Source organism: Solea solea, chromosome 2 (genome assembly GCF_958295425.1).
Source record: "Solea solea chromosome 2, fSolSol10.1, whole genome shotgun sequence".
Taxonomy (NCBI): domain Eukaryota; kingdom Metazoa; phylum Chordata; class Actinopteri; order Pleuronectiformes; family Soleidae; genus Solea; species Solea solea.
The window spans coordinates 21,504,500-21,645,594 of record NC_081135.1 but is presented as its reverse complement, the minus strand read 5'-3'; the positions used below and the strand labels follow the sequence as shown (position 1 = coordinate 21,645,594).

At 40.3% G+C, this 141,095-nt stretch overlaps 5 protein-coding genes across 10 annotated transcripts; 1 reads left to right on the top strand and 4 right to left on the bottom strand.

The window, feature by feature from the left end:
• The first annotated feature begins 13,270 nt into the window (after positions 1 to 13,270).
• Positions 13,271 to 17,585, top strand: fzd5 (frizzled class receptor 5). The gene has a single exon (XM_058623180.1). It carries the CDS (start codon positions 13,998 to 14,000, stop codon positions 15,759 to 15,761), a length of 1,764 nt encoding a protein of 587 aa, XP_058479163.1. The 5' UTR covers positions 13,271 to 13,997; the 3' UTR covers positions 15,762 to 17,585.
• A 278-nt stretch (positions 17,586 to 17,863) lies between these two features.
• Positions 17,864 to 30,525, bottom strand: ccnyl1 (cyclin Y-like 1). 3 transcript variants are annotated; one of them, XM_058622949.1, is made up of 10 exons: positions 29,553 to 30,525; positions 27,350 to 27,424; positions 26,928 to 26,971; positions 26,458 to 26,558; positions 25,738 to 25,773; positions 25,580 to 25,631; positions 24,102 to 24,221; positions 23,193 to 23,359; positions 20,547 to 20,709; positions 17,864 to 19,335 (listed from the first exon to the last, which is right to left on the bottom strand). In XM_058622949.1, the coding sequence occupies exons 1-10, from the start codon at positions 29,713 to 29,715 to the stop codon at positions 19,219 to 19,221; spliced, it is 1,038 nt and encodes a 345-aa protein (XP_058478932.1). In that variant the 5' UTR covers positions 29,716 to 30,525; the 3' UTR covers positions 17,864 to 19,218. The 3 variants fall into 3 exon arrangements, with proteins under 3 accessions (XP_058478932.1, XP_058478933.1, XP_058478934.1); XM_058622950.1 differs by lacking the exon at positions 25,738 to 25,773; XM_058622951.1 differs by lacking the exon at positions 26,928 to 26,971 and having other exon boundaries at positions 29,553 to 29,693.
• A 932-nt stretch (positions 30,526 to 31,457) lies between these two features.
• LOC131455444 (cyclic AMP-responsive element-binding protein 1-like) lies at positions 31,458 to 34,384 on the bottom strand. Its single transcript, XM_058623072.1, has 7 exons — positions 34,367 to 34,384; positions 34,073 to 34,252; positions 33,824 to 33,966; positions 33,076 to 33,233; positions 32,394 to 32,579; positions 32,088 to 32,166; positions 31,458 to 31,635 (listed from the first exon to the last, which is right to left on the bottom strand). Exons 1-7 carry the CDS (start codon positions 34,382 to 34,384, stop codon positions 31,491 to 31,493), a joined length of 909 nt encoding a protein of 302 aa, XP_058479055.1. The 3' UTR covers positions 31,458 to 31,490.
• A 1,381-nt stretch (positions 34,385 to 35,765) lies between these two features.
• On the bottom strand, positions 35,766 to 44,725 carry LOC131452935 (cyclic AMP-responsive element-binding protein 1-like). 4 transcript variants are annotated; one of them, XM_058622430.1, is made up of 8 exons: positions 44,568 to 44,725; positions 42,079 to 42,185; positions 41,792 to 41,938; positions 41,573 to 41,673; positions 41,193 to 41,338; positions 40,741 to 40,923; positions 40,437 to 40,581; positions 35,766 to 39,572 (listed from the first exon to the last, which is right to left on the bottom strand). In XM_058622430.1, the coding sequence occupies exons 2-8, from the start codon at positions 42,175 to 42,177 to the stop codon at positions 39,428 to 39,430; spliced, it is 966 nt and encodes a 321-aa protein (XP_058478413.1). In that variant the 5' UTR covers positions 42,178 to 42,185; positions 44,568 to 44,725; the 3' UTR covers positions 35,766 to 39,427. The 4 variants fall into 4 exon arrangements, with proteins under 4 accessions (XP_058478413.1, XP_058478412.1, XP_058478414.1 ...); XM_058622429.1 differs by having other exon boundaries at positions 42,079 to 42,255; positions 44,568 to 44,724; XM_058622431.1 differs by lacking the exon at positions 44,568 to 44,725 and adding an exon at positions 44,461 to 44,550 and having other exon boundaries at positions 42,079 to 42,255.
• A 32,015-nt stretch (positions 44,726 to 76,740) lies between these two features.
• Positions 76,741 to 137,257, bottom strand: klf7b (Kruppel like factor 7b). The gene is made up of 4 exons (XM_058621502.1): positions 136,800 to 137,257; positions 98,992 to 99,643; positions 89,784 to 89,907; positions 76,741 to 84,935 (listed from the first exon to the last, which is right to left on the bottom strand). Exons 1-4 carry the CDS (start codon positions 136,899 to 136,901, stop codon positions 84,884 to 84,886), a joined length of 930 nt encoding a protein of 309 aa, XP_058477485.1. The 5' UTR covers positions 136,902 to 137,257; the 3' UTR covers positions 76,741 to 84,883.
• Positions 137,258 to 141,095: the final 3,838 nt, after the last annotated feature.

Sequence of the window (141,095 nt, the reverse complement as noted above, 5' to 3'; positions counted from 1 at the left end):
GGGGAAGTATTTTTGATATTTATGGTATTTTGTGTTTTTATTTGTTGTTTGTCAATATGTTTTCGTTTCAATGGTTTTATTTGTGCACACAGACGAGAGTTCTCTAACAGAGCGAAACCAGACTTTTCTCAATGTCACTCATTAGTTTTGTGTGTTATTGTGTAAACAACTCAACACAGATCAGGGGGAAAACTCTAACGCAGCCTTAACCTTATAGATCACGATTTAGTTACATTTGTAAGAGTATTAATTAATTAAAACTGCCCTCAAACAAACGGTTACCATGTAAAATGTGTTGAAAATCAGACTCTGATTGTTTATAAACAGTTTTCCTCTTCAAATTAAGTGATTACGGTAATTAAAATAACATATTGTCTCTTGGGGAGAAAACTGTAATTTAGACAAAAAAAAACGTTATATTTATAATAAGTTATATTTTTGTATTTGAATTATTTCAACAAACTGAAGGCAGTTGAAATTGGTAAAGATTCTCTTGGTCAAGAAAAGTTGCAACTAAATCGTCTTCATCATTAAAGAAGCCTTTCACTTCTGAATTCTTCATTTGTGTGCACAAATGACAAATGAAATAACTCCCAGAATCAGTTGTTGGGTTTGCCTTCATGTTACTTCACATTTTCCCGTAGGATTTTGCATTTATTTGCCTATTTTCTGTTGTGTGTCCGTGTTGTTTCCATGTTACGTCTAAATGTGGTTTTAACGTCTTGTCAATTTTGTCAATTCATTTGATTGGAAATTGGAGAATTCCTTCTGTTTTTTTTCACAGTTATTTTTTTTAAATGATAAGTTATGTTTTGAAATCTTAAGGCTGTTTTTTTTTTTTTTATGATTGATTTATTATCCGTGCAAGACTTTTCAGGGTGATTTCATTGTGTTGTGTTTACAGGTGGAATGGAACTGTTCTTTATTTCGCAGGCACATTTCGATCATTGCAGTATTCTTTCTTTTCTTTTTCTTTTTTTTTACATCATGCTTGGAGAAGAATGTATTGTACAGTATTTAATCAGAATAACTGGACTGAAAAACTCTTCTCAAATTTGCACTTTCTGAGTTAAGTTTTTTTTATTCTGTTATTGTGTCAAAGTTATGCAAGTACGTCCAGGAAGGTGTTTGTTTTATTTAACCAGCCCTTCCTCATGTCTGGTTGTGTTCACATTTGTCAGCTTTCCACTGATGCCAATAAAGACAAACTTCTTAAAAATGAGTAAAAACATTTGCAGGTTTATTTAGTGAGGGAGATAAATAAACAACACACACAATTACACTGCAGGTAATGTGATGAATTTGAGTGAGAATGATCCTGTTTTACAAACAGAAGTTAAGAGACGTCACCTATAAAACCAGGCTCCTATTGGACAATACCAGCTGTCAATCACACTGGTGTCCACTGATATGTGCTGTACTTTATCGGTTCTCCGTGGACAAGTCACCAGTCCATCACAGGGTCACATATAGAGACAAACAACCACTCTCACCCTCACCTAGGGTCAATTTACAGTCTTATTTACCTAATCCCCATATTGCATGTTTTTGGACTGTGGGAGGAAACCGGAGAAAAAAATGGGAACATAATTAGCCAAAATGACATCATGTTCCAGTGAAACAAATGATTGAGACTATTAACACTAATGTTTACTGATGTTAGAAATCAAGTGAGAAGTAGAATAATGTTCATCAATAGACTTCTTTTTGAAACGACCATTACCATGGCTATGAAACAGATCGAAAGAGTACTGAAATATTCTACTCAAGTAAAAGTACCACTATTGTGATCAAATTTGACTTAAAATTAAACTAAAATTACTGGTCGAAAATGTGCTCAAGCTAAGTAAAAAAAATAGCTTGTTTGAAATGTATTTAGAGTTAAAGTTACTTTTTTAACGAGTTTGGGGTTCTTGTGTCAAATCTCATATTAATTGTTTTTAATTAAAATTAAAGGTAAACCTTTACAAATGAAAGGGCTGACAAAATAAAATATGTAAACCCATAATGTATCAGTCAAAATGGGTCAAAGGTACAATTGCTTTAACGTTCTCATTCACTCTGGGACCTTAATTAAAGCCAATTGACCTGTCCTCATTGTCCACATGTCCTCATCATACACTGCCAACGTTTCTAGTGCGAAATGATGAATTTTATTTTTTTTGTTCTAAATATATATCTATATATATATATATATATATATATATAGCTATATATCTGATGTAGGACCACATACACGAGTGACACAGGTCTGAGTCCACACAGCCCAGAAATAATCAGATATCACATCAAGTCACATCAATGGACTAAAACTTGAGTCTGAGTCCCCTCGGCCTGGTAATCTGAATGTAGTGTAAATGGACCTTGCGGCCGTTTTGTCAACTGCTGGTTCTGAGGTCAAGACAGAACTTCCAAACGACTTCACCTGTCTGAGAGAATATGCGTATTGTCTGAGAGAGCGCGGATCCCAGCGGCTGAATCGTTTGCCTGTGATGGATGTCGAGCAGCAGGCAAATTGAAGTTGAGTGTCGACCGTGCTTAATTGTCATCGCCAATTAGTGCATTGTGGGACGCCCACAATGGATCAACTGTAGCGAGTAGAACGGAGTCCTTTGTGCTTCTCCAGTGGCCCGCGGGCCAGTCAAGACTCATTTAAAGCCCGAACAACGACGGAGCAGAAATACCAATGAAAATGAAAACAAAAGACAGTTTTAGGAGGAAAAGAGCACAGAGGAAAGAAAAAGAGGAGAAGGAAGAGGAGGGAGGGAGGGAGGGAGGTGGACAACGGTCACAGAGGAGGGAAGGAGTGGGCCTCTACTCTCCCAACATGAGAGCAGAGTGTATGACTTTGACACGCACATACACACACTCCATGAGGACACTCATAGACATAATGCATTTACCAGCTCGTTACCCTTACCTTAACCATCATAACGACTGTAAATACCCTTAACCCTGAGCACAATCCTAACCCCGACTCTAAAACCAAGTGTGAAGGCTCAAAAAGCCTTTTAAAGTCTGGTCCTCACCAGGTCAAAATGTCCTCACAAAGATAGGCTTGAATCACAAGTTGTCTTCACAGCCTACTACAGCCACGTACACACACACACACACACACACACACACACACTGTGCCCCTCCACCCCGACATTTAGCGAGCTGCTACACAAAAGCTGGCAGGGCCCCAGTGTTCCCTGTGACCTGCTTGTTCAGAGGCTTGTTTGGCCTTGTTGAAGCTTTCAGCAGGTTGGAGCTGAGCAGATTGTCCGCATGAATTTGTTAGTGTTAAAGGGTAGATCCACTGTTTCTCTACTCAAATCCCCATTCAAATGTGTTCTTCTTTCAGTTGCAATTAGTCACGAATCAAGTTCCTCACTGGGCTTCTCCCTCGCTCCTGTGTTTTGAGACACCATTGCTGCCATTTGCATGAAGTTGAGGCCCAACTCTACAAGACTTTAAGCAGGTCAGAGACATGTGACGCGACTGGAAACTACAGATTGTGATCTAAACTATATACTGGCTTTGGAAACAAAACAAAGCAACAGTAAGTCGAGGTTCTATTGAATCTATTTAGAAAGACAGTTCAGTTCAGTGAAAGAAGGGAAAGTCTTTGAACAAGTGGCCATGTTGGCATCAGACGAACGTTTGACCAGTCAGGAGGCGCCTGTCAATCTTCAAACTCCATGGTTCTCAAACTGTGGTACCACCAGTGGTACGTGAGCTTCTTCTGGTGGCACTTAGAGGAAAATCAGAAATACTATTGTACTGTATAAACCACGGTATGATCAGAGTGGAGCTGAGGAACTACAACCAGAGTGCATAGAAAATGAAACAAATAACAAAAAAAATACACATATATATGTATATATATGAATAAACTAGAAAATTCTGCTGTGAAATTTAACCGCCTCTTGCTGCCGATTTGGGTGGATTAAACTTTTTTTTTTTTTAGTTTTAACATGGTAGTCAATGGAAGGTTTGACCAGAACTCTCTGTGCTTCTAGGTGATTGTAAGAAAAACTGCAAGACACGGTTAGACAACAACCATAGCAACGTTTTTATGTACAAATTGTCTGTGTAGGTTGGAAAGTTTGTTTGTAAAGTGGTATAAAGGTGATATAAAAAGTTCTCTCAGACGCCGCCTAGTGTCACGGCCATCGAGTGTGTGGTGAAAACGCCCTGGTGGACATGTAGCTTTTAGTCAGAGAGACCACTAAGAAGAAGAAATCAGCGCGTTCACCTGGGTCTGGTGTTCTCATTAATGCCCATCTGAGCTGTAGCCGATAAAAACCTAAAAAAAACTTTTAAATTGTTTTTCAATCAGTGGGAATGTGGCCTAAATGGTGAATATACACCGCCTGGGCAAAAAACCAGGGTCACATCGTTGGACCGCCTTTAGCTTTGATTACAGGACTCTTTCGCTGTGGCATTGTTCCCATAAGCTACTGCGATGTCACAAGATTTATTTCCGTCCAGTGTTGCATTCATTTTTCACCAAGGTCTTGTATGGATGATGGGAGAGTCGGACCACTGAGCAAAGCCTTCTCCAGCACATCCCAAAGATTCTCAGTGGGGTTAAGGTCTGGACTCTGTGGTGGACAATCCATGAGTGAAAATGATGTCTCATGCTCCATGAACCACTCTTTCACAATTTGAGCCTGATGAATCCTGGCAGTGTCATCTAGGAATATGCCCATGTCATCAGGGAAGAAAAAAATGCATTGATGGAATAATCTGGTCATTCATTATATTCAGGTAGTCATCTGACCTCGTTCTTTGGGCACATAATGTTGCTGAACCTAGACCTGACCAACTGCAGCAACCCCTTACCTATTTGCGTTTAGATCCAGATTGTCCCGTCACTGATTTGTGGTGAATACAAACCGAGGAAAACTGGGGATAATTGACTGAATGTTTAAGGCTCAGTTATCATAATGCTGCTCTGTAACTGCTGGACGTGTAAATAAAAAAACTAACAAACTTTATGTTGGAATAATGAGGAACACCGCCTCCAAATTGTAAAGGATATATACATATCCATATATATATATACTATATGAAGGTTTAAGGTGCTAAAGAGAAAAACGTTAAAGTAGTTAATCTGTCATCATCAACATTTGAAAGCTGTGGAGCAGCAGCTGAAATAAATCTGTACTCGTACTGTTGGAAAACACTTTTCATTTACTTTTTGTCTCAGTCACATGAATCCATCTGAAATCGTGACCTGGTACTTTCTTTTCAGGCGATCGCTGTTCTGAGCATCCGTAAGGAGGAGAACATGTTTACATTGTAAAGTAAACAACACGTGTTATCTCAGCGTATGTCTGTATGGTGGAATTTTATAAAACTAATAAAAACCTGCATATTATCTGAAATTGAATTGAAAAGTCTGTTCAAAAAATGTGTCTGCTCATTTGAATGCTTCTAAATCAAAGACTGAAATAAATGAATAAATAAATAAAAAGGTGTCCAAAAGTATCACAAAACCTCTACATATGCAGTGTGAATCACAGGTATGTTTTTAAGCCCCAGGATGCAGGTGCTGTATTGTGACTTCTTTGTGTTTTTTTGTCTTTCTCTCCAGGCAGCAACTGTTTACAGAGACTGACCAATCAATCAGTCAATCAATCAATCAATCAAACTCTATTTATATAGCAACTTCAGTGCCCCCTGCAACCCTAATGTGGACGATAAAGCAGTAGAAAATGAGTAAATGAGTGAGTAAGTGAGTGAGTGAGTGAGTGAGTGAGTGAGCACCTTCAGTGTAAAATTGAACACAAAGTGCTTCAACTAAAAGTCACACAGTAAAATACATTAGCAGTGAAATACAATAAAATATAACAAGTAACTTAAAATAAACTAAATAATAAAATTGAACAGAATGAAGATAACTTGACAATGAGGCACAATAAGACACAACAACAGTACTGATGTTTGTTTGCAGGGACGGATCACTTCACTCGAACAAGCTCCGCGTCTCTGTGGATGTTTCCTGCCTGTGTGACATGAATCAGCAGGAGAACAGCGTTCAGTATGTTCTGGAAGAAAAGGTACAAAATAAAAGAAGCAAATATTCTCATGGTGTGTTAACTCTGAACTCAGCGCACAGTTTACTGTAACCTTTACGGTAAAATTGAGGGGATTCTTGATTCTTTGTCAGTGTACAACACCCTGGTTGTATGAAATATATATTTTTTATTACCCCCAGAAAAAGCCTTTTATATTATTATCACGAGGAGCTGGGTCAGCTCTGCAGAGGCTGCCATTTTGGACAACCATGTTTTTACAAAAGCCCACAGTGGACAAATTAACTAAAGATCTTTTGAGATTTTATGCCAACTGAAGGCTTCATAGGTTCTCCATCACACTTGGAAGGGAAGAGTCAGGTGAGGAATAATCAGGGGCAACATTTACATTTTAAGCACTGTACCTTTAAGTAGGACTAAACAACTATCTCTGAAGGCCAAAGCCAGGATCCTGATACACACAAGTCACTTTAATCGATAAAAATGAGTACTTACATGTTGGAAACATTCATCTTTAAATTGATATCCTTGTGTTACTTGTTTTCACTGTATGTTCATATGTCATGTGATAACGCTTTTAACGTCTTCTTTTAAATCTATAACACAGTAAATGTCTGTCACAATAAAAGTCCTTCAACCTGACATGCTCTCTTAACTGTGTTTCAGTATAGGCTTTTATTTTGAAGTATTACAGTTGGTTGATGTGTAATGTGTGTGTGTGTGTTCCTGTAGCTTTCACTAAGGACCATTTTGAATATTAACTTAACCCACTGATTTGAACCTAAACCCCCAAACCAAGTGATTCAGTGTGTCAATGAGTAAACACGTGTAAATCAGTGTGTGTGTGTGTGTGTGTGTGTTGCATGGTTACCTGATTAGTCAGTGATGCAGGTCGTGTCTCCTTGTTCTTGCTTAAGTCTTAGACAAACAGAACTGGCACCTGGGAAAATCACCATAGGCAATCACATATGTCTGTGTGTAAGAGTGTGCATGTATTTGTTACCTCTTTAGGACCTTTTCTGGCATAAACACTGACCTGGTCAGGACCAGCAGTCCTCAAGCAGACCAAAACCTGGTCCTCAAGGAGACAGAACCTCATTTCTAAGGAACTTTAGAGCTAAGGTTAGGGGTAACACTTTGTTTAGGCTGTCCAGATGAATGAAAGTCAATGCAGTGTCCTCAGAAGAATAGTTGCGCAAACCTCTGTGTGTGTGTGTGTGTGTGTGTGTGTGTGTGTGTGTGTGTATGTACTTAAGTGTTAAAAGATTGATGCACTCTCTTTACTGTTTGCTTTTATTTAGTAACGTGAGTTGAGGTGAATCAGGCTTGCACACACACACACACCCTGTGAGACCTTTGTCCCCCAGAGACCATAGTGACCTTTGCCCAATATGGCTGTGTGTGCGTGTGTGTGTGTGTGTGTGTGTGTGTGTGTGTGTGTGTGTGTGTGGAGTAAGGGAAAAAAAAGAGCAGAGTCATGAGATTTTTGTTGTGCATTGTACATTAATTCTTTTTTATTGGTATTTTGACGTCATCATTCTGAATGGGCCTCAAGCTTTATTATACACACAGTGAAACACTGAAAGTTGACATCAAATGCCTGGTTCATCGTTCTTTTGTAAAAGCTATGACCAGTTAAATATATTTTCATTAATATCATTAAAAATAAACTGTTTAGATACAGAAACCTCTGGTATTGTTGTATGAAAAACTGTGTTTAAAACAGATTTAAAAAAAATGACATACCTGTTTTTAAACAGCAAATAATCAGGAATAATAATAAAATAAAATAATCTGTGTGTTTTTCTTCTTCCTCTGTGTGTGTGTGTGTGGTCATTTGCTGAAGGTGTCACTGGGTGGACACAGACCTGATCTATCATCTGATCTTCAACCCTCTCTGGTAAACTCCTACCTCCTAATGCAGGAAGTCATAAATACACCTTAGTGGTGCATTCACGGGCTGTTGGTAAGGAGAGGATCACAGTATAATCACATCATAGTCAGTTTTACAGATTCAGCTTCACAGAAAGCAGAACACATTTCACATTGTAACCGTGTACCGACTAGAAACTCATGTGTGTTATATTTCACTGAAGTGGTAAGAATGATTACAAAAACAATTAACTGCAAAATGCTCTTAGAATAAAAAAAAAAGCTCATTCTTTATGATGAACCGTGCATAATAGAGTGACACAGTATTGGAAGATGAGCATTGAAGTCAATAATGATTATGCATTATGTCACTTTTTTTGAGTGATTTTGGAGGACATATAATATATGTCCTTCCCATATATCCCATATATCCCTATATCCCAAGGCATATATATATACCTTATTGTAAGTCGCTTTGGATAAAAGCGTCTGCTAAATGACATGTAATGTAATGTAATATAATACTATGACTTTTTGTCTCATTTTGGACGACATACTATACTATGACATTTTTGAGAGATTTTGGGCGACATACTATACTGTGACTTTTTGTCTCATTTTGAACGACATACTATACTATGACTTTTTGTCTCATTTTGAACGACATACTATACAATGACTTTTTGTCTCATTTTGAACGACATACTATACTATGACTTTTTGTCTCATTTTGGACGACATACTATACTATGACTTTTTGTCTCATTTTGAACAACATACTATACTATGTCTTTTTTGTGTCATTTTGGACGACATACTATACTATGACTTTTTTGAGTGATTTTAGATGACATACTTTACAATGACTTTTTTGTGTCATTTTGGACGACAATCTATACTATGACTTTTTTGACTCATTTTGGATGACATACTATACTATGACTTTTTTGAGTGATTTTGGACGACATACTATACTATGACTTTTTTGTCTAATTTTGGACGACATACTATAATATGACTTTTTTGTCTCATTTTGAACGACAAACTATACTATGACTTTTTTGAGTGATTTTGGACGACATACTATACTATGGCTTTTTTGACTGATTTTGGACGGCATACTATACTATGACTTTTTTGTCTCATTTTGGACGACATACTGTACTATGACTTTTTTGTCTCATTTTGGACGACATACTGTACTATGACTTTTTTGAGTGATTTTGGACGACAGACTATACTTTGACTTTTTTGTCTCATTTTGAACGACATACTATACTTTGACTTTTTTGAGTGATTTTGGACGACATGCTATACTATGACTTTTTTGTCTCATTTTGGACGACATACTATACTATGAGTTTTTTGTCTCATTTTGGACGGCCTACTATACTATGACCTTTTTGTCTCATTTTGGACGACATACTGTACTATGACTTTTTTGTCTCATTTTGGACAACATACTGTACTATGACTTTTTTGAGTGATTTTGGACGACATACTATACTATGGCTTTTTTGAGTGATTTTGGACGGCATACTATACTATGACTTTTTTGTCTCATTTTGGACGACATACTATACTATGACTTTTTTGTCTCATTTTGGACGACATACTATACTATGACTTTTTTTGACTCATTTTGGACGACATACTATACTATGACTTTTATGTCTCATTTTCGATGACATACTATACTATGACTTTTTTTTTACTCATTTTGCACGACATACTATTCTATTACTTTTTTGTCTCATTTTGGACGACATACTATACTATGACTTTTTTTGACTCATTTTGGACGACATACTATACTATGACTTTTTTGAGTGATTTTCGACGACATACTATACTATGACTTTTTTTTACTCATTTTGCACGACATACTATACTATTACTTTTTTGAGTGATTTTGGACGACATACTATACTATGACTTTTTGTCACATTTTGGACGACATACTATACTATGACTTTTTTGTCTCATTTTGGACGATATACTATACTATGAGTTTTTTGTCTCATTTTGGACGGCCTACTATACTATGACCTTTTTGTCTCATTTTGGACGACATACTGTACTATGACTTTTTTGAGTGAACTTGGGCGACATACTATACTATGGCTTTTTTGAGTGATTTTGGACGACATGCTATACTATGACTTTTTTGTCTCATTTTGAACGACAGACTATACTTTGACTTTTTTGTCTCATTTTGAACGACATACTATACTTTGACTTTTTTGAGTGATTTTGGACGACATGCTATACTATGACTTTTTTGTCTCATTTTGGACGACATACTATACTATGAGTTTTTTGTCTCATTTTGGACGGCCTACTATACTATGACCTTTTTGTCTCATTTTGGACGACATACTGTACTATGACTTTTTTGTCTCATTTTGGACAACATACTGTACTATGACTTTTTTGAGTGATTTTGGACGACATACTATACTATGGCTTTTTTGAGTGATTTTGGACGGCATACTATACTATGACTTTTTTGTCTCATTTTGGACGGCATACTATACTATGACTTTTTTGTCTCATTTTGGACGACATACTGTACTATGACTTTTTTGAGTGATTTTGGACGACATACTATACTTTGACTTTTTTTGAGTGATTTTGGACGACATACTGTACTATGACTTTTTTGAGTGATTTTGGACGACATACTATACTTTGACTTTTTTTGAGTGATTTTGGACGACATACTGTACTATGACTTTTTTGTCTCATTTTGGACAACATACTGTACTATGACTTTTTTGAGTGATTTTGGACGACATACTATACTATGACTTTTTTGTCTCATTTTGGACGACATACTATACTATGACTTTTTTGTCTCATTTTGTATCATTTTGGACGACATATGACTTTTTTGAGTGATTTTGGACGACATGCTATACTATGACTTTTTTTGACTCATTTTGGACGACATACTATACTATGACTTTTATGTCTCATTTTCGACGACATACTATACTATGACTTTTTTGTCTCATTTTGGACGACATACTATACTATGACTTTTTTGAGTGATTTTGGACGACATACTATACTATGACTTTTTTATCTCATTTTGGACGACATACTATACTATGACTTTTTTGAGTGATTTTGGACGACATACTATACTATGACTTTTTTTGGGTGATTTTGGACGACATACTATACTATGACTTTTTTTTTACTCATTTTGGACGACATACTATACTATGACTTTTTTGTCTCATTTTGAACAACATACTATACTACGACTTTTTTGAGTGATTTTGGACGACATACTATACTATGACTTTTTTTGGGTGATTTTGGACGACATACTATACTATGACTTTTTTTTTACTCATTTTGGACGACATACTATACTATGACTTTTTTGTCTCATTTTGGACGACATACTATACTATGACTTTTTTGAGTGATTTTGGACGACATACTATACTATGACTTTCTTTGGGTGATTTTGGACGACATACTATACTATGACTTTTTTGTCTCATTTTGGACGACATACTATACTATGACTTTTTTTGACTCATTTTGGACGACATACTATACTATGACTTTTTTGTCTCATTTTGGACGACATACTATACTATGACTTTTTTGAGTGATTTTGGACGACATACTATACTATGACTTTCTTTGGGTGATTTTGGACGACATACTATACTATGACTTTTTTGTCTCATTTTGGACGACATACTATACTATGACTTTTTTTGACTCATTTTGGACGACATAGTATATACTATGACTTTTATGTCTCATTTTCGACGACATACTATACTATGACTTTTTTTTACTCATTTTGCACGACATACTATACTATTACTTTTTTGTCTCATTTTGGACGACATACTATACTATGACTTTTTTTGACTCATTTTGGACGACATACTATACTATGACTTTTTTGAGTGATTTTCGACGACATACTATACTATGACTTTTTTTTTACTCATTTTGCACGACATACTATACTATTACTTTTTTGAGTGATTTTGGACGACATACTATACTATGACTTTTTGTCACATTTTGGACGACATACTATACTATGACTTTTTTGTCTCATTTTGGACGACATACTATACTATGACTTTTTTGTCTCATTTTGGACGACATACTGTACTATGACTTTTTTGAATGATTTTGGACAACATACTGTACTATGGCTTTTTTGAGTGATTTTGGACGACATACTGTACTATGGCTTTTTTGAGTGATTTTGGACGACATACTATACTATGGCTTTTTTGAGTGATTTTGCGCGACATACTATACTATGGCTTTTTTGAGTGATTTTGGACGACATACTATACTATGACTTTTTTTGACTCATTTTGGACGACATACTATACTATGACTTTAATGTCTCATTTTCGACGACATACTATACTATGACTTTTTTTTACTCATTTTGCACGACATACTATACTATTACTTTTTTGAGTGATTTTGGACGACATACTATACTATGACTTTTTTGAGTGATTTTGGACGGCATACTATACTATGACTTTTTTGTCTCATTTTGGACGACATACTATACTATGACTTTTTTGTCTCATTTTGGACGGCATACTATACTATGACTTTTTTGTCTCATTTTGGACGACATACTATACTATGACTTTTTGTCTCATTTTGGACAACATACTGTACTATGACTTTTTTGAGTGATTTTGGACGACATACTATACTATGGCTTTTTTGAGTGATTTTGGACGGCATACTATACTATGACTTTTTTGTCTCATTTTGGACGACATACTATACTATGACTTTTTTATCTCATTTTGGACGACATTTTGAAAACATTTCTGTCCTCTGGAGGGGCATGACAGAACATAATAGAGAACCACTGCTATAAATTAATATAAAAAATGGTATTCAAACAGAAACACTTTTCCCCCTGTACTGTATTTAATTGTAGCCCAGTGTATGCTCACATAAACTTATCACACTCATATGGAACTCCGATACACTGGGTGCTTAATTTACTATATTTTAATCTTCTTTTAGATTCATATTTACAGTATGTTATGTTATGTTACTTTATTGTTGTCTTTCTGTCAGTAACCCTTATACATGTGCTGCTGCCTTAATAATAATAATAATAATAATAATAATAATAATAATAATACTTACAATAATAATACTGACAACAATAATAATAATAATCATAATACGTGTGAATTTTGGTTATAATGGGAAGTGGGGCCGTTTCTTGACTTCCAGGTTATCAGTTAGCCGTGTGGAGTTTGTTAGTGTTGACATTTCCAACAGTCCGTGAACGCAGCAGTGTCTCAGCGTGGTGAGGATCTGTTGCAGCTTCACTGGGACTTTATTCAGACAGACGCGAGGCTCAGACGGTCAAAGCTGCTGCAGCCGTTCAGTCACACCGGACAAGTTCTTACTCTGGACTCTGGACACTTCGCGTGATTGACACGTTATTAAGTCAGAGAGAGACGACACTCTGAAACTTTCTGCAGGAAAGGCAAACAAGTTTTATGCGCCCCAGTGAAAGGAATAAACCGCCTCGAGAGGAGACGTCAAGTTGGTTTTACGCACGGACTCCAGAGACCAGAGGCTGATTTTGTGGACATGTTATTATATTTTTTTCTTAAAATGTCTTCTCTAGGACACATTTGAATCTCTTACTGCGTGGCGTTGGAGCAGTCGATGGACAAACAGTGCTGGTAAAACTGTTACGGGGCTGTTAAATTTATTGGAACGTGACCACCGGAGATGAACTTTCTCCACAATGATTGCTGGACTTTGGTGAATGATTGACAGCCGAGGCTCGTCTGTCGCTGCATGGACCTTTATGGACACACTGGGTTTTTACCGTGAGGAGTTGAACTTGTTTTTTTCAAATTATTAAGAGGCTCAAAGGGTTTTTCTTTCCCTCTTGGAGCAGAATGAAACTGATTTATGCTGTAGAGGGAGAAACCAGTCATGCCGGGATGGACTCTGAATTTAAATAAGCTGATTGGCCTCACAATAGTATTCATTTTCTTATTTTAAAGAAGTTGGACAAATAGTTCTAAACTAGTAAAAAAAAAAAATATCAGTATGGCATCAACGGTGTGGCACGCGCCACGAAACCGCGTCTCCCCGCGGCCCCTCGTGCTGCTCCTGCTGTTGCTTCTTGGTGCTTGTCTCACTTCAGGAGCGTCCAAGGACCTGGTGTGTGAGCCAATAACGGTGCCTATGTGCAAGGGCATCGGCTACAACCTGACCTACATGCCCAATCAGTTCAACCATGACACCCAGGAGGAGGTGGGCCTGGAGGTGCACCAGTTCTGGCCCCTGGTCCGGATCCGTTGCTCTCCGGACCTGCTCTTTTTCCTGTGCAGCATGTACACGCCGATCTGCCTGCCGGACTACCGCAAGCCACTGCCCCCCTGCCGCTCCGTGTGTGAACGGGCCAAACGTGGCTGCTCGCCTCTCATGAGCCAGTATGGCTTCGAGTGGCCTGAGAGGATGAGCTGTGAGCAGTTGCCACAGCTGGGCGACGAGACCTTGTGCATGGACCAGAACAGCAGTGAGGCCACCACTCAAGCTCCACCGTTTCCCAAGCCCACCCCTAAAGGCCGGACCAGACCTCCAAGCCCCCCTCAGTGCGACAGGGAGTGTCGCTGTCGAGACCCGCTGGTCCCCATCAAGAGGGAGTCCCACAGTCTGTATGGCCGGGTCCAGACTGGACCTCTTGCCAACTGCGCCCAGCCCTGCCACCAGCACTACTTCACAGCTGATGAACGTGCCTTCACCAGCTTCTGGATTGGACTCTGGTCTGGGCTGTGCTTCATCTCGACCTTTACCACCGTGGCCACCTTCCTCATCGACATGGAGCGCTTCAAATACCCAGAGAGGCCCATCATCTTCCTGGCTACCTGCTACCTCTTTGTCTCCTTGGGTTATATCATCCGTCTGGTTGCAGGTCATGAGCGGGTGGCATGTGGAGCCAGCAGCAGCAGCAGCAGCAGCAGTGGTGGAGACCAGCTGCACATCCTCTATGATACCACTGGCCCAGCTCTCTGCACCCTGGTCTTCTTGTTAGTGTACTTCTTCGGCATGGCGAGCTCCATCTGGTGGGTGGTGCTGTCCTTCACTTGGTTTCTGGCAGCAGGGATGAAGTGGGGCAGTGAGGCCATCGCAGGATACTCTCAGTATTTCCACCTTGCTGCCTGGCTTATCCCCAGCATCAAGACCATCGTAGTTCTGGCTCTCAGCTCCGTGGATGGAGACCCCGTAGCTGGAATCTGTTATGTGGGGAACCAGAGTCTGGAGAATCTGAGGGGATTCGTACTTGCCCCTCTCGTGGTTTACCTCTTCACCGGTTCACTTTTCTTACTTGCCGGCTTTATTTCCCTCTTCCGCATCAGGAGCATCATCAAGCAAGGTGGCACCAAGACAGACAAACTGGAGCGGCTGATGATCCGTATTGGGCTCTTCACGGTTCTCTACACAGTCCCTGCCACCATCGTGGTGGCTTGCCTGGTCTACGAGCAGCACTTTCGGCCCGGCTGGGAGCGAGCCTTGGCCTGCTCCTGCCTGTCCGAGCGTCAGCGCTTGGGTCTGGGCCCAGACTACGCCATCTTCATGCTCAAGTACTTCATGTGCTTAGTGGTGGGCATCACCTCAGGGGTCTGGATTTGGTCAGGCAAAACTCTGGATTCCTGGAGGAGGTTTGTGGCTCGGTGCTGCCCCTGTTGGCTACAGAAAGCCAATGCGCCACCCTCCATGTACAGTGAGGCCAGTACTGCTTTAACTGGACATAGTGGAACGGGTCTGACATCAGGGATCTATCATAAAGCTGCTCCATCTCGTATATGAAGTTACCGATACAGTTAAAAAAAAAGACTTATCTTCTGAACACTTCAGTGTCACAACACAAACGACCTCAGGATTGTGTGTCCTGAATGTTAGTTCGGAGTAAAAAAAAGAGGGGGAAACAACCTTGGTAACAAGAATAAAAAACTGCCTTTTTGCTTTCCCAACTGAATCAGTCAACAAATCTGACATTTACAGTGAGATCACCAGAGATATGGATCTTTAATAGAATCACACATGCCTCGTGTCTTCCTGTTTTTCCTGAGAACTGAGAGAGAAAAACAAACTTATTTATTTCTGTACATATATACATTGTGTACATTTGCTGTAAAAAAAGAAATAAAATATGGTGTATGATGTGAATATGTTTAGTGAGTGATCAGCCAGAAAAAAAACAAATCATGTCTGATTTGAATTTGTACATATCAGTGTTTCAGTGAGACAGTTTGGAGTTTGTTTTGTGTGACGACGAATTGAAGATAAGCAGATGAAACCGTCCTTGTTTAGGATTTATCAGACTCGCAGGTCATGTGAGAGTGAAACAAAAAGTAATTCAGCCGTTTTTATATAGATGACTCTCACACTTAGCTCAGTCTGTGCATGAGATGTGAACCAGTGTTGTCAGTGTCATGTGAAATAACAAGGCAATGATGAGGTTAAAGTGGCAGGAGGACGCTGCCCTTGGCCTTTATCACCACCTACTGGTTCTCAGTGGAACTGAGCATATTAACATATCATCAGATAACATTTTGCATCAAAACTGCCTATAAAACGGTGTTAATGACGCTGCTAAGTGGAACGTTTTTTTTCTTAAACAATCAGCTTTTGTAATGATTTATGATTTCTGTGGTGACAAGCTATTCCAGGACTTTGTTTTAAAACCACCACTCTGCTGTTCTTGTTTTCATGTCACACTATCTGGAGTTTAACTTTGGGATTTTGGAAATCCTGACAGGCATTTTCTCCACTCCAATTCAAATTTACTTCAGGTAAAAAAGGAGTCAAACACTATATCTGCCCTATATACATTTTATTTTGACAACGTAAGATTGCATTTTGTAATTTAAAACCATTTTCTAACCATCTTCTAAAATGACATCACAGTACACAACACAAGTCATTATTACTGCATAAATATAGAACTTTTACTTTATTTTTTAATCACCGCTGACCTTTTAGAGCAACAAAGCACTTCTCTGTTAAAAAAAATTTAATCAGCAGTGATCTGTGGACTAATACATGTCATCCGTTTTTCATGGCCTCCGTGTGAAAGAGCCTCCTGTATTTGTTCAGAGGTCAGTTCATGTCACTGTCGAGTTATTCAGGGCACAACTTACCAACCCAATAGCTAAAGAAAAACTACTAAATAAGAAACGGATGAGTTCAAACAGTCACAGCAATACAAGCTAAAAACAGACTGAATCTTAAACAAGCCTCAGTTCCTTCCAGTTCTGCCTCCTGCTGTGATGTTTTGTGTTGATTGGCCAGTTGTGTTCTTTTTAAACCACTGTGTGTCGATATGTTAGATAGTATGTCTAATTTATTAGTCTGAACTGAGCGAATGTGTCTTTGGGTGCTGATGAATAAGTGCCAGGTGTGTTTAAATGTAAATCTGCTGTCACTGTGATAAACTCCCCCAGGAGATTTGAAAGAACTGGGGGAAAAAAAACAGAGTTGATCTCAAGTTTGGTGCATGTCCCATATACATTTATGTGTATCTGTATATGTGGCATAATGTACTGTGTGTGAATTGTTTTATCTGGTTTTCCTGAGGAGAACAGCAGTGTTTTGTTTTAGTTGTGTGAAAGAATAAAGATGTGTGCACCAGTTTGTCAACTTACTAAGTTTTTGTTCAAAAAAATTTGCATTTGTAATTAGAACAGTCAACGTTTAAATAGACACTATTAAAATAAACTTTGGATTGTTTTTTTCCCCCCAAAGACATTAATTATACACTTAAGAAAACCATATTCATTGACTTAAGACATCAGCAGCTGTATTTAGTCTTTGCTTCCCTCAAGCATCATAATCAGCTTTGTGCTACAACAGTGCACACACACACACACACACAAACACACAATTTGCAATAACCACAACACACTCCATTACATGATTAGTGTTTATTTAAAATACTCCATCAGCAAATGATCTTTTTTGTTCAATAAAAACAAGACATATTTCACAGCTAGTGGCCTACATAGTAAGCAAAAAGGAGGGGAGGATCCATCAATCTCTTTATTACCCCCTCATTATCTATGTAGTCCATTCCAAAGCTCTGGTCAGGGACTGGGACAAGCACAGGACTGATTATCTGTTGACCGCCTCTTTGAGGCAGGACGGCCGGGTTTGAGGGGCATAATACCGAGTCTGGACAGTGGGGACCCAACCTCCATTATGTCATCATCTTAACTGCTTAGACCCACTCAGCAGCAGAACTGATTGAGAATCTGTAAAACTCAGTCCCATTTGACCAACTGTAGTGCATCTGATCTCAGACTGGCACTCCTGACACAAAATCACACACACACATACACACTCAACAGACAACAACTGACTGAATGTGTGCTTTCTTCAGCCAGCTCCTTTAGATTATTTATAGTTTAATACTTCTCATGTGAGACATGCTCTATGCTAAATCCAAATGGGTACATAATTTACTCAAACAGAATGCAACACCACTGGTATCAACAGTAAACAAGTTTGATTTACACTCTCAAAAGTAACTTTTGTATCTCATTTACAAGTATCGGAATTTTGCCTTTGTTCTACCTGTTAAAAAGATTTATTTTGGTGATATTCTATAGTCTTATTTTCACAAAATCCCACAAAAAGACCAAAAAAACTACAAGAAAAGGATTTAGCAGTGATTGCTTGTCAATCCAAGCATGATGTCTTATTCCTTTGTGGTATAAAACTATTAAAAGCCACACTGCTTTACTGGTGAGCCTGAAGTCAGTCCAACATGTACTGTTCTGCCTCACTAGTACATGAAATGTGTATTAATCCGTGGCTAAAATAGTCAAGCACTAATGCCTTTTTAAAGATTTCATATATTACTCACAGTTGATATTCGTCTAGAGCACAAACCAGGAAGTAAACAGACAGACTAACATAAACTTTTTTTCATGGGATTCAGTGAAAAACTAAATATAGTCCAACACCAATCGTTTTGAGGCTAAATGTAATAATTCAAACATGTTTGCGTGTTTATGCTACGATTACTCCTTTGTGCTGGACTGCATTAGATCCAGTCCTGATGACCTTTATAATGGACATAAGGGACAATTAAGAAATAAATAAGGGATTTGTAAAACCAATAACTGTATGGGAAGTTTTAGGTTTGAGGGCACACAGTAGCATCTCAAGGCTGAATCCTGCCTGATGAGGCCATTTCTACTTCTGTGTAGTGGCCATACTTGTCCAGGGCTGACTTTCAGAGGGCAGGCGGTGGAGGTGTGGCCTATGACAGCACAGCGTTGGAGCATCGTATACCTATCAGGTTGTCAACGCTGAAGGATCGTCTCATCGCCGCTCGGCTCAGGTCCTTATACTTGTCTTCACATAGTCTTGAAATGGCCTGGAGAAGAAAAGAAAAAACATGCACGCCTTACAGTTGAAAGCATCATTACGTAATCAGAGGGGGCTGAATTCATGCACAAAAATGTAGAGTTGTCTCACAATTTGACCATTACCATTCAAAAGCATAAACACAATTGGTCATCATTCAGTGAGTTTACATACATGTTGAAAGTACGATTTTAGTCGGACTAAGACAATAATTAGATTTTCTTAATGCCCTGTAAACACATTAGAAAAAATAAAAAAATAAAAAAATCAAGCTAGTCTTAGTCTAAATACCTGGATGATGTGATTCACAGTCTGATTACTCCTGCATGTATTCGCTTAGCCGGACTCGAATCGGACATGGCGTTCTGCACATGCACCAAAATGTTCTTCCCCAGTCTTTGACCCGGAAGCTCTCCCGGAGCTATGGTGGCGTCTTTCTTTGGACAGCACAGCAACCATAAGAGCCGTGCTCCATCTAATTTGTATCACGTTTAACTTGTACAGCAAGTAAGAAACATGCAGAACCAAAGCACGATCCATTTAGCAGTTCACTGTTTGTTTTTCTGTGAGGTCACTCACTAGTGTATAGAGAGATACAGTGCCACCAACGGAGGCGGCGTCAGACATACAATGTCAATAAATTAAATCTCAATCAAATGTAAACCCTGACTCAGCAAGTTGTCCGATTGCCTGACTCAGTCAAGCTACGGCCACAGCTTGATTAAACTGTACATGTAAATGTATGGACTGATCCAATTGAAACTGCTACTAAAATAAACAGTTCTTGTCTTTTTTCCACTTTGTAATTTCACACATCTCACAATTCTTTTAAATCATGCGTGTGACGAGGGCAGAAGAGAAATTAAGATATTTCCATCCTCTACCACTTTATCCTCCACATGAGGGTCGTGGGGGGAGCTGTGCCAATCTCAGCTGACAGAGGGGGATGGGCAGCGTACACCCTGGACAGTTCGCCTGTCCATCACAGGGTCACATACATAGACAAACAACCACCTACTCTCACACTTCTGGTCAATTTAGAGTGTCCTATTTACCTAATTCCACGCGCACACACAGGGAGAACATGCAAACCCCACGCAGAAAGGCCCTTGTTCTGACCGGGCAAGAGTGCTAACCACTACACCAACCATGTGGCCCAAGAGAAATTTACAGATAAATCACAGTCACTAGAAATCATGGTCTGAATATGACTGAGCTCACCTCTAGTTTCTGGGCACGTTGGTTGTTGAGAGGCTCCAGAGGGAAGTTGAGGTTGTTGTCATCAGCCAGCTGCCGCAGATCAAAGTAGTACTTGGCGTAGACACTGGCTGGCACGTTGATATTAAACTGGAGGAGTTCCAGGAAGTGACGCTCCATCTCATTCCTGGAGAGTGGAAAAGGCACCCGAGCGTTACTCCAAATACTCCACGACATTTTCACATCTGCTCTAAACTTGCAGCTGAGGACTACACTGAGTGCAATGGTGTAAGTAGACTGATGACAGCCAGGACAAAATACATGACATGAGAGTGAATAGACGCATGATGGAAGACACAGTCAGAATATGTGTGAGCAATAAATATTTGGGATCAAGCATTAAGGGACTAACTACTTCACTGTCATTGTAGTTTCATCCTATTATAATAATAATTGAGCAGAACTAAACTGAAACAAAATGTCTAAAAATGCTTCCTCGTCTATTTTTAAATTAAGAACACAACCATAAAATGCCATTTACAGAGAAGCCTACAAATATGCAGATGAGCAAAGAAACCACATCTAAGAGCTCAAATGAACTACATATAAATCTGTATTTCTGAGTTTTAAAAAAAATTTGATGATTCCTTGATTATTTTCTTTTTGTAAATTCACACTTAAAGAAGTCACCATCGGAACAGAAAACAAAAACCGCAAATTATGAACTGTAATCAAAATCAAAGTTGCATGAGATCCTGATACATCCTCTATCAAACCTGAATGACGGAGAGGAGGGTGACGTTTACTGTGTTACAGAGAGTGTTGCACTGTGTGGTCATATTATAATAAAAAAAGAGCCTTAATGCAACTACTTTGTGGTGACTTCTTATGTGAACATTAATATATTTAATGCCGCACCAGGTTACAGAGAATTAAATGTTATACAATTTGCAGCATTAGTTCAGTGAAAATCTATAACCGGTATGGAAACTGAAATCTCTCTAAATGAATCAATATTGAATCAAACTGAAAATGGAATCAAATCAGATTCCCATTGTTAATGTTCAAACCTAGTTTCAAACTCGTTTAGTTTTTTTTTATCTGAGCAGCACAGAAAAGGTCACCCTGAACTCAACTGTGGGAAGAAAAAAACATTTTAAACATACTGGGAACGTACATCAGTGATTTGTGTATAAACAACTAACTCCACATAGGAATCTCTTTCATTACACTGACAGGTAACCCAACATGTCTCTCAGGAGTATCAGTAGCTTCAACATTCTCCTCCTCCTCCTCCTCATCATCACAGCAATGAGAAAAGCTGAGGGAGGTAGTTGTCAAGGAGACAGCATCCGGGATGCTTTGTTGGTCAGCAAAGGTGGTGTGAGTGTGCGTGAGTGCGTGTGTGTGTGATGTCTGGTCTCCCAGGGCAACTAATGGAGTGGGCGAGAGCCTGGACCATTATGTACAAGGAGTGAGAGCACTTGAGACCCTCCCCTCCAATTCTGTCTGTTTCTCTATCTACTCTTCCTCCAATCCCTCCATCCAGACTGAGCGGGCTCACAAAGACACTTCAATGGCAGCAATGGAAACAGACCAGAGAGTGTGTAGGTCAGACATGCACCATGAGAGGGAGGAGAGAGTCAGAGAGAGAGAGGGAGATGGGGGCTCTCGGAAAGAGAACACACATCGCAAAAAACAAGGAGGCACTTTCAACCTCTTTTATATACAACCACACAAACAAACAGAGGAAAAGCAATTGTAGGAAATAAAGCCCGGGTGCTCCGAATGCAGTCCCTGGCCTCTTCACAGGCACCATGTGATAGAAAATATGCTACAGCTTCCATCTCTGCCAGCACTTTTCTTCTACCTGCTTTTAGTGCATCTGTGTTATGCTTCGTCTCTTAGAGACAGGGGGTCTCAGAACTCAAGAGCCACAGTGATCAATCAATTAATAATCAACTAAAATAACAGTAAACTATTTTGACAATCAATTTAAGAAGAAAAAGGTAATAACCAAGACAAGCTTGCTGATTTTTCAGCGTCTTACATGTGGGTATGTTCTGGTTTCTCTCCTCCATATAACAAATAAATAATTTTATGGAGTAGACAACTAATACACAGATTTTATCATTAATATAATCGTTAGTCGCAACCCTTATGAATCTCAATTTCTTTGTTATATCGCACAAAGAAACCAGAAAATAATCACATTATGAAGCTGAAAAATTAATTAATTCTGAGAAGAAAAAAAATTGAAATTAAAATAATTGATTTTCAAAAAAGTTGGCGATTAATTGAGTAATCGATCAATCAGCAGCCTTATCTGGGATCATTAAACGTTTTATTAAGATGCAAGATTAAACTCATAAAATTTTTATATCATTTTATTGTTGGGTCACAGAACTTTTTTTTTTTTTTTTTTTTTTTTAAATAAAGCATATCTTAAGATATCTTGGATATTTTAAGTACACTACTTTGCTAGCTACAACTCAAACTTAAAGAACACAATAAAATGTTTTTTAGAATATTGTATATTAAATCCTACTTCCAAGAAAGACATGTTAAGAGACAGATATGATCCAAAAACTCTAGAAACCATTCCTTAGTTGTTGTTTTTTTCAATTCAATTAAAAATAATGAATGGAAAAATTGAAAAAGCAAACTCACATGTCCTCCACAGTGATGTCTTTAAGGATCTGGCAGTAGTCGACATTCCACACAGCCTGGTCGTCCCAGACTTTGGAAGCCAATAAGATGGCTCCCAGGACAATGTATTTCCAGTTGGCAGGGCAGATATCCAGCTCAGCGTAGGTCAGCAAGCGTTCCAAGTACACCTTGTGAAAGAAGTATGTTAAAAAAAGTTACAGTTTCAACTGAAGAATAGTTAAGCATAATTTAAACAAGGCATTTGGACATTTAAATGCATAATGCAAGTGTAGGTAAACTTGGAAAGATTTTCTCTCTGTTGCTATTTTGTCGAGGCACAGATATTCAACCATGTTGGTCGAAGACACAAATCATGGAGTGAAAAATAAATGATAATTTAGAACCACGATAACCTTTTCATGTAAATGAGGAGTAAATAGGATGGGATTCGAGTTTTTTTTTTTTAAAAAAGAGAAAAAAGTAAACACAGCCAATTTTCTCACCAAGTGTACAATCCTAACATTTTGGACAAGAATTTCATCGTCATTCTTGTTATTTAATATAAATGTGTTGAATGGTACAATATGCAAGACCATTACGATAGTATTTTTGGCCACATCCCATTAGATATTTTGTTATTTGATCTTCACACACTTGGTCACTCAAGAGTCACTTGCATTTGGATCATGACTTTACTGCCCTCTGGTGACCAATCAATGTCACTGAATTTCAGTCGCAAGTAAAACACACAAATGTCTGCTCTTCAGCAATAAAATACTAAATCCAATATAAATTATAATGGCATCAATATCAAAGACCTCTCAGTTGTACCAGCACAATTATACAAATAAAACCAATTTAATACTAAAGATTTGCATTTTCACTAGTCACGCATACCAACATTTAAAAATGCTGAAGAGAACCACTTACAAGAGTGACAATGGCACATTCTGCTGTGAGCTGTGCAGCACTGAAGAGTGTTCGGACAAAGCGGTAGATCAGTTTGTGTTCTGGGTCAACATGGAAGTAGTCAGCTGGCACTGCCTCTCTCTGTGTGGGATGATGAGAGACACACGTCAATGACGACACAAACAAATCTGAGGGAAGGGAGAGTAATGTACAGAGCCTTGAACTGAAGTCCACCTGTTATTATGGTGGTTTATCTGCCCATTAATCCATTTTCTATGTACCGATATGGCTAAATCCTTTTCCGTTAATCATGGACGAATGGAGAATGTAAAAGGCAATATGATCCTTCTTCACCAGTAAGAATACAAGTAAGCCAGGATCACACTGTAATGACCAAACAATGCATTTGTAATAGGTTGGAGTACAATTGTTTTATAATGTATGCATGTTGTGGTATACTCCTCTTTATCTTGGAGCAGTCATCCAGAATCTAAGCAAAGAGGTTTGGTAACTTCATTGTGGAATGAGACACGTTATCACTTTGTCTACAACTTGACAAAAATCATTTACAAAGATGGTCAATGACAAAGAGACAGGACCTTTTCCCTTTCTTTTGTCAACACTCTTTTCTTTTTTTAAAGAAAAAATTAATCACACCCTGTTTTAATGACTCATGACTAAGTGCTGGTATGGACAGTATACAAGGTGATATGCTGTCCTGGTGCCAAATAATACAGTACTGCAAACAAAAGGAGGTTCAACTGTCATTTAAAGCTATGCATTACAGTGCAACCATGGATATAAAAAGTAGCACAAAGTAGACAAAAAAGGAAGCTTTTAGAACCTAATATCTAGTATGGTATTCATTTCATACACAGGAAGACTATGGACTTTTGTTCCCATTATTTCCATTCAAGTGCATTTGGAGGGGATCTTTACTGAATGAAAATTGCTAACGACAAATACAAATGGCATGCGAATGACTATCTGCAGGTAAAAGAACATCAGGCAAACACAAAAGGTGTGTTTGTCTCTTCAACATACACATATTCTATGCATTTTTCTGTGCATTTTAGCTAAATGGGTTGATAAACAATAGATGGATAATCTTAACTAAAGAAATAATAAAAATGCACATATTTTTCTTAGTTGAAATTTCAAATGATGGTGTCTCAACCCATTGACCACAGAAAACTTTGTTTGTTTGTTTTTTTAACTCTTTTCCCCCAGTACTGTTAGTTGTATTTCAAATGTAATGGTCCAGAAAGAGTAGCACAGAGGCTTTAATCAGAATGTACTCGGCGTGGGACTCAGAAGCTGCATCATCTTGCCAGACATTTTTCCCTGCAGTCTAACTTGTCTTCTGCTAATTATATTAGAATAATATTGCTTAAAATGTCATCACAAATCCTAATTATACAGCATGCGATGTAGAAATGATACACAATCAAAATTAAAGAAACATTGTTGGTTACTTCATTATTTTCCCCATTACTCACAGATAAGGGGTGCAACTTCTCATCAAAGATGTCCAGTGACCTGTCTGAGTCCCTAAACAACAAACAAAACATCTGTTAACACACATACTCATGCTTACTTGTTTAAGAATCAAAGTGTCCCACATATAAAAAAGATGAAATTAAGGTTGCAATCTTACCTGTTTTTGATGTGGTAGTATATTGCTAACGTGACACTAGAGACAAAGTAAAATGAAGGAAACGTTTTATAGCTTCAACAAAAACATTTCAGTGAGAGAACAGTATTAAACTGTGTCAATGTGTGTGTGTGGGAGAGCGTATGGTGTAACAAAACTAGGGCTGCAACTAACAATTATTTTCACAATGGATTAATCTGAAAATTGTTTTCTCAATTAATCGAGTACTTGTCTAAAAATGTCAGAAAATGCAGATATGTGTGGTGATATATTTGAGTGTCTTGTTTTGTCCACAAACCAAAATTATTCACTTTTCTATGTCACATGGAGCAAAAACACCCCAAAAATATTCACATTTAAGAAGCTTAAAAATCAGAAAGCTTATTTTAATTGTAGAAAAAAAACACTGATCAACACAGCTGACAATTAATTTAGTTGTTGATTAATAATCGATTAATCAAATAATCGCTGCAGTCCTTAACAAAACATCTGTACATAATAAGCTGATTTCCCAACACACACTGAGATAATCCCGATGAAATAGGATGACCCAGGTTTAACTGAAAATAACTTCCTATAATTAGCCAGAAAAGCATCTGTTTTAGTCACACATGCATAATGTATTACTTTAGGATAACCATGCTGTGATACAACAGGATATTCTCTCATGTGAACTTAATGACATTTGGACAACAACATTGTGCGTGTGTGCAATTTTCTCACCATTTGATTGTGCTTTTGAGGTTTGGCTGGCTAACGGTGCTGTCATCTATGAAAATTGTGGAACAAGAGCTGTACTTCTTTGACAGTGGTCCAGGAGACACCTTGAGACATGGAAATTGCAAAATCATACACTTTGGATGTGATGGCTGCCTTTCTTTAGACTGACTCTAGATTTGTGAATCGCTGTTCACACCAGAGCTGATGTTTGCCGTCATATCTATGGCTATTTGCAGCTGATCCATACCAATTTCCACTTGATGTAAAATTCAGAACAATAACAGGTGAATAAAAAATATGAAAACAACATTCACTATCAAGGAATCAATGTATCCACAAAACTATCTGGCTTTACTAACTTGAACTGGTTAATGTACAGCAACATTCCACCTGCAAGTCACTAAAAATAATAAAACTTATTTAGCACCTACAATTAAAAGATTTGTGATCCACATCAACTTTTGGAAACTTACATGACTGATGTGATTAATGTGGTTGCTTTTCCTTTTGTCTCGTACTGTAAAAGACAAAGACAAATGTTGAGTAACGCAAAGCTAGAAGCAAGTATTCACATTTACTTGCACCTCATTATATACAAAATAATTGTTTTTTGTATTACTTATTGACTTGACTGAGATGCTTGTGGCTCTAGTGGGTTTGTAATACACTCCCACCTTCATCAAGCTACAGAGTATGTGGTGATCATTGAAAGACCAATAATTTAACAATTAAACCAACTGCAAAATAATTTCACCATTTCACCATTTCAGACCAAATGCATTTACTTTAATTTAAACAAGGTGTTAACCATATACAGTATGATATGTGTGTGTCTGGTTCTAAAGGAAATTCATGTGAATCACTGCCATGTGTGCGTCATGTTAGGATTGCTCACCGTCTGTCTGAGACTTGCTAAGGAAGATGGTGCTCGCTCGGGCGTGGTCTGAGGGGTTAGACTCAAAAGCCAGCTCTGGGGAAACAATTCAAGTACATTATGGAGGCGGCTTAATAACAAAGGCATATTATGTGGGATAGGGAGGGAGAAAAAATGAGATGAGGAAGTTTATTAACATGACGGTCAAAACTGGTGGCATTGCTTCACAGTTTAACAATGATGTCATTGTCCAACACAGGTCATAGGTTGACCACGTACGCATAAACAATCGGAAATTTGGAAGAGCTAAACATTAACTTGCTGACTGACAGGTGAGACTGTATAAATAATCCATTTTCTATGCTGTTCAATTCTGCTGAAAGTCACTTATTCACATTTAACATATAACTATTTCACTTAAACAGTGATAAATATGTATACAAAGTAAAGCAATGCAAACACAAAGAAAGAGCTAAATTAAATTCAGTGAATTTTACACAAGCCCAATATAAAGAACTGCCCCACCAAATCTGTGCATACAGCACATTATATAGGGATTATGTGATGGCAGCATTTGTGATGTGAGGACAGAAAGAGGAGACATTAGGAATGTAGGAAGGACTGCGGGACCAATTCTGACCCTCACCCTGCCAACAGCTGGTCTCACCATTCTGCACTCATTCACTGCATAGTCCACAACAACATGAATGGAATGAACACTGCGTGTCTGGGAGGGAATGAGGATTGGCACCATTGGGCGCAACAGAATAAAACTGACCCGAGGCCTACATGTGAGCAACTCCCCTGATGAGAGGCCTTTCAAAGCACGAGCACAGCCCTGTCATAGCAGTTGATATGGCTATGTTAAGATAATGTTATTGATCAACCCATTTCAAAAGTGTATTATTGTTTCTTAGTCTTGCTTAGGGAAACATCTCTCTCAATTCTTCTTTATTCCTTCTAACGCTAGTCCACGATATGCTAAGAAAATACAAGGACAGGAATTGTTTTGATAGCTAATTGCTGAGTGGTTAATGTGGCGCCACAAAGATGAGTGCTTTGTTTTCCTTGTTAATGTCCAACTTGGTCATATGAAACCAGTGTGATCAATATGATGCAGTGCTCTGCTTTAGGAGAGTCAAGAATGTCATCATCATCATCATCAGTGCACTGCTGGCAGTTAGGTGGAAGTAAACAAGAACGGCAACTTGGCAGTCACTGAAGAGGGTCTGTGTGCGCAGTTCCCCAACAGTTGTGAAATATAGAACATACAAACTGTTGTGTGTTGTTACACTTAGGTGGAGGCCCATCTCTAGCTACAATATATTGAGTACTTTAGCCTTCTTGACTCTCAATTAGATTGCCATTACTGTTGTTGGACTTGTTATCCTACACTCAGCTGTACTCAGTCCAGTTTTAAATGGTATTGTTTTATAAAGTCTCAATGACATGGCCCCACCTTATCTGGCCAAACTCCAACAGTCTCACACTCAAGCCAGTGCACTGAGGTAAAGAAAAACAATCACTCTTTAACATCTCTAGATACAGGCTCAAGGACAGAGGTGATGACGCCTCTTCAGTAATGGCCCGTAAGTTGGGGAAAAGCCTTTACGTAAGAGATTCTCAGACCCTTGAGCAATGAAAATGCTGAAGACCACTCTCTTCTTGTTGGCTTTTGGGTCTGGTTGAGCAAGATTCCTTACAAGATACCTTTGAAGTTTTTTGTGTATTCTAGCTCATATTTATTCCTGATTTATGTGTTAGAGATTTTTGTTTATATCTGAATTTCAATTGTTTGTTTGTACTTTATGTACACATGTTTTGAGATGATGGAAAGGCAACAGTAACTCAAATAACAAAAATTACAACCAAGGTAAGCAGAGCACCATCTCTGAATGAATAACACGTTGAACCTCGAAACAGATTGATTTAAGCAGCATAAGACCACACACCAGGTGGCAATTTATTAGGTGTCCAGTGTAATCTAATATAAGTCAAATAACGTGACCGTGGGTGTAACTTAAGATAATTAACTTCAGTGTGTGCCAGTAAAGTGGATATGTTTGAGTACGTGTTTGCACAAGAAGGGCAGATAAATACAATGTATAATTTGTTTTGGAGTCACAGGGAGCTCATCCTTGTGTTAGCGTCTGAATTAAGGTGACATCCTCCCTGAAAACAAACTGTGTGAAAATCAAGTTGGAGCAGTGTAATCACCACCTACCATCGGGGACCTCTCTGTCACTTATATGCTGCAGGTAGGGCACAGTGTTATCATCGCTCACTTCGGTGCTGGTCTGGAACTCCTCCAGACGCTCTGGCGGTTGTCTTGAAGGTAGTTTGGGGCTCGACTCGGGAGAGACGCAGCATGATACCGTGTTTCCCATTCCAACCCGAGTGCAAGCTTCTCAGTGCGGCAACCAAGTCCAAGTAGTGCAAATATAAGAAGCTAGCTAAAGCGAGCTTCCGCCTGCCTCATAAACATTACCAGGCTATGGTCAGTACTAACACAACACTATCTTTGTGTGCTAAACCGTTGCTGTCCAACTCCAAGGAATTGCATTCCTGCCCATTTGAGGGTGTACAGAGCTTAGCTCACCCTGTTGTGGAGAACGGATGTCGCCTTCAGTAATATTCAATGGGTTCTGGTGACTGCAATAGACAAGCAGCTGCTAGTTGAGTCCAGGTGGTCGCCGATTCATTCATACATCCGTTCATTCATTCAACATACAGGAGTTTCGCTGCTAAGTAGCTAAGTAGCATCGAAGCGAGCTAGCTAACAAGTTAACTTTCTTCTGTTACACAAACAATTCACTTTTGACCGTTGAATAAACCAACATGCCTCTATATTTTAAATACTTCGTTACTTCGTGAAGCGGAATCCTGGAAAACCCGTGGTATGGCACTTTCCAAACAATTCCACATAGGTCTCCTTTCTCTCGGCTCGGTGTTTTTTCCTAATTTAGCCCGATGCTTCAGCGGCCTCCAGTAAAGGACCAAGACAAGGCAAGGAAAATCCAAGAGTGTGGAAAGAAATTCTCAATGAGGTGAAAATGGTTAGACCATTTTTTGGTTCGTCACGAGACAACCAACTCTGTTCGCTGTTCCGGACTCCTCCATCCGTGTCTACACCCAGTCACATATGATGGATGTCCTACCCGCCGCCGCCGCCATCTGTTGCCCGGTGCTAGCCAACGGTACCACTTAACGCAGATGTCTTACTCCCGCCCACTTAGAAATTCACTTCAATCCTATTGGCTGAAAAAATCTAAACCACGACCTGTAATAGCACGTCATTGGTTGAAGAAGCTGTCTATTAGATGCGATTTAAATCTGCTAAATGTATTTACAACGCTGCTATTTTTGTATCACCCCCGACCCACACCCTTTTTTGACAGTGAATCAATGCGTCCCTCCTCATTCATGCAAAATGAGAGATGGGGTGGATGTAACGCCCCATTATTTATCCGATTAATTATCCAATAATATTGATTCATCTGTTACAATTCAAATATTGGTTGGTGTCTTCAACAGTTTACACTTTACCTGGTTGGGGTTTTTACAGGATTTTTCTGAAAATATAAATTTTATGACGCTGCAACATTTAGTGGCAGGAAATACACAAGTACTGCACTCAAGAGGAAATCTGGGTTGTGTACTTGAGTTTTCCTGTGATGGTATGGTACATCTTTGCTCAAATTGCTCAAAGCTGTATAAACAAAGCTGACAGACACATTAAATAAAAGGGATGCATCCTTAACAATGACCTTGATGAATTCAATCATATTCCAAGATAAATGGTTTTTAACTCAGCTATAATAATAAGATGTAGTATCCTGGAAAAAGCAGTTTGAAATGACATTTCCAACAGTTGTCAGCAGCTGATTCTACCCTTTTAATGATGTTGCACAGGCATCTAACTACTGTTTTGTAAACATCTAGGACTTTCTCACTGAATTTCTTCTGTACACATTTAGTTGTATTAAGTTTTCCTTCAAATTGATTACACTCACTGGCAGGCCACTGAAGATGTTTATGTTTTATAAGCAGAACTAAATGAGGACAACTATGACAAAAAGAGGGGCAGCCATGTGTCAACTACACGGTCTGACAGGAAGAATCAAACAGTTAAAGTATTTGAAAGGAACTAAAATGCTACTAATTACTCAGATTTGTGGCAGTAAAGGTCTTTAAGGGCTTTAAGTTCTTCAATTAGAGTCTTGTTTTGGTTCTCCAGGATGGCCATTCGGTTATCCAGACACTCAACATACTCCTTCTTCTTCCTGCGACATTCACGGGCTGCCTCTCTGTAGGAAGGACAGGATACAATTAAATTGTATTTGTATTGTTTGTTTTGTTTTTGGTTTCAATTCTATGACGACTACTCTATTACTAATTATTTGTTCTTTGTTTTGCTGAATAGACCTACATACATCAAGGATTAGGAACAACTCATTAAGAACATCATACTTATATAACAAGTAATCAGAACCAGTTTCGAACATTTTGTTTCTTTGCGACATGGAGCACTATTCTGACACTACCATCTTCATGCCACAGCTGAACTTCTTTCCTCTGTCTGCAGGATCTTGTGCATTACAGTGCTGACACTGACTGAATAATTGCATTAATAAGCAGCAAAATAATCAGTAAGTGCAATAAAAGGCTTTAGCATTGTGATATTGTACTTTGGTCACTATTTAGCAGCTGAGGATGCTGTGAATTTACTGAAACAAATACACACACACATATACAGTACCTGTTCTTCATGAGGCGGACCTCCCGTTTGCAGGAGAGATTGTCTGTGGCACTGTAGGTGGGGAACTCACTGGAGAAAGCTGGCGGGTACAAAAGGTAGAAAGTGGATGTTAAAATTTGAATGAATTGAAAGTAAAATTTAGATTCAGATTCTTATTCTCAAATTGGACACTCTAAATTGACCGCAGGTGTGAGTGTGAGAGTTGACGGTTGTGTCATGCCAGCTGAGATTGGCACAGCAAACCCTGTGACCCTCATGTCGAGGATAAATCGGGAGAAAATGAGTGAGTGAGATTCTCATTCTCACCTTGGACAACCACCTGGTTACTGGGAACCTGTATCTGTTGGCCATCACTGGTCTGTGCATACTGGAGGATCGTGGCTCCAGGCTGGGCAGCTGCTGCTGCGTTAGTCAAGGCCAGAGTTTGAAGGCCCTGGGCCCCATCTGTGATGTTATTAGCCAGTTGAATGGCCCCACATTGTGTAATTGCAACTGTGTGATTTGGAGAGAGGGACAGAAATGTGTTAAATTCAGCTAATATTATAGTATAACATCTAACTTTTGCTATGTAGGAAACAATAGCAGCACAAAGCAGATAAGAAATAATTTGTTTTTCCAACTTTTTTAATGAAACACGTCAGGAGGTATTTGTCTACTTTAATACTTTGTTAAGACATGATGTATCAAGTCATATTTTGATGATGGAACAGCTACAGTTACTCATGTGATCTGTTGCCAATATAAATACTCCTCAGACAAGTGGTAAATAAATAGGTTGATCAAAATGCCAGAAAAAAATGGGAAAAACATTTCCTATGTTTTCTTTTTGCTGTATATTTCTTGAAGGAGGGAAGGAAGTTCTTTTGGCTTTAAAATGCTCCACATTGTAACGTTGTTTGATGACAAATATTGTGGTTGTGTTGTCACATTGCATAATATGCCTGTTATTGCTATTAATGACAACTTTATGGGTAAATATATCACCTACTATATTGACCACTGCTGATGTGGTAGATGGATGTGGGGATGTGGGGAGTATCCGTGATAATTGTGGGTGTGGCAGACACAGCAAACAAATCCTCCTCCACCTTCCCCCCCTTGATACAAGGAACATCCAGCACGGATGAAAGGCCATTCAGGATTTTCCTGTTTAAACAAACAAACATAGGAGTTACTCACAAAAACTAGTGGGTGGGGTAAGTGGGATGTCCTGAACTGAGTCCTAATACATAATAGCCGTTTTAAACTAGGTAGGGTTTGTCCTATTTAAACTGAATGTACATGTTTGAGGCAGCAATTGGTCTCTATGCGAAATCTACACACCATGTGTTTCTTTAAAAAGGAGACGCAAAAACGGAGGAATAACAGCAGGGCCTTCTTGATGCTTAGTGCTCAGGCCCTAAAAACGATTGGGCAAAAGAGTTTGAACAAAGCGTGTCTTGGATTGGCAGCTGAAGCATGTAAACTGGGCATCGCAAATGTAAATGCATCACAGTAAAATATTGGTTTATCAGTTTGAACATTGGCGGCTTTTTCTTCCAGATGGTCCCTCATTCTCCTCTCCCTCAGACATGCTTCAGACACATGGTGTGAGTGAAACTGGAGCGAGGCAGAGCAAGAGATAAAGTGGCAGTCCTTATAAGCTCGCTTCCCCTCTGCTCACATGCCGTTGACTGGCCTGCAAGCAAGTTGGGGGAAATATAAAACACGACATGTCAATTGTTGAAGCAAGTTACCTGTTTGAAGTTTGTTGTGACAGAATCTCTCTGCTTTTTTGAGACACAGTCACACTGTCTACTGACTTCTGAGAATCCTCACGTTCTGCTATGTTGGAGATCTGGAACAAACAAACCAAACACAAATGAATCAAACTACATTTCTAACATTAGATGCTCCTACATCTTTTCGTGTGTCCATTTGTGTTTTACCTGTACATCCTGGACCCGAGAGGACTGGATGACAGAAGGATGTGGAGTCTGGATGACAGAAGGATGTGGAGTCTGGATGACAGAAGGATGTGGAGTCTGGATGACAGAAGGATGTGGAGCCTGGATGACACTGCGGACCTGAACTGTCTGTCCATTGGGAAGTTGGACCAGCATGACTGTGGGACCTGTTGTTGAGTTGTGTCCTGTCATGGATACCTGAAACATTGAACTAGCCTGCTGATTGTGCACATCATTTCATCTGTACATGGGTTGTCTTTGTATGGAATTTCATCTCCAATGAAATGCAATTTCTTTTTCCCATAGGTACTCCAAACACAAGTCACAACTTACCATGCATGCCCATGTCATAATGTGGCATGTGCTCAGCTGCTGTCAGCAGCCATATCTGGGCCAATAATCCTTTCAGACACTATATAGATCCATTTTAATACACTGTGAATAGCAACACACAAAAAAAAACTATGGGTACCTACTGTTTTAAAGTGGTAGGGCTGACCCTTAGAATCTTGACAGATAATATAGAATGCCCTCTTCTCGTTCCTTTCCTTCTTCTCTCAGTGTTTGTCTTCTTTTCTGATGCTCCAAGGCTGTCGCCCTGGTTCAAAAGCTCTACTCCTCTCTCCCTTTCTTTTGCTTCTTGTTCTTCTTCTATGGGGTATAACGGCAGCAAGTTGCATCCATCCATGATGATGCATTGGAACTCCATATGACGAGGTAGTAGCCGTCATATGGATGATGTCATCCTTTCATCTTCCGAAATTTTGACTTTGCCGTCATCCCTCTAGCCCAGAACATTCCATGTGGAAGGACTGTTCTGATGACACGATTTGGAACTTAGAACTGTGGAGTGCAGCATTTTACCTCTTAGTGTACAGCCTGCCGGAAATTGCATATATGTATACTGTATGTTTGTGTGCATGTATGATGACACACTGTGGGTCCAAACAGGTCTGGGTTATGACCCCTCCCCTATCATTATCAGTTGGAAATGCTGGGTCTTTTACATTGCTATATGTCAACTTAACCTTTGTTGTGGATTTCCATTGCCATGATCCTTTTGGAGTGCTTAGAAAAGTCATAGCACAAATGTCATAGACCCAGCCTGTTTAAATGGTGGCCCGTGTGCCACATGTGGCCCAAAAGCAACTCAGCAACCCAGCCAGTGGTCCCACCAGAAACAATGAGAAAAATTAGACAAACACTTCACTGTCCCTCAATTACTCCTATACCTACAGTAGGACTGACCATATGTGATTCTTATGTGACAAATATTTATATTAATTCAGAGAAATGAATGCTGTTGCTAATATGCACTTTGAGGTGTACAAAGGACAGAATGGAGACAATATTTAATATTGCAAAGTGAAAAACATTACTACTAGCTCAGATTCTGTTCATGTACAGTTCTTTTATTATTTTTATGCAATTCTTTGAAGGCCTTTCATGCATTTGCACCGGTTTTAAATTTCCAATTCAGTTTGAAAATGTGGCCTAACTGAGTTTGTAATTGAATAGCTCTGCCATAGACCCTCTTCCACCTGTCTGATGGTCTACTTAAGGTAGGGACTGGAATGTTTGGTAAAAAAGGTACATGGATTTCAGTGGCCTAAATGAACTTAAACTGTGAGATTTTCTTTCTGCTTTTCTAGTCTGAACATCAAAACCCTCTTTAAAAACACAGCAACACTTTACCAAAGCTCGAAAGTACAGACACAATTAATGACATACATACAGTTGATATCTCCAAGAGCAGTTTATTGCAATATAATAAGTGTTTACAAAAGAGTGATGCAACGTCATAGGAACAGCACTTTCAATTAATGGGCTGGTATAGTTTTATAATGCAACAATGTTAAAACCAACAGTATAGAATGGATTATTGGATGATCTCGTCTCTGCAAGATACTATACAATACATGGAATTTGGAATTTTAAATTCGATACCTTGTAAAAGTGGCAATATACAGTATAAACCGATCACATTAAAAGTTAGAAAAAACATCATCATTACTGTTCTAGAAATTCTCCCTCTCTCTATATATACTTATACACACAAGGGTAACAACCTTTTTCATGCACATTTTAGACTTGTGGGCATTAACTACTCAGGCACAGAAATGGAAACACTGTTGCTCCGTGACTGAAAGATACGGTGTAATCACATCACAAAGTTGAGCTCACTATATCAAATCAACAACAAAAAAAGTTTTAGCACCAGCACTTGATGTGTGAATTTTTTTTTTTTTTTACTACAATGAACTTGAAAAAATTATTGATCTCAGTAATTTATCTATTGTAATGGCACATGTGTCAAAGTTGCTACTTCCCCACCACAAAAAGAGGTTCCACAATCAGGGTTGGGTCTGTCAGACTTCATTTCATCCAGCGAAATGCATTACTAAATAATAATTTCTGCATTTGTATCGTCTTTGCACAGAGAAATCTAAATCACCCTGTGATAGTTGGAGTGTAAATCACACATGGCATGTAAATGCTCATCAAGAGATTATCCATTCTGAATTAGGTGCTGAGTGAATTCTTTAGCCAATAACTCTTTAATCCTCTATACAGGTACACACTGTACTGTACAATATCAAAATGCCTCGACTGAAAAAATAAAAGTAGAGAGCTACTATGAACTGATGAAAACATATAAAAGAAACAAAAATACATGAAAAAACTACACTGGTACACTGTTACCAAATTTCCTTTCAGCTTACAACTGACATTCTGAAACTCAACACCCAAGTGTATAGTTATTGTTGTGTAATGCACCTACTAAATAATTTTCAGTAATAGTTTGTAGTACATGACTCCAATTCCTGGGGATTCAAATATCAACAGTGAGCTGGAGGAAAATGAGAAACAGCAGAGAGGGGACCAATCTCTAAGTTCAGGATTAAAACTCATTGGCTGTTAATGAGTTAAGTGACAAGTATCTTGCCACTGGAACCGATCTCATAAAAAATACTACTAATAATAAAAAATAGTAATGCAACTTTGTAGTAAAATAAATGTCAGCAATTCACAATAAAAATAAACATAAGAAAAGGCTCCAGTGGCAAGAAATGTGTGCTTTCATCTGACAAGTTGGCAGATACACAGTAGACATTTACAGTTGGAGCCACTTCTGTTGAGGTCTATAAAATTAAAAAAACATTTTTAGGTTAAAAACATGATGTGTGGCCGAGTTGAGTGAAGCTGCTAGATCGTTTTCTGTGCAGGTTTCAACCGAAATAAAATAAAATACCGATGGACCTCAACTCACATTTCTTTACAAACACTGACGATCCTAAACGACATAGAACACTCCAAAATAATATATGTACCCCAAAGGCCTTTTTCATTACACTTAGCTGCCATAATGGTGATAGGCCTGGTGGATTGCATACACATATACATGATCTTCTATTATACAGTGATGTATCTTACAAATATGCAAAGTTGTTTCTTGCAAGCCATAAGAACTTTTTTTTTTCTCCATATCAAATAAACAGAAATACACAAGGCCTACACATGCTGTAGAGACTATGTACAGTAATATAAAAAGAATTTACAGACAAATACATACACAGATCTTCTCAAAAAACACACCCAGGCCCACGAAGTGATCTCTTTTCAACAGAAAGCACATTTTCATCGATTGTTAGTGTTGAATTTGTCGCCTACATCTTCTGCAGATTTAGCAAAGAATCAGATCTGCTACATATTCAAAATATGGCTCCTTAATCTGACACTTTTTCACCTCCAATTAATAGATGCTGCAAAACTTGTAGACACAATACACAGCCAATCTAAGTAAATTAGGTCGTACTTCTGCAAAGGTTCCCTTTTTCTGGAAACTACATTTGGAAATAATCAGCATTCAGATTTTCTTTACTTGCAAATATTTTTACTGAGATAAAATGGCCCCCAGAGCTGCTGCACTACTGAGCAATTAACTTACCGAAAGTGGCAGGAATGTCGGCCAAAGCTACCAAATGGTCTCCAGGTTATAAAAAAAGCTGTGCTTTAACTTGCTCATAAACGTATTTGAATAATAGATCTGACAACTGTCTGTTACGGAGAAGTAGGAAAAACAAGGACTGAAACTAAAAGTGGGATGTCACAATATGCGTCTTTCTTTTTAACATAAACACTGCGGCAACCCACCGTCTGCAGTCATCTACTTCCATCACGTTTGGCAGTTTGAAGCATCTTCATAAAAGAAAACAAAAATACTAGTTTGTGTCAAATTAGTTGTCGAGTCCTCAGTACAAGTGGCTACACTGTAACAGGACGTTAAATATTTAATTTTTTAACCATTTAAGGATTACGTATGGCCTGAACACACCAAACACACAACTACAAAGATGTTGATATTGTTATGGCAAATCATCATCTTTACAATTCTGTTTAAAAGTTGCATCTTACCGTCATAGTTGTAGCCAGTATACTGTTAAAAACTGAACTCACCACAGTGAATGTAATATTTACACAGATTTCTGCACAATCACCCTCCAAAACAGTTGCAAGGTAAAGGAAACCTCCAGCAACCATAATAATAGCAATGGTGATGCTTCAAACACAGCTATGGGGCATTATTGCTTACGTACATAAGTAAACACAAATGCTCTACTGGTGTTCAATGAGGAAAAAATGAAATAATAAGGTATCTGTTATTTCTATTTTCCTTTCTTTTCTTCTCAACAGCCATTCATCAACATCAAACGTGTGTATGGCTGCAGACCCAATGAGGTACGGTGTTGACTGTGGAAGATTTTTGGACAAGCACTTTTTGAGAATGCTTTAAACATTGCTTTTCTATGTGGTACCTAACCTGAAAACAATAATGCAGAGCTACACAGTGCAGTACCAGCCCAATGTGCAGCACAGGAACGTCAGGGTTTTAAGAAAGTTTGAAGTGCAACTGCGATGGTGGAGATGTGGACACAACTATTATGGCAGGCACATTACGCAAGTCTGTGCAGTGCTGTGAGTGAGGTTGTTTGGCTGATGCTCTGCTGAACGGAACCACTCTCTGCTCAGTGAAGCATCTCTACAGAGACCATGATGAATTCAATTTTATGCTAAGATATATTGGTTTTAACCAAACTATGACAATAAGATGCAGCCTCGCTGATAAGGCAGCTGATTCTACCTTGTTGTCAATGATGTTCGCACAGGGCTCTAACTACTGCTTATAATGTGTCAGTCAGCACTTTGGCATCATCTATCATTCATGGGCGCTTTCGGTTTATACAGCAAATATGTTGTTTTACTTTGATTATGCTGAAAATGCAGAATAGAACTTAGTTAGGGTAACTGTGCCAAAAAGAGCCAGTCATGTGTCAACTGGGAGGTCTGACGGGAAGAATCAAACAGTCAAAGTATTTGAAAGGAACTAAAAAACTACTCAGATTTGTGGCAGTAAAGATCTTTAAGGGCTTTAAGTTCTTCGATTAGAGTCTTGTTTTGGTTCTCCAGGACGGCCACTCGGTTTTCCAGACACTTAACATACTCCTTCTTCTTCCTGCGACATTCTCGAGCTGCCTCTCTGTAGGAAGGACAAGACATTTTGGGTTTTGATTGTTCTGTTTTTATGGGTTTGGAGTGATTTGGGAGTATTTTTTTCCATTTTATCGTTGGTTACAACTCTATTACCACTCGTGGCAACAACACATGATTGTAATGATTAATAAAACTATTTGGAAACGCTATTAATTCATTTTTTTTTTTTTTTATAAATGGGCTTCTTTGTCTGCTTCATTGGATAGACCCACACTCATCATGGACTTCATTAGGAACACCATATTGACACTGGGTACTTCCTCCTTCCACTCATTAAAAACAAACAAACGAGATGGCAGAAACTTTTCTTTAAAGGGCACTGAAGATTATTAGAATTACTTTTCATGTTCACGGAACCAGCCGTTTGAAAATGGTAAACTGGAATCTAGAAGGGTGAACATGGTTAGTAACAACAGTCAGACATGCTGTGGCATTCACAGCAGCAATCTGGACTGCTGACTTATGGTAAGCTGAGTCCATGGATTTGCACTGTTGATGCCAAATTCTGACCCTGCCCTCTTCATGCCTCAGCAGAAATCCAGATTCATATTCATATTCACTATTGTTGAACTGATTCTGCTGTTTGATATGAACATTAACTGAGGCTCCTGCTCTTTATCTGCAGGATCTTATGAATTCCAGTGCTGCCATGTCATTGGCTGATTGGATAAACGCATTAATAAGAAGTCGTACAGACATTCCTACTGAAATATTCAGAGGGTGTAAGACCAGGCTTCTGGTTTGTTGTCTGAAAAATGATTCGGGTCAATGTTTCAGGTGAAACCTGCTGAGGATGACCAGAGAAATCAAATTACTGACCGATATTCAACGATCGACTTTCTGTTCATACCTGTTCTTCATGAGGCGGACCTCCCGTTTGCGTGTGACCTCTTCTGGGGCTCCCTGGACAGGGGTAGAGGCCATGACCACACCAGGGGAGATGGTGCTAGTAGGGGCTGCCCGAATCTGATATGCCTGGACCTCACCAGAGGCAGCTTAAGGGTGCCGATGGTAGAAAGTGTATGTTACATTTTTTACATGAGTGTTTCATTTGCTCACTTATTTAGTATGTGCTGCTAAAAACAAGATTCTCTTTATACAACAAAGAATATTAACTAAACCGGGTATATTAATCACTAGATGCTCATTCTCACCTTGGACGACCACCTGGTTACTGGGAACCAGTATCTGTTGGCCATCACTGGTCTGTGCATACTGAAGGATTGTAGCTCCTTGCTGGGCAGCTGCTGCATTAGTCATGGTCAGAGTTTGAAGGCCCTGGACCCCATCTGTGCCGTTATTAGCCAGCTGAATGGCGCCACCCTGTGTAATTGCAACTGTGTGATTTGGAAGGAGGGACAGAAATGTGTTATATTCAGCTGATGTCATAGTAACAAGTAACTTGACTGGAAACAAACTGTGAACAAAGTAGTACTGATTGAGTAATTTTTTCCATGCAACATGCAGAACGTAAAAAAAAAAACCCTACATTGACTTTCTTGACTAACTCTTACAAAAATATAAAATTCTTTGGCTTCAAATTGTACTGTTATATACTGATTTAACTAGATTTTATAACAATTCCACAGAGCCCACTATCACCTACTATATTGGCCGCTGCTGGTCTGGTAGATGGGTGTGGGGACAGTCACTGTGGTAATTGCATGCGTGGCAGACACCTCCTCCTCCGCCTTTTCCTCCTCGATACGTGGAACCGCCGACACATCGGATGAAAGGTCGTTCAGGATTTTCCTGTGACAAAAAAGAACCATGGGAGTTACTCACAAAAAACAGTAGGCAGAGTAAGTGGGATGTCTAGTTATAGAAAATGAAGAGCTGAATTGGAAAAATATATAATGATATCTGCTGAAACAAAGCAGGTGGTTCATGCAACACTTCTTCAGTCAATCCTAAAGTCTCATTCCAGCTCTGCTCACATGCCCTAACTAAATAAAACACGAATTAGGCTTTTTCCTAGCAGGTTACCTGTATGAAGGGCGTCGTGAGAGAATCTCTCTGCGTTTCTGTGAGTCAGTCACGCTCTCTACTGACTCCTGTGAATCCTCACTTTCTGCTATGGTAGAGATCTGGAACAAAGCAACAAACCAGACACAAATAAATGAAACATACAGTACGTTCTAACTTTAGTTGCTTACAGGTCTGTGTTTGAGCTTGTGTGTGTGCGTGTGTACATGTGTGTTTTACCTGTACAGTCTGGATCTGCGGGGACTGGATGACAGAAGGTTGTGCAGCCTGGATGACACCATGGACCTGAACTGTCTGTCCATTAGGAAGTTGGACCAATGTGACCGTGGGACCTGTTGCTGAGGTGTGACCTGTTGCCATGGTTACCTGGAATGGAAAAAGTAACATGCCAATACTGTTAGTGATATAAAGCACAGCATTAAACTTACAGTCACAGGAACTGAAAACAAGTGTTATATATAATATATAATAATAATATTGAATTAAGCATATTCCATCTATGTTACCTGTGCCAAAGTAGCGAGCTGTGCTGAGGTGATCTGGTGGCTCTCAACCTCTGACATGGCAGACTCCTGCTGAGCCTCCACTGCTGACTCCATCTTCATTGGCTAAGCTGAGGATGGAGATTTGAAGAGCAGCTGATACAGATGAAGAATGTGGAGCTGCCGCTACGGCTACAGCATCTGTAATACCAAGATCTGGTTTTGTAATCAGGACCACAATAATGAGACCAAGACAAGACCAAGAGGAACTATACATACACTGTATAAATTATCATATGGCTGAGTTACTTAGATTACAAAATAAAAACAGAATATTGTGGTGACACCTTGTTCATTAAGTAGAATGTATTTATTTTTATTCAATTCATTCCAATTCAATCAATTCAACCATTTAATTATTTGAAATTTAAAGCAATTACACAAGTAATTCTGCCAATAAATGCTCCAAAAAGTTACACACTGGACCTTTAACCCTTATATATTGTTTATATTTCAGTATGGGAAAGCTGTGTCTGACATTAATAAACTGATGATTAAACATTCAAGTATCTTTCTTGTAAATGTATTGCAATGCAATGTTTGTGTACAGTTTTGGTAAAATTGTTTTCATGTAGGAGAAATTGAAAATAAAATACTTATACTTATACTTAATATTTTACAAGAGCATTATCATGTGATTGTAAATGAATTGTTGTTTTTGGCTGTCATTTTGAACCACTATGTTTTTACAACAGCCCACAGTGGCCAAACTAAACATTGGGTTTAAAATGTAAAATGCAACATATGAGGGATGAGGGAACATGCAGCTTCACGTTGCAGCTAAATGTTTCACATGTTCCAGCTTGTAGGGTTTCACATTCTTGTATAAAATACCGAAAAGGGATACTACTACTGAGTAAAAGTACAAGTATTTTACAGGAAAACGACTTTGAGGTAGAAGTCACTTTTTAATAATAATACTTGAGTAAATGTCTTTAAGTATCAAAAGTAACTTTCTGCTATAAAAAGTACTTAAGTTTTAGAAGTAAAAGTACAAGTATTGAAAAAGTGAGGAGTTAAGATTAAGCCATTGTAGCTCAGTGGTCGGGCAAGTTGTCTTTCAACTGGAGGGCTGTGGGTTAAATTCCTGGCTCTGCTTGTCTATGTGTCCTTGAGCAAGACACTTAACCCCACATTGCAGTGTGAATGGGTCTATGGCGAAACTATAGTGAAAAGCAGCTCATCAAGATTAGAAAAGCTCTATATAAATACAGACCAAAACAACTCTTTCTTCTGATTGTATTTGGTAGTAAAGAAAGATAGTTAGTCCACATGTAGTGGTGTAAAAGTTGCTAATATATGTATATGTATATATATATATATATACACACACACATATACATATATATATATATATATATATATATATACACACATACACACGGCAAAGTAAAGTACAAATATATTACTTGGTTTCACACAAGTGTTCTTTGGAGAAAAACATCCATTATTACACAGAGTCATGTCCTATTTCGAGTCAAAATTAGTTTGACAACATGGCTTATTTTTCAGTTTAGAGTAGAAGTAAACCTTAAGGGTTTAACTTCAGTGGTTGTTATTATTATTATTATTTTTCTTTTTTACAATGTAGCAGTTTTACAAAGGCGGGATCCGGTGTGTGGCAGATTTGAGAGAGAGAGAGAGAGAGAGACAGAGGAGATCTCGGAAGTGTTAAGTGATCTCACACAGTGCGTAGCTTCCCTGCGCTGCATGATTGGCTTTACACATTTCTCCCTCTGCTTTTCAAAAATCTCTTGGACGACGTCTCTGTATGAGTGTGTGTGTGTGTGTGTGTGACAGCAGAGACACATGGCCGGGCAACGCCCCCTCAACTCACACAGACCGGTCACATCCAAGAAGGCGAGCGAACATTTAAAACCTTCACCCCGGCTTTAACTGAAACACCATGTGTGTTAAGTCAAATCTCCAGGCCCGAGTACATTTTTTTTCTACGTGTAGCCCAAACACCACGGCCCGCTGCCTACGATTTCGGTCCACACTAAATGTATGTTGTAGAACAAGAAAAACAACGATTTGTAGAGGCGATGTAAGCAGCTGCATATTAGTAATGATCAAAAATAAATAGAGTACAGTTGCATAGATTGAGGGAAATATCACGACTAGTGGTTTAGCGCCGTGAAGAAAACGGCGCAATTTTGCGCGCAAAAATCGTTTCCCTCACTGGAGCCGAATTAAACAGTTGAGCGTATTAACGCAGCTGTAGTGTAGTTACAGTATGTGACACGCGAACTATCTCTGCTGCTTCACTGTCAAATCCACACACTGGCTCCGTTTTCTCCCCAAACAGCCGCAGCCTCCCCTCCCTCCATTCTGCTACAAACGCACCGCGGCGCCATGATCTCTTTGTTTTCTTCGAGCCGAACCCAACCAGACCGACACTTCCAGCGACCGCGTGCAGTGACTCTGAGCTGCGGACACCGCTCCGTCCTTACCGATACTGGCTCCTTTCGTCACTCCCGGTCCTCCGGAGCTCCACTTTTATTCTGGCCGACACGTAAGAGCCCGCGTCAGGCTACACCTCCGCCGCGTCACCGGGAACAACAACACGGAGATTGGAGAAGGACGAGAAAGCAGATGGCGACACTCACCGGAAATCGACGAAGTGCACACGGAGATGGGCGGAAAAGTCCGAGAAGAAGCGAATCGAGACGACAGAGAAGCCCTACTCATATATCAATGTCCGTGATGTTTTTCAACTCATCTATTTTTTTAACCATCATATTTAAATGAAGTCTGTGTCGACACTCTCCATTTACATTCAATCTTATACATAGTTTTGACCTTACAACGGAAAACATGACAAATTAGTGCAACAAAAAACAGACTGAACGGCATCAATTGCTCATTTTCACCGGTTGTTCGAACACATCAATGTAGTGGGATCATTGGTAATGTTACTAGTAATAACCATGGTAACAACACGTATTCTTCTGACGTTGTGACCAATGTGAAGCCATTCTCACAAACACCACTAGAGGGAAGCAAAAGACCATCATTTAATGCATTTATTGGCGCGTTTTTGCTCTGGATTACTCACCTCAGACCAGTGGCGTGCACAGACAGGGCAGGGGCAGAAATTAAAAGGGCACCTACTGTGCACCAGGGAGGCAGGTACAACTAGTATATAATTTCACACATTCTCACACACCTGTGTATACAATACAGGGACATCCTTTACAGCACAGCATCATTTTATATCACTGAGATGGCCATTTTATATACAGCACTGAATATAATTTCCTTTAAGAACACTCTTTGGGACACTGTCATGTAGGGGCAGTAAGGAACTTCATAACGACACCCTTTTTGATTGGGACACCCATCGGAAACACAGTTGCAAGGGCATCTTTTAGGGCACTGAATCACTTCTCTCCACTAAAAAAAATAAAAAAATACACATTAATGGGATAAACCATAACTGCGAACTGTCCAGGGTGTAACACACCTTTCACCCTATGTCAGCTGGGATTGACACCAGTGCCCGCTGTGACCCTCATGTGGAGGATAAAGCGGTAGAAGATGTATAGATAAACCAAAAGCTGGGCACACTTAAAATTGAATGATAAAGTTTTCTGCCACGCATTACTGGAATAACGAAGATACCAGATAACTCTTGCAACATGGGACTCATACCATCATGGGACTCATTCCAGAAATTCTACATCTCAGGATGGGATAAACCCTGCTATAATATTCTCCACCACATCAGACAACTGGGAAAACTGGGATAGAAATACACCTTCAACATGTTAACTCATGATAACATTACACTGAAATGATCTTATATTTTTCTTTGTATTTACAGTACAACCTCAATCAGATGTGAAATTTCAAACAAAATCAAATACTGAGCTATCTTTTAACTGCATTAAATCATGGAAATATTGTCCGGAAATTAAGTATTTTAAGTGTCCCCATCTTTTTTCTTGTCTCAAACCCCAGAATGAATATGCAAATATGTTATTTATAATAAAAATATTAAAGAGGCACCGGCGTCCCCCGCAACCCTCATGTGGAGGATAAAGTGGTAGAAGATGAATGAATAAAAGAATGAATGAAAATAATAAAAATATTTATTTATTTGTTGTCTATTGTCTTATTGATCCTGAGTCGGACACAGGCTGGGAAGGAAGACTGTTTTTTTTTTTTATTCTCCCAGATGGTGGCACTGTAAAGCTGTGTGAACTCCATGACCATGTGCCGTCTTTGCCTCCACTCCTCCTCCCCAGTGACAGTGCTGCTGGTGTGTCATCACACAGATATGTGGAGTTTATCAAGGCAATTCCTTTTATAATCCTCCTGATGCTCGTTGCCGGTGTTTTATCTGTTTAATAGCATTTTACTGCTACACACCATAAAGTACACCCTTTTTATTGTGACACCAAACACATTGTTTGGGGAATTGACCCTGCCTGGGTAATGAACAGCAGTGATTTTGAAGCTAGTTATAAAAAACCGGTGGAGGGGTTTAAGGGGTAGACAATTTTGACCCGCAGAGGAGAAGAGGAATATTTTGTATTTTACAGGAGGGAGGATGAAGCCTCTTCTCCACCCTCCATTTGACATTTAAGTGTGGCTGATTTTAAAATAACACCCTATATATATTAGACTAGTGGTTGTCAAACGTTTTTATACCGAGTGCCATCTGAGAAAATATCGAGCTCTTCAAGTAACACCATTATGGCCGATGTTAAAATACAGTGGTGTAACTACGCCGAGCAAAGTCAGCTATACGCAGATTTATTCCCAATAAGTTAATTTGCTCTCTCATCCTCCTCCTCTTCATCACACATACTTCAGACACTGGTCTAGCCAAATTAGATTAAGATGGAGCGAGAGATAAGGTGACTTTAATTATTACCACCAGAGGAAGCTTGCGTACCACTATGGTGATACCACAGTTTGAGAACCATGGATAGACTGTTCTGGTACAAAGCTTATAAAGAAAACCCATGAAAAATAAATAAAATAGATGAAATGGGTGGAGAAATGAAGTAAACACATAATGCTCACAAGAGCTCACTGTGTTGATGTGTTTAAAATCTGGCCTTCACCAACACGGACATCACAACACCAAACTAGAGAAAGCACTCAGGGTGCTCAGTTTCCTCATAAAGTCAGGACATTCCCCCTGTCTAACAAAAATCCTGAATCCTCATCCGAAATTCATCAAACCTGTTCTTTGCTTTGAGAGTTATGTTGCTCACAAACAGACAAACATGGTCACAAAGATAAACTCCTCGGTGGGGGACATTTTGAAAGGTGTTCCTGGAGTAAAGTTGAGAAACTTGGGGAGTATATGTCATGTGCAGTTGTGCCCTCTATACTGTTTTAGGATCTTAGAGACGAATCAACCTATGGTCAGGTTTGTTGCTAATATTCTGTAAAAGCACTATTTTAGAAGGAGATATCTAATCTAATTTCAGGTATGATCGCAGTTCTCACTCTTATCTTCTGCCACTTTATCCTGCACATGAGGGTCACGGGGGGCGCTGGTGCCAATCCCAGCTGACAAAGGGCAAAAGGCGGGGTACACCCAGGACAGGTTGCCAGTCCATCACAGGGCCACAGAGACAAACAACCCTCCACTTTCACACCTACGTCAAATTTGCCTAATCCCCAAATCTTCAAATTTTCGGACTATGGACCTGGAGAAAACCCACGCACACGCACACACACACACACACACACACACACACACGCACACACACACACACACACACACACAGGGAGAACATGCAAACTCCATGCAGAAAGGCCCTTGTTCACGGATCCAGGTCTTCTTGCTGCAAAGGCAAGAGTGATAACCACTAACAGCAGTTCTATCATTCATATTTGGTCGAGCAGATGAGCCATTGCATCATGTCAGAAACTTTATCAACCTTAGCAACCACTACACATAAAAACAGACAATCACTGAAGCTTAATGGACTAGTGAAGACATCCACAGTCTCTTTGGAGAGCAAGAGTCAGAAAACTCGGGTGGACCAGAAAATACATTAGAGACAGAAAGATGCAGGGACACAATATCCATCTGAAAATGCAAAGAAAGTTATAATGAGATGGAACAAAATCACATAAATGAATAAAGGATATCATTGCACAGAGTGGAACATTAAAAAAAAGCCCAAAAATCTATGAGGTGGTTTTATCCAATCCAGGTCTAATGGCAGTGCATTCTGCATTAAAGGCACGCACACCAATTTTTCACATGCAGTTCAATTTACTTGTCACAGGGAGTTCATCCACAAGCCTGTGGAAACAATTGAATAATGCATTCCGCAGCTCTAAATGGACCATTCCACAGATTGAAAAACAGCATCAGGATCTAATGAAAAATGCTGTACAGTTGCATTATGGGAAGTGTAGGATCTTAGCCTCTTCTGTTACGATTTTAGCAGTTTTCTTCAAACATGTTTTTGGTACGTCGCCAATTTATATGGAAATGCAACACTTTTTCCATCAATAACCCTTTGAGGGCCACAGGGGGAGCTGGAGCCAATCCCAGCTGACACAGGCAAAAGGCAGGGGATAGTTTGGTCAGGTCACTATATCACTGGGCCTGTATCTGTTATTGCTGTGACAGGTGGGATTCAACATTTCCATGGCTGTCATCGATGAGTTATATGTATACATAATTTAGATCTTGCTTTGAAGCTGGGAGCTTATACAAGCACAAATATGTGTTCATCCCAGTCAGCACATTTTCAAAAAACATATTTTATTGAATTTAGACTCCTACTCATTTTTAGGTTAGTGTAGTTTAGAGTCACTAAAAGGAAACGGGGCATGTCATTGTCATTGTCATTGTGGATGTCTGTGTTTAAAATAAATATAGATTAGAAGTTTACTGAGGATATAAGATTCATGTCACTAAATAACGGAGAATGACTTATTATGATGAAGAAGTCGTACATTTTTGACCAAATGAGGGGTGCGGGGGAATATTTCAAAGAGTAAGTGTGTTCTCCACTTTCCTCAAGTACACACACACACACACACGGAAGAGAAATAATCAATAGAGGCATTTGGTCTATTATCATAAATGTGTGTGTGTGTGTGTGTGTGTGCGTGCATGAAAAGAATAGTGTTTTTATCTCCAGATGGTTGACTGAGACTTGGCTGGTTGGTACAGAGAGTCAGAGAGAGAAACAGGCAGAAGGCGTCTTTTCTACTTGAGCTTGACTAAAATGTGTGTGTGTGTGTGTGTGTGTGTGTGTGTATACCATGTCTGCCAACCTGCCTGCTTGTGTGTGTGTGTGTGTGTGTGTGTGTGATTGACCTTGAGAGAGGAGGCTCAGTTGGAGGAGAGAGGGAGAGAGGGATGAGAAGTCTACCCCCCACCCCACGCTGTGGCTCCCCCCCTGGGTAAAGGACGACTGGCTTCTCATTCTCCGTCTGTCCTCTCTTTCCTTCTTCTTTCTTCTGTCATCTTTTGCTTTTCTCTCCTCCACTTTCCTCTTGTCTCTTCTCTGTTCATGTGACTGTTACAGCATTTCTCCCCTTCTCTCCAATTCTCTCCTTTCCCCTCTCCTTGTTCCCTCTCATCTGCTCATCTATCCCCTTTCATTTACTCACCTTGTTTCCTCTCATTCACTCTGCCTCTCTTGTATATTGTCTCCTTGTCTCCTCTCCTTTCATGTGTTTTTTTTTTTGCAGGATCCCTCTCTTCGCCTCCTCTTTCCTCTCTTCTGCTTTCCTGTTGTCTCCTCTCCCTGCATGTCATGTCTCTTCACATGGAATAAATGTGGACTCCTCCAACAGTCCCTTTCAGCAGCCAAGGTGTTTTGCATAAAAGAGAAGAGAAGGAAACGAAGGTGAAAGAAACACAGACTAAAGAAAAGGAAAGAAGGGATTCAAATGCCAAGCTAAAAGCTTTTTGAAAAGCTTTGGAGGTGGCAGGATGTCCCTGCCATGGTAAATGGTCAAAGAGAAGGTGTGACAGTCAAACTGTGATATGATTCATATTCAAAAAGGGTGCGGAAGCGGTACTTCAACACTTATATCAGTATGCTCCAGTGTGTTACATGTTTGCTTGGCTTTTCAATAATGCCAGAGACGTCAATTCATCACAATGTGTCCGTTTTGCTGCTTCACATTTCTGTTTAGTCACTGGTGCAAATGCAACTAAAATTCCTTGCCTTAATTGGAATCTGTGCAGTTTGAAATCTTTACTATTTACAAATGTGAGAAATCATCTCTTTCAACCAGATACACCTGTTTCATTTAGAGCGTGGTGGGAAGTGGAAAAAGGAAAAAAAAAAAAGAATCCCACACAAACAAGGTGTTTCTGTAGACTTGCCGTTTCGGCCTCATCCATCTTTTCCTTATTTTCATTGTGACCTTTTAAAAGAGTGGAAAAAGAGACACAAGTGGAAGCAAGACCTTTATCAGTGGACTGTGTCCTTATCTCATACGTTTCCACTTTGTCTTTCTACTCTTACATTTACCACGGGTGTTCACTAACTAGATGTTCCTTGCTGTCGGGAAGTTGTCACATACGTTTCACAGTGTAAATGCCTCATCATTTATGCGTTTAGATTTAAAGATTATGTTAGAAAATGCCCAGCATCGCAGACAAAAACAACTGTAATGTAAAGTACAATCAATACTGCATAAAGTTACCATGCAGACGAGCCAACAGAAAACACAGCTGTAGTTAATTCATCCATGGGTCAGTGCTGTTGTCAGTTTCTGAGATTCATTACACTTTGTACTTGATGACCTGTCATGCTTTATGTGGTTGCTGAGTCATGATCGGACAGATATTGCTCAGTTGATGGGTTTAGCAAATGTTCGGCTAATTACAGATGTAATTCAATTCCTCACATTCAGCCACGGCAAGTTTTCGCCTATCAGAAAGCGCTACTTTTATTTACTTTTCCCGGAACAATACACATTCATCTACATTAGAATTATGCAAATGACCTTGTTTTCACTTACATCCAAAGCGCATGTTTATCTTGTAAATTATGCAGAGCAACAATACAGTATGTTTTTTTAATGCCTCTGCTCAAAAAGTCTTCATAATCAACTACAAAAAAGGAGACAAAAAAATCACTTAACATCACAGTTTAGTGTAGCATTAACTTTCCATATATCTGCTCCGTGACATAAATTAACCTAATTAATATGTAACATTGTAACAAAGACAGGACACTCCATTTGCAGAACACAAATCTAGATCAGATGAGATCACAGTGGTTTTCCACAACCTACTTCCCTGATGACTATATTCATGTACTGACAAGGAACTTTATTACAGCGCGGCAGTGGAGGAGCAGACATCTCATTTTTCTGTCTGTGCTTCCTAGTTTCTACATTTAATGTCTGGGCAGAGCTGTTCCTCATTTCCCCAGAGCAGAGTCTGAGTGCATGCAGAGGAGGAGTGGGAGGTGAGGGGAGGCAGCGACGCAGGCCTAAGCAGGGCTATTTTTATGAGGTACATAATAACGATATGGAGATGAAGTATCTGCATACTGAAAGACCTCTTCACTCCGAGTCTGGCCTGACAACCTCTTCTCTTGTTTCTGCTCTCCATCTCCCATGGTGGACAGAAAGAACAGACTGAGATGAACGAGAACAATAACCCCACTGTCAGGAGAAAGAGAGCGAGAGAGCAATGGTCACCATGGTATAAACACTGGAGTGAAAGCTTGCAGGTCTATGGTTCTATTTTTACTATGGCACAAGGGGTGGAGGTGGGAACGAGAAAAGAGGGATGGAGGGAGGGAAGAGGAAGTGGTATGAAAATGTGAAGTCTGCATTATTCATGGACCCTGTGGAGGAGCATGGACGGCAGCTAAGAATGCTCCCACAGCCAGTGCTCACACAGTTGTTCTTAGACACTTGTGGGGACACTCGCTGACATAATACAGTGACATTAAAGGACAATGTCAATATGTGTGTGTGTGTTACCCTTAGACAGTTTTTATGCACATTTTCGATGTGCACTTAAAAACACATGAATGAAAACAGAAGATTTGAATGTTCGAGGGAGGTGGAAACGCTGGTATATTTGTGAACTGTGCATTGTTCCACATCATTACACTTTAACTTTAAGTTCTGTGAAATATCATCATGTGCCCCCCTCATGACCAAACTGGACAGTCATTGGCCCCCAGTAGTTTGAGTTTGAGGCCCTTGTTTTAGATGCAGTCTCTTCTGTGACACAATCAGCACCAAGTGGGCGTGTTTTCCAAGGGGGCGTGTATTCCCATGTTTTCTAAGTGGCTGTTGCTGCAGTATTTGAAAATAGCAGAAATGCTGGCAAATATTAATGAACTAAAGCAGCAATGAAACATGATATAAACAGCTATAGTTACTCTTTATTAGTTGCTTTCTTATCCTTCTGTAGTGACACTGACTTGTGCACCACTGCACTACTGCTTATCTCGGTGAACTCACTGGCAATATTCATTTCACAGCAGATGATGGAAACACAAATAAATGTGTATTTTCTTTTAACAAAGTCTTTGAAAGTCATATTAAAATCTGGAATACATTTGAAAGGAGCCCTAGCTAATATTGAACTTCACCAGGGATTACAAACACACAGTTTGTGGCCCTTAGTAAAAATGAAGTGTCGGTGTTTATCATCCTTGTGGAGTACCTGTTTACATTTATGTGTATGTCCTATATACCGTATGTATGCACTTCATCCAGATTTCATTGCTCTTGACCATGAAATGTTTCTCTTGGGTGATATTTAGCATCTCATATTTTATAGCAACTTCATGGATTTATTCATGTCCGCATCTGATATCCTTGTGCGTCTCAGTATCGTTGTCCTACGCGGCGCGTGTTTGTTCATGGATGCCATATTGTTTACATGCATGAGTGTCCTTCACAGGGTCGTGTCACGCTCAGTAAACCTGTGTGCAGTTTTCAGTCGCCTGCTCGTTCCCTCAGACTGGGACAAATATCATGTTCTCCTATGACTGAGCTTCATGAAACAAACAGGTTTATGTTACACACTAAAGTCTTATAGACGGAGCACGATGGAGGGCTTTAACCAATGGTTTGAGGAATAGGTCTGTCTGCTTATGTAATGTAACTATTATTATATTAACAGATCTGCTTCCTCGTCTCGTTCTCATTGTTTCTCTTCTAAATATATTCCATAGAGGCACGAGGCACTGAAGTATGGAAAACGATTCTGGAGTGCTTTCACTTCCTTGTAAACAGTAGATCTTGTGAATATAATGTCAATGTGCACCTAATGTGAACATATAGCCTCCCCTATTGCCAACAGTTGTGCACATTGTTTGTACAATGTGTTGACTAGTGAGTTAATCATCACTGCCGCTGAGTGGTGGTGTGACATGTTGTAACTTTGATACAGTCTCTCAGCTCGTGGCGAGAAAGAGAATAAGCAATGTCGAACAACTGCTTTACAAAACTCATGGGACGTTGAATATAAAGTATTGAAATAAATTGAAAATGTCAGCAATGGCATGAACATTTTGGAAGACACTGGGGAACACGATATACGACCTCTATAATTCAGATGAACGATAACAGTTATCACTGAGTATGAAGATTAAAAGAAGATTGAATCTTAAAATATACACAGCTCTTTCTTCACCCGTGTCAAATGTGGCAGGTTTATGGCCTGGTACACGTTTTAACTCACCATTACAGCACACGCACGTATACATCATCATACATGACATTTTGTGTTAGATAAACTGAAACCACATGACTGTGTTTTTTTATTGCTTCATCATTCAATCAAATAGAAGAATTCCAAATAACATGCGCCTGATGTATCTGGTGGGTCTGGAGCGTGTACTGTGGGTGTGGACAATTGCCGCATTTGTGTGTGGAAGAGAAAAGCAGTTTGTTTTTACTGGTGATTAAGTTTTACCTTTCCATGTCGTCAAATTCCTCTTCGACCATTTTCCACTAATCCTCCACTTGTGTTTCAGGTGGCAAAGAGCTATGGATTTATTGTAATTACCGGGTCTTCATTGGTGACCATGATGAAATTGGGCCATTGCTCAACCTGACCACTCGCCTCACCTCAGCTGATGGAGCAGCATTGTCCTGCAGAGACACGGAAGACACAGAGACGGAGACTAGGGCAAGAAGACAGAGGAGAGGTAAACAAAGGGAGTATGTAATCTATCTGCAGCTGCTCGGCTGCTGGACATGATGCTGCAGCTGTAGCATCCTTAATCTGACTGGCAAGGCCCGATGCTGATCTGACAGCCCCTGCTGATGTACCGTGGAGAGAAGCGATAGCACATTGACGCGCACGCACGCATGCATGAACACACAAACACACACACACATTGTGTTGTTGTAGTGAAGTCCCCCCCCAAAAAAACCCCCAAAGACATCACAGGATTCCAGGATGTTATTAATAATTGAATCATAACTGCTGCTGCGTGATGGCTGAAGAAGTGTCCAAACTGAATGACAAAATACGGTGTTTGTTAAATTGCCCTTTAGAGTGACAAAAGGAAATGTTTTATGATGTGGCGCCTCTAACGGCAGCGTGACCTCATTTGTCAGTGCTTTTTAAAACTGCTACAAATCCCTGCTGGGTTACACTTTATTTTAAGGCCCTTTATTTAGCATTTATGTGCATTATACACCAGCCTCCACTAATGGACTCCCACAGGAGGAGTTACAGCGGTTGACAAAAATATTAACATACAATTATGTCTGCTATTTTTTGAAGGTGTTTCAGTATTATGTCTGTAAATATTAAAAAGACACATTACTCAAACTATTGTACATGCTGGGTGGCTAAAATATATCTTTTATTTTATATTCCTCACGTAGCCAGTGGGAAAACATTTTGACTCATGGAGTGAAATGATTGATCTGTCATGTCTCTACTATTTTTTATGATCATCTCTGCCAAGAAGGTTATGTTTTTGCTTGCACTTGTCTGTTCGTGAGCAGCATAAGACAAAGTAAAGGACATATTTTGATAACATTTACTGGGGATGAAGGATTTGGCCCCAGGGAAGAAATGATTAGATTTAGGTGGCGATCTGGATATCCATATCCACCATTTGAGTGTACTGGCACAGTAGAAAATTGAGAGGCCTTGGCCTTGAGGTTTGTGCTGCCTCGATTTATATAAATAATGTTTTTTTTCATTTCAAAAAGTCATCTCCTCATATATTTAGTGAGAACTCTTGATATAGTAATGCTGAACTAGTTCATGTGTGGGGAAAAAAAAAGATTTCATGTCTTGGGCAGTCACTTCCCAACATCAGCCGCTAATTAAACAGTGTGAATATGTCCAGGAAATAAAACTAACAAACTGTATAATGAGCTAATTAACTTCAAAAGAACAGACTCCATTGTTCTGACAGTCCCAGGTGAGCCCACACACACACACACACACACACACACACACACTGGGGAGTAGTCTTCCAGGAACAGTATGGGGGGGGGGGGGGGGGGGGGTGAAATCATAGAAAAAACATGACAAAGCAGGATCTGTGTTCTAAGTTCATGTAACCCAGCAGCACATGAACAGTCTGACCCGTCATCCACTGAGATTCTCCTCTTCTCCTGCAGTCAGTGAATGAAGTGAATCTCTTCTCTCCAACTCATCCTCCTGTCCAACCACTTTCCCCCCCTGTTTTCCCATTGTTGTACGACGGCGACAAAGCGATGACCTCCTCTGTCATCATCACCTACATCATCGTCAACGTCAAGCCCCAATTAGCGGGAAAAAGCACAGGTGTTACCTCACCGAAGGCTCTCTTCAAATGACAAAACTTAATGGAACTCAGCCATCATCAAACTGAGTATTTACGCCTGTGATTTTCTTACTGTGCCCTGTCAAAAATGGCTGCTGTGCAAAGTGCCCATTGTGTAAAATGTAGATTTATTTCCACATTCAGTGGATTAAGTGGGTTAGGTGCTTTCCTGGTGTAGGCTTTTTTTTTTTTTTTTTTTTTTTTGTCTTGTCTGCCTAGAGGGTATAAGGATATGCAGAATGTTGTAGAGATAGTAAAGTCCTGTGTGGAGAATTTGTATCAGGCTATATAAATAAGACGTTTTTCTTTGGATGCTTAAACCCTGGAGTTTTTGATCTGCTTTTGTGTACTTGTGAGAGTCGATAGAATCTTGGCCAGCAGTGTAGACAGCAGAGAAATCAATGTTCTCCAGAAAAAAATCTTGCTGGTGAAATCAGGTTTTTGTAGTGCTGTACCCCGATTATAGAAACCTCGTTTCTTGTTTACATAACCTTTAGGAAATCATCTTACAGGAAAAGGTGACTCAGCTGCTTAAATGCATGTAAACACATTGATTTACACAGGCTATCTTCATTTACCTGAGCGGGCCTCGCTACGATCAAACCTGAGGCTGCAGTTGTTGGCTGTCTCACTGGGAAGCATAAATCAGACGGCTAATTAGGGAACAGCGCTTATTATTTGTCAAGTTTCGGTTGCATGTGAGGCAACACCGCGTTCATTTTTTGTGTTATTATTCTTATAATGTTACATTCAGCCGGGACACAGGAGAAGAAAATGATGCATAATCAGTAATGACAGTCCCACAGCCCTCTGATCCTTATTCTGTTCAGTGTGTGTGACTAGAATAGCAGGTGACTTGTTTTGGTGCTGGGCCCCATATGTGTAGAGGGGGATATGTGTGTGCGTGTGTGTGTTTTCTAGCTCTTCATGTGTGGCTGAGTGCACTCAACAACAACACCCCATCACCAGACAGACAGGCTGGCCGGCAGGGACCCCTGTCCACCATCTGTGTGTGTGCGTGTGTGTGTGTGTGTGTGTGTGTGTGTGTGTGCGTGCGTGTGTAAATGACACACACATAAGCACACATAAACACACGCAGACTGGTGGTAGTGATGGTCTGGTCTCCACCTGTCCCCCCTGTCATTACCCAGGAGGTGATGGAGGGGAACAGAGAGAGAAATGAGGGAGGAGGCTCAGGAAGGAGGGAGCAAAGGGTAGGAAACAGGGACGATAAACAGAAAAGGAAAAAGAGACAGAAAGAGCAGAGAAGCCAGTGTGACAGAATCACAGGTGAAGAAACCAGACAGAGACGCTGAGAGACTGCAGCAAAGATCTGATGCGACAGTGATGGAGAGACAGGATGAGGATGGACAGATAGACGTGAGGTTGGTGAGGGAAGGGACAAATCAAAGAGGAGAGATATGGAGAGAGAACGTAGGGAAGAGTTTAAGAAATTTGAGGAGTTTTAAAATAGATGAAGAGGCACCATAGTCTGTGAAAATAGAAAAGTAAAAAGGTAAAGGTGCAGGACGGAGGAAAGAGGACGGAGGACAGGCTGAAGACAGGAAGCTGTGAAATGTCACATTTAGCCAAGAGTGAATGTGACAAAGGAAATACAGATACTACGCTGTAACTTATATGTTATATTATCAGAAGAATAAAACATGTTTTGTGTGCAATAAGATAATAAAATCTCTTGTTTTAGATTCTTCTACCAGACACCTGAGTTTGGATCTTTTGCCATTTCCAAAATCGTAACTAGAGCATAAATACAAGTTGTGAACAAAACCACAACATTTATTTCCCTTAACGTCTGTTTTAGCTGACCATATTTCATCAACTAAGTGACCCTATAGGATTAAACATATGCCATAATTAATAGAAATGAGACTATAGTGGTACTAATAGTGACAGTGCCATGACATGTTGGTGGAAGAGAGCACATTGCAGAAGTGAATATGGTTCTTGCATATTGGTGTGATGAAGCAGTTCATTGTCCATCTGTTTTGTGTTTAACTGCCTCCATCTGGTGCCGCTCTGCACTCACACAAATTCATTGTTTCCTCTCTCTTGAATGTTGCTTCACCCCTAGAGGTCTTTGCAAACAATGTTAGTACGCCATTTAACAGTAATGCAACACAAACACGGTGTTTACGAACACTCAATCTGACCAACTGAGGGTGTGGATAATATGTCAATGATTATTTCAGGTTTTATTGTCATTTTTCTATAAAAGGCTGTCATGTTCGATGTTTGTTTTTGCAGTAATTCAAGAACAACAGTCAACTGTTGTAGTCAAACAGTAAAGTGATTTAGTAAAGCACAGTTTTTTTTTTGAAGAATAGTTGTATAAGATTTTGACATTCTTGATATTCAGAACCGACTACACACCACCTGCAACAGGAACCAGCCTGAGTTGACATACCCAATAATGCACAAGTATATGGTATCTTAGACATCAGACAGCCTTTTCTGGCAGGAAAATGAAGCTTGTAAACCACTTGCTTTCCTGCACAAAAGTAAAATGAAAGTGAAAGTGAGAGCTGCTGGTCTAATTCGCTGTTGTCTGGTATTTTTGTGTCACTAGGTAAATCTGAACACAGGATTTCAATTATTAAAGTCTCACAGTTATTTGAACTTATTGATGAAGGACTTTTTTCTATAAACTTTGGTGCAGGGAGTGAGTGGTAGACACAAATTTCAGTTTCCAGTCAGCAAATGCTGTCCAATGGCTATAGATAAAGCAGCAACCGTATTTGTAAGACGACATTATCTTAAACAGACACAAGCCTTTTTTAATTGGCTAAAATCAGTTTGTCTTTGTGTCCTCGCTGACAGCCAAGTTTCTAGTGAGTGAGAGCATCTGTGTCTCAGAAATGGTAGCATGCTTAATAAAGAAGTAATGACTATGTCAACCCTTGCTTTCCTTTCTATGGATTGTTTTGCTTAACCTTTAAGTCCACATAAAAACATAATGAGAGTGAGAGTTAACCTTGAACTTATGCAGCCAAAAGCCATCCTGCCCTGCTGTTCTCTTCTGTGGTTTTCAGCCTGTGGGTTAACGTAGGGTTAACTCAACTTTTCAAAGAGGAGGACACACATGCACGCGCGCACACACACACACACACACACACACTCTCTCTCCCCCATCCCTCCAGCTCTGTGCAATTCAGATGTCATATGTGTCGTCTCCCTGGATCAGAGGGAGGTCACGTTAATTAACCAATTTCACACTCCTCTGCCAGCATACATACACAAACATGAATACACACAGGCACGCACACACACACACACACACGTACACACACATTCATGATCCACTGTCACACGGACATGTTAATTACAGAATGCAGCACAGAGAGCCAATAATAAGGCTCGCTCATGATGAACTGTTGATCTGGTGAAGTCAAGCTTGACTGTTGATCCACTGTTTGACAGAACCTTCCACTCAAACCCATTGCTTCATGTCATATGTGCAGCTTTCTGAATTACACATGTAGGGTGTGCACATGTTTGCAAACAAGGTGGGGGAGGAGAAGCAGAGGGTGCCTCCTTTTCGCCATGCCAATGTGTACTTATACTGTATTTTGTTTTGGATTGTTTATCATTTGTTTAACTACCACATTTATGCAAATATGCCAAATGTTAGCATTTTAAATAAGCTAAAATTTTCATAACTTGACCTGCTCTTCAATATCCAACTCTGCACTGTGGTTAAGCTCGTCTGTGTTGTTTTCACTGACAAAAACAGTTTATGATATATTGAATATGAGGACATGAAATACTGGGATCTACTGCAACGACAGCATCCTTAAATTAACTTTTTTTTAAAGTGTTGTGAAGAGATGGAAGCTGTTGCTAGGAAACAGCTTCCACTTGTTCGAACAGTAGTATTATTCCATTTATAAATCTATAAATACATAATTAATGATTGCTTACAAGCGGCGATACTAGCAGGATACAGTTGCTCTCTCAAAGTTATATAAAAAAGCAACAGTTTAACTTTATGCCAATGTCAAATAGAAACAGGTGTCCATATGGCACAGTGCAATTTAACAGTACCAGAAACTGCAGCCTCCAAAATGACCATAAAGTTGAAGAAAAACACCTCTCTCAGACATTTTCAACACAAACCTGGCATCATAACCTTCATGAAAGATTTGTGGCAAGACGGATGTATTAGTGCTTTGTGTTCCTGACAAAGTGGCATCCGAGTGGATTTTTCATACAGTAAAATGCTATTCATGCATAATTATGCCTGTATGCATGAGTTAAAGGATGGGTTCTCAAGTCTATCTACAAACAAAAGGAAGTTACTTAGGTAAAGATAGGAAATAGCATTTCTTTGTTCTTATTGTTTCTCCTGTTCAAATTGACCATTAGAAGATCCATAAAGCACATTCAGTCTAAGTGACGAAGGACAAAAAAACCCACTTGATTTGTCTTACTCAGACTATTGAAGCCTCATTAGCCTCAGACAAACCTCTGAGTATGTTTTTGCACAAAATGAGGTCTGGGGATTTCATTTCCTGTCGCTTCCTCTGAAAGCATATCAGGGAGGGAGCCATTCAGGCTCAGCGTGATCGGGGGGGCAGGATCACAGTATACACAAAAGTATGTTCAGTGTTCATGTAGGCAACTGCTATTGCTTACAAACATATGCCATACATGGTTTTAGGCAAAAGCTTTTCCCTTTATGACAAAGAATTCTGTAATTTCTCCCAATATTTTCTCGCCAGCAGGTTTTCCTGCAGCAGCATGTCTGTTTACACATGTGCATATGAAAGACTCTGGAGATTTTGGCCATCTGTGCATGTTGGTGTGTTTCCTGTATCTCTGCATGATCCACACCTGGTACGTAACCCCCCCAAATTACACACATCTTAGTATAATGATGCACCTGCACACACACACCCACCCACACACACACACACACACACACAGCTTCTTAAGTGTATATTTTCCGACATTTCAAGTCATCAACCTTGGCTGTGGGTATCCGTCCATCCATCCATCCATCCATCCATTATCTATATAACTAACCCTGGGAAGGTTGCAGTCCCAGCTGACATTGGACAAAAGCCAAGCAACACCCGGGACAGGTCACCATCAGACAACCATTCACACTCATTACACTACATTTAGTCATGTAACATAATGCTTTGATTCAAAGCGACTCACAAGTCATCAGTGTATTATGGTTACATTATAACAGAGATTGTGCAATACGAGTAGAAAGTGCTCAAGACAGGTATAGGGTTAGTTTGCTGTTAACAGACGTCACATCTGCCTGAATATAGAGTTTACAATCTTTTTTAATTCCAATCTGTGCGTCTTTAGGCTGTGGGAGGAAGTGACCACAGAAAACCCAGGCACACATATGAATGCTCCCGCCGCTCCACCAGTGTGCCACGTCTGGGGATTGGGATGACATTTCTTTTGGGTTTATCAACAAAAGATTGATTGAGAAAACATGTCAACAGCTGATATTACTGGAATATTACACACAGATTATGATAGTATTATATTTTAGACATAACCTGATATCTTTGTGCTTTCAATGACAAGGTGGCCCATGAAAAATAAATATCCAATGGCATGACTACAATTGCGTTCACAAAAAAAGGTCAAACTGACTTCAGACTGTGTCATTTAAGTTACAATTTCTCCCACCAGAAATTTCTCACAGACTCAGCTATTGTCCCACTTCCTCACAGATGTCCTGACATTCACAATCTGACAAAATCACCACTTTAGAGGTTCAGCCTTCTTTATACTGTATGTTGAATCTACACTTTTTTTCCCCAGGTTCATGGACACTTTTCTCACAGATACCTTCAAAATTGACATCTCAATGCAATGCAGAGAGATTTGAACTAAATCAATACGTGATGGAAGGAATGTGCCCTGATAAGAACATATACCCAAAATATGAATTACAGCCTGAGGCAGATATTCTCGAGGCAGTGTTTCTCAATGTGGTGGTCAGAGGCCTTGAGGGCGTATGAGATGCATCTCATGGGTTGTGAGATGATTAATGCAGCAGGAGAAGACATTTCCTTCACACAAAATCATTTGTTTCTTTCTCTCAAATGTTTTTTTTGTTTAAAAAAGTTTCACCTGAGTTTTACCCCTTCAACACTCTACAAGTTAATTTTACCACCAGATTTCTGAGTAATAGATACATTTTGTGTCAAGATCCTTATCCCTTTCTTGATATATTATTGTAATGTTTGTGATTCCAAAACTGGCATCAACATGGGGGAAAATGTTTGGCTTATCAAGTTATCTTTAAGTATAAAATGTTATTAACGAGTGTTTCTACTCGTGGTTTAACATTGAATAAAACATTGAATTATTTCCTTCGAAACTGGGCACTTCCATTCACAACCATGGAATTGTTATGGGACAATGAAAAGCTTACAGTTCATTAACCAAAGCCCTTCTCTTTGTAGTAAGATAAAACCCTGCTGCTGAATTCCAGTCATGCTCCGTCATTGATTCAGCTCTGCTCCCTCTATACTCTTATTGCTGTGTTAAACTGAGTATAAATGGACGACACGGCGCTATCTCAGAAAGGCCAAAGGTCAAACCCTCAGGATCCTAAACAGCCTCAAGCAGCTGCTGCTCTGACCCGACAACCTTGTCGAAACAGTCTCAGAGGACTAACGGAGAAGAAGGAGAACAAAGGAACGTGAAGAAAGACTGTGACTGTGCACAGGATTACAGCACACCTGAATACATCACAGCCATGTATGTAATGGCCTTGTTTCATTTGGAAAAAAAAAAATCTTTGGCCTTCAGTCAACACTCAGCCAGCTGATTCCACCCCCAAGCTTTTCAAAAATGCTATTCACTTCACAGTAAATGAGAAAAAAGAGAGATGGCCTTGCCTTTCTAGAGAACCTTTCAACACAACGTTGAAAAGCTGTGAACCTTCAGAAAAACACGTAACAATTGTGCACGCTGAAAAAATATTCACCATAGTGAGAGAAAAGATATGGATGAAAGCCTTCACTCTGCAGCAAAACACACTGATCCTTGCTATGCTGTATGTTGATACTGGACGAAAGCACAGTCATCAAATATAGACAAAAAAAAGAAAGAAAAAGAATTAGATCTAGGAGTTTCAATATAAAAAGTACATATTTTATACATTATACAACAATTTTAGCTGCCATACATTCGCAGCATCTTGATTTGATTTTTCAGCATGCATCTTTTATTATGTTGGTTTGCTCTCATAGCTCTTAGACTGCAGCAGGCACACTATGTACACTATCAGCAAAGCACCAAACAGCAGAAAGGCAAAACGGTGATCATATTTTCTTATTGTAAAAATGACAAAAGTCTTACATTTTCTTGTTTTGTCCCCAAACCAAAAATATTTAACTGATGCATTTTTACCGTGTAAGAAGTAAGTAAAGTAAACAGCATCATAAAGCAGCACCATGGCTAAAAAACAAAACATTTCAGAAGGGGATTCTGCAACTAAAAAATGAACCTGGATTTTCAGGAGGACTTTGAAATTGTATTGTAATCATAATCAAGATTTTGATTTCTCATGAATGTAAATGTTTGATATTGAAAGCAATCAAGCACTCCCTGAACAGCTGACTGACTATGTGCCTGCATGTGCCTGCAGTCACAGCTGCTGCTGTTTTCTTTACTACGCAGCTCCAAGTTTATTAAAGGCAGTCTGGACAAGTAACGCTACATTAAAATATAGATACAGTATACAACACCACAGAAACATCAGACAACTGCATCACTTCTTTCTCTTCACACTCTCACTCTGTGTGTGAGAGAGAGGGAGGGTAGAGGTGGGAAAGAGAACACTACATCATAGCAGAGAGTAGCCACTTTAAAATATGAAAATCCTCTGAGGTCCACACCCAAACCTTAAATCACAACACAAGACTATAATCAATAATTCCCATATATATTATTGTTTTGGAGATTAAAAAAATAATTAGTGCACATTATTAATCAGTCCAGTTCTGAACTTGCATATCTTTCAACACATGCATGTGGTTATTACAGCTGGGCTCCATGTAATATATGAAAGGTTTAGCTTCACAACAAAGTGCATAATTATTCATCAACATTACAACATACAAATTAAAATGAACAAATTACATTGAGTGCAATTACTCAAATGTTAGCCTGTATGCTGACTGGATGATACGTATACATAACATGTCACAATATTGCTATATAAAAATGACCTAATTTAAATGCTATGGCTTTGTTTTATTCCATATAACTATTTCTTAAAATCTGTCCTGCATATTTTACATATATTTAATATACAAAACTGAAAATTAAAAACATATTTATTCATTTATATTTCATGACCTATCACGGCCCACCTGCAGAACTGTCATGGTGCACTAGGGGCCCGCAGTCCACACTTTGGGAATCACTGGCAATGACCCCCTGGTCACAACCGTTCCTTTTTTTGATAGCCCTCCCTTGGGGTACCAGAGTAAAATGTCATGGTATGACCAGGGTGGCTCCACCCATGACAGTCAGCTGATTGGGCGACTGAAAAACGTCACTCCCTTGCGGTTGGTGTTAAATGTCCCATGGAAGTCGAGGCAAACACCCGCAGTCTATTCTCATACAAAGCTTGACGTCAGCCACAAGCTGAGCAGAAAAAAAGAGCTGCTGGACGTCCTCCTTTGCTGTCTGTTTTGTTGTTGATCATTTTTTAGCAATCCTCAAAGAGAAATAGAACTCTCGTACTGGAGCTTTAAGAAACTGAAACCACAGACCCTACCTTTGTTTAAAACACATTCAAACTTATCACTATATGTCATTGGTTTTTTTTGTAAAATCTGAATTAAAAAGAGTTGGAAAAAAAAAACCCACAGTCAAACTAATGAATAAATCAAAATATATCAAAGTATTTGATCATCAATTGACAACTAAATAATGGTAAAATATTTTGAGCATCTTGTTTCAGCCTGAGACTGTACCTTTTTTAAAACACTTAGTTTGTTGTTTTGAATGACACTTGTCACATCAAAAAGCTATTTTCTGTATAAATTTATATATAATGCATTTACAGGAAGATAATGTTGCACAGTGCTGACTAAAAAGGGATGCGAGTCAAGTTATAACCCTAACATTATAGATACACAGTAGAATGAGAGAATAATATCTGTGAGTCATTTTCTTCTTGCATGTGACTGCGAGCTTTTAGAAAGCAAAATTCTCAAGTCACTACACTGCATGAGAACTGTTTCATTCATACACTATGCTTTCAAATGCAGCCGCATTACATTGTCAACTCTGTACACATGACTATGGTTCCACTCCCGAACAAAGTGCAAGTTCATTCATGACTTCAACAGCAATGTCACTGATTAAAGCCGCAGGACTGATTCACAGCTTCATGTAGCCTTTAAACAGCGGCACGCAGCAGCAGTGAGACGCTCAGAGTCAGAACTCAGAACAAGGTTAGAGACCTGCAGGAGTATCAGACTGGTAATTACTGAGGCACACACACACACACACACACACACATACACACAGGCATCTGACATCTGCAGGCAACTGGTGCCATGGCAGCTAGCAGCTAATTGGATCATTGTCTGGAAAGGAGAGAGGAGAAGCAGGGGATGAAGGAAGAAAAAAGAGAGCGAGAGAGGAAAACTGGCAGGGGAGAGCAAACAAGAGATTAATGAGACCAACCGCTCTCATGAGACTGCTGGGCAAGGTGACACTCTCCAGGGATAAGTGCTGTAGATTTATGTTTTCAACCAGTTATGCAAAAACACATTTTGTATGTTATTACCATGAACACCCTTGATTTTCTGCTCAGTATAACATATGATCTTTTATCATTCAGACGTAAGAGCATCCATAAAACAAACACACACTGAGCTGCATAGCTGGATCACAGCATTAGTTCAATATCATGGAATAATATGGAAATGCACACAATGACTACATCCATCCATTCATCTGCTACCGCTTTACGCTCCACATGAGGGTCGTGGAGGGCCAGTTCATCGCAGGGCCACATATAGAGACAGAACAACCATCCACTCTCACACTCACGGTGAATTTAGCGGGTCCGATTTGCCTAATCCGCAAATCTGCATGTCTTTGGACTGTGGGAGGAAGCTGGAGAACCCAGAAAAAAACCCAAAACCATGCAAAATCCATGCAGAAAGGCCCCATGTTCCGACCGGGTCACAAACACGGGTCTTCTTGCTGCAAAGGCAAGAGTGCAAACCACTACACCAACCGTGTGGCCCACAATGACTACATCCATCCATTTTCTACCGCTTTATCCTCCACAGGAGGGTCGCGGGGGGTGCTGTGCCAATCTCAGCTGACATAGGGTGATAGGCAGTGTACACCCTGGACAGTTCGCCAGTCCATCGCAGGGCCACATACAACCATTCACTCTCACACCTACGGTCAATTTAGAGTGTCCAATTTACCTTATCCCCATATTGCATTGTGCAGCTCTGTGTAGACATTTTTTTGATTCAATCTGGAAAATATGACACATATGAAGAAAGGAAAAGACGTTTCACAGGGTCAGACACAGTCCCATAAGTAGGAAACTCTGGAACTTCCAGAGAGTTGAGAGTTGGCACCTTGGTCGAGATAGATAGATAGATAGATAGATAGATAGATAGATAGATAGATAGATAGATAGATAGATAGATAGATAGATAGATAGATAGATAGATAGATAGATAGATAGATAGATAGATAGATAGATACTTTATTCATCTCACAGAGAAATTCACATTGCAGAAGACTGGACACATGCCCACTCCCTCGCTGGGGATTCTTTTCTGCTATAATGTCACATGTGCTGACTCTGACATTTAATGGTAATTTCACTAGGGGTCTCGCAGGAAAGGTTCTGGAAAATGTCTAGAATGGCATTTGTGGAAAATATCAGCACATCAGTGCTTGTGTGAAAGCAACTTAAGTTTGTGACTGGGGAGTAAATCGGAACATCTTAATTAAAAAGAAAGATTTCTTCCGTCAGGAGTTGGCATTGAGCTTCTTTGATTTTAACTTTTGGCAGTAAGAGAGTATATATAGGAGAGATGAGTTTATTGGTCTTTTAGTGAACAAAACAAAATTAAGCTGCAAAGACAATTTTGGATTTCAAAAAGTTCAAAATTACTTTCCAGTCTTCATTTGTGTGTGTGTGTACTTGTATTTGTTACTTCTCTAGGACCTTTTTTCTTGCCAGGACCAGTGGTCCTAATGGAGACCAAACCTAGTCTTAATAAGGCAGACATCAATTTCTGAGGAACTGATTAAATTTATGGTTAAGATTTAAATTGTTGGTTGAGTTAAGGTTAGGATTGGGCTTGAATTGGAATGTAGTGTCCCAAGAAGAATAGCAGTGGCAAAGTGTGTGTGTGTGTGTGAGTGTGTGTGTGCGCGTGTGTGTGTGCGTGTGTGTGTGTGTGTGTGCGCACATGCGTGTGTGTGTGTGTTTTAACTGGAAACTGAAGTCAGGGGAAGAATGACTCATGGATAGTCTAGTGAGACAATGAGGCTGACTGGGGGCTATCACTATGCATGACCGAGTGCATGTATGTGTGTGTGTTACAGTGCTGATTGAGGGAATGTCACAGTGCAATGAGAAGGAACCAGGCCAACTGCCACCAGAGTGCTGACGGTCAATTTGGACGGACTGTCACAGTGGCTCACCTCATCGTCTGCATCATCTTCTTCCCCCTGTTGCTCTCCAAGTGCTAACAGCACACTGTGTGGGTGATCAGTGTGTACGTGCAAGTGTTTGTGTGTTTGCTGGCCTATATCTGACATTAGTATAGCCTTATAGCCAGATGGTAATGATGCCCCGCTGGCGCTGTGGATGTGAAGCACCAATGAGCAGTGACAGGACCAAAGCTTCTGCTGCCACCACTGGATACAGCAAGGACAGTCTGCAACACACACACACAGACACGCACACACATAACACTACATTGTAAACTGCCATCAGAAAGGATGAAATGTCACGTCTCGACATGTTTGTTGAACAGGATGTGTGATAATGGAGCATTTACGTACTAATATATAATATATTCCGTACAAACACTGACAAACGACGACGTTCATGAACCAAACTGGTCCCCAAAAATGTGAGTCGGCCAGAATGTGTGTGGCAGTGCATTATGGAGGGGGGGACAGAACTGCTTCAGCAAACATCCACTCACATACACAACTAAAGTAGGAGAACATGATTTCTTTACATGTTTGTTGAACATAAAGTTTAATAACAATGTGTTTACATTTATATTCTGTATAAAAAACACTGACAAACAGCGACGTCAGAAACAACAACAACAGAAACTTTAGTCCCCACTTAAGCGAGTGGACCAATATGTGTGTGTGTGTGTGACTGTGTGTTTGACACGCCCCCAGCGTCTCAGTGCAGAAAATGTTGCTGAATTTGAAATGATTTGAAACTTAACTATTAATCACCTACCACAAACACATCCTCTGGGCTGACAGGAACTTTACAAGAACACACAGCATTTCGGCTGCTTCTTTCATTACTATAATAAAAACGTATATACAGAGGCTATAAGAATGCCAGTCGAGACATGGAGGAACCATTGCAGTGTCTGATAATCGGAAAGAGTTAGGCACGACAATTAAGCCTCATGACATCACATGTCTGGTTGTGATCTCTTTTGTTTTTCCCAGGCCACATGTAAATCAAAGTGGACCCTCTTCATGTCCAGAGGGGAGGTGGTGGTGATGGTGTTTGAGTCCACCCCCACCTTAAATTGTGCTGTTTGAAAACTTCTATCTTGTTGCAGATCTGTTGCTGTGCTGTTTTTGTTTTTTCACTTCACAAACACTGATTTTATTTGACACATTTAACAGTTTTACAACTAATGCCACCTATGCTTGCTTTTCACGAATGAAAATGAACATGAACCACACGTGTTTTTCCTCTGATTGTGACTACACGCTGTAGGAAAATACAGTAATCTGTGTGTGGTACTGTGTGTCGTGCTCTCATTTTCCAGCTGTATCACAGCAGATCCTTGAACAAGCACCGGAGACCTTGACTCTGAAGGAAGTGATTGTTACATGTGTGAATAGGCTTAGACGTGTAAGTGTGTGTGTGTGTGTTACTGCAGGCTTCCTTTTCCTTTTCCTGCTCCACAATGCACAATGCATCAGGTGCAGAAAACATACAAATGGGACTCCACACACACTCGCACATACACACACACACTCACACACACAAAAACGAAGGATATACACAAGACGAGATTCTTTATGAATCACCTGTCTATCCACTGATGCCTCTATTGTTATCATAAAGATCCCTGACATCTTAAACAAAAAAACATCTTCATTTCTTAAAAAAAAACACCCCGTCTTCAGTGTGAAATGTTATCTAAAACATCTAAACAGCATTTTGTAGATATTTATTGATCAACCTTGAATCTAGAGAGGTGAAATGTGCTTTAAAGGCTTCTCTTTCACAGCTCAATGCAACAAGATCCAGACACTTAAGAAGCTTTGTGGATTTATCCTTTTGATAGTGTTAAACACATTATGTGATACTTACAGACTGACAGAAAGAAGCAGAAGCTTGAAGCTTTTAGCTGCATGGACAGTTTAAATCATGAATGTGCCTATACAAGTCTCCTGAAAAAAAGGCTAGAATCACTGTGGCCAAAATGAGCAGCTCCTCTAACTTGTGTGTTTCTGGTGGACATCAGTGGGGAAAAGAGACTTTACAGGTCATAAACCAGCTCATGCTGCAGTACGGTCATTTGGAGGCTAAAGCTGCCACACAAAGTTCAAAAACCTCACTGCTTTTATTCTTTCCGTCTTACAGTTTTCCTATAGTGTCCTAAAAGGTTTCACGGACCAAAGGGGAAACTATACCATAAATTAGTATGCTTTTATTATGCTTGCCTGAAGTTTCTCTGCATGGATTAAAGAACTATCAAGGTTATGTTAAAACTAACTGGAAACTAACGTTAAAAACTAACATGTGCATTTAAAACTAACATTTTAAATGCACATGTGTCTATAATATCTCATTCACAGATGATGACTGTATAATAATGACACTGGAGGACATGACATTATGTGATGACAAAACTAGACATTATATAATGATTCTATATGACCTTACATAATACTGAATGCTATTTCCAATACGATATGCGGAAATATGACTTTAAACTAATAAAGGCCACTAAATAATGATATAATGTTATAATTTCACAATATATAACGCTATTGACACTTAAGGACAATATAAAGATATTAATTGTGTTTACAAATAATGTAATGCAATGTAACATTTTTATATACAGTATATAGCATATACTCATATATGGTATAAATGGTGCATTGTAGCATATGTGGATAAAGACCACGAAAAAAAGCGATAAAGGACTTAATCCACAGCTGCTGAACACACTTATATCTGCCGTAAAACACCATCCGCAAACAGAGGATGTGTTTATTCTGGTAAAAGCTGCCTAAACTGCTGTTGGTGCAGTGACACGAAAGAGGAAGTAGAAGCTGCTGCTACAGAAAATCTCTCCCGCACTCTCTCAATCTGTGCTTGCACTGAATTATTTAAAGCTTTACAGTAGAGCCAATGATAAAGTCGAACCGAACAGCAGAAGCTCTGCCTGAAACAGAGGAACATGAAACACCCCTGCTGGATATTTGACTACCTATGATATGCAGAACAAGCAGCACTCATCATTGTCCTAGATTACTGCTTCAGATAATGTTACCGGATTTCGTCTTAATTCTACATTATCATATTTAGGAGGCTCCCTACAACTAATTTTGAGGAACGGTAGTATTATAGTATAGCATTTTGACACTTCATTTGAGTTTAAATCATTCTTTGGATTCTATTTTATTGGATTATTATATGCTGACACTATAGACACGGACATGAAAAATCCTCCAAAAATCTAGGTGTCAGACACACTGATGTCCACTCATATCTGCTGTGATCAACAATCTTCCTCCAAATGGGGGCATAATTCACTAAATTGACTTCATTTTCTGTTGAAGAAGACAAAACTAGCAGGTGAGAACAGTCAATAATAGGCTAATTGTTTCATATACTTTTCGAACAGAGTTCCTTTTATAACCCGTGGAGTCGCCCCCTGGTGGCTAAGTGCTACTTCCATGCTACTTCCCTCGGCTTCAGTTTTAAAACCTAAATACTATATCGATTTTTAAATACAGTCTATGGCCTATACAAGCTGAGCGAGAGAGAGAGAGAGGTAGTGAAGTGTGGAGGAAGCAGCGACTGACAGGGAGAAACAAGATTGGCGATGATAGCAGGCTAATGTGTGTTTGACCTCCTGAGTGGCTGTAAGCAGCAGATAAGCTAAAGACTTAATTGTCTGTGGACCTTTGCAGACACTCGTTGTAATTAGTTCATCTACCTGAACATGTAAAGACACAAGCTACACTCACCGCTTATCTGCGCTCCACTGAGCCCTGAAAGCGAAGACCTTTGACCTCTGCAGAATGAGTCCCTGCGGTCGAAGAGAAGTCCATTTGTTGTTTCCCCCTTTATTAAAAGTCACCACATACACAGTATATGTGCATTTCAATCAGACAAGACAGAGACAAGTGAATGGAAATGAAATTACTAAACTGAACAAAATGCTGTGTTCTGATTGAACACAATAATGTGCTTTTTACGTGTTTAAAGGTTGAGTATGCAAGAATTGTGCGAAAAATTGGCCCCTCCTCCTCTGCTCACTACCAGTAGCACAAAAGCTGCGATAATAAAGCACTAGCACCTGAGCCACATTGGCTGCGTGCACACAGTGGAACTACAGGCATGTCAACACTGCCTCAAACCCAGGTATCATAGCTTGCATTAGCCGCAGTGGAGCTCAAACTTAGAAGTACAGACCTCCAGGGTTAGTTTGTCAAAACCTACAGTTATTAGCAGTAGTTCACAGTATCTACACTGTGTATACTGTAATCCATATTATAGCAGGAATGTTATACATTTGTTGATACTTAAGCTTCAAGCTACTCATGCTAACTGGTAGAATTTACCTGTCGAACAGAAAAGAGTCCCCCTCTGTGTTGCACTCCATCCCCAACTTCTCCGTCAGTGCTCGCCAACACATGAAGGCCAACCTCAGATTCACCGCTGAGCCTTCACCATCGCTAAACTAGCATTTTTTCAGTGGCATGCCTGCCATGACAGCAGGTTCTGTTACCTGCCTGGCTGTAACCTGAATGCCGCGCCCCCTCACTGTCATTGGCTGGAGGATATAAACACACTGGCCAAATGTTGCCACCCAGAAATGCCCCGGCCCACACCCAAACAAAGAGAAAACAGTAAATACCAGCAGAGGGCAGCATCTTTGCAGATACAAACATTACCACACATTTTTAGTGGCTCAATAAGGATGATTGACAGGGATTCATTTCGGATTGATCTGTTCTGTATTTTTTTTTAATGTAAATGCTGCATACTCTACTGTATAGAATCCAAATCAATCAATTTTTGCTGCTTTGATTGGAGTGTATGGTCACTGTCTTGCTTTAAGGCCGGGTCTAATATTAGTCACGCTCGTGCTGCTAAGCACAAAAAATGTGCTTTTTAAAACAAGCTTTACAAATATTATACATTATTGTATTCTACATTCATTGAGCTGATTTTCTTTTCTGACCATCTGACCTGAGTATTATCAAATACTAAAACATTGGTAAAGATTTAAACCCTTTAAATGCCAGGTTTTTGTCATGATGTTACTATGTTTTTGAAAAGAAAATATAAATTATTTTCAATATGCTACATGCAAAGTAATTTTTTTATGTTGAATTATTACATCCTGGGGTATGTCAATGACTAACAGGGACACTAGTAACATAGCCATCTAGTGGAATTAGCATGTTTTTTTCTCCAGATGTCAAATATGGGAAAAATGATGCAATCTGGTGGAGAAAAATAAGAAATTCCAAGGAAAAGGCCCAGATTGACACCCAGATAAAATGTATTTTGAATACATTTGAAAGTCAAATCAAAAATTTCAGTTTGAATGGGTTTCAATGGCACATTTTTTGCACTTAACGGTATGAGTGTAACACTTGTGTGTACACAGTGTATTTCAGCCTTACTGTTGGAGCTGAGCTAGATATAACAAGACCAAATAAAAATACAAAACCTTGCAAATATTCATGCCATATGCATAAACACAGGCAAAAAAACGTAAGAATGAAATGTGTGTAAAATGCTCACAAACGTCCCTCACATGTTGTTTCCCAATTTTCCAGGAGCAGTGCACATACAGACTGTGCTTCTTGCACTTTATATGTCAACCTGTTATCTCTCATTTTCGGAGCGTTTTTAAAGCGTCTTTGGCGCTTAGACACAAGGAGGAAGAGAAATCCAAGTGGAAGACATTTGTTTCTGAGCAGTGATTAGGAAAATACCCTTATGTCGAGACACTGGTGGTGACGGTGGTTGGTGATCTGATGAGACTAATGAAGGGTGAAGAATGATGGATGATGGAGATGGAGGGTGCACATGACAAGAGAACTAAGGCAGTGAGAGGCCGCAAGGAAATGATTGGCTAACAAGTTAGGCGTATTGCAGCACTATGAGGCAGATGAGACCAGCTGACAAAGTAGCATTGACATACAGGCAACAGAGTAATCTCCCTGACTGAACTGATGCTAGAGCTTCATTAAACTGAAAGAATTTTTTTTCTTTAGGAAATTATTCCTGGTTCTTGTCTTGTTTTAGCAAGGCTAGGACAAAACTGGGCCCAGGAGACAGGCGGGCAAACATTATCAACACTGAGTCAATCGTAAAAGCTAGAGTCTGAAATTGAGGAAGACAGAGTCACAACTAATCAGGTTTCCCACCCCTGTAATCTGGCAGCAGCTGTATTGAGTTTGGCAGCCTGAAACGATCCAGCACACCAGGAAACCAACAGCAGAGAAACACACCTGTCCAAGAGAAACACATGGTTCCTTTTAAATCACAAACACACACAATGCACCAACAACTAACTCTGCTGTGGGCTACTTCATAAAAGGAAATGATATGTTGGTGAATAAACGTGTTGCTTTATTATCGATGGTTTAATTAAGTCATAAAAACCAATAAAATTACCCTATAAAGACTATCTATCAAATACATGATATGAATCTAACAATCTGACCTGCTTTGGCTAAAAAATCAGAATCAGGATAACAGCCTGGTCTATTGCTAAGTAGGTATTAACATACATGGAATTTGATCAATAATGATTAAAGCAGAATAAAGTAGGAAACAGTTCAAGAATGGGCAAAAGGAGACAATACAATACAAAAGTGAAGCTTGCATGTATGAAATATACAATACAAAAGGTCCAGCATGCTGTATGCTGTAGAGTACGCTATTTTATGGCATTATTGATAATTCCGTAATGACATTTCAGCACAATGTAAGTCAAGTGATCTGAGAGAGAATGACACTTCTGCACTTCTGTTTACGGCCGCAATGAGAACTACTGACCAGTCACTGACCAGTTCAGAGAGAGCTTTTCATACTGGTCCCCTAAGTGCAAAGTTTGCTACTCCAGCATTGGCAGCAATTCTTTACATTGCAAAGTTGCCCATCATTCTTTGAGGGAGGGGTAGGGATCATAGACCATATCTTCTATGTTCCTCCTGCAGCCAAGTAGGAGGTGAAAATATAGTGAATAGCCACCAGGGATGAATCATTTTAGAGTGTGCATACTGTGCATAGTTGTGATGCTTTCCTCTGTCTCGACAAAGCAGTATTTCAGGACTATTAGAAAGGTGGTTGGGCACAATGTGGCCTAAGAGTCAGTCAAATGAGCTGACCCGGTCCTTCAGGGAGATAACCATAGAATATGCTCTGGGGCAGCTCCACCACATTTTTGTTTATTTCTGCTCTTAAAGAAAGCTGATGGCTGCTGTTTCTGTGAACATTTACCAACATGTCCACACTAATCAGCATTGTGGCCTCACGTTTCTCGCCAACACAGCCCACTGCTGACGAACAAAGATAGTCCTCTGCTTACACATGTGAATGCAAAGTCTCTATTTACAGAAAAGCCACAAGACCAGTTAAGATGATTTAAATCACAGAAATGAATATCAAGCCTGTCCTTCCTGAGAAATACAATCACAATTTGGTGCCTTTTAATTAGTTAATTAGCAGTTTCTATGTGAGAGGACAAACTTACAGAGCAGATATGCATATGAGTTCCCTTTCCTTCACCTAATTGATCCCCAATTAGCCATTAATTATTTGATTACCCCATTTAGCCTGCATGTCTTGGTTTGTAAGTCATCTCACACGGTGACAAGTTGGCTCTAATTAAAGACCAGGACAGTCTCAGCAGCTTTGGAGAAGCCATTTACAGGCAGGGGAGAGCCATAGATATTCATGAGATTGTTCTAATTTGTAATAAAGACTTAAATTACCCCCGGTGTTGAGAATATGAGCCGTTTTGTTATAGTTATATAGTGTGACGGTGCTTCTTTGTACTGTGCTTCGTTGCTCTTACCAATGGCTGGACAGGGTGTTTCCATCTGCTTTAAATGGCCATTAAGCAGGAATAATGTGCCACCATGTTACTCATAATTAAAGTCACCTGGGTGTCCATACAAGGGTGATTTCAGTCATTTAGAAGGTTATATTCTGAGTTTCAGGCAGGCCTGTCAAAAGTGAAGAGAAGCAATTAAGATGAAAGAAGAAAACTATAAATTCATTCATCTAGAATGTGTAGAAAAAAATGTACCTCCAACCCATTCATTCATTCATTCATCCATTTATTCAGCGAGTGGACATATTCTGACTTTAGTTCAAGAAATCAACTTAAATTTCCATTCATTCAAATGCAAAATTTCCATTGTCAATTTTTGAGTCGATTAATCAGCAACTTTGTGAATATCATTGAAGAGTTTCCTCCTCAGGGTGCATCCGGGAGGGGCTCATAGTAGAACCGCTGCTGCTCCACATCGAGAGAAGCCAGCTGAGGTGGTTCGGGCCTCTGGTTAGGATGTCTCCGGGACACCTCCCTGGGGAATGTTTTTCGGGCCTGTCCTTCCAGGAGGGGACCTCAGGGTGGACCCAGGACACGCTGGAGGGATTATATATCTCGGCTGGCCTGGAAACACCTTGGGATCTTCCCAGAGGAGCTGGCAGAAGTGGCTGGGTATAGAGGGCTGTCTGGGCTTCCTTGCTATGGCTGCTGCCTCCGCGACCCCGACTTGGATAAGAGGAAGATGAAAATGACGACAATGTTTGTTGGGCAAAACAACACATAATGTCTGATAGGCATGTTTTCTTTATTGCTACTGTATGTGACCAAAGAATCCATCAACTGAGAATGATAATGCCAGTTAGCTGAGCGTGTGAAACCTAACCCATGGCAATGGTTTGATTGTAGTGGAGATTCTTTAGATTTCAATACAGCTTTAAATAAAAATCATGCAATACTTATCTACATGCTCTGTAAGAGGTGGTAATGCATTATTTCCAGTACTTTAAAGTAATGTTACTTTTGACAGTAATAAGTAGTATAAGAGATTAAAATTTGAGTGCAGTAATTACATTACACTTATTGATCTCAGTGATGCCCTGTTATGTTAATCACAGGTTCTTTCACACATTAGAGAGGTGTGCAATTGCTGTCAAAGGGGCAGTAAATCCTTCTTAACTGTACAACATTCTACACTGCATTGCCTTTCTTTACTCTATATGTGCAAAATATTAAAGAATATATTTTAATAAGTCATAAGTTTGCAGCTTTAACGTGTGTTAAGAATTATACAGGTTTACAGAGGTTTTTTTTTTCCAAATAAGATTCGACACAACAGAATAGAAGACAGCCATGAGCAGATTCTACCATTTATTACACATATTACATTCTTAAATAAAAATGCTCCACTTAACAGTTCTTGCATAGATATCTTACAATACCAATTTAGAAAAGAATTATGAAACAGACCAGTAACAAAAATAAATTTTTCTTCTTCCTTAATAAAGAACATTACCATACTAACATCATATAATACAAATAATATTTTAAACAGTTTGTACAGCAAAAAAAATAAAATAAAGCCAACTCAAAATAATAATTAAAAAAAACAAACAAACAATAACAAAAAAAAAAAAAATGCACGTAACAGATGTGACCGTGACAGAGGAGAGGAAGGTGGGTGAGAGAGTGACAGATTATGGACTAAAGGTTACAGAGCCTCGCTAGCACGTGTGCAAGAGATGTTATGAATGATGTCAAAACAAGTCAGTGATCTACACGTCTATTCATCCCAGAAAACATACAGTTGCTATTGCTTAACAGCTGACTGCGGACCCACACTCGAAGTAATGGTGCTAAAATACCATTTTCCACTAGGATTGGTCACTTTATTTAAATATGAGGATTGACACCAAAATCCATTCAGAGTGTCCACCAGATTTTGTGTGGATACTGAAAATGTCAGTTTTTCTGTTGACGCCAAGTCATATTTATTATTGTGGACTCTCATTCCTGCTGATTACATTTAATACAGGTTCATCATTCTTTTGTGCCACCCGGACAAACAGGATTTAAAGTGATAGATGTCTTTTAAATATAAATAAATAATAATCTAGAACCTAACTTAAATTGTATCAGTTTTGTTGCAACTTTTGTTTGGCAATCCATTTCAGTAAATTGATTGCAATTGTTTCCTGTGTGGAGGAGATTGGTTTTCTTTTTTATTGTAGAAGTAGGAAAATTACAGATTGCAGCTGAACAGATGATTACACTGCAACACATAATTAAATGTATTTCAGGCTTGTTGGAAAAAAACAAAACATTCCAAGGTATCTATTATTTACTGTAGCTTTTGTAGCAGGAACTGATACGATTAAACCACATGATAACATCAGTGATTTTAGTAGCTGACAAAGATTGATATGATATTGGATGCGTTGAATGACTTAGCTTGATACCAAAGACAAACAGAATTTTTTTTTGTGGTACCAATCCTCTTTTCATACTGGCAAATGAAACAATGGGGCAAAGAAAGGTTCACGCGTCAGAGACGAACTGAGCAGATAAACTGGCAGGGATGGAAAAGCACCGTTGACAATGGGTCAGCTTAAGTTAAACAATTTGACCAAGGACATTTCGCTGGCAAGGTGGGGACGTTATTGCAGTTTTAACTTAGAACTGCCTGGGGCGCCCAAGCAGCATAGCTCATGAGAACACATCTAAGGACTATGCGCATGTTGGGCCCCAGCGGGCTCTGACAGTTGTGGATTTTGGTAGAGAGGGTGTGGTGAAGGTGAGGTGAAACATACAGACACAAGGAGAGGGGTATAGGTCTGTGAATCTCTTATACACTGACACATCAAGGATGGACAAACACAGTAGTTACAGACAGACACACACTCCGGGATGCGACTGATACCAAGAAAGGTCTACTGAGTCACAGCAGGACTAAAGTACAACATATTCCCCCAGACTGATAGTGATGAAAAGGCATTGCATTGGGAGTGGATATGTCAGTCTGATGTTTCGCGATTGGACCTATATTGTAAATGGTTCTTGGTGGCAAAGTGCATCCAGGATGTGCAACGCATGTTAAGTGGATATTTGACAGAGTGCTCCAACAGACTATGCTAACAGTGAGCGGACAAGGAGAGTGCAAAAGCTAAGTATGATCATGTAGTGCAATGAATGCAAGAGCTAAAAGAAATCTATAAGAAATGCTGAAATGTCTGAGACAGTGCTGTCGCCACATATACAGTTAAATTCACACAGAGCAGTCTGTACGATCTCGAGCTATTTACAAAAGCTGCCAGTAGTAACAATCCTTCTTCAGGGTGACATGGTGGAAAACTGTGGAGAATGTATTTTGTCACAAAATGATGTCGACAGGCTGTTTTCACACTGGGTTTGTGAGGAACCATTTCAGGTCATAAATCACACGTTTTGTCAAACAAACAAGCCCTTGAACTGTGTCACGTTTGCACATCTCTTTCCTCAATAAGATTCTTTTTAGGAATTTTTGTGACCCAATGTGAGATCCAAAAACAAAAACATGGACCACTGTGATCCTACTGGTAGAGAGTGTTTTGCTTCTCTACTTTGTCATCATGGCAAGTTTTGTCTTTCGGGGTACCAACCACCAGAGAAAGAAACTGGAGCAGATTTCAGATTGCAGAAATATAATTTTTTTTTACCAAATTTGTAAAAGACCTCTTCCCACATTTGAACAAACCTGCCAGTGTGAAAGCTCCTTTAGTACATCTCTCTTGACCAATTGATTTAAAGGAATGGTGAACTCATTCGATGTTGGCGATTAAACATTTCCAAAGTCTCCAGTCCACTTTTTCACTCTTTTTGAAATATGAGACATGATAGTGCTATTTGCAGTGTGCTAAGAAGCTAACTTAAACTAAAGCTACTTCATTCCTGCTTAAGCTGCTGGCGCCACTATAGTGCGCCCCCTATAAGACAACGAGAACGTTATTTTACATTTGTGAACAATGAGTTTGGCTCCAGCTGACAGTGGACAGGAGAATGAAAATGATACCAAGCATGAAGATTAGGAGCATACCGGTAATTTAGTGGGACGCGTGTGTGAAAAAGAAAGAGTCCCTCTCCTTCCTGCTTCCATCCATCACAAATTTTCCTAGCACTGCCTTTCGGCTCATTCCTCTACTTCCACTACATTCACAGCAGTTAACTTGCAAATATGCAAATCTTTGGGCAAAATGTGTAAAGTGTGCATTCAGCATTCCTGCAGCTGATAGTGCATGGACAACTGCTGTGGACAGAGAGGGACAGATGGGGTCAGGATGGGGGGAAATGATGAATGGCACTTAAATTGGGTAGGAAGAGGGAGGGTTGGAGGACACAGGGTGAACTGAATAGCTGAAGGGACTTTATTTTATCTGTAACAGTTAAAATGCAGTTTTACTAATGGGCAAATTGTTAATGAGTTTGTTCACATAGTTAAACCTCTCACTGTCTCCTGGCATTTCTGTGTGCTAACAGGATCTTCTATTTTTTTTCCTATATCAACTCTGTCCACTGGGTACAGGCCGCTCGCGTCAGTCTGGTCGCTGCTCAGTTTCCCTGTGACCCAGAGCCATCTCATTAACTGAACTGCAACTAGAGAGCAGGACCTGGTACAGTGCTTAATGCTAATCAGAGCAGTGAGACGGAAGCATGCTGTGCCCGGAGGAGTCTGAGAGACGGTGGGAGACCTGGAGCAACACAGTGACAGAAAATCTGCTCCAACAAGCCGAGAGACATGGGGGGAACCGAATGTAAATTCGTATGAGAAGTGACTCTCGCATCTGTCACATGACATGATGGAATTTAATTAAAGAGCAGATTTTAACACAGCATTGAATTTATGCTCCACAATAAAATAAAATATCCACCAACGCTGTACTTTTACATCGTTTCTCAATGTATCCATTCCCGAGAAACAACAACTTTTTGAAGCTCATCATATTTTGAAATAGGATGATTATTTTAAATGATCAGCTCAATTAAAATGGTTTTCAGTCACTGTGTATGTAAATGTTGAATTCCAGCTGCAAGATAGCGCCTCTTGTCTGTAAATCAGGTCCTCTCAGGGAATTAGCAGCTTATAAAATGAGTCGTTTAAAAAAATGTGTGAGAACCAATGACTACAAAATGCAAATGAGCTGCTGATTCTGCATCTGGCTTCCTTTAATAATTAAACTGCAGTGCTGCAAATGATCATTTTAAGATTAAGAGTTAAATTAGAATATTTGTCGTAGTATCATCATTATTGTTATTTCGCCAGTTCTTTAACGACCAGAACAAACACTAAATAATCCTGATATTTACGGGAAGGAGAAAAATAAATGATATAGTATAATGAGCCATTAGTGTCTCTTAAATTTCAATTAACTTGTCTGCTTTTAACGTGCTTTAATATTAAGTGCAACTTTGCATCTTATTGACTGATGTCGACGAGCTCCGCGACTTTTACAAATACATGAATGAATGAAGGGTCAGCGCAAAAATCCTAATTAAAACACCGTGGGCCAAGTTCTTTGATTAAAAGTATTTTCCAAGAGCAAATACATCCACCACCAATTCTCCCACGTGGTTGCACACATGTTCATCAGTTTGAAAACAAGTTTGCTGAATCACTGCCTCCCTCACACAGTTTGCCGAAATGGGACACATCACATACACACACATACACATTCACGTCATTAAAAGCCTCAGAAAAGTGCTACGATCTCTATGCCGCTCTGATTGTACATCTTTATACGAGGGCTTCTTCTTCTTTCCCTTTTGCATGTCTCGACATTTTTTTTTTTGGCATGACTTTGCCAAACAACCATTGATACGGATTCACCCAAACCAGTAACAGTGACATGAAATGAAAAATAACACTGGTTTCATCTGAAATGTTGTGTCGATGTATGTTGTATTTTGCAGAAAACGAGGAAGCAGCGAGAGCTGCTGCTGGATACGGAGGCCTCATATGGAGGTGATCTCCCACTGATCTCTCCTGACCATGAAGATGAAGTTCCAAGCTGGAGGTTTTTGATAGTGATTGTTCAAAGCTGCATTATGAACCCCCCACCTAAAGGGGAATGTTTTCACTGTTTCTCCCAATGAATGCCCAAATGGCGTGATGACGGGACACGAGGGATGTGAAACCAGTGAGCAGCACCGAGCATTGGACTTTGAGTGACAGGGCACAACGGTACAAGTGGTGGTTGGCAAATGGTAGTCCATCAGTATGTTTACATTAAGTTATTGTGTTAGTCGGACTAAAATTGGACTTTTAAAATACATGTTAGTCGGACTGAAATGATACTAAATCGAATTTCTCAAACGCAGATCATGCGATAAGGAGCGCGTGCTCCGCAGTTACCACCTCCTGGCTTTGACCCGGAAATAATAGCAGAAGCCGGGTACACAGAAGAAGACGAAAACAGCAAGATAAACATAGCCAAATCCAGAGTTGTACATTTTTGGACTGACAAAGAGACCAAATTTATGCTCTGCCAGCTTCAAGATTGAAATAGCTTGAAGTTTATGGATGGTAAAAACAACCCTACATGGCACTGGACATGCTAACTCTAACCGTTGTCTTCTGAGCCCTAACAGGTCAACCAGTAAGTGTCTACTACTAACAAGCTGAAAAGGGGGAATACTGTCACCTATTATGATGGAGGTTCATTCAGTAAACTGATTCCCTGTACACTGGGACAAAAACAGAAGTCCAATCAAACGGTGTCGTCGACTTAACTGTGCATGGAAACATACTGACTTTTACTACCGATGTTGGCGGTATTGTTAATGCCCTAAATGCAAGGCAGGTGTATTTCTTGTGCAACCGCAAAGCAAAAGAAACGAAAAAAGTGGTGGGGGATGTGGTCGCACCAGTTTCTGCCTCTCATCATGTATCATTTCTTATATTCGACATTTTCAAGTCAAATAATTGCATTCAGGTCACAGAACTAAGCCATTGTTTTCATCAAACATGGGTCTAACGTTGTTCCGCGCAACGCCACATGTTAGCGAGCGCGCCAGCTGACGCGTCTGGCTGGGCAGAAATATCTGGAATCCCGTGTCATGTTTATTTGTGCCAACTGTTGATTAGTGGAGTGGAATTTAAAATGTGCAGTGATGATTTTAACGACACACGTTAAAAAGAAAGGGAGAGAAATGGCTATTACCACCATTCCCCTAAAGGCGTCACTCATTTTTTTGTGGGACTTTTCCAGGAGTAAAAAGTGGGTGTGAGAATGCTGGTTTTCATTTTGACAGAAGCGTTTGTGACGATTCTAAACATTTTCTGTACGCTCATGCCACGAGAAATTGTTTTCGTTTATACTGAAACCAATGGCTCATTGTCACCAACAATGTAACCAGAGTGGGGAGTGAAAAATGCTGATTAAATGAGAGGCACAAACTGTAGCGAGGGGTATGTGGGTGATTGTTGGAAGTGAGAACAAGCTGATTTCTCACTTCAAAGGATTTGAAAGCGTTTGTTACCTCCAGCTGAGAGCTAAGATACTCTTCTACTAAACAACAGTCACTAATTTCCTACTGTGAAAAAAGATTTGGGAGCAGAACATATAATTCCTGGAAGAGTGTGCATGTGTGTGCGTGTCCTCGTGAGCTGGTGTGTGTGTGTGCATTTGCAATAAAGCCTGCCATGCAGTGTTTTGTTTTCTGACTTTGTTCATTAGTTTATTAATTCTTTCCCTAAATCTTATTAGTCTTATCTCACGAAGAGCCGCAAGCAAAGAAACTGCAGTGTGTGTGTGTGTGTGTGTGTGTGTGTTTGTGTTTGCTTTGTATGCAACGTGTAGAGCAAAACTGAATTGTTTTTGTTATGTATTTTTTCAAGCCTTTTTTTGATTTTTTTTTCTTCTTTTTCTTCTTTTTCCATATTTTTTGCCGTAGAAAAAAAAGCACAGATAATATATATTAAAAAAATCAGTGCTGTCAATGGATACGAAACAGGCAAATTTGACCAGGCCAGTATGACCGTCTGTTCAGTACCACCACACAGAGGTTAGTTGGCATCTTCAGTCCCATGAGAAAAACCTCAAAGCCACTCTTTAGCCTCCTTTCTTGGCGAGCAGTACTAGTCTGTGAAAGCGCTCCAGGATGACTTCAGAATCAACAAGAAGCAAAGAGAAAACAAGACAACAAACCAAGTTTCTTAAGCAAGTCCTCCGTCTGACTCTGATAGTGTGCGAGTCCATGGAGGGTAAAGCAGGGTCCTGTTTTTCAGCTCCAGTGAATCGCGGGGCAGCAGGAGCAGCACAAGAAACTGAAGACCTCTCTGCTCTCCGCTTTTGTTTTGTCCAAAAAAACACAAATCCGTTTTCTGAGAGTTGGTATGATTCTGCTTTTTGTTCATTCTCTGGTTTCTTACAGACTTGCAGAAGCAAAGTCAGTTCACATGGGGATTAAAAGACCAACAACGCTCTCCTTCTCATCCCACACATTCCGCTGAAGTCATCGTGGATTTTTCAGTGTTCTCTCTCTAACAATTCAATGAGTTTTAAGACATTTTCTCCAAGAGAGAAGAAAAACAAAGTATCATTCTTTGTAATAACAAAAAAAAACAAGTATTGTCCTCTTAGTAGATAAAAAAGGGAAGAAAGTGTCGCTGCGCATTTCTGTCAGATAGCCAGTGGAGGCCGCAGGCGTCTCGGTGAAGGTGAGATGCAAACACCCACTGGAGGAGAGCCTGAGAGTTGCCGTAGCACCCGCTGACCGAGGTCCCATGGGTGCACCAAAACACCCAGCAACCGAGCCCTGGGTTCGATTGTCAGCCATGCTAGAAGTCAATCTGTACAGTCTCTCTCCTGCAGATTTGCCATTGTTGTTTTCTTCACGTAAATTACTGAAGCTGACTGCAGCAGATGATGATTTCTGATATTTTCCGAGTATGAAAACATTACAAAAACAATGAAAAAAAGCTGAGTATTTGATTTCAGAAGCTGGTAAAGCACTAACGACTGACTATACGGATATTTAAAGTTACTCCACTAAACTACCTCCTCACCCAAAGTGACTAAACACGTTGAAAACAGAGAAAGAAAAAAAGGTGGTGTGTTATGTTTTGTCAAGCGAGTTAAGTGTACGTTGATTTGGCAGTGTCCAATCCCCCGGAGCCACATGACAGCAGCCGGGGGTCACCGGGATGATGCGTTAAAAGACAAGTGCATTGACTGTTTACTACTGCGAGAGTGTGAATGTGTAATTTTTAAGAAAAACAACAATCTATCTACTCCTCATTTTCCTCCAATCACCGCCTTCCATGGGAGGGCCGTCATTCCGTCTGATCTTTATGGCCCTTTCAGATGGACGTGCATTATGGCTGCTGACTTGTTTTTGGACTGGGTGAATGAGGCGGGCTGTTGGTGGCTAGACTGCCCATCCCTCCTTCTTCCTCTTTCTCCTCCTCCTCCTCCTCCTCTTCCTCCCCCTGCTTCTTCCTCTCTCCAGCTCGTTCTCTTTTCACCCTCAGATGTGCCTCTTCATGTGCAGGGCCAGGTGGTCCGAACGAGAGAAACACCTGCAGAAAAAAAAAAACAAGGAGATAATGGCAGCGGAATTAAATCCATGATCCAACATATGCAAGAAATTGCATGAGAATGACATAAAAGAAGACAAATAGAAAACATAAAGCTGCCTCGTGCAGCGGAAATTAAAAATAATAGAATAAACCGTAACAACTTACATACATTGAAAGGCGTAAAACTGACAAACGAGTGCAAAGGCACAAATTAATCACATGTTACCAGGACTTTGCACAGAAAACAGCCATAGCATGTCATGTTGGCAAGTGTTGCTGATTAGTGCCACAGGCTCTGTGTGCAGTATTAGTGGTGCCACACTCTTTAAATCCCTGCTGGCTCTGTGTATTTTTAATGGGAACTCTCCATAATCTCATGTCCCTTAAACCTCCCACTAGAAATGCTCCACACTTCTCCACCCTAAACATTGTCTCTGTGAACACAGCACACTGCTGGGCCCAAGGTGGGAACCTGCAGCTGGCGTTAACCACATAAGGTAACTAGCTGGTGTTCTATTATCAGTGTCTCACAATGTCTCGCAAATATTCTCACAATATCAAAAATGAGTGCCTTCAAGTTACCCTTAGGTCAAATGTGTATAATTTGATAGTGGAAAGATTATTGCTGCTGATGCTACTTATTTATTTTATTGATTGTTGATAGAAGCCGGTGGAAAAAATGATTCCTAAGGGCCAGAGCTGCAAAGTCACCCTTGGTGTTAAGCCTGATTGGGACAGCGAGAGTGGGAAGGCATCAGTCAACAAACCTCAGGGACAGACATAACGTGAGATCGGCAAACAAGACACGGCTAATGTTCAAAGCAGCTCTGATCAACCTTTCCTTTTGACCTGCGCAATTTTGCTATAAAGATCCTCTCCTTTTCCTCAAAAAAAAAGTGTTTAACAGTGTTTAAAAACACAAACACGGACCGATTCAATACCTGAATACAACTAAACCATAAATCACAGCCAGACCAGCACTGCAGTCCTTTCCTCAGCTCAGATAAGATACTCCTGTGGAAACTAATTAGATATGAATTGTGAACATGGACACTAATGCAGACAGGCTGGCAGTGCAGTCTGATCCTGGACCATTTAACTCAGCCAAGACTGCACCTGCTATCAGAATAAAACATAAAACCAGGTGCTGGCGATGCATAATTTAAGATTCACAGAATCATGTCATGTCTTTATAATTGAGTATTTTAATTTAATTACACCATTGTGAAGATATTAATGCTAAACATGCACAATAAAATGAATCATGAATGATATGACTGATGAAGGAGCGGCAAAACAAAATGTGGGAGAAACAAATTAAAAATTCAATTTTGCCAGAGGCTTGATTCATTATTAATTATGGCCATTCTCTGTGTTTGTGAGCAATGAGACAGGCTGTCGGTCTATCCAGATACGAGCAGACGGACCCAAAACACTCAGAAGTACGATAGAAAGTTTGTCACGCTGCAGGAGAATCTGATGTCTCTCTTTAGCTCGTGGTTTTACTGTGAATCACTCTCTTAATGTCGCTCTTTAGAAGCAGCAGGAAAGCGGATTTGTGGCACAGTAATTAGGGTCCAACTTTGCATTAAACAAGCAAGAAATTATCCTTAAAAAAACTCAACTGAAATGCAAACTGATCTGTGAGTATTTTGGTCTGATAAACTTATTTTTCAGGTGAACTTTTTTACGAGCTGATATTCACCTGACTGACTGCGATTGGCTAACCAGAAAATAAAGGCATTCACTAGTACACAGAGCAATTTGTATCTTCTCCTTGAATAAAAGGATGAATAAGAAGCTACAATTACAGTGTATGTAACTAAAAACTCCTAGGGAACATTCATTGTTGTTTAAATCCCAACACTGACCGTCTCCTAATCTGAACACGTACGTAAATCTGTGGATTTCAATTTCAACATGGCGCGGGCGTGCAGTCGAACTTTGCTCTGATGTCTGTAGCGGAGTGTTTTCCCTCAGCCCTTCGCTGACCATGTGGTACCTTCAATGCACCTTCACTTATCTGTGTGTGAGTGTAGCTGGACAGATGGCCATGCCAGTTACTGTGTCACTGTTGGGGGGCCGACCAGCCACACCAGCTGGTCCCCCCCCCCCCAATCCAACACACACACACACACACACACACTCTCCTCCTTTTCGATTTCCTCTTCTCCTCCTCTAAACTCTCCCTTCTCCCATTCACTTATTTTCTGTCCTCCTCCTTCCAGCTACATGAAAACATCAGGGGGTCCCCGCTTGATTAGGCAGGATTAATGACAGACTGCCATGTGTGTGCGTGCGCATGCGTGCGTGTGTGTGTGCACGCGTGTGTGTGTGTGTGTGTGTGTGTGTGTGTGTGTGTGTGTGTGTTCCCCCAGGAGATACACTGTCAGATTGAACAGTCTATCTAATGTTAACCTCTCCATGGTTGCCACTTTTTGCCATTCTCATGTTAATAATTTCTGAGCTCCACCCACCACAGATGTGTGTATGTGTGTGTGTGTGTGTGGGTGTGTGTGTGTGTGTGCTACTGTAAAAAATGAGGCGTATCATGGCTGTGTTAAGCACATTAGCATTTACCTTATATTTTGAGGTTAGAAATCAGTTTCATTGGCATCCAAACCACAGACGTGTGCTTAAACATGACCGGACATGACAGCAGAACAGGAAGTAGAGTCACGTCCTCCGTCTTTATCGATCGGGACTGTGATCTCAGAAGCTGTGGACACGGAAAACCTCTTCGCCCCAACTTCGTGCTGACTTTGAAGCATGTAAATGTGAGTCAGTATTTCACTCCGGATTTCTGCATACTGTGCACGCAAGTGAGTGCATACTAAGTGTGTGTGAGTGTGTGCCAGAAAGGAGCTAATACAGTCCCAGCTCTCAGCCAGGATTAGAAGCTTCCAGCAGGTTTCTGGAGGGTTTAATATCTTAAACCTAAACTAGAGGGAACCTACAACAGCCAATTACACTGTCTCTAGGGCATGTGTTTGTGTGTGTGTGTGTGTGTGTGAGAGTGTGTGTACCAATCTGAACCACACACAAACAGTGTATGTTAAAGTGGAGCTGGCATCTGGTGCCACTCAATTAGTTGAAACCAGTCTGCCAATATAGCCAGAATCCATTTAACTGGCAGTACAGGGGCATGAATCGGTGCACACACACATACACACACACACGTTGACAGTATAAAGGGCAGAGATGATGTGACTCTCTGGCTTTTGTCACAAGATTCAGTTTGATTTTATTTCAACTGCACACGGCCTCATCTCCTTTTTTTCTGCACCAAGGTCAAACTGCCTCAGAGGTGAATCAGTGACAAAATGCTGTGATTGATGAGTAACAATCTTTCACCAGTGATGAAAAGATAACATGACATGAAAGCAACTCATTTTTCCAGTGCATTTACATCCCCTAATGAATTTGCATCATTTACCGATAATAACTTTCTCCATCACAAAGCCACCGTCTCGAACCTTAATCATCCTGACGGATGCGAACCCACCTGAGCTCATCCCTGTGCACAAATGCTGAAGGAGGAATATAATATATATATATATATATATATAAAAACTCCTCACATCCTCATTTGTGGCATGTTTATTTAATCTGTTTTTTAAGGGATTTGATGTCTGCATATGAAATGTTGTTGTAACATAATTGCATTGTCTGTGAAGCCCTTGTGAGATATGTGCGGAGCATGGCTGAAAGAAAGAGTTTTGTTTTATTTATCATTGGTTGGGCCTCTGTGCGACTCCCTGCTGTTTTGAATGAATTGCCAAGCGATGTAGAAGGGGGAGTTTTTACAGAAGAAATATATATATATCTGTGATACTGCGGTACTGTTGCCAACTACTGTTAAGTTCACTGTGTTCAAAAGGAAGAGTTATGCAAAGAAAAGTTGTTTGCAAGGACTTATGTGTTGTCTTAGTGGGAACTAGCTTAGTCAAATACATAAGATAAAGACTGTAACTTTTCTTTTTCTGACACATTGACTGTCATAACAGAAAATGAGTCACTGCTTTTAATGAACTTATTTACCAGCAGCTATAAGACCAGAAGTGTCTGAATTTCTCATACATTTATTATACATTGTGTATAGTTCTCTATACGTAACAATATAGAGTTTGCCTGAAATCAGATGTCTGAGCTGTATTCACACGTCAAACAGTTTGCAATCTTTTCATTTAAATTGAATTCAACCTGCATTGCAGTGCACCAAAAAAAAAACCCAACTCCAGATATTCATATCTGAGTCTGTGATCTGCCAAAGGGAGGCCCTGCAGAAAAACTTCTATAAATAATAATTACATTGTTGAAAATATTGAAGAAACCTCGTAGTTACAGCTTTTTCATAACTGAGGATTTTGCTGCTTTTCTCAATTCTATAAATCTGTTTCTGTTTTTCAGGCTGCTTGGACAGTGTCATCGTCGTCTTTGAGGTAATGTATCCATCGATATTAGCCAAATGAAATAAACTATTTAATAAGTGGATATTCTAACTTATTATAGTAGAAAAAGCACAGGTGTTCCAAGTAATGTTTTTGTTGCACAGATACCAAAGAGCTATATGGCTCTAGCTGTCACAGATTTTATGATTGTGCTTTTCCCATGTAAAAAATGTGGAAAAAAAACCTCTTGTTAGTGGCATTCCTAATGAACAGAAAGATACACTGAGCCCCATTCCTCGGTAACAATCTCTTCTGTGGCTCTACTTGTCGGCAGGCGCAGTTTGAACACTGGCCTTGACAGATGAAGGACGCCGGTGTCCTGCAAATATTAAGTGTGTAAAGTGTGCTGCATGTTTGTCATTGCCTTTGTCATTTTTTCATGCATCAGAGTGTTTACCTGTCGCAGTGGTTGCACTTGAATGGCTTCGCTCCGGTGTGTTTGCGGTAGTGTCGTGTCAACTCGTCACTGCGGGCAAAACGCCATTCGCAGCCCTCCCATGAGCACTTGTAGGGCTTCTCACCTGAGAGAGAGAGAGAGAAAGAGAGAAAGCGTTTTATTCTCATTTCTACATCTAATTTCACATGTCTGAACTACAGCTGTTCACTAATTTAGGTTACCACCCCTGGCTTTTTCCGAAGCCAAACACATGCACATACACACACGCACACACTCAGGGGCCAGGCAGGCAGACCTGTCTTAACACCACAGCCATTTCAATGAGCCAATACACTCAATTAACTGTAAATGAATTCTTTCAGCACTGCGGCGTGTTAATTCATAATCCCAAATTCACCCTGAAATTAATCTCGTTTTGTTCACCTCCATCATTAACCCTCTGCCCCCCCCTTGCCTGCACACACACACACACACACACACACACACACACACACACACACACACACACACACCCTGAGGTGGTGGGATCTGAAATGTAAATGAAGTTTCATCCCCCAGTTCACCAGATGGGAGAAGAGATGGTCTATTGTTCTCAGCCTGTAGTTATCTCTCTGTGATAGAAAGCCTTCCAGCTGTGTGTGTGTGTGTGTGTCTCTTGGTTAGAGGTGTGTGTGTGTGTGTGTATAATGTGTAGACTGCCTTCAGAAGGGACTCGATGATGTCTGACTGTGTAAATGCCTGTATGAGAGTGTGCTTTTCTGCAGCTGCTTTCATAGAGAGATCCTCCGATGTTACTGATAAGAGGACTCCTCGCTGCACTGCCTTGTTTACACTGAAACAAACAAGACGGCACAGCGTTTGATTTTAAAGAGTCTGCTGCCACTGTGGAGGCAGAGCTGTGATGCGTAACTCAGCAAAGTTGGCATCTGTGTCGCCCTTTAACACGGACTTTGATCCAGCTCTGTGACTGCACCTCCAACTGCTGGCACAGTGGTGCAACAACAATGCCCCAAGCTATTTAGCATGTCACGGGTACTTGATTTATAACAGGAGAACAGCACACTAACAAGCACTTTTTGGATTATATTTCACACTACAATAAAACATTAGTTTTCCATGCACAAATATATTTCTGTCTCTTTTCTGTGTCGTTTCTTGTCCCCAACAAGGGACTGTGTTGGTGCACACGTGCTGCTGCATGTACCAGGAAGAAGATGGAACGTCGTCCAGGGAGTCTACTTTTACAACTTATCAAAAACAGTGCAAAGTGACCTACAGCACCGATTTTATAACTCTGAAAAGTTGGTGCAGTCATACTGATCATTGTATCCTTTAACCTCACTTTTGCTTCAAAATGATCTAGAACCTTGAAGGCTGTGCGCTGAAAAACATTCAGTCCGACAATGACGCTATTCTTTGCTCATGCTGGAGTTTCGTCATTCTCAGGGTTTCTTCCCTTCTTCATACACTTTATAGCAAAGTATTCCCAACTCTATTGTTTCTAATGATCTGTCAATGTGACCTTGCATTGTGTTGGAAGCAAACCATGCTGCCTCAACTCACTGGTCTAATTTAGAAAAAATTGGCACTTATTAACAGTTAAAAAACAATAATAGAGAGGAAAAAGACCCACAGAGCTTTCACAACTGTGGTTAAAAAATGTGGCCAAAAACTATCTGCTGACCTCAAGATTGTGCCACTTACTGTGTGTGTGTGTGTGTGTGTGTGTATGAGAGAGAGGGAGAACTGGGGGGGTCGCAGCTATAATTGGGATCTTAATGACTCTTAATGGGGACTAATACAGCAGCTTACAGTCAGTTAGCCAGATGTCCCGGCAGCACCTCCACTCCCATCACAGCACACACCAATCTTTGTAAGGAGACAGACACAAACTCGAACCAGTCCAAAGCAAAGTGGAGCTAATGTGCAAACTGAGGCATTTCCCCATATGGTGGAAACAGATTAGGAAGCAATATAGGATAGCATACGTTCACAAGTACATCTTTTACTACGGGCCTTTGTAATTTGCACCTTCAACATCCACAATAAGATTTCTCTTCTCTGCCAAGGTCATCTGCCATTTTGCCCTGTCGCTGTAATGCAAGGTTAAAAAGAGTTAAAAAAAACAACTCATCGGTACAACCTGGTTTCATACTTTTGTGTTCAGTATTTTTGTTTTGTTTCATTTACTGATTTGGAAAAGCAAACAATCCAATCCAAACATTGTTGAAGGGATTAACAATGCGGTGGCCATCTCACTGCGCAGAGAAACACATGTATTTATAATCATCGCTTCTGTTGTCATATGTCTTTGATTATTTCTCGTTATTCACTATTTTGGAAGAACTTATTGTCGAGAAGTACGGAAGTGCAGACGTTTCTGCTGCTTCTCTCATCGTGTGATTTTGATGCAAATATCTCGACTCACAAATTGAAGCCAAGGAACTTAAATCCAATCTACAGATGCAGCATCCCATTTCCCTTTCTTTTCACCCATACGTCTTCAGTCATACCGCAGGGCAGAATTTCTCCATCACATACTAACAAGAATACCGAGCATGAGATGAAGTTTCTGAGCTCTAATTTAATCATCGTGCCAGAACAACGCAACCAAAAGAAAGTGCACCTTCACAGGTGCAGCTCTGCTCTGAGAGAGAGAGAGAGAGTGATGCAATGACAAGTAAAGGGTGATGTGCTACAGGAACATCCAATTGTGAATTATACGCTCTTCTCCCGTATTTCTCTCAGTTCGTGTCTCTTTGAACGGAGTCATCTTTCACAGTATGTCTGCTGGGTGACGCAGTTCTTCTGGGACTAAATGAATTTATTCCAGATCATGCGCTCTGCTCTCCGGGCTTTGCATATTCAAATTCTCCAGTCAAATCGTGCAGTTGGTTACTGGTTTCCACAGCAGGGATTTGGGTTTTGAATCTATCTCACCACTTTGAATGTTTTTGGGGACTGGTCTTTTTCTGCCAGCCTCTAACATGGACATAGTGTCCAGGGGTTTAAACAAATGCTGTTGCACTGACTGGACTGGTATTTCTTTAATCACATTTTTTTTCTAATATCTCATTTGGCACAGTCTTGGGGAGTCATTTCGCATTTGTTAAGACAATCTGATTTTGGCAGTCTTAAAGTCAGTCAGGGCTGAGGACTACAATTTTGTAATTTGAAAGTATTGTCATGGAGAGCATAGCCCACACACCTGATCTGCCATATTCAAACACATTTTCTGTGTTGCTGTGCGTATGCAGATAGAAATATGTTCAGAAAATACAATGTCCAATGAAAGAAAATACTTAAAATATAGCAAACGGTAATCATTTTATAACATGTTTTCTCACATCAAACAGTATCTAAATACTTTTTAACTTGTGTGCTGAATGCTGTCTACTGTATTTAACATACTGATTTTCCCCTCACAAATCCTGAACTGCCCTTTATTCTACAGGTTCCTCTTAGATCAAATATTTTTAGACTTATGGCTTATTTCCACCGGCTCTACTCGCCTCGCCTCGCCTCGGCACGACACGGCACAATTAGGTTGCTTCTCCACTACAAAAAAAGTACCTACTTAACGTGGGTGGAGTCATCACGTCACAGTGAGTGAAACTGCGGTGACTTTATATTCGTTTTATGCACACACACACACATGAGTGACTAGTGACTTTACACCAGACTCCTGTAGTTGTTGGAGATTAACCCACGTTTTTAGGATTGTTAAGTAGTTTTAACTTATCTACAATTCGGCACTGTTCGGGCTTGAGTTCTGTCCACACATCTTCGAAGTACAGCCTCCTACTCCACAGACTACAGCGGTCTGTGATGCTGCTCGCGATCGCTGGCACTGTCCAGAAATACATCACTCCACTTTAAGAGACTCCTCTGTTAAATATAGAGATTTCCCTGGTATTTGTTGGACATTAACCCACGTTTTTTAGAATTGTTAAGTAGTTGAGTCTTTGAAGTGATCTACAGTTCGGCGCTGTTCGGCTTGATTTGTGTTGGACGTCTCTTTCTGTGACCGCACTCTGGCCAGTCAGTGGCCGGCCGTCTGACCAATCATCACATAGTACCTACTGAGCACGCTTCTGGAACCTCACCTGAGCAGGTGCTAAAAATAGTACCTGGTACAAGGTACTATGCTAGTGGAAATGCTACTTAAACCGTGCTGTGGTGTGGTGTGGCGAGGCGAGTAGAGCCGGTGGAAATGCACCAATACAGTATATAAGCATTTTAAACTCCTAGCTGCCCTTTGTTTGTTGCATAAGAGAAGAACCGGATATTTAGCTTTCTTTAAATGCCCAACAAGAAGTTGCATATTGTTTTGTAAAAGGTTTCACAGTCCTCTCACAATCATCTGGTAGAAATGTTAAAAAAAAAAAAGTGTGCAATTCTGCAACCGATTATGTCTATGTCTTTCATCCATGTTAAATCTTCAAGGATATCTACACGTGTGAATCCTCCTATACACTCCACACAGTCCGTCACACTTCAGACTGAGTACAGGACCAATATTTATAACTTACAATAGCAAACCACTTGGCAGCTTATCCCCTAAGCCTGCTGAGGAAATGCTACACTCTCAACCTGCATGTGAGTGTGTGTAATGTTGGGTATGAGTGGGGGCCGCAGGTGCCAGACAGGCGGCCGTTTCGCACCCGTCTTCTGTAATTGGCCAGAGCACCCCATCCTCATTCAATAGGACCCCCACCTCCCCCACCCACCCCCAGCACGCACACATAGTGTTGGTGGAATGAAGCAAGGCCAGCTCGGGCCTGACGCCAGAGCAACCATGACGCCAGCCAATTATAGCAAGGCAAGGCAAGGATGCGTGATAAAGTCACCTAGCAACTGAGAGAAAGAGAAAGAGGGGGTGGGGGTGAGAGAGAAGGACAGAAAGAGAGGGAGAGAGAGAGAGAGAGAGAGAGAGAGAGAGAGAAAGAAAGAGAGAGATTAACAGGCATGGGCAATCCACCAGCCACCAACCAATTATGGAAGAGTGTGATGCAGTTGCTTGGCAACCCAAACTGAATGAGCAAGCGGGGTAAGGTTGTAGGTTGGATTTAGTGGGTGTAGAATAGTAGAGAGGTAGGTGTGTGTGTGTGTGTGTGTGTTTGATCTCACATGAAGCTGAGGTTGGTACCTTCTGAGTGCAGGGCCCCGAACAGAGGTTGAGTTGTGTCAAAAAGTCAGGCTACATTCACACTATTCAATTATTATTTAAAAGACAAAATGTCTGCTCTGGTTATGCCTGCCATCCACACTACCCTGGCATTTTGAGCCCCAAGAGATAGAAAATAAAAAAAAAACAAATGCTGCTGGTCCAATTTTTGATTTAAAGTCTTAATATGGACATGCTAAAACTGAGACTTTAAAAAAAGTATGAGACATTTACTTGCTGACTGGTTGTCTCGTAACATCCCAGTTCTAACTTTCCAAACCAATATCTGATACCCACTTGTCAGAAAACATTTAAATCCTGGGTTTTAATTGGTTTTCCATAAATGAGAATGTGTTCACTGGGCATTTACTCTGGGGTCAAAGGACTATATGATGCATCTGGGTTTTTATGCAATTTACGCATGGATGACGCAAGGGTGAAAGAAAACACCACACATCGTTTTTTATCTGAAAACACTGTTTAAAATGAAAACTCAGTCTGGACGAAGCCTTTAAATGAACTTGAAATATTGTGGTGAAAATGTTGCGGGCACAGTCCAGCACTGGTGTACAACCCTACACCGAAACCAACATTTATCACAACAGAATAAAACAGTTTGCTGCCCTTGGGAACAACAACTTAAGTCACACAGCAGCACTGCTACATATTTGCTAAATTGGTCAATGTTTTTTTTTTATTATTTCTGATTTGTTCTAGATGTTGCACTTCCATTTAACTTTATTTATCAAGTGTCTGTTGTTTGCAGCTGTAGAAAGAGTTGGCCACATACTGAGATGGTGCTCCACCCAATAATTTCATTAAGTGCTGCTAATACTATAAAAAGACAACAATTTTTCACTCCGTCCAAAGCTGCTTATCTCCTCTGCTGTTCAGCGCCAAGTAAGTGGTTAAGTATATTCTTCTGGACTGCTGCTTGAATAACAAGGGAGATACTGTTATCTACTGTTTTTAGAGATCCAACTTTAATCCAAGAGCGTGGAAAACACAACTCCCAGAACACTGGAATACCCTGGCTGAGATTCAGAGCTGTTCTGCTACTGGGACTTAAGAGATTTACTGAATTAATTCATACATCTGTTAGTGTTACAAGTCATACCCTAATTGAACATTTTCAAATGAGGAAATAAACCTACATTCACCTCATAGCTGCAGCTCAGAGAGATCGGTTCGGTTATCAACAGAGGAATGAGATTATCAACATAATGTGGAAGTGCAGCACATGTACAGTGTACTTACTCCTCGCAGACCTGGCTTTAATGATGTTCCTAATGGCCTCTGGTGTGCACTATGTGACAGTAAGTGTATTGATGCTGCGCAGGCATTCTACAGCAGCTCCTCCCTGTCTCTGAGCTTCGTTAATCCCTCCCTACATGTATGTTCAATGATTTATGGTCATAATAACCAAAAAAGAGGATTAAGCTAATTAAACCACAGTACTGTGCTTGTAATGAACATGTCGGGAGGGAGTACACCGCCCCCACATTTATACACGCACACAACCACACACACACACTGCAGTGTCATTAGGGTGCCTTCTTATTTTTCCTCAGTGAATGATTCCAAATTTTAAAGCTCATTGCTAGTTACCATGACTCGACTGGAGAATCATCAACATATACTGCAGATAGCAGTCTTGCTACCAATAGACCAGCTCCTCCATCTCTCCAATGTGGATTAGCTATAACAAAGCCACAGCAGCTATAGTGGCCTTAGGCCCCGGTAGGTGCTGCCCCAGAACGTAATGCCATACTTGAAGTCATGAAACGGTCACTGGGTTTAAATAATCCTGTAACACGCTGGATTAATGACGCTAAGGTTGCCAGTATTAATACAGTGGTGGTCTGCAGGCTATGTATAGTAATCCTGGTGAACACCAAGGAAAATGCTATCAGTGGAAGAAGAAACTTGAGGCCATAAACCCTCCAGAGTCTGTAAATATTGCTGTGGTTAAAGCCAAAGATGAATAATGCTACCTTCAGGTGGTACAAGTCTACACGGGTCTCATGCAGCAGATAAGTGATGGATTCGGCCTCAGGTACTCATGGCTCAAATATGACACAACACAGAAACTCCACTCGAAAACAGAGCAATGGATTCCCACAACTTCTCAAACCTGTGGTTCACTGCTCTTGGTGGCATTCATTAGAGCTCTATGTGACAAGTGTTGATGAAATCAACTCAAAATTCATTAAGTCTTCTTTTTTAAGTGCTTTGGCAATTTTGTCACCCACTAATTGGGGTTTTTGGTTACAAAAGAGACAACAGTCTGAATATACACAAACCACTTATTAGTTCGAGTGAGTGTGACTATTCTTTTATCCATCTTGTACCGATTTATCCCCCACAGGAGGGTCGCAGGGTGCCAATCTCAGCTGAGATAGGGTGGAAGTATCTATGGCCAGTGTCCAATTTACCTAATCCCAAAATCTACATGTTTTTGGACCGTGGAGAAAAATGCTAACCACTACACCAACCTTGTGGCCCCAAGTGTGACTTAATTACATTTTTGCCATAACACAAGTATTATACCGAGCAAGACGTCATGTCTGATCGAAAAATGTGTCACAACTAAAGATTAAGTGAAAGTATTGTTAAAATGAAAATTCATTAGTTACTCAACCTCATCAAATACCAACCCTACGACTGCAGCATCTTCTTTTCTACTCCAGTTGGCTTTCTGGTGAAATCCACTCAAACATCAAAGCACAAACACAATACTCCCATTATTGCCTGTTAAACAAGACGACTATTGACAAGTATATCCATCTATCCATTCTCTACTGTTTTATCCTCCACATGAAGCTTGCAGCGGGGGGGCTGGACCCAATCATTCAACATATTCAAACCTTCAGTCAATTTGGAGTTTCCAATTAACCTAATCTGGACTGTGGCCCAAGACATGGACTAAGTCTGCTGAGTCTATAGTTGTAACTGTTGAATTAATAGAAAGATTTCCCCCCCCCCCCCCCATATAAATGTTAGCTCATTCACAAAGCAGACCATTCCTTACTATGACAGATGTGCAGTTTCAGGCTGAGTTCAGGAATAAAACCCAGCAAATCATGCATTCACTAGACTCTGCCTCATTCAAGACAAGTGTCTCCATCATCACAAAAAGGCCTGTCTCCACACACTAACACTGCACAAAGCTCAGTGCTACACGCCACTGGACACCTGGTGTGTGCTCTGCCTGAGGGTCACTGACAGGGCAGCTGTGGTTAGCAGCTAAAACTGCATGTCAGTCCCAGTTGGACATGGCTGAATTCGCAAGGTCATTTACTACCAGTCTAGTTAATCATCAGGCAATCACTGAGGTGGGGCGTTATGGCACCAAGATGGTATCAAGATTAATGAGGACATTAATAACTAGAGAGAACCTAATCTATTAAAAACTCAAAAACATAAAAATAAGAATCTAAATTGTCTTTACAGAATTCTAAAGGAGCTCTTCCAAACTCACAGGGTTCGTGGTAATTGCATAAAAACATGGACTCACCATATTGGTTCTCAAGCCCAGAACCATGACTAAAACTAATTTGTATCTCAGCCACAGACATCAGACACCTGACAGTATCACATTTTCAGGTCTGTCAGGATACTGTCAGGTCTTTCTTGAGCAGGGCATTCAGTCTGGTGTTCAACAATAAAACATCATCACTTGGAAAGTGATTCAAAGTCCAGATTGACCAACCAAGAGCATGAGTGGCTCAAAAAAAAAATCATTGGTTGCCGTATCTGTATGGGTTTGTGATCACTGTCTTAACACAGGTTACATATGACAGCACTTTCATGTTTCTCAAATGACTGTTGCAGGGTTTCTGTACGTGCACAAATGGTGTCATTAAGACATAATAATTAAAATGTATCTACATGAGTGAGATAACAAGCTCTCCACTTCTGGGTTAAAACTTTCACATTGCACATTTGATTAAAATAAACACAAGGTACACAAAAGAGTACATGTCCTGTATTAGTATTAGTGTGAACAGGTAACAGTAGAGAAGGTAGTGAAGGTCTGACCTGTGTGGGTCCTCTGATGTGCCTTCAGATGGGAGCTCTTGGTGTAAACCTTCCTGCAGCCATTGAACTGGCACCGGTGGACTCTCTTCTTGTTCTCTGGTACATCTCCTGGCAGACTACCTCCTCCTCCCTGCTCACTGTCACTGAGGGCCCCTCCTCTGCTCGGCGGGGACGGTAACGCTCGCGCTGCCACCAGCTTAGCGGCCCCTAAGCCTACCTTCTTTGCCACAAATTTGAGCGTTAAGGTACCGTCTGCTGTCGCAGTAAGTGTTTGTGTGGGTTTGATGAGGTGGCGCCCAAGTTCTGGTGATGATGGCGGTGTTAGGGATGTAACAGCAGCACTAAGCTGTGCAGCGTTCACTCCTCCATGAGCTGTCTCCTTGGTTGTAAGGGTTTCAGTCCCTGCATCCGCCTGGCTCTTGCTGAGGTTGGGCACCTGGAGGATCTTGGCCTGAACCTTTGGGAGCGTTACAAGTAATGGAGGCGGGCTGGGTTGGTCGGGCAGGCTGGGGAGAAGGGGGTCCATCAGATCCTCATCACTGTCGCCACCCTGCATGAATGCTGGCGTTAAGAGACAATCCAGCTCCTCGTCAAAGAGTTCTGAGAGCCGCTTGGGCTCCGTCTGTAAGTACCGTTCCAACTCTAGACATGTCTGCAAGACAAAGACACACACACACAGATCCAGAGTCAGACTTAAAAATACTAAGACCTTACCAGAAAACTGATATCCTTCATATATGAGTCAGTAAACCATCATATTTTTAATTTTTGCATCGATAAACCCCACGATATAACATGTAGTCACGTCCATATACATAGTTGTATAATGTTTTATGACGTGATGTCAAGAAAACAATTAATACTATCTGTTGCTGCAACAATTACACCATCCTTCTCTTTTTCCCCGTAGGAAAGATCTAAAACAGCTTTGCTTGTTTGAATTCCCATTTTTAAGGCCTTCTCATGTAATTCATTTGGAATCAACTATTTGTTTATGATTTTCTACGGCTTGGATATGACCTTTGACATGTAAGAACCCAGTGTTGACAGTTTTCATCATAGCAAAGTTGCACACCTTGTACACACAACCATCTACACTGAGAGCATGGGTGGTAGTCTGATGTGACTCTCTGCTGACAAGAGTCATTATTTGTACAAGGGTGGTTGTCAGGAAAATGTGGGTTAGTTTATAAAAATGAGCAATGCATTTTTGATTTGAAGTGAAGACAGCCGTCTTACAATTTCTTCTGACACTCAGTGATTTTCCACAGACTGTGGAGAGACGATGTTTGCTGGTCTATTCAATTCTAAACTCCCACTATAGGCTATTTCTCTGCAGCTGTTGTCCATGTCACCTGGCACGCAGCAGTCCTAAGAGAGGAGGGATTTAGTCTGTGACTGATTGCTGCTGCCTGGCTAAGCTCTCTGGAGCCCTGAACTGTGGCGGCCTTTCCTGTTTCCCTCTGCTCACCCAAATCAACCAGCCATGGAAGTTACATCGCAAGATAGAGGAAGGAAGGAGAGTGAGATGATGAGGGAAAGTCAAACAAAGAAACAAAGGAGAGTGAAGGGAGATAAGGAGTGAGGACCTGGGGAAAATAAATGAGTATTCCTATAACTGTTTATTCAACCTCTATCCACAGATAACAGAGACATCTGGGCTTTTTTAAACTACACTGTTCCAGGTTTTTGGCAGCAGCAAGTCATCAGGACAGTTGTTGCTGGTCTTCAGTGTTTGTACCTGACACAAACTCTCACAGGATTTGAGCGAGAAGCTTTTATGTCACTTATTTTTTTTTTTCTAACCTCAAAGGTAGCACTCTCCTTCCTACACCTCCTTCATTTTTTGTCTCTGTAATTTCTGCCCTCTCTCACTCAAACTATTTTTCAGATCTACATGGGATTTTTATGCTGATCCAGCTCCTGCTTTCATCCCACTCACCTGCAACACTATTTTTATAGAAATTCTTTGTTTCATTGCAGGTAAAATACAACAAATGTAGCCTGTATAGAAGATCAACTTAATCTAAGAAGATATAGTTGTAATATTAAAATGTAATATTACACTTACGTGCATAAAACAAGTGTTCTTAACAGTTTCTAATTACTGTGATGGTTTTACATAGAAAACAGCAAACCAGAATATTCAGGCTCAGTACAAAACAATGCATTTTAGCCAATGCCAAACATTCATTCTTGATCCAAGCAATGACACGTTTTGGTTTATAAGGTAGTATTTTAAAAGGGAAGTGCTGAGCTAGGTTTACATTTCTTGAAAATGCTTTGAAATCTGCTTGGAGGTCTTAGCTCAGCAGGAGGTCTTAGATGTGGCTTAATCAGACAAATTAGATGGAAGCTCCATCCCAGCAGCTCCTGTTGCAGAAGTTTCTCTCGTTGCACAGTAAAGCCTCACATCAGCACGGACGTGTGACACCAGTCAGATGACAAAATGAGACAACGTAAGAAATAATGTCATACAAGGACAGTTGGAAACAGAAAACAACTGCCATATATCTCCATACGGTTTTGTGTTGTTATTATTACATGGAGTTGTGTCAAAGTAAAATCACTACAACCTATGGGAAAAATGTCCTGTGCATAAAAATGGTTGTGATTCAGTTTTAGCGATGTGTGCCTCCGTTCAAAGACAGCAGGCCACTCTGGAGCTGTATCCATGCATTAAGCACTTTCATGAAGCCACCATCCTCTGGCACTGTCCTTTAACAGGGTGCTCTCACTTTGGCCAAAGGCTTTTGGCAGCTGAAGCTTCTCATCCTGATCCCTTGGCTCTTTCCACCTCTGTCATCCGAGCAAATTACAGCCACAATACAAAAGTTTCTTCTCGGCTGCAGCTGGCTGACTCGGCCCATTCAGACACGCCAGCACTGGAGCTTTACACTGCTCAGAACAAGTGACGGGACGACACCAACACATTTAGTCAGAATATCTGTTGAGTGGTGATAAGCTAAACTTCCCTCTCCCTTTTCTTCTCCCTCTGAAAGAATACCCTTTCACTAAGAATGCTTTTTTTTTGCATATGAATATAAATCAAAGATATTTCTTTAGGGTTTACAATGGTTCATCAGGAAACTTGAAAACGATAAGCAAATATGTAAAGGAACAAAGCTGATGCCCAGTAGCAGTGTCTTTTGTAAAGCTGATACCTTCTGGTTAACTTCTGGTCCAGATTTTTGCAAAGATTTGCAGGAATTTGTCATCCTTCAGTAATTTGCTGTGTTTAATACAATATCACGTTAGCTATGCTAAAGGGGACTATTATACCAAATCTCTTTTTAAATGTAATCAGTTGCTCAGTTGCTACTAATGCATCTGGAACCCAATAGTGGGGATTATAAAAGTGCCTTTAGGTTGTCTGGGATGAGACTTTAACAAGCCATATGCTGTGTTTCAGGACAATGGAGCTGCGATAGAGGATAGAGGAACAAGGAGCAGTGACATCATTCATTGATTAGTCACAGCAATGGGCTCCATTTCCTGGAAATAGGAAGAAGACCTGCTGAATTATGTTACACCTTAATTACTTACAACAGGTTATGGAGAAATTCAGAAGTAGTTTTTTAGATCTGTGCTACAACATTTATTACTGTTTAATGACAAAATAAATGATACATGAATGTATGATATTCATCGTTCAAGATATGGGGATTGTAAAATAAGTGATGTGAAAGTATAGTCCTAGAAGCATTGGTTCAGGATGGTTGAGTGCAATCAGATTTGGAAACGACAAATATCTGTAGGTAATACAACTATCCACCTTATTGTAGGTGTTCGCCACTGAAAAGTGTAAAATTCCGTGAAACAAAAGCAACAACAGTCGTGCAGAGACATTCATTCATTCTCACCGTTGTGAACAAAGATTTGTGCTAAATATATTCCAAACTCAGGCTTCACTTTCTGACCTTCGAAGAGCTTCTAATATACAAACACTTATCATATTATGACACTTGGGTTTCATTTGCCGAAAGAAGGTCATTGAATGCGTTTAAAAACCCCAGGAAAGGACGCGAAAGTGAACCCTGAGATTACACTTTTATCACAGATAAACAGCGAAACTTTGTCTTGATGCTGCATTAATATGAGGGGTAGAGATGAAATAGCCGCTGCATATCTGATAACGTACACTTCAAAAGAGCGCGGGGGACACTTTTCCCTCATCTTGAGGGCCATTTGTTTCATTGCTCAGTGAAAACGTCATGTTTATCTTAAATCATGGAAATGGTGAACAAAGGAAATATTTTGAGTTTCCCTTTGAAAGACTGACTCCATACAGGGAGCATACCATTTTTTGATGAGCGTAAAAATGAACGGAGATTATGCTTTTATCCAGAGAGACGGGGAATATTGCCGCTCACAGGAAGGAAAAATCTTTCTAAAAAATATAAGGAACATTTTCCCAGAAAATGCAAAATCAGATCATTTAATTTCCTTCATTCAAACAGTTTTCCTCCTCATCCTTTCTAGTGTAGAATCCCCGTGAATACTGGTTCTCTTTGTTACAGTAAATATAATCACCGTAAGAATACTGTACCAGTGTTTGCACTTGGACTAGAAATCAAAAATAGAAAGGTCTGCGTGTCTCGTGTTGGGGCGAGACTGATGCTGAGGAGTGGGGGGAGGTGGGCGGGGAGGACAGAGGGTAGAGGGAGCCCGGGGCTGAGGAGAAGGAGCGAGCTGCAATCAAACCCACGGCCGGCAGTGAACGCATCGTCTCTGACATCACATGACCTTCCCCTTCGTGTTTCTCCTACAAACCATGAATATCAGGTAACAATGACATGTAGGGCCTCCAGCGTGTGTGTGTGTGTGTGTGTGTGTGTGTGTATGAGCATTTGGCATGTGTGTGTGTGTGTGTGTGTGTGCGACTAGTGACTGCTGGCTAACATCTCAGACTGATAGCATGTGTAGGGCTCACCTCCTGTCCCCCTGTTCAGTCCCAGACCATATGGAGAAAGGTCACATCGGATAACACACACACACACACACACACACACACACACACACACGCACACACACACACACACAGTGGAGAAATACAAACTGAGGCACACTGAAATACATGACTGACACTTTGAGCAACTTGGACAAACATGGAGCTCTTCCAACACTGGAATCACTGGAACTATCACTATAAACAATGGCTGAAGAAAAATTGACTCAGCAACACAATGAAAAAAGTCAAAGGTAAAAAGACTGCAAACAAAATGTAGGCCAATAATAATAATAAAAAAAAGCTCTTGCCACAGCAAAATCAGAAAACTGGTCGTATTTGTAAACATGGTTGATTTTGTTTACAATAATACATTCATTTGCATCAATTAAGTGCAAGAACATGTATAAGAATATACATCACTGCAGATTCCAGTAAGGAATTCACCTGTGGCTGCATGCTTGATTAACCACCACAAACAAGCAGGGGTCAAGGTCAAACAAAGGGAAACGAAAATGCAGGCAGGCAGCTGTGTTTGACCGTACTGATATGCTTTGCATAATGCAGAGCAAATCTCCATTTTGTTGACTTGTTAAATCAACTTTATTTGTGTGTGATTGGTTTGCAGAAATATCAGCGCTGAAGAGAAAATGAGGGAAAAAAGTCCCCTCTTTTGCTCCTGCATTCCCTATTCCCTCAATGAAGTGAACAAAAGAATTTCCTCCGCCTTATAGTTGAGTGGTGGATTTAATATCTTGTCTAAAATAGCTCCCAGTGATGTGTGAATATGTGTGTGTTCTCAGCCTGCCGAGGTCCATTAATAATGAATGCAAAGAGCAGAGGGCTCGGGATGGAAATGCTAAGAGCTTTTGACAGACAAAGGATCATTGAGGACAGAGCTACACAAACAGACTGAAGTGAAGATCCAGCAGGAGATGCTCCGTCTCTGTTTACATCCGCAGAGTTTTGGCACGATTTCCGACACGGGACAATGGCTAAATTAAACCAGTGACACAATTCTGTAACGTGACACTTCCTCTGATTTTGTTCTTCACGTGTGGTAACTGCTACACAAGCAACTGACTGAATTTCTGCCACATCAACAGCTTTTCGACAACAAGATTTTACACAATCCTGGAAACATTTCACCAAGAACTGACTGTAGAACATGGACTCGACCTCTTTATTAGTGGTTCAAACAGGTTTTGTAGCAATTGTAACTTCTTGACTCAGTTTTACTTGGCAGAATGGGGCATTCATTAACCAGGGAGTCAGTGTCTCTTTTTAAAAAAGCACTGCATATACTATAGATGCACTCTATGTGCTTGTGATTGTAAATAATCAGTGTATCTTAATGTTGTGCTTAATAAAGTGCTCCATAAATACAGACCATTTGTACTAATTATTAGTCGAATTACACTTCAGAAAAGGAAATAATGTATTGCAAAGTTATTATCTATTGCACTTCATGACATTCAAAACCCCATAAAAAGAGAAATATCTGCCAAAAGTGACATGCAACAATATTTCCTTACATACTATATTGTCAATCACTGTAAAAAATAAGATTTTCCTTCTTGCTCATAGGATTAATACTTCTGTAATATCAGTCAACGCGAAGACGCAGTTGCCACAAAGTGAGTCAGGTATACACAGTACCTGTGATGTACATATTGTATATATTCACACAGTAGGCTGACAGAGTCTGTGTCAAACAGAGAGATTTTGCTCATGAGCTGAACAATGAGAGTGTGTATCCACACTTCACAGTCACAGGTCAGTCTGAAAAAAAATCAACACTAGTGTTCATGCGTGATGAATTCAGCACCCCCTGGATCTTGTTTTTCTGTTTTCAGCTCATCAACTTTAGATGCAGAAATCCACGCTGACAATAACAACAGGGACATGAACTGAGAACATAAACCTGGCACATCCTGGGTTGTACAACCCGAACACGGCCAATGAGGGCATGACATGTTTTTATTATCTCTTCCAAAATAAGTTGGAAAAAGTCTGATGAGTCATGTCACTGCCTTGTCTTGATATTTTAGTCGTCAAGGGAAACATAGTAGCCTATTCAGACTTCTTTAAGCTAAATCTCCTCAGTGACGACAACAGAAAACTGATGCTCCGCTGTGAGGAATCAGTCTCTCTTCTCATAGCTGTAGAAATCCCGCTTGTAATGATCTTTTCTCTGGGAATCTAATCCTTTTAGTTTGTTCCTGTCTGCCTTTATCTGTGTGTGCATTAGTATGTGTTTATTTTCACTCCACATTATACAGCGTTTGGCTTCAAATTATGTTTTTCTCTTTGCCTTCTCGTACAAACAGCTCCTAATTAAAGTGCTTTAGCGTCCGTACACTGCTCTTTGAAGCTCTACCTCTTGATGGATCTGGCTCTCTCCACACAGCGAGCTCTGATGGCTAATTAACCACTCAAAAGAAAAAGCAAAAAGGGGCTCTTTATTCAGCTAATTTGCTGATGTGGCTGTGTACACGGCGGATGTGTGTGTGTGCTCATAAGTGTGAGAAGAGCATAATGACTTTTAACTGATGTGTGTGAATGTATAATGCCTCATGCTCGAGAGTGTGTACAATATCAAACGGGTGCCAGTGGCAGCGAGCTGCTTCTCTCATGTCTGAGCAAGCATCAGTGCCGCAGAGTGAGTGTGAGCTTTGTTCCAAACTGAAGTGCAGTTGGTGCCCATGAAAATGCTGGAGCTGTTCTTACTCCTTAGCTTTGTGCTGAAGTCGCCAAACCATTTTACGCTCCCATTTAATGGCCCGGCGTGTAAGAATTAGTGACATGTAATGGTGAGGCCGCAGATTGTAACAAATGGAGGACTCCTCCACTCAGCCCTCCCTTTTCCAAGCGCGTCAGGCAACTACGGTGACCCTCACATACCGGAAAGGGGTGCCATTCTTCTTCGTTAGCATGGTAACCTTCTGCTTCAAAAACACAAAATGCAGGCTCCTGGTTGGTTTTTCATTCAGGCTGCAGACGACAGCCTCTGTACAACAAGACCTTCACCGAAAGCACATTATGAAAGGTTTTTTTCTAAGGCTATGAAAAGCAAACCATTTCTATTGAAAAGCAATCGTACACTTTTACACACAGGTGTGTGGGTAGAATGCTCAATGCCTGTCTATAAATCCTCCTAAAAGTTACACACAGGACCTTTAAACTCATCTAAACTTCATACATTAAAAGTCGCGAGGCATGTTTCCACCTGTAACATATTAAATGTCCTATTTTTAGAAAATGTCATCAGGAATAAGCGCTCGTTTTAAAATTAATAGTTTTAAAATGCCAGAGGTGTTGACATTTCTCCTGACTTTTTCATTCATGAGGTAAAGCGGCGGACGTGTGAAGGCGTGTAGCAGCTGTAGAGTTGAGTGTGAATGAAGAATAGCTTTTCTGCAGGTCATTAAGCACTGAAACAACCACTTATCAATGTGGTTAAACTATATGTGGACACCTGATCATTCAAACTATGTGAATGTTGAACGTCTCATTAGCTTTAATCTGCCATGGTACCTGGCTCTGCTTTTAGGCTTTCCGCCACATTTTGCGGCGTGGCTGCAGAGATTTGTTCCCATTCAGCCACAAGAGCGTCAGTGAAGTTCAACAGGGATGTTAAAGAACCGGGGTCTGCTTTTCAGATTTCATCACAGTTCACCCCTGATATGCTAAAAGGGGCTGTAGTCATTCTGCACAAAGTGTTGCCACAACATTCAAACACCACTACTGCTTAAAATACCACAAGTGGATCCATTTATCCTGAGCGAGAACATGCTTGTTCCCAAAGTACACAAATATATATAAATATAGGTGTCTGCAATACTCTTGGCCTCAAACTGCAAAAGCACACATAAACTGTTCAGATGCTCAGCTCAGTTGTGGACAGCTACCATTTTGGAGACACCAGTTTCCACATGCCTTCGCTGCACTGGACTCAGAGGAAACTGAATAAAGAGCCAAAATCCCTGGGTTGGATGGCGCCTCTCCATCCAGCCTCTGCTTACAGTACCATTACTATTGCTTGTGGTGCGAAAAAGTCACAGAGCATCACTGATATTTATTTCACTGCATCCATAAGGGTTTCTGAACAGAGTCACTGAGTTGCAAGAATGTGAAATATTATATCCCAACCAATAATTAAATAGTACAGCAGCTAAAGACATGGACAAGTCTGAACAAGCCGGACAGAATCGTATATGATCCAAATGTTAATAGCTTAAATATCCTAAAAATAACATTAGAAAGAATGGAAGTGAGTTTGTTTGATTTTCTATTGTTTCCTTTGGTAGATAAATGATTTGTGATAGATCGGTTTCCTCCTTTCTGAAACTGAAGATTGAGGAACATTATTCTTCCTTCACCATGGTTGAAAGATGATCTGCTGTTTGGGCTGTGAAGTAACACTACACCTTTACAGATGAAGATGCTTGTATAGTTCCACAGAAAAAAAAAATACATACTGACGCAGAGTTAAAGGAAGTGATGGACTCAGCTCAGTTCAGTTCAGTGTGTCCACCGTTCAGCTTCCATGGATCACACTTTTTTCCTTTTTTTTATCTGCAGCAGGATTGTGCAGAGACTTCACATCCATTCATGAGCAAAGAAAATCACCTCAGCCTCTCTGTCTCTGCAGAGAAACATGTACGTGACAAAACCTTAAAATGAAAATCTTGGAGGTTTTCACTTAGAATACAAAATATGTGATAGTCTGCAACCTTTACTAATGTTTTTTTTTTTTTTTTTTTTTTTAATTTAGCGAAATATGTTATGGACCATTGCGGAGGAGTGGCAAGCCATGTTGCCTCACAGCAAAAAGGTCCTTTTTTGTGTGGGGTTTGTGGGAGCATGCTCTCCCCGTGTGCACGTGGCTTTCCTCCCACAGTCCAAAAACATGCAGAGGTTAATTGGACACTCTATATTGAGCGTAGGTGTGAAAGTGATGTGTTGGTCCTGTGACGGACTGGTGACCTGTCCCAGGTCGTACTGCGCCTTTTGTCATCTGGGATTGGCTCCAGCTCCCCACAACGCTCACAAGAAGGATAAAGCGGTAGAAACATGAAGGAAAATTTAATTAAGGGCCACACTTTAAATGATTAAAAAAGATCCAACAGAAAGGTTTAAAACTGGAATGCATTTGCTGCCTAATGACAACCATTTCACACAGTCAGTTATGTATGAATGTTGCAGCAGTGACAGAGGAGCTGACACAACATGATGCTGCCGCAGTGACAGAGCTGACACTGTGTTTGTGTGAACACCTGTGCGTGCTGCCAGTTTGTTCAGGTATCCTCTCGTCCTGCCTTTAATTGAAAAAGCAGCACGACAAAAGAAAGTCCTGTGAGGTCTGATTTGAAAAACAGGAGGGGACTCAGATAAAAGTGGTTAATGGAGGCTGCGAAACGGGACTTTGATGTTAAAAAAATAATGAATCTGGTAAAAAAAAAAAAAAAAACACTGAAAGAGGCTCCATCTGCAACACCTTAAAAAAGGAAAACACAGACAAATGTGATGATGGCAGGCAGAGTTTGACTGTGTCATTAAAAATGTAAGATGTGCAGTGTTATTCGTTTGTTCTCTGATTGGATACTTTCTGGTTTAAACCAAACAATACAGTATTCCAGTTGAAAAAAAAAAGTGTAAGCTTAATTTAATACCAAATCCTACTTATACATTTAATGTGCTTGCATCTTGACGGCAAGAAGTAATATTTCAGACATAGAGCGGAATATAAATGAAATGAAATTAGTCCTTTATCAGTCCCGCAGGGGAAATTCTTTCTCTGCATTTAACACATTCTCTACTAGAAACCTTCCTAGAATTGGGAGCAGCCACTGAGCAGTGCCCAGGGAGCAATGGGGGTTGGGTAGCTTGCTCAGGTGTACCCCAGCCATTTTTTGACCTGGTGGGGACTCGAACCCGGCAACCCCTCGGCCAGGTTCCCTTTCCACTTGCCCCCAATATATGGAACAATAATATGGTATAATGATAATACAATAATATGGTATTATGATAATGCTAACTAACCAATACTGACTCATATATGTAATAACAGTAACTAATCACATTTAAAGTCAAAATAAGATGGCATTTAGCAACTGACGCTAATTACAAAGCAGTGAGCTCAGGAAAATGAGAGACAAAGAGATGATAAGTCTAAGAGAGAGAGAGAGAGAGAGAGTAGGGGAGAGCGAGTGCATGAGACTCCTGAGCTGTTATTGCTCATGTTGGAGCTCTCTCTGTCTGTCTGTCTCTCTCTGTCTGTCTGTCTGTCTGTCTGTCTGTCTAACACTCATAGGCATAATGCATTTCCTTACCCTAACCCTAACCATCACAACTAAACCTACTAACCTTAACCCAACCCTTAACCTAAACCCAATTCTCACCAGGTCTTAACCCCCCAAAGCCATATAAAGTTGTGAGGACAAGACAAAATGTCCTCACTTTTCCAAAATGTCCTCAATCCTGATGGTTTATATGTTTTTTGGTCCTCACAAAGATACACATACATGAACACACACACACAGAGCAAGAGAGAGAGAAAGCGAGAGATCATCACCTCCGACCTCCAACCTCAGCCAATGAAATTTTAATCAACAGTCTCTGATGGGGGAGAGCACTCAGACTCTCCTGCTGTGTAACTGCTCTCTCTCTCTCTCTCTCTCTCTCTCCCTCCATCTCTGTATTCTCTCTGTTTCCATGCCTCTGAGCTCCCACCACCCCCACCTCCTCCGTTTCCCTCTCACCTCTATAATCATCTCTTCCTCCTCCTCCTCCTTTCTTTTCTCCTCATCACACACAACACTTCCTCCTCATTGATAAAGCAAAGGTCACCTGCTCCCCTGTCTCTCTTTCTTCTTCCTTCTGTCTTCCTCTCTTTCATCCTCTCCAGTTTGTCTCACTTTCCCTCTACTCTTCCTCCTCCTCCTCCTCTTCGTCTCCTCTCATCCCATCGCCCCATTTCTAATATCTAAAGCGTCTCATAATTTTCAGTGTGATCACTTTAACTGCCAGACAGAAAATGATTCACAGTAATTTCATTTCAGTCACAGGTTTTATATTCACCGTCTGGCTGCGCTGAGAATAGCCAATCACAGTCAAAGAAAAAAAGGAATCCATAAAGCAAGAAAAATAATCTCCCCACAACAAAATGTATTGAAAAATACCCAGGATTTTAGTTCACAGGACAAGGAAGTTGCTGCTCTACTGCTGCCTCCTCTGGTAAGTTTGAGTCACTAAGGTAAATCTGAATGAAGGCTTACAAACATTAAAATTCATGGTGAAAAACGTTTTTTTGTTGTTGTTGCTGTCCCTCCTTGAGGTTCAGTATCTGTGTTCCCAGTCACAACACATTCAAAATCAGTTAAATGATTTCCAAAATCTGGGCTGCGCATTGATGACGCAATTCCAGTCATGAGCATGGTGCTCGTTGGGTCCGTGTGCGTGGAAGTATACCAGGGTCTTTAGTACCTCACACAACCCCACTTAAAAAAAAACCTGAATGGTCCCTTTAATGGTTTGTGTGGAGAATTAATGAATGAAATAATAATCACCAGCCATAATATGAAATAACTTCATGTTTAGCACAATGAGCTGTGCTCTATCACGCATTCGATTACACACGCACTGATTCATAAGTCAATAATAATAATAAAAATAATAATAACATTTTCCTCTGTCGTTACAAAAATGTAGTTATTTCAAAATCAGCTAAAAAAAAAACAAATGATGAAACCATTGCAGGAAGTACAGTAAGTGTATGAGCTTTTTGATTCACTGTCTCTTTCCTCTGACAAAACTGTCACAGCAAACTCACTTCCTCACCATCCTCTCTGTTTCTCTAACACACACATGTACGCACACACACACACACACACACATACACTCCATTTTAACTGTCCACGGTTATTAAATACAAAGACATTAAATTAATTAACAGCTTAATTACTTAGGCACACACACACATGTATACACACACAAAGCTGTAAAAGGACAAGGCAGGTACAGCCTTTTAATTTGAAGGAATAATTTAATACTGCTTAACCAGGCTTATGGCCATTCTCTCTCTCTGTCCCTTCACAACGCCAATGTGTGTGTGCGTGTGTGCGTGTGCGCTCGCCCAAGCCATTTCATTAATTGGCTGTGATGAAGGGATTGAAATCTGTGGCAGAATCATCTGTTCCTCTGTCTGTTGAGCTTTCTGTTAATGAAGCTACTCCCTCTCTCTCTGCCTGTGTCTGTCTGCAGGTCATTTTTCATGTCAGGCGGCCTTTCCTCCACCATGAGGCATTTGTCTAGGCTGGAGAAATGATGGGCTTGCTGTCCACACATCCCATCCAATGAGCGCAATGTATTTGTGTGGTATCAAAACGCACACTGTTGAAAAATACTTAGTTCACCTTTAGCAGTTTGAATAATTCAGTTGAACAGAGAATGGACATTTGTGTGTGTGTTTACTTTTTGTCTTTGTGACAAAAAAAAAACATGCTCTGCTGATGTTACCTCTGTTCATGTGCAATATCTGCTCCAGTAATAAAACTACTATAATACCCCCCCCCCCCCCACTAACTACATTCTTATTTAAAACTTAATGTTTTTGCTACATCTCATTCCAGTATTGTGCAACAATGGCTCAGTTTCCCCACAGGGATCATTAAAGCTCGGTCCTATCTAATTTGAGCATAAAGCTGTTTTTTTCCCCCTCTCATGTTATTACAGTGCTTATCAGCCAAAATATATCTGAGACACTTGAAGTCCTGAGTGGTTTTGTTCACCTCCATTCACACCCGAGTGCGAGAGCCTCACAATGGAAATGAATCATCGGACACTTGACTTCAGTGAAACCATTGACTCTACAACTTAAATTGAGAGTTAAAGCAGAAGGTGAAGAGACACTTCCCAACAAGTGGCTTGGTTAAAAGCTGGTAGAGAGGCAGAAGAACGACATCAACAAAAGCAAATTAGATGAAACATTTTCTAGCTTCTGGAACTGATTTGTTTGTTATTCAACAACTCACACAGACAACACTCTGGCTCGCATCACTGCACAGCCTCAAAACCAAAAACACTGTTGTTTCTAATAGTAGAATTGAACTCATGAGTCTTATGGCGCTTTTCCGCTACAGTTGTACCACGGCACGGCTTGGCACGGCTCGACACGGCTCGACTCTACACGGTTTGGTTTGTTTTCACAACTAGTGACGAGCAAAGTAGTTATTTTCAGTGTAGTGATTCACCACATGATCACAGGCTTTTGGCAGTGCTGTTGCTAAATGCACAAGACTCCTCTTTTAAATATTACCATTTTAGAAATGTCAACGTCACATTTTAGTATCGGCTCAGCTTGCTTGGAACCTCGCCAGAGCAAGTGCTATAAAAGTACCAGGTACTATGAAAGTACCAGGTACTATAAAAGTACCAGGTACTATCGCTAATGGAAAAGCAAAAAAAAAAAGAAAAGACAACAGTAGAGTCAAGCTATGTTGTCCCGAGATAAAACTGCATAGTGGAAAAGATTGATTAGTGCAGGAACAGTTAGCCATTAGCAGTCTTTTAGCATTGTTTGAAGGGGCTGTACAAATGTCCACAGACATTGCACATGAACTTTTCCAACCAGGTCCCAAGTCAAATTTCCAGAAAAATTCGAGTGAGCCGACACAGAGTACAGCAGGAGAATCAATTTGCCCTATGTGGGAATCCAATTTTCTGGACATTTTCCAGAGTTTATACCTGGAAACAGTTCAACTGACTCCTCCAGCTTCAGTCCTTTTAGTTAACAAGCTAAAGAGACACATCCACCAATTATCTGTATTCACGACTGCTCAGTTTTTGCTAGATTTGTCACAGAAGCTCAACAGATTTACTATATTAGCCACAGCACTGTTATGGTTAGCGTTTGAACGTAATGGGCAGCTGCAACGGGAAAGAAAAGCAACAGCTCTACATCAAATCCTTAGACAAAACATGTTATGATGATATGGTCGGCATATGCCATTTTAGTGTCGCATTATGTTTATTAATCTGACGTCCATTAAGTTTAAAACAAGGACAAAAACTAATTTGTGGGATGCAAAGCTACAAAGAGATGCTAATCTGTTTATGTTATGAAGACACTGAAGATTCCAACTTTCTGTGTTACTGCACTATAGCGTTCATTAAGACGGCACACTAAAGTGCTGCATTCATCAAGGAACCATTTCATTAAACTATCTTCTCTGAGAATGTATCAGAGAAGAGAGAAACTGCACTATCTGATTAAGTTTCTGCAAACTAAAAATATCCTCCACTGAATCACTGCAGCAACTCTCTGAGGGAATCTACAGTAATACAACAGAGGAAGGGGAGAGTTTCCAGCGTTACTGTGTGTGTGGAAATGTACGCTGATGTGTTCTATGTTGAGTAGACCTTCATTGAAGAGTCACTGAATTTTAGGTTGTTGGTTTATGGTTTGTTGAGCTCATACTACATCTCTGGACTGAATCGTGCTAAAAGGTATTAAGGTTATTTTTGATTCGTTTTTACTTGTGGAGAACAACAGTTTCTAACTAACCAAGAACAAAAATAGGCAAGTCTATAAATACCAACCTTCTTGTTCTCCCTCCACGATAAGGATTTATTCCTTTTGGTGTACAAACGCAAGATTTTTGACCAAAGATTTTGTGATCAGTTTCTTTAAACTCTATTGACGTGATCGCCTCCTCAAACACAGCTTAAGTTTAATTCATGTCAACAGGATTAGCCAGATATTAACTTTTATGCCAATAATTATTCTCTTCAGCTCAGATCTTAGTCATTTCATATAAGATCCCTCAGGGCTGAGTCATTTTAACATTTACGAAACCAAAGGACATTTAGCCACACCCGCAGTCAGCTGTGTAAAAGGTAATAAAGACGAGCGATAGGATCGTTCCATAGGGAGCTTCTGCTTTCATAAAGGTAATGTCAAACTTTATTATTCAGTCAGAAATACTGAGGCGTGGAGGATTCCCGGGTGACTCTTTGAGATGATATTAGTCACTTTCAGCCACTTCTCATAAGACAGATCTGATGAGGTTTGATTGACAGCGCATTGACTGTGTAGCTGTTCAGTCCGACTACGTGCTGATCACAGTGACACAAAGCACTGTGGGTCAGGACAATATCGACAAAAGCGGGCGTAACCCTGTCTAAAGCTAATAAGCTCATGCCACGCGCACGCACACGCGCACGTCCGAACACAATAACCTCCCCTATTGGGCCTTTCTCTCCCTTCCTAATTGACCATGAAAGTACCCCATAAATCGAGTTACTGCATTGTGCCTGTCTAGTCATATAAAAGTGCTTTAATGGTTTTGCTAGGAGCTCTGTTGGGAACATTAGGCAGAACTCTCCACATTCATTAGCCCATTAACCTGTTTCAATATTGATACTGTCTCATTTGTCTGCCCCCCCTTCTGTCAGAGGCCAAGACACTCCGGGACCTGGTCTGAAATCTGCCCTCTGGCTCCACTTCGGTCCGGTCGAGCTGGTGCTGTTCCACCTCTTGCTAACAGATGTGACATTATTGTTTTGGGACATATCTTGAAGATGGATATTGGCACAGGGCAAAATGGAGGACAGACGTCTTTAATTTGTAGGGGCCTGGACACTTGGCACAGTTTCCATTGGTTTTTTGTTTTTTTAGAAATGCTTATAAAATATATATATATGTGAAAAAAGCCCTGTTATTTATGATGACTGATAGATCATCTGTAAGTTATTGTTTAAACTAAACTATAAATGGCACACATGTCAATCCTACCATGCATATACAAACAGATAAGATAAAGATAGGAAAGATCAGGGAAAAAATGGTCCTCAAAGAATTCTGCATCCCAACAAAAAATGCATGAAATCCCAATTTTACAAATAAACGAATGAGGGAAGGGGGAAAATTGTAATTTCCATGTAAATCACTAGTGCATTTCCATGTGTATTTGCATGCAAAAGAGTGTTTCAGCCAGCAGACATGCAGTGAAGTCTACACGGCACACAACTCTACACTGAACCATTTACAGCCCCTCTGAAGATCCTCCAGAGGATCTACAGTGTATGTGCAAACGCAAATGTCAGCAGAAGTCTTTCCACAGATTCTTTCCCAGTTCCTCCTGTCAGCTCCCGAGTATAATCTCCAGTTCATGTCTGAGTGAGCTCACATCACAACGCAACAAGAGAAACCTCGGGAGGAGGAGGAGGATCCACGGCGAGTGAATGGGTGTGTGTCCTGCTGCCTCAAGCTCGGCCCAACCCCCTTAGCTCAGATAACATCCTGCTGCATTTGTCATATGTGAACAGCAAACATCCAGGAGTGTCAGGACAAAAAGCTTTAGACATTACTCGAAGTTCATGTCTGAAAACGGCTAATGACTGTGTGCCTCCTTGGATCTTAACATTCAGTTCAATGGAAAGACTGCAGAGCATCAGTGAAGTGTTGACCGGGCACAATACAGTACACTCTCTTCCTGTATGTATATTTTATGAACTATATACACAGCATATTAAAGGAGACAACGTATACGCTATGCAAGTACAGAGAAAAATCTAACGTGAGTTTCAAGGATTTAACGACTGTTTTTCCAACTATCAAGGAAAAAGTTGCATTACTGAGTGATTCACGAACACACCTCCTGAAATCTCTTCATACAAAAAGTCAGATTTGAAAGAAGACAACTGGCGCATGGTGATGTCCGCTTTAATGCACGTACATAAAATAAAAGATATACATATATATATATATATATATATATATATATATACATACATATATATAGATAGATCAATGTGCAAACTAAATAATCGTTGATAATAGAATAATAGAGATGCAGTTCTGTTTCCAGCAGGCTTAGCGAAGAACACTGCACCGAACCCAGTGAACCCACTGACGTAGAACATTATGTTAATGTTGAGATATGAGACTGCATTCCTACCCACCAGCCACACAGCACGTACTCTCACACACACACACACACGCACGCACGCACGCACACACACACACACACACACACACAGAGAGAGTTACCTAAGCAAAATTTACAGACTGTCATTAATTTCCTGGAGATTTCGCCAAACCAAAACCATGACTCCCCTACAAGTAACCTTCACTAACTGACCGATTCTTAGTTGGAAATGTGTCCTCAGGGTAGCCTGTGACAGAGAAACACACACCCACACACACACACACACACACCTATACACACACATATAAATATTACGTCTCATTCTAATCCACTTGGGGTATGTGGCTTTATTTAGGAGTATGAAAGAGAGATACTGCAGTATGTATGTGGCAGCTGGTGCAGTCATGATAAGTATGTACATTTACATTTGATTACTTTTATTGGTGTGCTTTGTAGAGTGGGGTGCGTTTTACTTAAGTATCAGCTGCTGTCAGCAGTGAGCATTGCTTTGAGTCCTGCTTTGGAAAATGCTGATATTACTTTTTGTGTGTGCGTGCGTGTGTGAGAGAGAGAGAGAGAGAGGGAGAGAGAGAGAGAGAGAGAAGAAGTAGAAGTCTGCTTTAGGTCAGTCAAGCTGTGTTGATCATGGCCTTTACCATCCCATCTCCCCGTGCAGGGTCCTGGAGGGCTGCCTGCATAGTGTGACCAAGTACACTGGCATTTTTTCTTTTACGTTGTATTGATGTCAAAAAAAACGGAAAAGCTTTGCCACATGAGGTCTGCAGAGGCTGTCAGAGGACAGAACCAGTGGACATGTAACTAAACCGAACACTTAAACCCAATGCCATTGGTACCATATGGGACGGAACCAGAGTCTTTTCTCTGCTGTTAGAACCTCTGCTTTCTACAAAGAAAAAGGCACTACTTAAAAAAAGATTTTACAAATAATTCACAATCTTGATTGTAAATGGAATATTGATCAAAATGACGATCGCGATCTCGACCTTCGAAAGCAAAGGTGGAATCGAGGATTTAACCTCGCCCCCAGTGTGACATCCTGCAGGTGTGCCAGAGTGGAAAAAACCACAGTGTTCTGGTTGTAGCCAATGTAGCACGACTACGCGTTACCTCCTCCCGCTAACCTGAAGCTGCTGCCAACTAATAGTAACCATGACAACTGCTGATTTGGGGCGACACATCGACCAAACTCGGGCCCCCTCCTGCTTCTCTGAAATCACCAGTGTGGAAATATTTTGCGTTCTTGGACGCAAAGCACGCTGTGTAAGATATGCACGTGTAGCAATAACTAGCACAATAGGCGTGTTTGTAGCATCAGACATGTGACCTCATTTGGTGGTGGAAAACCCTGGATTTAAGCATTTACTGCTTATTGTCACGTTCATGTTGTTCATAAATGATTTAAATTTGACAATAAGGCGTTAGTGTGGTGCATCGCAAGCAAATGATGGACATTATAGCAGTCATGACACCATGTAGACATTCGAAATGGGAATTAAACGAGTTCTCATGACATAAAACCAATGATCCTAGACTAAACGAGACAAGTCTGAAAATGGCTGACCCATCTGCGCTAAAAGAGATTGAGAATCGAATCGTGACCTTAAAATTGAAAATCTAATCGAATGAAGAATGTGAGTCAGAAATGAACTAAATCATATGGTCTCAGATTCATGTTATGTTTAGGTAGCCTTGCTCATCATTAACTTGTTATCAATAAAGTCACAGGAAGAATTTGAACAGAGGAAAACTCTTGGCTAAAAACTCATTAAAAAACAGTAGAACGCTGTCTGCTGAGGACTGAGGTAGATATGGCCTGTTAATAAGGTATTGACTGATTTCTTTGCCTATTAAACAGGTTTGGAGTTTACACTCATTTGCTTCTCTTTGACTCCGTCGTCTTGCTGTGGGAATGCAGAATGTGCAGTTTTGCACAGCTAAGGAAAGTTACGTTGACTTCTGTCTGCTAAAAATTCCAAAAAGCATTATGCATGTTATGGTTTGTCCGCTGGGGAGGAAAGCAGCTGTCATTCTCCTGACGGTGACAGTCTGAGGTGTAAAGTGTCAAATAAATCTCCACATGCTGTAGTTTGCACATGGGTTGGGTACCATTTTTATATGAATTGATATCAGTGAAAATTTGGCAGACGATGGTACCTTTTTTTGGTACTTTACTCACTCTGTTATAAAAAAAAGTAAAAAGTTCAAATGTATGTAGTTTGACATTTATAGCCATGATTCACTAAAGATTTGAGTCACCATCAAAGGGTGGGGTTCTCTCAGTCTTGAGTTGCGCTGTATCTTACAAAAAATTCCAGGATTCTCTGTCACTTACTGCTCGCTCTGCTGTATTGAACAAGATACCACAGCAACATAATCTTGCACTCATTGGGATTTACTCTCTTCCGTTCATAAACGGTACTTTTTAACATAGATTGATTTAACCAACCAGAACAGAAAAAGTACAATTAAATGAACAGAGTTTGGGGTCCAACCCCACGTTTAACCTTTGTTTGTTGATGTTCATGGTTAGGATAATAATTCAGAAATTACACCCCCCGTTTTAGGTTCTCTCGGTTTGAGCCGACAACAAATATTCCTATATAGATTCCCAATGCGGCAGCATACGGTCACATAATGGGCTTTCAATTTGTAGTGAGTGACTTGCATATAAATCACCCAATAAGTAAATAAAGCAGAAACATATCATTAGCCCTTATTTTCCAGTCGCAGCTCCAAATTCTTATTTTCATATCCGCACAGGCAGCGAGCTCATTAGCTCACCCAGCAGTTATTTAGTGAACTGTTACTCATCGCCAATTTCTCATTCCTGTTAAATGAGGTTATTGTTGGTGACGATCATTTCGTTTAAATGACTGTCGAACAACAAGCCCGATTTTATCACCCACACATCCATCTGAACACGAACACACACCACAAGCTGTTAAATGATGTTCTGCATGATGATGGTGGAGATATATATCAGTACTGTGTCTGTGTGTGTGTGTGTGTGTGTGTGTGTGAGGACAGACTCTGAACTACAGCACACATGATGACTTTTACCCCCTGATTAATTCTTGGCATATTGCAGACAGCTTGCATTGTGAGAAATACCTTCATTAAATAACTGTAGTGTGTGTGTGTGTGTGTGTCAGTAAATTATTTGAATGTGTACAAACATCAGTCTCTTTATAGCTCGCAGGAGTCATTGGATTCAAACAGGTCAAGGCACAATCACCAGATTTCGTGATTTTTATTGAGAACAGATGGAGTCAGTTAAATTCAATTAAGACCGCAGATTAATACATTAAAAAAAAAACAATAACATCTGTTGACCATACGGTTAGCAGTTTGGAGTTTGCCATTGGGACAATTTAAGCAATAAATGCTTTTGAGTTGTGGAAGTGCCTGGATGTCTGGATGTCTGGATGTCTGTATACTGTGAAAGCCAACAGCTAGCATCTATAAGTAAACAAATAAATGAAATAATCTGTATATTATATTAGAGTAATCTTCTCCCAGCAGGCATGTGGGCCAGTTACATTTACATTTTAGTGAAAGGCTAGTCTCTTTGCATTATGGTTAAACCTGTACCCGTACGAGTGCCACCTGTACCATATACACATCTATATATATATATATATATATATATATATACACATACATATACATATATATATATATATATATATATATACGTATATGTATATATAGATATACATATATATATATATATATATATATATATATATAAATAAATAAATGTATATGGTACAGGTGGCACTCGTACGGGTACAGGTTTCAAGGACTTTTCCCTAAAAGATTAATTTAATCACACACATGCACCCAAATTAAATTTATGAGTCTAACTTTTCACAAGATCAATTATTTTAACCTCCATCTCTGTGATCGTGAGGAGAATGATTGAGTTATAGCAGTCTGCACACACTCACACACACACACTAACTCATGACTGTGTTTGCACATACTGTATCTGATTGGCCCAAAATGAAATGCTGCACAGAAAGTTGTGCCAGGTCTAGTCCTACCTTCTTTACCTTGCCCGTGTTTATTACCCACCCCGCTGTGGCCTTGTAAACTTGCAAAGAATAATTTCAGAGATTCAGTCCAACTTCTGAGAGACTTTTTAAAGGTAAAAACAAAATGTGTTTCAGTGTGTGACAATTTGGTTGACAAGCTAAAGAAAAATAGCTCTAAAAATAACGTTGATATATAAAGGAATGGATGCACTTTTTATGACTGGTGGCACCAAAGAATCAAAGACCGCGTGTTGTTGCAGTCGCTCTTTACTGTCAGTGAACAAACATGAAAGAAAAATGTGCTTTAAAAGAAACAAGTACAAGATGTTTGAACAGAAAACATCACATCCAGCAACATGAGTGGCCCAGAAACACAGACAATTTAAATAGTTGTCACTTCAGTCCTCTAACGTACGAGTGTGTGTGTGTGTGTGTGTGTGTGTATGTGTGTGTTTGCGAGTAATCTCATCAGGATATAGAGATTACCATTGAAACGTCCGGCAGGGATAACACTTTCACTGAGCTGATCCAAAGGTCACACTTATAAACGGGGTTAACAGCTTGTTTTAAGAAGCTGGATTGTGTGCCTGCGTGCGTGCGTGCATGTGTGTGTGTGTCCTAAGTGCCAGGCTAATCTTCTACGGTGTGAGCGACAAGAGGTCTGAGGAGAGGCAGTCGTCCTCGTGAACAACACTGAAACAAAGACGTGACGAGAGATGAGAGGAGAAAGGACGGCAGAACAAAAGACACACGGGTTTGCACAGCTACTGTATGCTTCTTACGGACACTGCATTGACTTCTAGTCGTTTGGACAACCCAACCAAAGAAATGGGTCTCTGCTTATATATAGGAGCTGGCTTTCATCTCTATAAGAACTACTGGTCCTGACAAGGTCAGCATTTATGCCAAAAAAGGAAACAAATACACATACACTCACACAAAGAAAATGATAGAGTTAGATGCTCTACTCAGGCAGCAGTAAGAGTGAAGCTGAGGACTGTCGCCTTTACCCTGCGTGAGTTCATATCTCAGTATTATGTGTGTTTTCTCTGTTCTCTGGGTAAAGTGCAGTTCCTCTCCACACCACATGGCCCCGACTAGATCAGGATATTGTCCATGTTAGGCCTTTAACTCTAATCGAGTGACTTACTAATGACATGATTAATGTGATGCAAAAGAAGAAGAGCAGGTGAAACAGTTCAGAGGGACTCACATCAAGGGAGGGTTAGGCAGGTATAAAGGGTTTAGCATGCTGATTGCACCTGCACATGCATCATTTCCCCTGCAGACTCCTGCACTATCCACATTCATTGATCTGTGTAAACTGCTGCTCTCATCTTTGTGGGAGTTTCACTCCATCACTGCAGTTTGCACAAATATAAAGATTGTGTTCCCGGGGAAAGAATAAATCGATATGGTTCTGTGCAGAACCTCTTCTCCAGCCAGAGAAACTCATTTTTAAAAAGTAGAGCTGTTTGCACTGGATCCGCTGATGTATATCAGCAAGTCAACAACACTGTTGACCGGCCGACGCTGTTGTTTGGCGACTTGTTTACAGACCAAAGAGAAGCGGCGAGAGGAGCTTTAAATCAACACTTGAACCAAGTGGAGGGAGCGCACACAATGCAATATCTTCACTGTGAGCCACTCCACGGCTCTCATGTACACGCTCTCAGTTTAAGGCAAACCAGGACGAGACATTTGCACAGATGGATAAAAATGCCAAATACAGACATTTATTTTTCACTCAGTGTGAACATACATGTGTTCTGTTTCTGCCAGATGCTTAAATACTGACTTTGTATATTCATACGATCTGTATGAAACAGGTATGTCCATGAAGCTTTTCAGGAAAGTTTTAAAGCTTAAACTTTTCCTACATGTGAGTTCATATCGATCCACCATTAGTCTCCCTTTCACTTAGTTACCCTAGTGGCCACAGGGAAGGAGGTTTCATGGAAGAATTACTTCTCAGTTTCAAACACAAAGAAACCGTGTTATTCAAACCCGTGGAGAGAACAGTGTTCGCTATGTGTCTATTGTATTTTTCACACAACAATGCTTTCTGTGACGCAACACAACATTGGCTCTGCGAAGAAAAACAACCCTCAGTTTCATGACTGACCAAACCACTAGCGACAGAAAATGAGTCTGTTTTCCGTTTAATGAAGCTTTAAACCATGTTCGTATTACACCATGCACATGAAAACATAATCTAAAACCGAATCGCCTTTGTTCCCTATGTTGACACCTTCCCTCTCTAACCTCGGATTCATACAGTTGTTGTCTTTGTTGGCTGCAGGGTCAGGTGTCAGTGACTAGGCGTTAATAACAAGGGCTTTAACTGTGATTCTGTTTTACTCGACATGTCCTAAATATCTGAATTGGACAGACAAAGAGTGCGAAATGTGCAGGACACACTGAGAATGAGAGTTATGTCCTCGTTCTCACTCTACTGTCGGGAAATATCGCTGCAAAAAACATCAGAAACACACCGACACGCACACGCACACACACACACAGTTGGAGGTACAACATTCATCGTAAGTAAATGCACAAGTGAAGTCATCACTTATACACACACAGTCTCATCCGCCTTTGTTTCACACACACACACACACACACACACACAGTCACGCATGCTCACACCACACAATGACCTCATCCCTCACATCACCCCTCTTCCACCCCATCACACACACACACACACACTCACTCACAGAGAAAGAGAGAGGGAGAGAGAGAAAGGGTCAATCCATTAAGTCCCGACAGCAGCTGATCCCTTCCTTTATGTTCCTCTCGTTTAAATGCATTCACTTCATTATCTGTAATGAGAATTTATCAAAGAGAGCCAACTCATATCAGAATGATTAATAGAGTTATTATGTCTTGCACAGTAACATGTAATCATCAATACAATGTAAAACCATTTCAGAAATTAAGTGTGTGTGTGTGTGTGTGTGTGTGTGTGTGTGTGTGTTATCATTGGTTCCACAAACTTCATCAAAGCATTAACTGTACTTTTCAGAAACAACATCCAGAAGAGGAAACACGTAATAAAAACACCACCAGGCTCCTAAAAACCAACATCTTTATCACACTGAATAATTGAATACATGTCAGTCACATGACTGCGAGGTCAGACACACTAACTACAAGCATACCTTTTTTATACGAGTCTTGACCTAGAATACACAAATGAATGCAGATTTCCTTATACACGATACCTGCCTGCCAGTGTGTCCCTAATGCAGTGACAGGGATTGGCAGCAAATGTGCGTTCCCTGCTCGGGACTTCATACGAGCACGTTTAAAGCCAATAGTTCAATATGGAATTACTAGAATATGTCCCTCATTATTTTTGCTTAAAAAACAAATGTGTCTCCAAGACAATCTCACATGTTTTCAGTTGCTTCAAAATCTGGTGAGTGTGGGAGGCAGAAGCACATGATTCACATCTTCACTGAACCAATCCATTCAAACCTCCTGCCAGTTTTAATGTGGAAAAGCCTGAAGTTGTTATGCTTCTTCACAAGGAGGGAGGAGGGTTGTTAAGTCTTATCTAACACTGTGTTTTGTTAAATGAACAAAAATGCAAATAAACAGTGAATACGTCTGGGAACGTTTTATCTCCTAAAGTGGAAAATAATAATTAAGTACATTTCGACTGCTGGTTTGTCACAAATCTTTCTCTAAAGAAACAAAAACAAAAGAAAACTTAATTATTTTTGATAAAAGTGTCCAGATGCGCTGTTATTACTGAAGGGATTTACTGTAGGCAGAGGACAGTCTCCAAAAGGAGGGTTGTACAAGATTACACGTAAGTGTGTCTCTGTTTGTGTGTGCGTGTGAGGGAGAGAGAGAGAGAGAGAGAGAGAGAGAGAGAGAGAGACTCTCCAGGGAAGTGTCTCCTGTCATCACACCTTTTTACACACTCTCTCTCTCTCTCTCTCTCTCTCACTCTCTTTCTCTCTCCCCCCTCTCTCTCTCTCTCTCTCACTCTCTTTCTCTCTCTCACCTCCAGAGGTTTTCGTTTTGCTGGAAAGCAAAACAGGTGGACACATGACTCATAGATGCCTCCCTCTGCTCGTGTGTGTGTGTGTGTGTGTGTGTCTAATGTGTGTTTGGCCCAATGAAGCCTCCCCTGCAATAAAAAGTTGTCTTGCGGCTAAAAGAGAAACACCCTCTCTTCCTCCACTATGCTTTGTCCTGCAGTTCACCCTTAAATAATTCAGATCTTTCCCCTCCTCCACCCACCGACACACACTCACACACACTCTCAAAACTATTCCTCTCAGGACACTGCACTGACTTCCATTCAGTTGGACAGCGTTAACAACATGTTATCCCGAACCTTAACCATAACCAGTTAGTGCCTAACCTTATGACCTAAGCACAATTTACACTTCACCTCTAAACCTAACCAGTCCCCGACTACTGGTCCTGACAAGGTCAGTGTTTATGCCAGGAAAGATCATGAAGAGGCAACAAATACAAGTACACAGAAGTAATATTTTTTTGCAAATAAAACATAAGGGAAACTATATTCAGACAAGGAGACAAAAATGTATCCTCAAAACTCCCATATATGTTATTTGTGTCGTCATATAGTGATAAAAACAACACAGTTACAATGTTAATATTAAGACGAATGTCTGCTCGTGAGGTGGCGACGTGAAATATCGAGCTGCAAAAACCTGCAATTGCATTATTGTGACACACTTTTTTCTTTCATTCTTTACACACGCCGTCTTTTTGTCTTTGGTTTCTCTTTTTCTTTTTTTCTTCCCCGAGCACATGTACACCTCCCTACATACAGACACGAAAACACAAACGCACACGCTGCAGCACTTGTCTATTCCCTAAGGTATTCCAGGCGACATTGTGGATTAAAATAGCTGACGACCCACATATTCCACTTTAGCAGACATGGCACTGCTGGGCCAGACATCACAACTATTTGTCCGTACAAAGCAGCACAAATGGCCTGATTTAGAAATACTTGTGTAAAACGCAATTATGACAAATGTTGGACAAGGCAAAAGTCTAACATCAATTATGGATATGTGAAGACGTGGTGTTGTCCAAATACAAATGGGTGGGATTTTTGGACATTTTTATTTTTCACTTCAAGCCACCGTGGTAGGAAAGTCATTGGTGGTAATGACATAATGTGGATTCAGTTAGTGACTCACACATTTACCTTTGCTCACCCTGCAGCTGCTTTACATATGTGTGTGTGTGTGTGTGTGTGTGTGTGTGACATTCTGTGATCAAATGTGGTGGATTGAGCCAATAAGAAGCAGAGGGAAGATGAAAGAAGAAATGACATCAGCACAGGCCACTGACGTTGAGATCACGGTCGGTAACTATAGAACATGAACACAAAGTTTGATTTTTACTTAATTGTGAGTAGAGCCAGACATTGAAGGTATGAGGGGGAAGAAAGGGCTAATATTTCAAACACATATTGTTGTGATGATATCAAAAAGAGGAGCTGTGAATACGTGAGGTCTATGCCGTCGCTCTAAACACATACTGTACTTTAGCTCTGGTTTTGTTTCACACATTTTCCTTGGCTCCGGTTGAGGTAAATATGTCGACGCTTGATTGGTGTTTTAGATGCTGTGGTGATGAATGTGGTCGACTTTGTTGAATCTCCATTCTGTGTCTCTCCACCTCGTTCTCGCTCTCTCTCTTTTTTCCTGTCTCACCGACTTGTGAGGAAAAACAGGACAAATTCCCAAGGTCATCTTCCTCCACTGCATCTGACCCATTTACTGTGTCCTAGGCTGCACACACACACACACACAGACACACAGATACACACAGATACACACACACCAATCATGCATACATAAATGCGTACACGAGCGCCTGACGCACTCTGTCATCAGCGCAACTCGGTCTCTGGTTCTGCCTGAGCACAGACATGGTGTGCACCTATACACACAGACACGGTATTCATGCTCAAATGCCCTGAAACATTGTGGCATCCCTGATGAAACCCAGCAGCAGGAGTTGATTCAATTAAAAAAAGACACTATAATACAACATCATCTTATTTCAGTAGGGAGGAGCCTCCTCTGCTTGAGTTCTTCAAACTGTACGGTACGTTCCTGAGGATTCTCAAGCACTGACATTTTTATCTCTGTTTGGGACAAACTCTACAGAAGTAGAGAGCAGCCATAGCGTTAGAGAGGTTAGTGTGATATACGGTGTGTGTGTTCAATAATTTAGTGAGGCCCTTGAAGGATGCTATAAAATTTGAAACAGCCCTGGATCGGAAAAAAAAAGGTTTCCCATTTATGAGTAGTGATGTGACTAAATATGCCAGGGCTCATGAAAGTTGTCATTTTAACTGCATCAGTTAATTGTCTACAATTCTCCACTATACCTCGCATGAAATAAAAAACACAGAAAATAAATAACATTTTCAAATAAATGAAAGCTTTGTGTATTACATTATTGCGGGTTCAAATGGCTTGTCTCATTTTCCAAACAATCGTTTATTTCAGTGCAAAAAAACAAAACATGAAACGAGCTGTTTTCATATTATCGAAATAACCTTTTAGAGTAAAAATTTATATTTGTGCAGCTAAAACACTTACATATTACTTATATAAAATATAACGTATAATTGCATACAACAGTCTACTACAGATCTTTGTGAAAGCAGCGGCAATTGTGAGCCGGTTAGATCCTGAATGTCGTACTGCCAACTATAGGCCTTGGCTAGCAAGAGCACACACACACACACACGGGCACACACACACACACACACACACACTTCCTTTGCCACTGTCAACATCCTCTTGCACACTATGAATGATGTCATTAGCAAAACACACACAATGGTGTGCGTGAGTGTTTCAGCAGAGCAGCAACCAAACTAAAGAGCCAGGAAGAGCCTCAGCTTTTGAAAGACGTCCACATGTTCAACAACTTTGACGAATAAAGTTTGAATCACTGTCATTTTACTATCCAAAGTTGCTGTTAAAGATATGTAAATAATAATAATAATAAAAACTGTAGGCATTTTTTTGTTTTCATGCTTCCTCCTGCAAACAAAAAAAGAAAAGAGAGAAAACACCAAATCAGTGCCACCCTTCCCATGTTTTTTTTTTCCAGTCTGGCAATAATAAAGATGAAGAAAAAGAAAGGAAAGAGGAAGCGATGCCCCACAATGTCATTGTTTACTTGGAAAATATGTTTCCATCAGCGTTTATTGCACCCTCTCTTTGCTGAAACATCAACTTAACCTCAGACCATAACAAAAAAGGGAAAAAATAACCCAGTGGTTGGTTGGTTGGGCTTTTTTTTTTAATTCTGTTTTTAAATGTGCAAATGAAGGATGTTAGGAGGAGACTGTTGGAGGGAGGGGGAGACAGACAGACAGACATACAGACAGAGAGCTGGGCGAGAATGGGAGGGTTGGACGGACGCCAGGTCACAGGGCTTTATCACTGAGCCAATCGGTCTGCAAACACTGGCTCAGCAGGATGTAGAGACACAAACACCATACAGCTCACCTGTGTGTGTGTGTGTGTGTGTGTGTGTGTGTGTGTGTGTGTGTGTGTGTGTGTGTAGCCAGCAGGGGTGGGAATCACATTGTCTCACAATACGATATAATACGCAATACATGGTCCACAATAGCAATAATATCACGATACAACGTTTCTGGGACAATCAATATGTTGCAAGACAATCATATAGAGATACATCACGATATCACGATATCTCTCTAACTGAAGAACACAAAACCTCCGTGAAAAGGAAAAAGCGCAGGACAGAACAAAGTGCAGCGCTGCTGCGAGGAGACACCAGGTGGCAAAGCCTGGTGAATGGAACTGGCAGGGACTGTTTACTTAAAAGCGCCTTTATTTGTTAATTCAAATATCAATATTTGCCATGGCGTAACGACTCTCGTATTGCACGAGGAAGGACGAAGATATGTTACCAAGTCGATATTAGAACAAAATGCGTATCCTGTAAACCGTAATTATATTATGATATCTGCTATATGCAGGTGTTGGTCTTTAACAACAGTTTATTCTGCTGTATATTGGTCCTTACAGATCTTAATGCCTTCTTAAGTTAGCACTGTTATGGTGCATGCTGACTAAACATTTTTTAAACCTGATCAGACAATTCATTTGAAGACAAAACTTTCCATCGGTCTAAGGCCAATCAATGGACAGAGAAGGTGAAAAGATATTGCTTCTCCTCTTTTCTGAAAGCAAACAGATGAATATTTCAGTGTTAGTCATGCAAGTGATATGCAAAAAAACAAAAATCATCATGCTGCCAACCTTGCATTAGTAACACCAAATGTTGCTTTAGGTTAAATCTGAAAGCTCCACAATGTTGTTCACAAGTGTCCAGAAGAACTAAGCATCCAAGTATCAAAGTTCATTATGACTGAAACTAATGCCTCTTTATATTATTCATTAAGTATTTAGGATCAGCTACTGTAAATAAAAACAACAACAATTCCAATGTGTTTTTACCACACACATGTAAATACAGGCAGAACTGAAAATAGCACTCTGACTTGTGTTTTCCAGTTTTTTTGAAGCTTTTTAAGCTTAATGTTAAGTGCAGATGACCGTCAGGTTTTCCATCTCAGCCTACTGGAAAACCCCCCTAGAAAACGGGTGTTCTTCCGCAGTACATGGAAAAACAATTAGCACCAGAATTATCTCAATTTATTTTTTCAAATCCAACTGTGACTCTCTTAGGATGCACTACGTTATTAACGGAGAAGAATATTCGGCGTCTCTGGAGTTCGGTTGTCTCCTGCTTGCAGTCTACGCGACTATTAACTTCACCTCCACTCATCTTCTACTGGGTACACAGAGATGATTAATCAAGGCCCTTAATACTCATTTCCTTACATGTCAGTTTGTTGCTTAGAATGATGTCATTATAAACAATATACGGAACACATAATGTACCATATGATCCCTACAACGTAGTTGATTTTCCCAGTGTACGCGAAGCATGACGAGATGAATGGGTAATCCTCCTCGTAAACTGTAGTAATCGTGCTTCATGGTGAATAGTGCTGGAGCACTGCCCTCCATAGAAAAGCACTCATCTTGAAAGATCAGGCCTATGGCTTTCACAGTATAAGCTCTCTCCATCACAAGTGCAGTTCATTTGTTCTGCTTTCCTGCCATGTTAGTCTGACTGCTCACTTTCTTATCTAATCTCCGTCGCCGTAGACTGACTGCCTTATTCACTTACTGAATGATGGGTTCTCGGGCATGTCTGTGTGTGTCTACGTCTGACTCGCGTGATTTCAAATTATGGGTCAAAGACAATAACTGTATGTTTGAGTCCATGATAAAAAAGAAAAGAAAAAGGATGAATACAGTGATTAGAATGGCTTATATTGAGGAGAGGGCTGGCACCAGTTTCCACACTTTAAAAAGTTTAGGTTTTTAAACATTATTCTTCCGTGTTTCTCATGTATGGTTGTCACTGGACATTAGACGATGGGAAATGCAAATACCTCCTAAACACAAAAATGCTAAAATGGCACCAGATAAAACCTAAATTTGAGTCTTTCCATTCATCCCGTTTTTCTAAATGATATTGTGTTGTGGGTCACAGGGGCCTGCAGTCAGTCACTACATGCAGTGGACAAACTGTGGCTCCCCCTGGACTGGTCACCGGTCAATCACAGGGCAGACTTACGTCTAAATACCCACGACAGTTCTGCTGATCGACCGGAGCTTAAGGGCTTCAGTTCTGACAGAAATTACAAGCAGCTGTGAGGTACAAAACCAGTTAACTTCCTAAATGTCATTCCAAGGACTTGTTAATCCATAGTAGGTTATTTAGACAATAACTGTGAAGAGATTTCACTCTAGAGAAAAAGTGCTGGACACACATCACAGTCCAAGAGTCACCATGATTCACAAACTCGTTTTGAATTTAGTTTCTACTCGATGCAATTGAATGAACTGAAGCTATAAACACAAATATGTTGTATTGCTGACATACAACTGGAGGAAAAATAGAATTAATTCAGTTGTATGTTGCTCTGTTTCCTCCTTATCTCTCCATTCCTTTGTTTCCTCCCTTCTCTTCCTATTTTTTCATCTGCTATGACTATGAGGAAGCAGCTGTGCTCCGCAGACAATTACATAACTGTGTGTGTGTGTGTGTGTGTGTGTGTGTGTGTGTGTGCGCGCACGCATGTCTGTGAGTGACACAGGATGAATGGAAAGACAGACAAAAGGAGGATGGAGTAAGAAAGGATGGGGGGGGGGGGGAAAGGTCTTCCCTTTCCTGACTAACTTACACATGTGTTCGTTCATCTTCGCTCATTTGTTAGATCTTCTGGTTTTTCTGTTTTCGTTCGCTCTCATTCTTTCTTTCACTTGTTCCCTCACTGCCACACCACTGCCGTCCAGAGTTACTGGGTCGTGAAACATAAAAAACTGCAGCATGCATAGCAATTTATTATCTTGTCAAACTTCCCTGGGCTAGTGTCACGCGGTGGGGAGGGGGGAGCGAGAGAGAGAGGAACACAATGAAAAAAAAAGTTGAAAAGCCACTTTTTTAAATGCTCGATTCAGGGGGTTACATAAGGATCACCATTGAAAGAGGGGGTGGGTATTGTTTAAAAAAGAAAAGTAATCAAAAAAAGAAAGAAAAATGTTTTTCCATTCACCCATCCATTACAGAGGAGCTGCTCACCAGTCTATCACAGAGCCTTAAAAGCTTTTTGATAATTTGAGTTATTATATTTGTTTTAAGTCATTATATCGATGAATGAATGAATGAGACATTTACATTTTCTGGTGCATAAAAATGTGCCTGATATATAATTGTTAAGTCTATGGTGCGGCACTTGCTCTCAGCATGTGGAACTGTCGATGTGATATTGACAGTTCTTTTTAAACACAGGAGAACAGCGAGACTTGAAATGTCAGAGCTTTTTGCGATGGATATACAGACTTCAGCAGTTAACTGGATGATTTTATTCTGTGGAAAAATGGCAGCGATTGTTCAGATTGTCAGCTCGTCTTTTGTTGGAAACACGAAGGACTGGACAGAAGTAGATGGAATGCTTGATTCTCCACTATTGCAATCAAGGACTGCAGCAGATATAACACTGACAAAATGCCCTCTTGAGAAAAATGCAGGGCTTTATAGGTTGCAGAGCTGGCTGCTCCACCACAGAGCTGTAACAACACCACAGCAAATAAATCCATCAGCCGGAAAACAACTACAGACACACAGAGCATGTAAATTAAGAGGAGAGAAAAAGAGTTTGCCAGTTTAATCTCTGCTTAAATGTTCGCCTTAATCATCCTTCTCCTTCATCCTTTTTAACCAAGAACAATTTACACAGACTGACTTTTCCATGACTACAGTTTGAAATAAAGGGATAACATGTAATTGGAAAGCCTTCCTGGGTGGACTCCACTCCAGACACACTTACACCCATATAAAGCCTTTCGAATCACCATAAGCCTGTGAGGATGCAGCAATTATATGCACAACATGGGCTCATACTGTCATAAGCAACAAGGCTAAAATGATATAGTCAGGTGAGAGAGAGAAGGAAGGAAGGAAGGAAGGTAGGAGAGAGGGCGGGGGGGCAAGGTTGCACATGTTAAGCCATGATGTAAAGAACTTGATAAAAGAAGCCTGTACCAGAAAAGACCAAAGACCAGGAGCATGATGTCAGGACAGAAAGGAAAATATATGTGTTTGTGTGTGTGTTTTTCTCTGTCAGTCTGACAGCAAACAGCCAATTACTGTCGAAAGTGGCGAGATGAGTCCTGCCAGACCATAGCTTTCCATTAGTGCATGCCAGCCTGTGTGTGTGTGTGTGTGTGTGTTTCTGTGTGTGTGTGTGTGTGTGAGAGAGAGAGAGAGAGAGAGGGAGAGAGTGATGAGTGAATGAGGGGAATGGAGGGAGACAGAAGACACAAGAGTGAGAAAAATATGACTGTGCCCACATGGTCTCAGTGTGAGTGAGTGTTTTTCTCTCTCCTCCCCGTGGCTGTCCCCACAAGTGCGTATACATTTAATGACACATCTTCTTGCGTCTCTGGCCACTTCCATTCACAGGAGGCCTTTATCACTGCAGACGTTTTGACACTTAGCAGGAAAAGCACAGGTGTTGCTGATAATCTTCACCATGGCTCGGTTCAGTCCACGCGTTATAAGTCAGGACAGTGTGACAGTGACCCAGCATTAGGGCTGAACGATATGGACAAAATTTCATATCTCGATATTCATGCCAGATATCTCGATATCGATAGGATACGATATGACTACGGGTTCGGTGAAAACCAAGCATTTTTCAGAAAAATAAAAACATCATGATACAAAAGACTGTGGAAACTTTCCAGATGGAAAGTGTAGTTTTATTGATGAGAACTCACTGTGAGACTGTGTACACGGGTACCATGTCTTTTGCAAAGTCTGATGTTATAGCTTCTGTAACGTCTTTATGTCCGGTGGACGTCGACTCATGCGGTGTAACGCTACTGAACGCATCAGTAAACACACTTTGCTTGGGCTTCTTTTGGGATGACTGAGAAGTCCCCGGTGTTTCTCTCATTGTATTACACTCTTCGTGCAGCACGCGATGGTGTTGTTTCAGGTGGTGAAACATGTTTGTTGTGCTACCTTGCTTCGTCGCAATGTTTGCCAAGCACGACCTGCACAACACCTCGCTCTGGTTGACATCATCCTTTTTAAATCCAAAATACGATGATTTATGTTTTGGCACAAAATCGTCACCGGCCGCATTATCTTCCGCGCTCATGTCACTTTCTTTCCCGCTGTGTATGTCGTGTGTGTGTGTGCGCGTCTCAGTCTCCGTCTACCGCCCGCCCTCCTATGTTTGTCATTGGTTAGCTTCAGCTGTCGATCCACAGCAAGCATGAAATAAGGTTTGTGGTTGGCTGGCCGTAGTGGTGCATTCAAGTGCAATCGTAAAAATGAAGTTTACTGTGACCGCCAGAGCTGTACATGCAGGGCGAGCGAGGGGGAAAATCTATATTGTTTATATCGTTGCTTTTTCGATATTAATATCTTGAATGTTCATATCTCGATAGCGATACGATAACGATATATCGTTCAGCCCTACCCAGCATGCACTTCATTTGATTATTTACACCTGTCAAAATGTCTGCTGTGAAAGAGGACCGACTGTACGTAAGCCTGTATCTACCTGAAATAACAGAGCTGGAAAAATGTGATGGGATACATCTACAAAATATTTTACAAGAATATTGAGACAATTTGCTGTCTGACCAGTCGCCTAATGAGAAAATATACTACTTTAATCTCAGAGTTAATCTAATCAGAGAGACACAAACAACACTACTACCATTACTTAGACAATAGTCATATTTATGTTAGACACAATTAGCCACCAATACAGCCGTCCTTCACCAAACTGGTGTTGTTTAAATGAAAAAATAGATTTAATCAACACATACGTTAGACCAGGCTGTTACTGTTAACATGATACGTTACGTAGGTGAAACAAAACCTGTATGTAGCTCTGCTTGCAGATTCCCTGGCCTTAAATACCTGTGCCAAATTTAGCTAAAAATGTCTTGGACTAGTCTATGTACTGGATATACAGCAATGTGTATTTTCATCTGGTTGCTGGTAGTAACCAATTAAAATGTGTTAAAATGTAATAGCACCCAGGCCAAAAAAAGGCTTCAGTTATTTCCAATTACTATTAATTGCTTCTAGTTGTTGCCAGGGTGACAACTGATGGGGAGCAAATACACAAAAACTGTCTCTCTCAGACTGCCCATGTGTCATGATAGCAACTCACATAAAACAGGTGCAATTATTCACTTGTGTCTTTTGTTGCAATGCCATTACCGCCCAATCCCATATGAGAACTTACAGTGTCCTCGTGTTTAATGAAAAACAACTCTCTGTGAGTAAAAGTGTGGATAAACTAAGTGGAGCTGTTTTTCCCCCCCAGTTCCACATTCCTGTCCACACACCAGCTTTAACATCTTTTCCAGCCTCTCACACACAGTGGAAAAGGAGACGACACACCACGATCTAAAACTTAATGAAACCTCCCAATCAATACGCAGTATGATCACAAAAGAAAAAAAAGTTACAAGGGGGTGGAACTGTTCTGTGTGGATTCAAAATGGGACAAGACAGTGTGGATTTGTGTCACTGAGACCGTCGGGGAGGTAGAAATGCAGTCTGAGTCTCATTCAAGACCTCAAGAATAAACATACACACAATATAACCCCTCTCTGCGATCACACAATGGACTGGCCCAATACTGTCCGAGTGGATTTGATTCCATGCAGGGAACAGAAGACTTTTAATAGCATGTAAAAGTGAAACCACTCGGTCTGCAACACACACTCACGGTCACACAGTGTCTGAAGATGGCTCCCTATGAACAGCTTCCATTAGTCAAGTTTAAAGCACAAACTGGAGACAAATTGTTTTAATCAATTCGTTCGAAATTCTGCTAGGAAATAAACACCAACAAGTTTTTGCATTAATAATAATCCAACACCAGGAAAACTGTACAGAAAAAAATCATTGTAATCTCACAAACTGACATACAAACAAAATGTTAGTTTCTAATTGTGATATAATGCTTATGAAAGAGTCTCATAGAGGGTACTGAGTCTTCTATGGTTGGTGATAATGTATAATTCAGCAGGATTATCTGCAAACAAACAGTGGCAGATATAGATATATTATTTAAGAACATGCCACGTTCTATTAAGCATGTGTCCATCTTCCATGTGGCTGTGTGTGTGTGTGTGTGTGTCTCTTCATGGAGACCACAACCTGGTCTTAAGGAGGCAGAACCTAATTTCTGAGGAACTGGTTCAGTTTAAGATTAGAATTGTGATGAGGTTAAGGTTAGATGTTTGTTTAGGTTGTTCAAATGAATGAAAGTCAATGCAGTGTCCTCAGAAGAATAGCTGCACAGACCTTTGTGTGTGTGTGTGTGTGTGTGTGTGTGTGTGTGTCAGACCAGCCACATACAGACACCATCACGATCCAGGATCCAAATACTCACATTCTACATCATCAGCTCAGACTGAATATCAAAAATCACTGCCAGTAAAATAAAATGATAACATAAATTCAACTTCATTCATTCAAATCTTCATGGAAAACACTATTTTATCTTGTTTAACTTTCAGTTTTAACGCCAGGGTTAAATAGGCACGAAATAAAGGCAATGTGGAGCCTCATATTGATTCACGTGGAAAGTCATATTTCAAGAAAAACTATAATAAAGCAGCGTCACTATGAGCGTTAAGAGGTTGATTGATTGTCTCTGGTCATTGGGGAAATGGTCCTGGGTTTTTTTTTTCACGAGGTTTCACAGTTAACACGCTTCTGTTTTTAGATTCATAATAAAAAAAATGTTTTAAACACATTTTAAGAAGCAGTTGTTTCAATTGCTTTTCAGGAACCCTTTATTTGCAGCACTAAGAAGCAACTGTGTCCATGTAAAGATGGTCAAGATCTTCTTTACGCATTTTAAATGCGTTTAGTCCATTAGTGCCATTAGAGCGAAATGCTGTGTCTGTATCCTCCCTCTCCTCACCCCCTCCCTCCCTCTCTCTCTCTCTGTGTGTGTGTGTGTCTTTTCTCCTGTCAGCGGACCTCGCCGTGCTCCATGTGAGCGAGAGAGGGGGGAAAAAAAAAACGCAACTGCACGGGGCTGCTACGCGGAGCCTCCACTCATGCAAAACAAAAACACACCCAAAAACAAAAGCATCCAACACGAGAAAACATCACCCAGCTCACACGTCCTCTCGCCACAGTTTCTACAACCCTCTATTTCCCCGCAAAAACAAGAGAAAACGCATCATCGCTGACCTGCTGCCAGTTCTCCTCCAGGGAAGGCATCGCGGAGAAATAACCAGTGTCATGGACGAGTTGGAGTTCCTGGAAAATACTGTAATTCGCCAACACATCCATGTTTGATGCAGAAAAGGAAAAGTCAGTAAAAGAAGTCCAGAATCCAAACGATAAGCACGCACTTGTTCTTCCTTCTTCTCAGACTTGTCTTATTAAAAAAACAAAAGCTGGGAAAAGCCCAGCTGGTGCAGAGGAGCGCACCTGAGCACTTTAATGTAAAAGAGGGGGGAAAAAAGGAGCTTCCAGGAAGGAAAGAGTTGATTATTTTTGTTTTGTCAGTGGCTCTTCCCTCTCCTCTCTGCTCCTCACTGTCACGCTTCTCTCCTCACTCCGCGCTCTGGGCTGCCAGGTCTATTTCCGCATTGCCAGATTGCCAATCGGTCTCCGTACGAGCTGCCAGGTTGCCAGGTTTGCTCCTCCAGCAGCAGACTGGACCCCGCTGCAATCCAGGCGACCGGCGCGAGAGGGGAGGGAAGAAGGGGAGGAGCCACCTGTCAGTCAATTTCGTGCGTGACCTAATAAGGTAAATAGGGTTGATGATGTCACTGGGATCCAATTAGGGAGGCGTTGTGACAGAGAAAGTGGGTGGAGCCTTCAGGGACATAGGCGTACTATTGGCTGCAGGAGGCTGTCAGTCCGGCCCATAGATGGCAGAGAGGGGTGAGTTATTTTTAGAGGCCTATATAAAAGCAGCAGCATTCCTCCTTCACTCAGTATAAGATGCACGGGCAGAGAGGACGGACACAGCGAGCTGCTGCTGCCGCCACCGCCGCCGCTTCTACGGCTGCTGCCAGGAAGCGACAAAAAGGGACATAAACTATCATCAGAAAGAATCATCTGATCACAAGCAGCTGATGTTGGAGAGGAGTTGAGCTGCTGGGTCCATGTTTTTTTTTTTTTTTTCTGACATGTGACAGCTTCACAGCAGAGACTCCTCCATGTGGTTTCCATGTGGTGATGAGTGCACAGAGAAGAGAAGAGCTCCATACACCCACCTGTTCACTTTAGGAGCGTTTATCCCTCTTTTCCACATAAATGTTTTAACTGACACGTGTTAAATAAACATCTTCCAGACTTGTACTCACACTCACCAAATGTCACTGACAGAGTACCACTGACTGAAATGAATACTAACAGAGGAAGGTTTTACTTTTACTGCAGTACACGTAAGTAAATGTACTTAAGTGAAGTCACACCACTGCTAACCACACTGCACTATTTACATCCATGTTTCCCCTAACTTTTTATATCAACTATTGTGTCACAATATCAATAGTGACACAATAGTGCATAATAAAGTGTTTCTGATTATCTTCATTGCCATTTCTATATCACTTTCTTCATTTTGAATAGGTAACCCAACAAATACTCAGAAAAAAATTAAATGTCATAAATGTATTCTATGTATTTTTTAAATAAACAACATATAAACCTTTTAAAAACGTTTCAAATGTATGAATGATCATTGATTAAGATAATATAATGAACTTTGCTGTTGAATAGTCAAGTAATAATAGAAGATGTTAACACTGCGGCCACTTTAAAACTTGCAAATAGCTTTTTTTTGTAAATGATTCTGTGCTTATTTATTTATTTACCAACCAATCTGTTAAAAAGTTGGAACACACAAACTTGATACTTTGTTCACTGCCAGGATGCAATACAACACAATAAGACATTCATGTGGTTGACAAATGCTGGTCGTAGAAGTTTATTTATGTGGCACGTTTCATACGACAGGTGCAAACTCAATGTGCTTCCAGACAAAACACAACATGGGCAAACACACAAAAAAGTCACTGGTAAAAGTACAAAAGTGCGTATGTTGCCAAAAACAAAGAAAGCAGCACAGTTTGAGGTTTTCTCATTCACTTCATGTGTAAAAACCTTACACAGTTAGGTATCTCTGCAGCACTGAGGGTTCATTCATCACTGGCGATATTGACTGCCAATTCAGTGTGGCATTTCTGAGTGATTGTAACTTGTGTTACTTTATGTGTATATATATATATATATATACATATATATATACGTTTATATATATACTGTACATATACAAAATACTGTCTATAGTTGCCTGTCACCTCCATTGCAGACACCACTCTTTGTCCAGTGTCTAACTTATTGGTATCTAAGTTAAGGCTTCATACCATGAAACTTCAATGTTTGGAATGTGTTCAAATGTGGACCAGAATCTACAGCAACTCACCATGACGTCACCCAATTGTTTTATGAGCTGCAGCTGAAGGTTTTAGTAGTTTTCTAGTAGTCAGAGGAGTGAGTGATCCACTGCATATCTACACCTGTGAACATGCTGGATAATACAATCACACAGTTCATGTCCCACTACCTGGATTTTTGTCTATCTGAATCTGAATGGAACTACCATTTTCAAAATTGGGATCATTTGGGATTGTGAAGGACAAAAGTACATAAAGTAACCTGTAGGCCCATTTTCTGTTAGACAACCAGTGGAGTTTCATTCAAGAATTTAAAGAAATACAGGTTCACTTTCCAGAGCAGACTACACCGGTGTAACAGCCACAGTAATACTTTGCTTCAGGTTTCTCTTCTGCCAGTGGAATGTCTTTGTTTCAGAAACAATAGTTGATAGTTGTTTCATCAGGTTGAAAGAATATTTAAAATGGAAACTGCAGTACTCTCATGTTTAATCTTATTTGGTGCTGAAGATGTGTAGTGTCTTATTTTTAATAACGCTATAAATGACAGGATTAATTGTTGCTGTTATGACTGTTTATTGGTCACTGATATACTGTACGGTGTATTATCGGTGACTTATTAAATCTTTTATTTAATCATTAATTTTTCTCTTTACAACCTCATTCAGATCGTACAGCCTCTTTTCCAAGACGCTCCCAAGCACATAACACATAACATAAACGTGTACGGTTTTAAGTGATCCATTTGATGCGACCATAGGATCGCTGAGTTTTTTTTTTTTATTTACCACTTACATGAGTGAGTGAAGCTGATGGGCAGACAGATAGCATGGCTCCTCTGGGTTGTTATAGAGATCATAAACCCTTTTAAAGGATCAGATGGCTCAAATAATTTCCAGCAGCAGGCTCTCAAAATGTTTGACGGCTGCTGGGTTGTACTAACTGGATTGGTAGATTGGGTCTAACACACACACACACATACGCAAAAAACACACACACTATTCTTGTTAAGAAACTATATTGACCCCCATTCCTAACACAACATAACACAATCTTATCCCTACATTAACCATAACCAAACCTAACTACTAATATTCAACCTAACCCGTTAACAAAGCTCTGGTCCACATGTCGACGACTGGTCCTTACAAGGTCAGTGTTTATTCTAAACCAGAGGTAACACAATTGTCTCACCATCACTAGCTTTCAGCAGTGCTGTCGCTTAATACACTAGACTCCTCTGTTAAATATTGAGATTTTAGACATTTCCTTGCAAAAGGTTAGAGATCAACACATGTTTTCAGGATTTATAAGTCTTTTTAACTGATCTACAGTTCGGCATTGTTGGCTTTGATTCTTGTGTCGGACGTCGTGTTCATGACTCATCCAGTGACGACACTCTCTGACCAATCAGTGGTCACATTTTAGTATCAGCTCAGCTCAGCTACTAAAAAGGTACTATCGCTAATGGAAAAGCAAAAGAAGAAGAGTCGAGTCGTGCCGAGTCGTGCTAGAACTGTATAGTGGAAAAGTGCCAAAAAACACACCCTTACATATCCTCATATACATATATTACATATCTGTCTATCCTCTTTCCTTTTACAGGCATTTTAGCCTCCCCCTTTACTAGGTGATCAGATTAATGGTTTTCCTTCCTTTCATCGTTTCTTTTTTGTTCATTTTTCCCCCCACTTAACCTGTGTTTCAACATCGGTAACGTTCTTCTTTCAACGATCGCACCTTATTTCCAGAAACAACCACCTCCCACACTGTTAGTCTTTTCTCTCTGACACCCTCAATGTGACTGACACAGACTGCAGTGCACATCCTGTTACACTTGCAAATTACATTAATTGATTTAATGAGGCTGCAATAATTAAAGGTCAAAATTTGAAACTCAAATGTGATGTCCGGGACAACACTGGTCCCATTTGGACAAAAGCTGCAGAGTAATGCATTTAGGCACTTTTCAGTCCTATACTGAAACTAGAAGAAGACAATGTTAAAGTTGCTTCATGTCATGTGCAAGCTTGATGACAGTTCAAAGACAATGAATCATTGGGTAAAACAGGCT

Coding starts and splice junctions, on each gene's coding strand:
- fzd5 (XM_058623180.1), top strand. CDS start 13,998: ATGGCATCAACGGTGTGGCACGCGCCACGAAACCGCGTCTCCCCGCGG.
- ccnyl1 (XM_058622949.1), bottom strand. CDS start 29,715: ATGGGAAACACGGTATCATGCTGCGTCTCTCCCGAGTCGAGCCCCAAA. Junction 26,559..26,927: donor ACATTAATCACATCAGTCAT/GTAAGTTTCCAA, acceptor CCATGTCTCAAG/GTGTCTCCTGGACCACTGTC. Junction 19,336..20,546: donor AACGTGCCCAGAAACTAGAG/GTGAGCTCAGTC, acceptor TTTCTTCTCCAG/GCCATTTCAAGACTATGTGA.
- LOC131455444 (XM_058623072.1), bottom strand. Junction 33,967..34,072: donor TCCAGACTCCACATCCTTCT/GTCATCCAGACT, acceptor ATCTAATGTTAG/AAATGTAGTTTGATTCATTT. Junction 31,636..32,087: donor GTCCGCCTCATGAAGAACAG/GTACTGTATATG, acceptor TCCTTCCTACAG/AGAGGCAGCCCGTGAATGTC.
- LOC131452935 (XM_058622430.1), bottom strand. CDS start 42,177: ATGAAGATGGAGTCAGCAGTGGAGGCTCAGCAGGAGTCTGCCATGTCA. Junction 41,939..42,078: donor AGCTCGCTACTTTGGCACAG/GTAACATAGATG, acceptor TTTCCATTCCAG/GTAACCATGGCAACAGGTCA. Junction 39,573..40,436: donor GTCCGCCTCATGAAGAACAG/GTATGAACAGAA, acceptor TCCTTCCTACAG/AGAGGCAGCTCGAGAATGTC.
- klf7b (XM_058621502.1), bottom strand. CDS start 136,901: ATGGATGTGTTGGCGAATTACAGTATTTTCCAGGAACTCCAACTCGTC. Junction 99,644..136,799: donor TGGAGGAGAACTGGCAGCAG/GTCAGCGATGAT, acceptor TTTGTCTTGCAG/ACATGTCTAGAGTTGGAACG. Junction 84,936..89,783: donor AAGTGCAACCACTGCGACAG/GTAAACACTCTG, acceptor TTTTTTCTGCAG/GTGTTTCTCTCGTTCGGACC.